Consider the following 144,179-nt stretch of genomic DNA (forward strand, 5'->3'; position numbering starts at 1 on the left):
TATGCAATAATTATAGAATGAGAGATAACATGTGTTCCCACTGGCAAACATTTTGTTAAAGTAGTGGGTGAAACAAAAAAATTTGATGCGGTGATGAGAATCGACGAGAGACACAAAGACAGTGCAGAAAAATCAAAGTAAAAATTTTAGCTACTTGAATTTTAAAACCAATTTTTCTTCAAAGAAATGATTTGCTTTTAAAAGCACCACACCATTCTCAAATAATTTTGTTTTGAAAATAAATACCAACAAAAGAAAATGAAAATATTTCATATTCGTATAAGCTTTGTAAAACATTATATTGCCGCTTGTAATTTTGTTTTAGACTGATTTTATAGTACGAGATACCAATTTCATAGAATAGGTTTAGAAAAACGGGTGTTTAGCAAGGAAGCTAAACTGCGCGAAGACCGGTCCCCTAGCAGTGACGTAGTAATTCAGCGCGCAGGCCTTATCTATCTCGATGGTGACGCTTCAGCATGGCAAATGACGTCATCACAGCAAGTATCAATACACACAAGGCCAACTAGATATCTGGTTGATTCACACCAGCATGCATAGTGAAGCTATGATATTAGAGACCAAGCAAGAAGTATTTTATACTCGTTTGTTACGATGATTAGTTTTGTTAAGACAATAATTTTAAAAGTGAAACCATAAAAAAGTGTTCCACGAAGCAGATTCTTCCCATGACACATTGACTGTTCATAATAATAACAACTGACTGTCAAATGATAATGACTAGGGAATTTCGGCTGGAAAATTAATTACGCTGCCTTATAGAGAAAATAATACTCGTGAAGAAGCAAACACATAAAGATTAAAGTTTCTATATGGGTGAATATGTGCAAGTTATGCAAATTATTGCATCTATCAAACAATCAGACGATTAACACGCAAGATATGAGCATCCAGCCAATAACTGAAGTCATCGGTCACTGGTGTAGCCCTGAAACAGTTCATCGAGGACTTTGTCCACTTCCTACAATGTTCCTGATCGATATGATGTCTACTTCGGAAACTCTATACAGTCAAAAGTCGTTAATCCGGACTCGTCGGGACTTCGGTGATTCCGGATTATCGATTTTTCCGGATTATAGATCATCAGTTTAAATCTGATAAGATGACATGCAGAAATTATAAAATTAAAAATATGAAACCGTAATTTATGAAATAAAGAACAATTATGATCTAAAGGGTATTAAAATTTACAAAAAAAAGCTTAATATTTATTTGTTTACTTTATTAAACATTTCTTTCAATGTAAGTTGTTTAAGTTGCTACGTTTTTTATGTGATAATACATTCTCTTTAATTCTATAAACAAACATAATTTCTTGTTTAGTTACAAAGTTCCGCTGTTTAAGTCCTATAATTGCTGTGTCGAGAATACCGACTAATTTGTCAATCGAAATTTTTTCGTTTTCAATAACCTCTGTCACTTTCTTCGCTATCGGATGCGAATTATAATGAAGAGGAATTTGATTTAAATCATATCAAAGACGGAGTACATTGAGATGAAATACTACATTTAGTAAGGAATTATAAGCCAAATAAAATTAAAATATCTGCCCTGAAGATAAGGATAGTGCTGACAGATCAACTTCCAATTCATTGCGCGCCGCAGCGTTAAAGATAAACAAACGTTAAAGTTTAGATAAACAAAGGATATGCCTTTATCCATTTTTTGCAGCAATTCCACTTTTTGTTTAATGTACTTCGAAACATACTTTCGCTTTGTAGATCCTTTACATATTAGTAAATATATATCACAAATTCTATTTGACATAATCGAAAGTTCAAGCTTACTTTTATAAAATTGCTCTAACATTCTGCAAAAAACAATAAGCCGAATCCAATTCGAAGATTAAGGAACAACGCAATCTGCAACATTAATTGAATTAGATAATTTTAGCTTAGCTTATACCGTCCGTTATACATTAAACGCGCATTCGTAAACGTATTTTGCGCACGAGGCACACGCATATTCGCAGCCGTAAAGATCTTACGCGCATGCGTCAACGCGAAGCATGCGCATAAAGTTTGTAGCTTTGAGGCCCGGATTATAGATCATTTCGGATTATGGGTGTCCGAATTAACGACTTTTGACTGTAATTGTTTAACCTAATGTTTTCCCTCTTCTATGATCCGGCACATTACAGATCGAAAATCGTCAACATGGTTAGCCCGGGATAGCGCTGCCGCGCGGGTGCCTGATGTTTGCGAACTGCGTTCGCCTGAGTCCACTGAAGTCATCGGTTTCGCTGCCATCAATGATTATAATATGCGAGTTTTCTCTGCTTCGGCATCTAGTAACCAAAACGGTAAGTTAATGCGTTTAAGATGTGTTGGATTTTTTTAAGATTGGCATATATATAACATTCTCAAAAGAATCATCCACTTCTAACAAAAATACATTATGGCAATATACAAAAAGAAAACTTTATTAAAGAAAATCAGACATAAGAAATGTTACCACATTCTACCAAAACATAATAATGAATCTCTCTTCCAGATACATTTTTAACTCATTCTTTTTACAATTTAATATCAATGTTGCCAAAATATTAAAACTTAAAATTATGCTTTATAAACAAATACTATCAATTCCCCCCTTATTTGTATTTAAAGATATAATTTTAATCAGTCAGTCATGTCCATACTTTAATAGTTCAGCTTTTAATTTCACCCTAGGTAGATACTTTGTTAAAATATCCGCTTCTTGATTTTGTGAACACACAAACTGAGGAATGATTTTATTCATTTCATATTCATCATTAACAAAGAAATATTTTCTATTAATGTGCCTTGAACTGCTACTTTGTTTTGGTTTTTTAATCCAATCTATTAATGCTTGACAGTCTGTTTTAATTCCTATTAGTTTGTCAATTAGATCATCTTGACCCAATTCTTCAAGTAAAAAGATGTACCATTTAACTTCACATGCACATTCGCAGAATGCTAAAAGTTCAGCTTCCATTGTAGATAGAGCAACTATTCTTTGTTTGTTGCACTTCCAATTTATGAAATTTTTGCCTAATTTAATGAAAAAACCTCCAAATGATTTTCCATCTTCAGTGGTACACCAACTTGCATCTGATGTAGCATTTAATTTCCCATTGTCTGAAGTATACACTAAACAAGTATTTTGTGTTCCTTTAATATATCTAAATATCCTCTTTACAGCTTTCCAGTGTTTCTCTCTGGGATCTTGATTATATCTTGACAAATTACTTACTGCAAAAGCTAAGACTGGCCTTGTGCCTGTTGCTAAGTACATCAATGAACCTAATGCTTCTTGATATTTTGTCTTCGACACAGGTGGTGAAGATGCTATGTCATCAAGATTTTCACCCAATATTCCTGGAGTCTTGATAAGTTTACATTCAGCCATTTCAAAGTTTTTTAAGATTTTAGTTATATAGTTTTCTTGGCTGAGTATAAGTTTTCCAGATTCTTGCCGGATGTCTATTCCTAAAAATTTTTGTGTTTGAGTGACTTCTCGTAATGTGAACGATTTAGATAGTTGAGAGATGATGTCATTTATTTCAGAATTTGAATTTCCAGTCACCATTAAGTCATCCACATATACTGCTATGATAAAATATTTGATCTTATCTTTATAAATATAAACACACGGATCTGACCTTAGTCTAGTTAAATTCTTTTCTTTAAGAACTTTACATAATTCATCATACCAGCATTTTCCTGATTGTGGTAATCCATATATACTTTTGTTTACAAGATATACTTTGTTTGGATCTGATATAAAGCCAGGTGGTTGTTCCATGTAAATTGGTTTATCCAAGTATCCATTTAAATATGCAGTTTTTACATCGAAAAATCTTATTTTGTAGTTTTTGTAAACTGCAATCGATAGTAATGTTCTCAAGGTTGCAAGTCTCATTACTGGGCTAAATCCATCTTCATAATCAATTCCTTTTCTTTGATTAAATCCGGTCGCTACTAGTCTTGCTTTGTAAATTGTTTCTAAATTACACTTTTCATCTCTTTTTGAGAATATCCAGCGGTTTTTAATAACTTTCTTATCGATGGGTCTTTCAACTAATTCCCAGACTTCATTAGCCTCCATTGAACTCAATTCTTCTGTCATTGCTTGTAGCCAGAATTCACTTTCAGAAGATTCTATAGCTTCATCATACGTCTTAGGTAATCCTTCATTTGTATTGTATACTACATAATCTTTTAATTTTTCTGGGGGCTTCGTAATTCGCACTGGTCTTTTCTGTACAGGATTTTCATGATTATCATTTCCAGGTTCTTCATTTATTTGCGGATACTCGGTTGGCTTTTCCAATGAATTGTTATCATCGTGTTCATCATCACTATTGGATGGCAAAATTTTCTCAGCTTCTTCATCTGTTGTATTACCTTTTCTATAGTATCTGTTAGTTAATTCTGAATTATTTACATTTCCATTAGTTTGTTCCTTATAAAAAATATTTGATTTTTATCGAAATTTAAATAATTTTCTTTTAGTAAAGGTGATCCAAGTTTCTGTTTATCAAATTTTACATCTCTCACTTCTTGAATTTTATTTAGTTCAGGGATATAAATTTTGTATGCTTTTCTCTTCATGCTATAGCCTATCATAATTCCTTTTTTAGCTTTTAGATCCATCGTTCTACGTTTTTCTCGTCTTATATGAACATATGCTTCACATCCAAATCTTTTAAGATAAGTAATGTTAGGCTTGCGTCCTTTATATAGTTCATATGGTGTAAACCTTTTATCATTTTTGTAACTCCTGTTATTCACATGTACAGCTACTTTAACGCTTTCAGACCAAAATTTTATCGGTAATTCTGCATCAATTAACATAGTTCTAGCAGATTCAATTATAGTGCGATTAAAACGTTCAGCTTTTCCATTACTTTCCGGAGTATAAGGGGTTGTAAGTTCATGTTTAATTCCCATTTTTTCAAAAAATTCTTTTATATTTTTAGCTAAAAACTCATTACCATTATCACTACGAATTCTTTTTAGTTTCTTTCCTGTTTGTCTTTCTTCTTGAATGATAAGTTTGATTAGAGCTTCTGAAGTTTCACTCTTCTTCTCAATTGTTATCACAAATATGAAATTACTGTAATCATCAGCCACTGTTAAAAAATAACAACTTCCATCTATTGATTTCTCAATTGGTCCAACTAAATCTATGAGCCATAATTCTAAGATATCTTCAGATTGCTTAAATTTCACACTTTTATAAGATGTTCGTGTTATTTTACCTAATGTACAAGGTTCACAATTGTTTTCAGAAATTTCTACATTTTCTAATCCAATGACCGATGAGTGTTTTTTCATGTCTATCAGCCTTTGATAATTTATATGACCTAGTCTCTGATGCCATAGTACATCATTAACATAACTAATTTTAGCTTCTTCAACAATATTTCCTTCAACTTCAAATTTATTTCCATTTCTGTTAGCTATATATAGAATGTTTCCCTGTTTATTGATCACTTCTGCTTTATTTTTGGTAAAAATTACTTTTAAATCATGATCTACAATTTTTGATACTGGCAGTAGATTTTCACTTAAATTCGGTACTTGCAGAACATTTTCTACTCTCAAGATGTTCTTATTTCTATCAGTTTGCATTTTAATGTTACCAATACCAACTAGAATTGATCATGGCCCCTTTTTCAGCCGTCATTATTTGTCGTTCTTCATCTTTAAAATTAGTAAATATTTCTTTATTAGTTGCCATGTGAGATGTGGCTCCTGAATCAATAATCCCTTTAATTTTTCTATTATCTTGTTTATTTATTTTATTCTTTTCATCATTTCTATCTTGATTAAAATATGAGCTTTCTATTTTCTTAGATACTTCAAATAAGCATGTAGCTGATTCATATTCTCTTTCCTTGCTTGACATTCTATAAGTTTTATTTGTTACATTTCTCTGCTGTCGGCGTTCTTGTTTAGTTTTCATTTTACATTCAGTTGATTTGTGGCCGTTTTTCACAGCAAAAGCACTTTATACTATTATTATTATTTCGACATTCTTTTATTAAATGTCCTAATTTTCCACAATTAAAGCATCTTCTTTCATATTTCGATTTTATCCAGTTTTCTTTTGCCTTAGAACTTACTTCTATTTCTTTTCCTCTTTGTTTATTTTTTCCTTCTGTTTCTTTTAAAGCTTGTCTAAGTGAAGCTAGATCTTTCTCTTTATTGCTTTTAATAATTTTAACATCAAATTCAAATTCCTTTCTAAGTCCTTCTAGTATGAAATAAATTAATTCTTTATCTCTTATTTCATCTCCAACTTGAATACTTTTACTTTTCAGAATAACAGCTCTATTCATATAATCATCTACTGATTCATTTTGACTCATTTTCAGTTGAGCTAGTTCTATTCTGCATTTGATTTGAATATCTTCTGTTCTTGCCGCCATTTCATTTTTGATTTTCTCCCATAACTTCCATTTGCGTTCTTTTCATTCGCATATTTTAACGCTTGTGGAGCTGTCATAGTTTGATTCATTATATTTCTTGCTATCGCGTTATTATCATCCCATATTTCCCAAGTTTTTTTTTCATTTTCGAAATTAACATCATCCTTTTTATATGGTTTTGGTGGTTCATCAGCTTCTATCACACTTCTCCATATCTTTAAACTTCTTAATTCACTTTCAACTCTGTTGGCCCAAATAAGATAATTATCGTCACTTAATTTTTCTATATGATTCAAATTTATCATATTATATGCCATATTTTCTAATTTATATTCACTAATTATAATACAAGTCTAATTTATCTCTTAGATAAATTGGCTATTTTGTTAAGCCTAAACAACATCAATGTTCTATCTGAAAGTTTATTAACAGAGGGGGGCAACCACGCTCTGCTACCAAATGTTGGATTTTTTTAAGATTGGCATATATATAACATTTTCAAAAGAATCATCCACTTCTAACAAAAATACATTATGGCAATATACAAAAAGAAAACTTTATTAAAGAAAATCAGACATAAGAAATCTTACCACATTCTACCAAAACATAATAATGAATCTCTCTTCCAGATACATTTTTAACTCGTTCTTTTTGCAATTTAATATTAATGTTGTCAAAATATTAAAACTTAAAATTATGCTTTATAAACAAATACTATCAAGATGTCAACGTTCTCAGTATGAACGTACTCAAATAGACGAGCTTCATGTAAGCAGCAAGCATTTTCATTTAAAGGTCACTGATGTTGAGCCTCCGTGGTTTTTATGTCGTGTTGCGGAGAAGCTGCAGGTTGATACCCGAGCTACAGGTGGGATAGGTACGACGGACCGAGCAAGAAATATGTAGTACCACACATCTTCGAAACAAGGACGCCAGAGCACATTAATGACCTCGTATGACGTTTAGCCGTACCCTGACCCACAACTGAAAAGATTTTCAAAACAGACAGGTATTTATATTAATTCATTATTGACATAGACAGTTTCCGATGATTAGCTGTTGCAGATTTATTGTCCAGCCGTTCTCTACGAAGATTTTTCATGAACCACGAGCTATCATCGTGTAATTTTGTAATGGTGTTGCAGAAGAGTTGCGTGGAGTGCTAAATGAGATAATCTAGTAGTCTAGTTTGGACATCTGTCGAGATCGATATCGGAAAACCAATCGGAATTCTCTTTCCACTCGACAACAAACGGGAGAGCGAGTCTGACCTCTTCAAATTCCGCAGTGGCTAATCGCACCATCGGTGCGAATAGCTGACAGGCTATTAACACCACTTACGTTCGCGCATGCGCACAATCAGCCCAGGTACCAGCATTTTACGCCGATTTCCCTAATGCAGGTGGTAGCGAGAGGGAAGGATGCTAACCCTAACTCAGCAATAGAAAGAGTTGTTGATAGTTCATCAGCAAGAGAATAATTTGCAAGTAATAATTATCAGTTACAAAGACGAGATCAATCTGTATACATGATAATGTTCAGGAAATGATTAAATAAAATAGGGATTTAATGATGGTTCTAATTGCAAGGGAGGACGTGTAATTAGTTAAAAAATCTTTAATGTATTGACAAAAAAGCTACAGAAATTACTTAAATACTTTTAATTAACAGAGGAATTTTTATGCCAACTAAGACCCTAGTCTCATAGCATAGGACTGTCAGAATTTATTATTTAATAAGAAAACTTACTGAAAATTATAATATTCCTATATATTCACCACTTTTACAGTATCCACACATGTTTATAGGTTCAAATGCCATATTTCAAAATCAAAGTTATTTATGAAATAAAACCTTATAAAATCATTTGTGTGTGCAAATTTTTAAATCTAAAGCTCTTGCATTAAATTATTTCTGTCTTTTAAATTACATCCCATTATTTATTTCAATTTAATGTACTCGTATTATAGTGCTTGTACTAATATTTCAAACTTCTTTGAAGTACCTTTTGCGTTCTGAAAATTCCAAGTATTTCCATAAAAGAAATAAACAGGCATACAGAATTGTTAATAACCAATATCATATGATTAATTCTTCATTTAATAGTTGATAACTTATTTCATGTCTAAATTTTCTATACAGAAATCCTCTGTCTAATTTTTATTATCTTTTCTCAGGCGAAATTTTTCAAAGAGGAATGAATTAAAGTCTTGATTGCGCAAAACGCATCTTTGAAGCTAAATGTATTCTGAGAAGTACAAAAAATGTAAACAAGGGTTTGTAACCCCCCCCCCCCAAATCAGTCATTTAAACAATTCCAACCGTTCAGGAAAACGATAAACATGGCGAACATAAAATTCTGCCCTTTTTACTTCCTTGTACGAAGTAAAAAGAAAGTATTGTAATCGCGAAAAGTTTCAGGCAGCATATTTCAACGAAAATATCCATTTTGACCGCTATCGAATGCAATTTAACGATGTTTTTGCGTGATATCTGTACGTAAGGACAGAATAAAAGACGCTTTTCCTCCAAAAAAAACTAAAAAACTGCTTTAAAATGAATTCTGAAGAGAGTTTTTCTTGGCGTCTGTACGAACGTATGTACGTACGTGCGTACGTACGTATCTCGCATAACTCAAAAACGAGTAGCCTCAGAACGTTTAAATTTTGTATATAGGACTGCTATAACATGTAGATGTGCACCTCGTATTTTGGTTGGAATCGGCCGCACCAAACGTATATAAATATATTTATATATATATCCACTCTGTTACCCGGCTCAGTGATCTCAGTTTCTTTACTCTTATATGTTTGTAAATTGTACATTTTTTGCTTTAAAAATGATTGTATTTTGTTGTTTTTATCTTCCGGTTAAGGTTTTTATGCCTTTAGTAAATCTGTATGCAATATTTTTAGAATTATCAACAATTTTAAAGTTGTCTAAGTGCCGCTAAGCCCTTTTTTTATGGCGGCCATTGATGTTTACATTTGAAACAGGAGACTAGTGGATTTGTTCCCAATCTAGAGAAACTTAGCTTCGCAACAACAAAGATAACGCATTCATTTATTATTGCCAATTAAATCATGCTTAATTGTTTCTGGAATTTTTTCGAGGAAATAAGAGTTTAAGGTTTACTTCGTAATTTTTAATATAGATATTTTGAGTTTTTGTGTATTTTTGCCTACTCGCGAAGTGAGAACTGAATTAATTAAATGAGAAATACTCAATCGTCTGTGAAAAACAGTTTCTTTTTTGTTTTGTTTGCTTAATTTCTTTTATACATCATTATAGCTTTATTATAGTATTTGACTAGAACATGTGGCAACGATTAGATAATTCTATTCTTTAAATGATATACATTTTGTGCATTATGAGTTATAATATGAAAAAATGCGTATAATTTAATATTCCGTATAAGGAAGTCACGTGGTGTACACATCAGATTTTTTATATATACTTTAATAAAAGGAAATGGGTTCCTTTTTGGAACCCATTTTCTTTTCTAAACTTTTGAAAGTCGCCAGCGCTTAAAAAATGATACATTCTGAGGTGGAACAGCATTCGAGACAGATGTAGCTCAGTGGTAAAGCTGACGTTAACAAGGTTTAACTTTTGGGGTTGTGAGTTCGAATCCCATACGCTTTGTTCAACCCTGTCGGCAACTTTCTTAGCTTTCTGTTCCAATTTGATCTATATTCGTGTTTTATAATTTATTTCTATTATTGTATGCATTAAATATAATGCTTTACTTATGCTCTTATTTATTTAAATTTTCTCCGGAAAAATTTTTGAAAATTATATAATACGAATTTAAAGCATACGCTTTACACATATATTTGAATTTAACAAACATTCTCTGTTCGTAAAGAGCAAATTTAAAGTTAATTAAATTTAAATGAAATTTAATGCAAACAAAGAAATTATTAACTATTGCTGCGAACTAATTTACAATATCATTTAAATTCTGACAGCATATGTAAATCAAGTGCAAGTATCAGAATCCATGAATAAATATATAATTACAAAAATTTATTAATCCTAAAAAATTTATAAAAATGTATAAGTGAATAATAGGATAAATGAATTTTTGGAATCATATATTTATTCATGGATTTATTAATCCTAAAAAATTTATAAAAATGCATAAGTGACTAAGAGGATAAATAAATTTTTGGAATTATATATTTATTCATGGATTTCGACACTTATACTTAATTTACATATGCTCTCAGAATTTAAATGATATTGTAGATTAGTTCGCAGCAATAATTAATAATTTATTTCTTTGAATTAAATTTCATTTAAATTTAATTAACTTTAAATTTGTTTATATATATATATATATATATATATATATATTCGTTTCATTTTTATGTGAATGTACATACATATGCTCAGACTTCAGGGATGTTTACGGCTGTAAACTTTCATTACCAGTTGACATGAGACAGTATTAATACCCTAAAAATTTTTTTAACAAAAAATTACTACGAGTATAATAATTGCTTTTAAATTCAGTCCTCTCCATCAGATGGGCAGAAATTAATTAAATATTTCCATTTTCTTTACCTAATGTGTGTATATATAAAAAGAAAAAGCTTATTTTTATAATTTCTTCTATAAAAAGATATATGAATTAAAAATGTTTAAATTTAAAATAATATTTTATGGATTATGCATAAAATTTAACTGCCCATAGTGAATTTTAAAACAAACGAAATTTCTAATAAATTATCCAGCTATTACCCTGAAGTCAGAGAGAGGTATACAAGCATAGCAAACTTTGTGTAAATATTGTGAACCTTTCTTTACAGTTACTTTGTATTTTTAAAGTACCAACTATTTTTTAATTCCTTTAACTTTTTTATTTTATTTATTTATTTGCTTATTTTTTCACTAACAGTACGTTTTAGTTTTAATAATATATATATTATTTCATTAATATTGAAGGCTTCTAGAAAGGCAAAAAATTTTTTAAAATTTTCTTCAGCTTCTATGGAATTAGTGATGTTTATAATATGCATTATAACCTTTCTTATCTAAAAATTGCTAGCGTACTTTCTTATCTAAAAATTGCTAGCGTATCTAAAAATTGCTAGCGGGGTATTTCTCCCGCCTTCCTAGCGTGCCTTCGTGATGTAACGGTAGCACGCTGGGCTGGTATTCCAGAGGTCCGTGGATCGATTCCCGGCGAAGGCGTTTGCTAATTTTTCATCTCGCCTACTTAAAAAAAATCCTAATGTCTCTACAACTTTACTTTCGCAGTTCATAAGCAGAAATAAAAATATAAAATAACATGGAATTTAGCAAACGAAACTTTTCTGCGTTTTACGTCAGGATCCATATCGAATCCAAAAAAACAATCCTCGCTTAAACGGGAAAAACTCAGATGTTCAGCGTCGTAACTCGCGAACTGCTTGCTTAGCGCCAAAGTATTACAGTGACACCTAAAAGCGGAAAATGAAAATAATCTACGGATACGCGGCAGTGGAAACGCTTGTACGGATGCCGTAGGCGTGTCTTCAGTTGATGCTAAAAGATACCATCACGCGCAGGCGGCGTGTCACCAGCCGCCTCGCTGCTGTAAGTGTACAGGCCCTCATGAAAGCCGGGATTGTCCGGAACCTAAAGATTCTGAGCCGAAATGTTGCGACTGTCTCGGGAAGTATACCAGCAACTTGAGGGATTGTGAGGCCTTCCCAAAGCAGAAACCCAATGATCCAAAGTTTGATGAAAGTATCATTGTCAATAAATCCTACGCCCAGGCTGTTCAGTCTGATATTTTCGCTTGGGAAATTCAGAAAGCTGTAGCGGACGCTCAGCAGGTCATGAAGAACCTCGCTGATCTTATAGCGCTTCTACACAATACAACTCCCATGGCTGAAAAGCAAAATAAAGTGAGGGCCGATACTGAGATAAATTATGGATCGTAGGTCCTTAGTAAAAATGACCCCAGTGACGATCATGACATGGAATGCGCAGAACATTACCACTAAAATTAGCCAACTGCAGGACTTTCTCACACACTACAACATTGCACTAATCACTGAGACACACGCTACGCCAGAGCACTCCCTGAGTATTGCTAACTATCGCAGTTATCGCTGCGATAGGATCAGACATAGAGGCGGAGGTGCCGTAATCTATGTTAAGCGGAGTTTGAATTCCTGCTTCTACGCGTCTGACAATTCTCACGGGTTTGAAGAAGTAAGGGTAGTTGTTCGGATCCCTAATTGGGGAAATATGCTTGTTCCAGATCTCAGGCTGCAAGATCAACACTTACAGAATTTGCTAAATAACCCCTTTCCCACCATAATCGGAGGTGATCTTAATGCTAAACATATTAGCTGGGGGTGCCGCAAAACAAATAAAAACGGTGATATTCTTCAAAACTAACTTCCTGTTCAATTACCCATACTACATTTACCCCCCCCAGAAGATTTTACTTTCCGGCCTACTCACTCAAGACAGTATCCAGACATACTAGATCTTTTCCTCACATCTGATATCTTACCGATCACTACGAAAGTAATCAATGACCTTTCTTCAGATTACGTGCCGTGCCAGTTCTGGCACACCTGGGTATTAGCAGGCCTGAAGCCAACACCATTTACAAAATTACTGATTGGGACAAATTCAAATCTGAAATTAACAATCATCTCCCCAAAAAAGAGCAACTTAAAAATACGCATGATATCGACCAGGCTATCACAAGCATCACCACCTGCATTGAGAAGGCATTGCAAAATTCTACTACAGAAATTATTAATAAAAAACATGACTTCAAACTTCCGCAAGGAATTAAATTAATTAGCCAAACACGAAATAGACTCCGCAAGATCTTCGCTCACTCAAGTGACCCGGCAATTAAATCGAAAATTAATAAACTTAATCGCAACATTAAAAGGTTAATTGACTCTCACCAAACTAAACTTTGGAATAACAAAATTGAAAAATTAAATGCGGAAGACGGAGAATTCTGGAGTCCCTCCGTTTAATGAAGTAACAAAAACAAGCAACAAATCTCTACAGCACGGCACTGGATTCAAATACAGCAACGAAGACAAAACAAAAGCCCTCGCCACCCACTTCGCTAAGCAGTTCACTCAAAATGAGATCCCTTCAGACCGAAATTTCATTAATCACATTAACATGTTTGTCGATAATTGGATTAACCAGCCCAGTGTCAAAATCTCCCTGTTTTTACCTCTCCCACAGATGTTACCTCTATTATAGCTAAACTTCATAACAGAAAAGCACCTGGGAAGAACAAAATCTCTAATTCAATGATTAAACATCTGCCTGGTAACTCCATTAACAAACTCTGTAGCATTTACAACGCCTGCCTGTACCTATGCTATTTCCCAGCTGAGTGGAAACAAGCTGTTGTCATCTTAATTCCCAAACCCGGAAAATATAATACAAGAGTGGATGGGTTTCGTCCAACCAGCTTGCTTCCTGCACTGGGAAAGATCCTAGAGAGGATTATTTGCAGAAGACTACAGCCAGCCTTAAACGCGCTTCCAAACCAGCAGTTTTGTTTCCGTAAAGGGTTGTCTACTACCATGCTGCTTGTCAGAATCGTTGAATTTTTAAGCGCAGCTATTCATAAGCAACAGACAACTGCCTTCCTTATGCTGGACGCCTTTGACCGCGTCTGGCATAACGGACTTATCTACAAGCTTGCTTTCCTCGATCTTCCCAGGGAAACGATTTTGATTCTTCACTCCTTTCTAAATGATCGATCCTTTCATGTCAGGCAGGGCGATGTTTATTCTGAAAACACAATAATTAAAGCCGGCGTCCCCCAGGGAAGCATCCTTGGGCCTATTCTCTATCTTATATATGTTAAGGACTTCCCTATGATTGAAAATACAAACTGCATCACCGCCTGCTACGCGGACGGCAACGCCATTCTTTCTAGTTCACTTAATCCACGACATGCCATGATCAGAATACAAAACCACACACACGAGATAGAGGAATGGTGTCGCAAATGGAGGACGTCCATTAATGCCACAAAATCTAAATTATTACTGATAGGACGGCACAGAAGAAAAAACATTGATGCAGATCTGACCCTCTTTAATGAAACAGTGCCCAAAGTCAGAGAGGCTACACACTTGGGAGTTCGTTTTAACGGCTCACTTACATGGGGTCTTCACATTTCCATGACCATCGGGAAAGCCATAGGAGTCTCTAGGAAGCTCCGAAACTTTCTTGACGCTTCCTCACCACTGGATCTTGCTCGCAAGAAGCACATTTACACATCAATATTAACCCACCGGGCGGCTCGCATTCAAATCTATTTACGTCTCGAAAACTGCAGTGAAAATTAACCATGTTTACATTTTTTTTTTCATTTAGTGTGAACCAAAATTGTCCTGAAAACGGCCTTTGTTAGACTTTCTTCCCCCCTTCTTGTAGGGCGATCAACAAGTCGTTTCACTTAAGTGATGGTTTCCTACTGTCCTTTGATTACCGCCTAGAGGCGAGTAAGCAGATGGGCTGCTTTTGCCTTTACGGAGAAAGGAACACGTTTTGTGTCCATGCTTTGGTTAGACGAAAAAAGATATTTTTTTCTGGAAATCCAAAACAGAAAAGGAAGTTTTGTATTGCCTTGTTACTAATTTTGTGCATATTTCTAATCTTAATTGCTTATCAGAGCCGTGCCAAGATAATTTTTCACCTGAGGCAGAAAGGTCAATGCGCGTCCATATAAATATAAAAATAGCTACACTTGTATTAAGCAAAAGTAATTGTATTAAATCAAAATGTCATAACTCTTATAGCATAATTATACCATAATTCTTAAAGTATTTTTTAATTGTAGTTTTATAAATTCAGAGAAATAATGTAGCCAATTATTTATAATTTTCAAATGAAAACGTTAAAAAATTCGTTTTTGATAAATAAGAAATAACACTGAAATGCATATTGCATTAATTTCCAGGTTTTCTTGCAGGTTTCTCCAGGTTTTATTGATTTAAGTTTGGCGAAGCCTATTTCCTCTAATAATTAAAGTAATTTTCGAATTCGTATAGCCAATTTGGCGCCTCTTCTAGTGATTCACATGAGCCCGGCTTTGTTGCTTTTTAAGTATAAATGTTATTAATATTTATTGCGTCTCGGTATTTTAATGTACGTTTGTAAAATGTTAATTTGTTTTTATATGCATATTTCAGTAATATAATCTTACGACTAGTGAGACAGTGTAGTTTAACTAATTTTCTGCTTTTGATTCATGTTATCGAGCTTTAACGCTAAGAAAAAATTTATAAGAGGCTTAAAATACCTAATTCCTATTGAAAGCTACATGTAATTGATAATTAAATTACTATTAAAATAACAAACACATGCTCAGTGTCAGTCATTTCGACATAATTCATTTTACCACAAATTTATTTCGTTTATCTTGTTTCATATTTATAAAATGGGAGTTTACCTTTATCGCATTTATTGGTTGATAGAAGTTATGAAATATTGAATATGTTGAAACAAATTTCAGTCATAATAACCTTATTAAAAATTTTCTACATATAGACAAGATGTCACAGATACCTCTCAGTTTCCGAACTAAATTACATGGTACTGAAATTCGGTGCATTTTCATATGATTATTTTTGACAGAAAGAGTTGCCTTACGTAAATCACAAAAGAACATTGTTTTAATTCTTAATTAAATATAGCACTTGTATTAAATTGCTAAAATTCATTGTTAGGAAAATCTCGCTCTAACAAATTAGACACTTTTACCTTTCAAAGTGGAATTTTTGTGGTTTTCTCTGTGCATAATGTGGGCGCGAGTAAGTTTTTCTTAGAATGTCCTCCACGGAGGCATTCCTCCCTTTAGGCAGATAGCTCTCGCGTGCTTTGAAGGAAAAATAAAGCAAACCAAAACAAAAGCTTCAAAATTGGTGTTTAACATTTTTTTGGGTTCAAATACGCAAATTACTTAGAGATCTCAATTCACATTATCAAATGTTATTATTTAAATAAATAAAAGCAAGCTGAGGATTTCCATTTAAATTGTTTGTTTTAAAATAAAAAATAAGAACAGTAAGTTTTGAATAAATCTTGTCAACATCAAGCAGGGACAGGAACATGCCAATGTAAAATTTAATATTAGGCCAAAAAGAAACGCTTTGACGTAGATTTTGTATAAAACTTAATCAAATTCGCAGGTAGTCAGAGACAGGCCTTTCTTCAGTAGAGAGAAAAAAATGTTTCTGAAGTATTTGTGTATTTATTACATAAATGTTTTAATGCTTCCATAGCACTGCTAATCGATAAAATTTATTTGATGAAAAGTAGGAAGTTTGCTTTTCAAATTCCGATTTTTCAACTTTTTCAGTGACATATGTGGCATCGAAAAACACGTCTGGCCAGGAGGCAGATTAATGGCTGAAAAATTCTTAGAATTTAAAGAGGCATCGAACAAGAAAATTTAGGGATGGCGAAATTCTAAGAATTTGGCACTTGACAACGGCAAAAATTTTAGAATGTAGAGAGCTACAGAATTTAGGCAGGGCAAAATATTTTAAATTTATAGAACATCGGTCAGTAGAATTAAGATCCCACAGCGATTGCACTGAGAAACAAATCGACCTGCTCCTCGATTATGCGGATGGACGCAGATTAACTTCTGAAAGCTCAGCGAAGCAAGAGCTATACATAATGCAGCTATTTACGATTTCTGCTATAATAAACTGAAATTTAATATAATAATTTAACACTATATATCAGTTTACGAAAACATGATGATACTTTTGAGAAATTTTCTTTAATTCCCCAGTACACTAAAAAAAAAAAAAAAAAAAAAAAAAAAAAAAGTACAATAGATTATATAATGGTATTACTAACAAAATGATGTCGATGACGCATTTAATTTTAATCTTTTTATTAATCTAAATAAATATGTCATTGAGTTTTCCATAACTTATAGTTTTGCAAATTAAAAACGTTCAATAATATAATATGTGATTATGGTATTATTGGTATGGTGCTATTCAAGGCAAAGCACACGAGGGTTATCTGCCTAAATGGAGAGATGCTTTCGTGGAGGACTTTCTAAGGGAAACTGGCTCGTATACACGTTACACATGGGGAAAACCACGAAAACGATCATGCAGCCAGCCCGTTCGCGGAATTCGAACCTCGGACCGAACTACCAGTGTTCAGCGTCTTTACCGCTCGGCCGCTGGTGGGTAATATATGATTATGAAAGCTGTGTAAAAGAAGAAAAATTCTTGCACATTCGTCAGGCAGCATACGATGGGCACCTGCTTGAGGAAAAGGATGCGTTTGTAGATGACTTTTTCAGGGAAACTGGTTTGATATATTCAACCTAAAATTCACCAAAATACCAAGCAACGAACGCATTCGCCGGAATTCAAACTTAGGCAAAACTACCAGTGTTCAGTTGCAAAAGAGAGTTAACAACATAAACAGGCAACATGTCTGAAATTAGTATTTATTGCATCCATCAGTGATATGATTTTCTGATATAATTTAATGGAATATCACTGTAAAAAATGGGAATCTTTTTTTTTTTTTTTTTTCCCTTTGTAAGGAGATTTTTTTCCGCTTTGTTTTCAACATTTGGTTGAAATGCAAATTTGATAAATATTTACAAATGCAGAATTTTGGATAGTTATTGATGATTTCGAGATTCAGTTTCTGAAATCCATTTCATGTGTCATTTCCTTAAAAAGGTGATACTGAAACCAACTTTCGAGGAGTAAAATGATTACTAGAAAAGAGTTTCCGATTTCTTTCATTCTTTTATTCCCATTATAAATTTGTCCCGTAGTTCTTAGAACATTCTTCTATCCGTAAGTGATGATTTGCTTTCCAAGAAAATTTTCTGAAAGGAATAAATTACTTAGTCTTCAAACCATGGGAAAATCTTGCCATCGCCGGTACTTAATTCCCTTCATTTACTGAGATAATCTGCTTTGTTATAAGTATGGTACTTGTTTTCTGATTTTTACTGAATTTGCATGCTCAAAGCTATCTAAATAAAGAAACGCTATTGTGAATATCAGGGTATGAGTACATATATGAAAGTGTTATATATTTTTCAGAATTCCCCTATGAGCTGTTTATTCTTAGGGCAGAAAGAGGAAAAAGCTTGCATACATCGCCATTCCCGGAAACTAGACAGTACCGAAAACATTACTAGACAGTCCGGTTTACCAGACAATAGAGTTTATCTGATTCCTAGTTGTAAAAGCTGACAGTTATAAATTGTTATGTTCATGGCGACCTTCAGAAGGCATGAAATTACTTCAAAAGTTCCGCTGCTATAAATTTTCAGATTGCAATTTTGTTCCTTTAAAGTTTCGAAAATACCTATTTTTTAAGTATTTTTCGGTACTTATATTAATATTGATACAAATAATATAGAAAGCACCAAACGTAGCTATGATGTATTTCAATTTGTCCTTAGTATTTTCTCACATATAGTATTAACACTTTGTCTACACATTTCTAATGTTTCACCATAGTAAGCCTTCTCTTTCCGAATGTATTCAGTTCCTTTTCGCTTTCGTTTTCTGCTTCTTCTTTTTTTTTAATTTTATTTATTTATTTATTTAATGTTACCATATCCTGAGTTTTACTCTAGCTATTAACTAGAGTAGCTACTAGGTAGCATTCATTATAGTACATTCATTATATTCATATAGCTACTAGCTAGCATTCATTATAGTACAAAAACTAATATAGCTTGTCAATATCAACACATTTTTATCTTCAATAAAATCCACTAATTCGATTGATGCTGTAAAAATTACAATTTAATACTTTAGCCAATTATTCTGATTATAGTGATTTAAATTCGATTTTAGTCAACATATGCATTCTTTCAGAAAACGCGATATATTGAGCACCGCCGTTACAAGTAAATGCTGTACATTCAACCGTTTCATAATATGTAAATGTAGCATAACTTCTTTTCGAGTGCTTGCACTGAGAGTCTCCTTCAAGTAAACTTTAATGGAACTTTATTTCATGAAAATTTAGAAGTATTATAAAAGCCTCAGAATTATTTCCATTGCAAACATTTATGAATTATGCAGAAAAATATATAAGAAAAACATCAATGAGAAACTATTATCGAATATACATTTCATGACAGTAGTAAAACATTTTTTCAGTACCGACGGTATTAAAAAGCTCAATATTGTGATAAGCTAAATAAAATAAAACGGCATTAAAAGTTTAATATTGTGATAAGTAAAAGTATACTAATCTATAACACTCATTTGATATTCTTGCCATTAGAACTATAATGTAATTCTAACCGTTAAAGTAACATTGTATTTGTATTAACTAAAATTATAATTGTAATTTCAATTAAATTTATCAGTACTTGTTGTTTCCTGCACCTTGAGGAGACGCATTATTATTATTTTCTTTCTATTATATAAAATACTGTCCTCAGAAAAAAATGTCTCTAGACATGATTCTGCTCCAAAATTAAAGGATGAGGTGAACAGAAATAATCTCGGAACAGCCTTTGGGCAAGTGCTGCGAGTATGCGAAATGTAAGACTGTAATTAAACTTCGACCATCCTGGAGACTATACTTTCTTAGAATATTGCCATTCGACAAATTATAAAACCTTCCATTTATCTTTAAAGTTTAAGCTATCTGTTATTGACTGAGAAAAGCTGGTAATTCATTGTAGTTAAAACTACAACTAATGCAGTTATAATTGTAATTGTGCCGCCCAGATGGTATAGTGGTTAGGGAAGCCTGACTGCGATACCGAAGGGCCTGGGTTCGAATCCCGGAGAAGGCATGGCTTTAACTGTTCGTCCTTTCATAGGAGGCGATGGTGGCCCACATATTAGATGCCTCCATAATAAAGTGACTGCAACTTCTGGCCTTGTATAGACTAATGGACTGTGTTGCACTGTAACTGTTCACAATCTGCCATTGGGGAAAATAATAATAATTGTAATACAATGATTGTTCGAATTACAATATAACTTCAAAAGCAATTAGATTTTTCGCTCAGCAGAGTAATAAGTCGTCTTTTGAATACTACTAGTTCAAATCGGATGCCCATTTTGGCAAACAATCTAAATGTTTAGATAGCTCCGTGGATTTCCTTATGTGTAACATGAATACAAATCATTTTATTTTAGAAAGTTCTCTATGAGTACATCATTCTTTTTAAACGTTTCGTTGCATTCAATTAAATAAAGATCTTTTTCTGCTTTTATTAACGGGTGATGTGAACATGAGCCAGTTTCCCTTAGAAAGTCCTCCACAGTAGCATCTTTGCAGTCTTTACCGTAATCCAAATAATATGACAATCACAGGTGCATAAGAAAATTGTACTTTTATTTGTTCTTACGTGAAACAATGATGGAAAATAGTTCATGCAAGTACTTTCACTTGTAACTGAATAATGCATTTTAACTATTTATGGAAAATGTGAGTTATGTTGAATAAAAGACCAATTCGTAATTTTTTTTTTTCCAATGGCAGGTAGTAGCCGTTTACAGACATTGATCACTACTAAGGCCGGTCATGTTATTAAGGAGGGAACTAATACGTGGACCACCGTTGCCACCTATGAAGAGGACGAAGAAATTACATTCATGCCCTATCCGGGATTCGAACCCAGGCTCTTCGGTACGGCAACCAGAGTCACGAACCGCTTTACTGTCTGGGCGGTAATTCATAATAAATGGATTTAGTAAAATTTCTAATACACACAGCAATTAAGCATACTGATTGCTGATCAGAATCCTTTTTTACCAGCTAAAGCAATAGTTTGGATAAAATTATGAGGCTTAGTTTAGTCCTTGATGATCTCCTTTCTGAAAAGAGGCCCACCAGCGGCCGAGCGGTAAAGTCGCTGAACACTGGTAGTTCGGTCCGAGGTTCGAATCTCGCGAACGGGCTGGCTGCATGGGTGTTTTCGTGGTTTTCCCCATGTGTAACGTGTATACGAGCCAGTTTCCCTTAGAAAGTCCTCCACGAAGGCATCCCTCCTCATAGGCAGATAGCCCTAGTGTGCTTTGCCATAATTAAATAAGCCAAACCAAACCTTTCTGAAAAGAAAAGGATAAATGTAATTTTTATGATTTATTTCTTGTGTAATGTAAACAAGACAAGCGTCCCGTAACAAATCCTTTGCGAAAACATCCCTTTGCACTGGCATAAACTCTTTGCTTGCTTTCCCTTAATCTTGTAATTTAAGTTCACATGTATATCGAAGATCATAAACATACATATTTGCTTACTAACGTTATGTGCATTTCGGTCTATATAAAATATTTCCTTTAAATGAACTCCTATTTATGCTGGTACCACAAACTACAATATATGTAAGATGATTCAGAAGACATGACAGAAAATATTAATATTTTTCTTATAGGTGATTATCCCGTTGTATTATTTAAAAACTCATTATCCAAAATGCAGAAACATTTCGAATATAATATTATTGACTGTAATTTTCAAAAATTATCACGATTTCCTTAGCCTATGTCACTGAAATTATAAGGGGCAGTTGTTTTTCTGATTAAATAGTTACAATCATCTGCTGCGCAATTTTAATTAAGAGGTCATTACAATTGCATTGTAATTTTTATTAGATTATATAATTACAGTTATACTGTTTATTCAATTAGATTTCACAATTAAAATGCAATTATAATTAAAATGCATATGAGTAAATTGTATATGTAACTAAAAATTGTTACATTGTAATTACAAGATAATTGCATAATATTATTCCAATTACGATGTGTTTTCAATTGCATTCTGCAATTACATTTGCAATTAAGATCATGATTTTTTGGGCTACGTAACTGCTTTTATCAGAAACAATTGCTATCCTAATTGCATTATTATAATTACTTACTGGAGTTACAATGACAGTCTAATTGTAATTAGATTATATGATTGCAGTTGCATTGTATATGAAATTGGATTTCACAAATATAGAGTAATTGTAATTTAAATGAAATTACGTAAATTGTAATTGTAATTAAAAAACAGCTACTTTTTAACTATAACTACTTAGTAATTGGATAATTTTATTACAATTGCATATTACACTTAGAATTACAATTATGATCATAATTTCACTATGTTAAGTAATTCTAATTATCAGAAACAATTACTTTCCTAATTACGTAGTTATAATTACCTACTGCAATTGCAGTTAAAATTACGATGTAATTAGCTAATATTACCGTAGTTGTGATTAGAGGCAATGAAATTTTTAATTGTAATTAGATTATATAATTATAATGTTTGTGATTATCATTGCATTGTAATTGTAAGACTTAAGAATTAAAATGCAATTACATACATTATTGTTGCATTTAAAAAGTACTTACTTTCTAATTGTAATTGCGAAGCTAATTACAATTGCAATATAATTGAAATCACATATTTCAAAATATTGTTGCAGTTTCTTGCAATTTTAATTTTAATTCCAATTACATTTTGCCAAACTGCATCTAAAATTTGGAGAATAATTAGGCTGGAAAATGAAAATTCTCTTTACATTTATATATAAACATTTAAGTTTACTATAGCTGGTATAAGCACAGAACAGCTGGAACAGCTGGAAGTTTTGAACGAGCTATTTATTTCGAACTGTTATTCAAAACCTAACGATAAAACCCATTTGCCCCTAGCGAATAGATAGTTTCCTCTCCTCAATTACCTCTCGCAGAGAAAAATTATTACCTGTCAGTTTACATTAAGAGCAGTGAGGGGAGGGCATTCTGAGACAAGCCGTATATATGCTGCTTTGCCGTTTCGTGCCAAAATTTAGGTTTACGTATATATGCTGCCTTGCCGCCATGAGGACCAAAATATTTGGACGCATATATGCTGCCTTGCCGCTATGAGAGCCATTATTTTCGAACGCATATATACGGCCTTGCCGCCTGGAGAGTTAAGACCCATCCTTACATATGCCTCCCCTGCATGGTGCTCTGTTCCCCCCTCCGTATTAAATAAATTGCAGTTTTACAAAGCAACTACTTACGAAAAATCACAGGTGCCCCCTGGTTCGTTCGCAATGAACACAGAGACCTTAAACTCCAAAATCTGGCGTTATTCATAAATAAATTAAATAATAATTTTTTCAAGAAAGCCATCACCAACGCGGAGGTAAATTATTCAGACAATTTTAAGTACGAGCTCCTAGAAATTGACATCAATTTAAGGCCCTATGCAACCCACATTTATCGGAATCCCCCATAAATAATCCTAACTTCTGCCACCCAATTTTTAAGTTTCAAAGTATGACTTTTTCATTTACACTGGCCTGAGCCACATCTACACAATCTTCCTGCAGTCCCTTATCAAAGTATTCCTGCGAAGCACTGTATGTTATGTCTTCCCTAACCGGGGTTATTTGAGGTGCCTGTAATAGCGGGATATAATTCCTGCTGAAACAGGCATATTAAAAGTATCAAAGTATCAATTGACGCAACGCGTACGCAGTAGTCGAAACGAGGGTTTATGATTGAGACGGTGACACCAGACTCGCTCTCTGTGGAGTAGATCGCAAAAAAAAAAAAAAAAAAAAAAAAAAAAAAAAAAAACCCGACCCGTTCTTCCATCTTGACGGTGTCCAAACTAGGGCCCCTAGTCTTCAGGGAAGAATTTCGCTTTTGGGCGATCGGCGATCGGCATCTGAGAGTGTCCAGATCACGTGCCTTTACCGTTTTCAAGAGACATATAGCCTGTCAACACGGAAAATTGTTTTGAGTATCACTAGTGCAACACATCACATGGAGTTTTTGAGCAAGTAACATTTCTGTTATTCTTTCTAGTTAGGAACACAAATTTTATGCATTAACCTTTGGCTTAGCATTTTGTTTTCCTAACATGTCCTTTTACAGAACTGTTACCGATAACGATCATTCAGATTTTTCTACGAGTTTTGAACCCATTAAGCAAGCTGATTTTACGCGTTCTCTAAACTCATTACGCAGTTTTTATAAACAATTCGACCAATTTCTAAAAAATGGTTGTGAGAAAAGACAAATTCCAAACGCAAGGAAAAAGAGAACATAATAATTGAGGAAGATAAATATCGAAATGTTTCTAACCAATGGAAAGAGATGATGTAGGACAGGGTTTCTTAAACTTTTTTCAGTCGCGACACCTTTCTATCACTGAGTTTCTTTCGCGACCCCTAGGACTCCATAATATTTACGAAAATTTTGTGGGACCCCATAAGTATGGCGCAAATCCGACACACGCGTGTGTGAAACTATCAATTTTTTCACTTGTACTGTAATATACTATTGCAATTTTAGATCATTAACTTAAATTTCTAATTTTAAGACATAGAACACTGTGAAAATTTTTAATAAGCAACAGATGAAATGACAGCGGCACTTGCAAAGCAAGTAAAATGAACGTTTCTATTATATAAAGAATGCGTCGAAATGTTTTCCTTTTTTATTTATCTGTATTGTCTTATCTTTATCTATTTTAAGATGCATTGTGTAAAAATATTTGGCAATTGTAAAATTATTACAATAAGTTAAAAAAATATCAAAACTTCTAAATTTTTTGCTACATGTACCCCTTGGGTTCGCGACCCACAGTTTAAGAAACGCTGATATAGGATATTATTATAAAGCACGGAATAAAAATTGTACTAGACTCACATTGAAACGAAATTCCTAATTTACAGAAACATATCAAATGGAAACCAACGTTACTGAAGATGAACTTCCTTCTATCGAAGGGAGAAATTGCGAATCGAAGATGATGAAAAAACAATGATGACCGCTAATGAGAACTCCCAAGGAAAACTGAAAAAAATGCAGGACCTGCTGAACCCACGGAATTTCCGAATAGTAATCGCTTCAGCGCTCTAGAAGAAACTTTGAATAAGGAAGAAAAAATGAATGAAGACACAGTGATTAAAAAATTCCCGCAAATTATACTCACGAATAAAGATACAGACTGGTCATGTATCTGCTCTGAAATACTGAATGCACGCAAGCATGAATTTGAAACACAAGTCAAGGATCGATTCTCACATACACAAAAAATGAGGAAGATTTTACCAATATTCAAGAGATACTAAAAATACGAAAGATTAAAAATTACGAAAGATGTTGTTTCCCACCTGTCTATCAGGTAGTGAAAAGATGTTTAAAGCTATTCTGAAGAGTATGCCAAAAGGAACAACTGAAGAAAAAATTACAGAAGATTTAGCGATAACAGATTTCCCTATCCTTAAGGTGAAACAGTTTACCCGCAAAACCGAAAAGAGGTAATTAAAATCTTAATATATTTTTTGGAAATGCAGCGAACAGAAGCAGGCAGTGCAATATTCCATGTGAACAATATTATGTGTATAACATGTATACACACTGAAGAATATAACCGAAGAAGCGAAGGCCAATACAATGGTTCAAATGCCAGAGATTTGGCCATATGCAACATTTGTGTTTTAATTACACACGTTGTGTCACCTGCAATAAAACCCATAGAAGCTCAGACTGCCATGCTTGCATTTTCTGTGCAGGTCCACATATTAGTAACTATTGTGGTTGTCCAGAATAGACTGAATACCAATAAGTATTTGGACACCTGTGATAGAAAAGAAGAACTAACTTTATTCAAAATCAATAGTTGGTAGAGCCTCCACGAGAGGTAATTACAGCGTGGACCCTCCGGGGTATACTTTCCACAAGTCTTTGTATGACAGCTAGTGGTATTTTCTTCCACTCGGCTTGGAGAAGACATAGAAGTTCCTTCACCGATTTTGCAAGGGTAATGCACCCCTGAATTCGGCTATGCAACTCGTCCCAGAGGTTCTCGATAGGGTTCAGATCTGGACTCTGGGCAGGCCAGTCCATTCGATGAACTCCATTGGCACCATACCAAGCCTTGGTTAACGTCGAAACATGACAATTGGCATTGTCGTCCTGAAAGTAACAGGGATCCAAACCGTAAAACTGCCACAACGTAGGAAGCACATTGTCATCCAAAATAGTGCAGTAGGCATCGGAGTTGAGCTTACCATGAATGGGGACCAAGGGTCCCAGCCCATACCAAGAGAAAAACCCCCAGACCATAATTCTACCTCCGCCGAACTTGTCTGTTGGCACAATGCATTCTGGCAGGAGACGTTCTCCAGGTAGACGTCAGACCCAGACCCTGCCATCCGAACGGTAAAGGGTGAACTTTGATTCGTCACTCCAAAGAACCCGTTTCCACTGATCTATGGTCCAATTTCAATGTGCTTTGCACCACATTAACCGAGCAGCGCGGTTGGACTTTGTGATCAAAGGCTTATGGGCAGCAGCACGACCATGAAAACCAAGCAGATGTGCTTCCTTACGGATGGTATTCATTGAATCAATACTCCCGGATGCCTATTGAAACTCCTCGCGGATGAGGGCCATCGGTTGGATGCGGTTCTTCCGAATTTCTCTGGACAGCACTCGTCGGTCTCTATCTCCCAGTTTCGTTCGTCTGTCGAGTCGGGGCACATTCCGACAATCACCGCTCACCTTCCACTTCTTAATCACATAGGCCACTGTCGATTTTGAGTACTTCAGATCGCTCAGTCCCTTAAGGATCGGCCACATTTGTGATACCCGATAATTATACCTTTCTCGAAATCAGAGAGCTCCGAACTGCGAGGCATCTTGCATGCGACTAAAGCCGATGCTGTTTCCTACACGATATATACCGGCGGAGTCCGTAACGTACCTTAGGACCGCAGATATCGTCATTTGCATAGGTGTCCAAATACTTATTGGTAGTCAGTGTATAAGAATAAAATTCCAAAGTTTTCTAGAAAAGTCATCAAATTTCTCCAAATTCTGTTTAAAAAAACGAGGAAAAATTTTACAAACTGATGAATACTCAGGACACTGCCGTGCTAATCGAAGAAAATATAGTGAAGTTGTTTGCAAAAATAAAACAAAAATTTAGAAAAAAGTCGAAATTTGCAATAACTGGAACTGGATTAGCATACGGGATTAGAAAACAAAAATCAAAAACTCCTGCAGAAATGTTGTCAACAATACTTAAAACAGCGGAATTGTTTTGCAAGCAAATCTCCCAGTCTTTTACCAGCTGAGCAGGAACGACGAAAATCTTTTTTCCATATCGAAAGCAATGAAGAACATTTGCCATTCGCCACATCGGCACGTAGCTAGTGCAGAGCGAAAATGAGCTTCACACCCCATCACTCGAGTAAAACCATATGATCTTTCACGACTAGTGATAACACCTCTTCGTCTCTAATGAGCATTAAGAGAAAGTCGCTATGTTGTTGGGAATGAGGAGCTGCAGCCTCAATTTCCTCTGCTTCTTTGGGTATGCCTCATACCATGTTTCAATATACATCCGTCCATACACTGCTCGGCTCGCCCTGAGTAACTAAAGATGTTCAAGCGCCTCCTCAGCCAGCTCGATCCCTTGCCGTTTGAGCATTTGTGGGACATGATTAAACGAAGATGAAATGCGAGATCCACCAGCAATGCGTTAGTGTTCAGTATTAGAGAACATGATTCGGCCAGTCATTGATTCGACGTGTTCCGAACGTGTTGCCTATAATCGGGGTCATAAAAATTTTATCAATGTCTTGTATATCAGTGTCTTATTGTTATACTTCTTTGTTACTCAGACGGTTAGTAACGCTGAGTGCCGTACCGAAGGGACCGTGTTCTAATCCCAGATAAGGCATGGGATGTTTCTAAGCATGTCGTGTATGTGCAAGAAGAGCGAACTCAAAATATACGGCGTTCAGAAATCATTTCGAGAGGCTGGTGGTCAGGGAAGAGGGATTGGAAACTCTCAGACCGCATCCCAGGGGTGTTCTCCCTCTGAATTCTATTCGCGGCGGTAGATTAGCAGTTAGCAAGGTCAAGTGGTACTTATTATGATATACTTATGTCTGGCTGAGATGCATACGTGTTAGCCTTGCTTCAATCTGTATCTGTTGTGCATTTTTTAAAGTTAAATAATTTGCTTTCATCTATGTACAAAGTTTGTTTTGTTTCATGCCATTGTATGTTATCTGTCAGGTGGTGCATTCAGTTATGTTAGCTTCAAGATTCAAATGTTCAACTTCCTCAAAACAAACACTTCAACTGAAATACAGTGAATTACTAATCAAGTTCTAATAGTGGTGAAAAAAGAGTACTCAGAAAAATCGCTGAAGCAGTTCACAATTTTAAATCATTTTGTTGGTAATGAGGAAATCCTACCAATAGTTTACATTCTTCAACCAGCTACTTGCGCAAATGAGCTTTTTCCACGCTAAAACGGGGGAGGGGTATAATTAACCGTTTGAGTCCGGCGAAGTGCTTTCGCACTTCGCTTGTCGTATGCGAAAAATACGGCGCAACGCGATAGCGCTGCTCTTGTTTTGTATCGAGAATGCAAAGACGCTGCTGTTGGTTAGTATACTTTACCCAATTATTATTATTTTTAGTTAATTAGCTTCTTTTTCTCTCTTCTTTCCTTTTGTGGTCTTGAGGGGGTCGACCCTTTATAATCATACGGTCCAGTAGCACTAGGAGGATTGGGTCTTTCCTGTATTATGACCCAATTATTGAGATCAGTTGTAGTGATATCAGTAGCAGTTGTTTTATAGGAATTGGAAATTGTTTTCATTTTTTTACCAAGTGTTATACTGATAATTACGAAATAACGCATGTCAAGTTCTGATTCATTTGAAAGTGACTATGTTATGAGAAGTGATAATGAAGAGTATAGTAATGACCTTGAAAGTGATAGTGAAAGTGACATCATCATTCGTTCTAAGAGATTACGAGTTATTAGTGATAGCAGTGATGATGATGAAGTAACTGCAAGTACCTCCGATGACGATATTATTGATGAGTTTTTACCCGTGGATACAATTTTTTCGAACGAATCGAATACTTTTTCTGAAGTACCTGGACCAAAGCATGCCCCTCCTCCTGATGAGAAACCAATTGAATATTTCAATAATTTTTTTTTTCAACAGTAGAAGCGCTATCGCGCTGCGCCGTATTTTTGGCATACGGACAGGTGAAGCGCTCGCCGGACTCAAACGGTTAAATAATAAACGGATATATGCTTGTTTTTTCAATTCTACTGTGAACGGTTGTTTTTCCTCAGTAACTGAAATCTCTGTAAACTTGTTTGTTTTTGGATATTTTTTTGGTTTTCCTTTTTCGGAATTAATACAGAGTAAAAATATTTTTATTATATTTACCAGCAATATTATATTCTTGGACATAATGACCACTGAGATATTTTTATTGATGAATTTAAAACTCTTTAAAAGGCATTTGGAATCAAATAACTCAGTCTTCAAATGAAACAGATTAATAAAATTTGGTTTGATTAAACCACAGCTGCATATATTGATAGAAAAGTAAGAAGGGAATGTTCATTGAAATCTTCAATTTTTCCTATGGGCTTAATATATTTAATCGCAAAACTTATTTAATACAACTTCTATCCAATTCAGTGCATTTTTAATCTTTTACTAACATTTTAATATAAAATCATACTTTTCTGTCAATAGATGCAGCTATGGTTTAATCAAACCAAATTTTATTAATCTGTTTCATTTGAATAATAGTTTTATTAATACTTACATTATGTTTTAGAATTCTTTGAAATACCACCAGTGAGAATTGAAATTTTAGGCAAGAATTTCAGATAAAATTTTTGAATATACATAATATGTTTACTTTTAAACTTTTACCCAGATATCGCATTTTATTATCATCAGTTTTCTTCTCATTTCTTTTACTTCAGTGATTTTTCATGTTATACAGTCGAGGTTCATTACAGCGACCACTTTTTTACAATGCATGGTCGAAGTACCCAACTGAAAAGCATATATTAAGACAGGGGTGTTTGTGGGACCCCAAAAAAATCCCCTGAAACTTTTACGGACTTACTACCGACATTTTGGAGTTTCGAGAAGGGGGGGGGGGGAGAAATGAAAAATTACAATTATAAAGTATTGACTGACCTAATTATAAAAGTTCAATGAATTACTTTTTTTGCAAAATTAATAACCATAAATTTCCAAACATATAAACTACTACATTTTATGTAAATATTTTAAATTACCTGAATTAATTCTTTAAAAAAAATTATCTAATTTCTGCTGCTTTTTTTATTTTCTGATGTTTGTGGGCTTGTCTTTCTTTTGTGGTGAACTTCATAATTGCAGGAAGGTTGACTTTTATTTTCCTCATGTACAGTTGAAGAAATTTCCTCGAGAACTGCACATGCAGAGGTAGAAGCAGTTTGCTTTTCTGCTAATGTAGAAGGTTTTTCAGAGACTTTTATAGGTGACTCATCTGAAATACATGTTTTTAAGTCCTCTTGATATGTTTTCCAACTTCTGTTCATATTCAGTAAGAGATCTTTGCGAATTGGATCAGTCATTGGATTTTTTTAGCCATATTTTTCACATGAGGTTTCTTTAGAAGCCATTAAATCATATTTAATAGTCTGCACTGCATCTAAGGAATCAATCTTAAGAGAGGTTCTATAGTCAGTGACAAGTGTATCCATTAAGTTGAATGCACTTTCCACTAATGGGCCATGGAAGCAGCTAAGGCAGGCTTTGACCAATTTAGCCAATGTAGGATACTTATAATCATTTGTGAAATCATCTTTTAAATTAAAAACTTTAGACCAATATTTATCAATTGTACACTTGACTTGATTTCCACTTTCATCAGATGTGTAGAGCATTTCTTTGGTGATATCAATATCACTCTGGTATAACCTTATTTCAGCTTCTACTTTTGACTTTTCATTATGACTAAAAATATGGGACATAAAAGATGATAATTTTTCAAAAGCTAATATTGTACTGGTTTTACCTCTTAGCTCTGGATCTAATGCTGTAAAACTAATTAGATATGAATTTTTAAGGGATAATTTCTGTTTCATATGCTGTGCTGTATTAGTCTCCTTTAAAGTTTTAATGATATTTTCCTTAATAGTTTTTGCGAGCCCATATTTCATCTTATAACATGCAGCAGTCCTGGACATTTCCAACAAGTTTAGTGCCGTCTGATCGCGGCTCAACTGTTTGCAGAGTTCAATTAAATTGGGAGCTACATTGAAAGAAAGAGAATTCTCGGCGATAAACGAAGTTATTAATACCTCTTGGCGTGCTTTTCTTGTCACTATATCCAATGGCCGAGCATCAGTCTCCAGTAAGTCATCAGTATTTTTGAATTAGCATAATTACTTAAAGTCATTGAATGTCTAATGCACTTTGAATATTTTATGTGCGTCACAGTTTTAGAATGATTTGCGAAAGCCTTGAATCCTTCCCACCATACTTCAGCAGTGAGTTACAAAAAACACAATATGCTTGTCCAGCAACATTTATTTTCTTGCACCATGTGCCGATGGTATCCCAATTACCATCTCTCCGTTCAATCCAATTCCACCTAAATGCATTCCGGACACCTTCTTCTAATTGTATAATATCACTATTTATATCGAGAAATTTCATAGTGAAATTCTCTTGCGTACATAAATAAAAAAATATTTCAATAAACGAAACGAAAAATTTACACGTGCATCAATAAATGAAACGAAAATTTTACACAGCGGAGAAAAAAAGTTGAGAAGCGATCAATGACAAATAGCTAATACGGCGAAAAATCCCCCTTCTCTGCTTATTGGCGCCACGCCAAGAGAGATAAGACCTTTGAACCCAGAGTCACGTGATAGCACATCTGGTCGAACGAAGTCTCTCCCTTTTTTTTCTGCCGCGCCTACTTGCCGAAAAGAATCCAGAAGAGAACGTCCGAGTTGCTAGTTAGAAAGTCAATGAAAATATCAAACAACATGCAAATAATAATTATAATCATAGTAGCAATAATGGTAAAAATAGTGAAACTAGCAATTCTTCTGACATTTCAGAATTATTTAAAATCATGAAGGAATTCCAAGACCTCTTTGGCTTCAGCCTGGGTCGTATAATAAGTATATATAAAAATAAGTTGCCAGAGCTAAGAAAATGCACCAACCTCTTAGATAAAATGCAAGTTTTACACCTGATCTTTGAGGAAATTCACGGCTTAACGAACTAAATAAATTATGGACTGTGGATTTCGTGTAATAACATGGAACGCAAATGGCTTAACCCACAAAATTGATGAATTACGTGTTTCTAAATGAGTATAGCCCTGATGTTTTACTCCTACAGGAACACAAGCTTGGTCCTGCAGTGTCATTTGAAATTGCTAATTACGTGCTCTATCGTCTTGATCGCAGGAGAATCAACCGTCACCCTGGAGGGGGTTAATTATCTTAATTAAGCGCTCCATCGCCCATTACCAAACAACACTGCCACAGCTTTTAGCCTTGGAGGCCCTAGCTATCACAGTCACACCACTCACCACACGACCAGTCACTTTTATTTCTGCCTATGTCCCATCTAACAGCAGATCACATGTAAACATTGTGCAAGATTTTGATGCACTTACTAAACTCAACAGCAAAGTCATTATAGGCGGAGATCTCAATGCAAAACCCCGCGCGTGGAACTGCACCCACAACACATTCCTTGGAAACGTGATACACCGTTTCGCCACTAAGGCCGGTATCACAATTGCAGCTCCACAAACCCCAACACGTTACGACGGAAGGTCTGCCTCAATCCTTGACTTTTTTTTGCTCAAGGGTTGTACATTTAAATCCACTGACAGTTTGAATGAACTGTCATCGGACCATAATCCAGTCCTGATGGATCTTGACCTCACCGTTTGTAATACACCACACAAAAAGGCCTTTATTACTAATTGGTCTGGATATACCAAAGCCTTAAACAACACCACAATACACATTCCAACAGCACACACAGATGATGAGTTAGATGCTATTGTCAATGACTTCACCCTGCAGCTTCAGAATGCTCTGAAAGCTAACAGCAAGCCTGCACGTGACTGCAGAAAAGACAAAACCAACAACGAAATCAAACAGCTCATTCAACGGAGAAATGCTGCAAGGAGAGAATGGCAGCGATCAAGATACCCTCCCGATAGAGCACTTCTCAACCAACTTAACCGCCAGATCAGGTGCCTTACACGTAAACAAACAGACCACGACAGGGCCGTTTACCTCTCATCACTCTCCTCTGATGAAGATACTATCTGGAAAGCTACAAACCAGCTTCTGAGATGCCACACAAACATTCCGCCCCTTACTGGCCCTCAAGGAATTGCCTACACCGATGCTGAGTCACTTGCTGATCACTATGTTACTCAGTTTTGCACTAACAACATATCCCACTCCCAAACAGAACATCTTGTTTCACAAACACTAACAAAGTTCCTCTCAAAACCACACATAACCAGCACTCCTCCTGTCAGGCCTTCAGAGGTCTTTGATTACATCACGAAACTCAAGACCAAGAAAAGCCCTGGACTCGACTCTGTCAGTAACAAAATGCTTAAAAATATGGGAACCCTCATGATCCTAAAACTTACAAAAATTATCAATGGTATGCTGCACCTGGGGTACTTTCCTTCGCCATGGAAGACTGCTGTAATCTCACCCATTCTCAAGCCTGGAAAACCTATCACAGACCCTGTTTCATACAGGCCGATCAGTCTACTATCTTGAACAAGCAAAGTGGCTGAATTCTTCATACAGCAACGTCTACTTCAATACCTGGATGACAACAGTCTGCTTATTAACGAGCAGCATGGCTTCAGAAAAATGCATTCCACGAATCATCAACTCTACAGAGTAACTGAACTGGTGTCCCAAGGTCTCCAGGACAAGTCCATCACAGGTGCAGTTTTTCTTGATGTTTCCAAGGCCTTTGACAGAGTCTGGCTGGAGGGCCTCATATACAAAATCATACACCTGGGCTTCCCAGAGTACATCACACACATCACACATTCTTACCTTATGGGTCGACACTTTGTCGTTCGTGTTAATAACACCATCTCTACCACCAGGCCCATCAGGGCTAGGGTCCCACAAGGGTCCGCTTTACTTCAATATTTACACGAACAATATCCCACACACAGAACACACCACCCTAGCAATGTATGCTGATGACACGGCAATTCTATCACAAAATGCATCTCACGGCTCAGTCATAGAACAACTACAAAACCACATCCACTCACTGGAGTCCTGGCTAACGGCATGGAAAATCAGCATTAATGTGGATAAATCGGATGCCATCCTTTTCACGAGGAAAAAAATATTGATTATGATATCCACATCAAAATGTATGACACGCCTATTCCCTGGACCAAGCAGGCCCAATACTTAGGTGTTACATTGGATCAAACTCTCACATGGACCCCACACATTACAAAGCTTATTGCAAAGTTCCGGGTTCGTAAAGCTACACTTGCCCGGAACAGCGTTCTTTCTACTGATAATAAATTACTCATTTATAAAGCCATGTTACGTTCCATCATCACCTATGCCTGCCCTGTCTGGGGGTATACTTTTGATACTCATGTTCAAAAACTGCAAGTCCTGAAGAATATAGTGCTAAGACAAGCGGCGGGTTGTCCGTGGTTCATAAGGAACTCGGCAATCCACCGTGAATTTAATATACCGTATCTGAAGGAATATATGGCCACTCTGGCCCTTAGATTCTACAAAAATATTCCCAAAGTCTCTAACCCAACCATTCCAGTACTAGATTACGATTACAACACCCAGGCCTTCAAAAAAAAAAAAAAAAAAAAAAAAAAAAAAAAGGCCTCGGGCTGTGCTCAGACATCTTAAATAACCTGTTGATATGTATTCTTTTGATTTGTATTTTTTCTGTCATGTAATTGTTTTATATGTAACCGCACCAATCATCTCTCATGTATAATATATTATATTAATTTTCATTTCTGCACTGACGTACTCAATTACCCATTATTGCTTTTATTTTTGTGTTGTAAACATATGTATATCAATATCTATATGTATCACACTGGACTTTTGGACTCTGTTGCGATTTGGCATTTCTTTTTTACTCTGCACTTACCCTCGCCCGATGGGGCGTGTTAGCTACTGCGATAGCTCAGTCTCTAAGGATCCCATGGATTATCACCACGAATATCTCAGCATCTTCCTGCATTTTTTCGACCCAGCACCAGCTTAGGAACTGTATGTGTTCGAAAATCGTTTACAATGATATTCTAGGGTAGCGCACCACGCGCGGGCACCTGATTGCTACGTACACACGTACAAATGCTTGATCCGAGAACCGGGAGAATGAATCATAACTCGCAATAAGGAAAGAACAAAAAAGAAGTTTTTTCCCCCTTTTCACGCATTATAACTGCCTTTGGAGAAAGAAAGGAAACGTTTTCACCACACACACTGACCTTGCGTTTTCTGCTTTCAAAGCAAACAAAATTACCCAGATCAAAATAAATAATTCATTATTATTCCTACTTCCTTTTGAACGACGATCCCCGGAATTTCCGGGTATCAAAGTTCAAAATCCCCGGAATTCCTGGGTTTTCCCGGAGCACAAACACCTCTGTTAAGAGCATTTTCATCATAGCAGTCTATCATTCATTACAATGCCCTTTTTCTGAAAGAGGAATATTTACAGATTACAATATTTTATTAAAAGTTCAGTTACTCATTATTTATTACTTTAAAAACTAAACTCAGTGGTACAACAGCCTTTAGTGAGCCATAGTCTGCAGTGCCCTGATATATATCAGGTGGCTTTCTTGACCATGGGTTCCAGGGTGCATGAGAGTATATCCTGGACAAGTGGTCAAGCGTTTTGCAGGATCCCTATGTTTAGTCTCCAAATGAACATGGTACTCATTTTATTGACCCACTCAAGGAATGAAAGGCTAAGCCAACCTTGCCCAACCTGGGGATCGAACTCTGGAGCTGTGGTGCTGTTATGTGGCACGTTAGCCACTGAATCTTTATTTATTGCTTTAGTTTTTATTAATTTATCTGTCTGTTTCTGTTCATCATTTTCAATCAACTTTCCATGGCTTATATACTACTTTCCATCTAATAAATCAAATATCATCTGGAGCTAAAGCAGAGCTTCTACACACTCTTAATGAGACATTAAGAAACAAAAACTCACATTTAATGAAATCAATACACAATTAAAAGTAATTTAATTAATACCACGTTCTGCTTTAAATATCCAGCTAATTTTAATAATTTAAAGCAACAGTTGTTTTAAAAACGAAAGAATTGTGTAATATTTTCAACAAATGCAGAAACTACATATTACCATGTGTCATGAATTTCTTTTGTATTCAATATGATTTGGGGAGGCTATTCTCAAATGACTAGAAAGAGTATTAAATCAGATACAAATATGAAAACTACTTATGATGACACTTCATTTTTTCCTCTTTCTAAATGTGATCTCAAACAACACTGAGTCCATCCATTTAATTAGTGCTCTCATACTTACAGTACAGAATTTTCCGATTCGGTACTTCAGCCAAACTCCACCTTATTCCTACCACAAAATGTTTACTTTGCAAAGGTCCTGCTCATATTTATTTATGAAAGCTTTATATGACATACACTTCTTTCCATAAAAAGAGAAGAATGTTAATACTAGAGCGGAAGCATTTTAACCTACCGAAGATATAAAGCACAATAGCACCTTGCTTTTTCAGCTGCATAATTCCTGAGAATTATTTTTAATACTGGAGTTACCAGTTTAAAAATACATGGCACTCAATTACCACTTTCTTTATGAAAACAGATACGTTATGAAATGTATTACTAGTTAGCCTTTCTATGGATTTCCCACTCTATTCTTAGGATAAAAGGTGCACTATAAAGCACAATGACTATGATGGTTCTCACTATTTTTTTGCTATACATCTGATGACACACATGTAAGCCAGCTGATCATGATTCATTGAACCAGCTTTCTTTTCATGTGATTACAGGCTTTTAAATGGTTTTGGAGATGCAATAAAATGCCTTATGTATCAATAAACTGTACCTTATTGAAAATCAGGTATGTTTCTGCATTGTTTTTTTCATTCCTGTCTTCCAGATAATAATAGAAATTTTAGTCTCTACCTATTTTAAAATCTGGGAAAGTCAGATCCAGCAATTCAAAACATAATACACACATTAATTTTTTGTAGCCAATCAGAATTTATCAAAAATTATATGCATCGCTGATTTTTAATTTATCTGTTAGTTTAATAGTTATATAATTATCTGAAATCCTTCTCATGTGATAGATGCTAGTAAATGTCTATTACACACTGATCATTTTACATAATGAAAACTGCTTTGAACCGGATCTTTATGAAGAAAGGAACACGATGACACCCTTCAATTACATGCAAAATTTAATATTATTATCAGTGATGCTCATGCCATTAAAGAAATATTTAAAGAAATTCAGAGCTTTGGTAAATATGACAAGAATTATTTGGAATTTGGATTATTTTGTGTGGCAATGAAAGCAAACCAAAACCTCAATATATTGTATGTTATTAAGTGCTTGCAAAGAAGTTTATGTAAACCTCAAAAGTGAAATGGCACTTACAGAAACAAAATACACAAATGTAAAAAGTAAACCTACATCGGATTTTTCTAACACTTTTTTTAAAAACTGAAGAAAGAATCCATGGAAAGTTTTTACATTCTATAATTAGTCCAAATGGGCTTTGTCCCTGAAGAGCTATTGTTTTCATTTTGCTATTTTGTATTGAAAACTTTAAAAGGATGTATCACTTTTCAAATCGTTGCCATCAAATACCATCGCATTCCTTACATTCTTCCTCTCTCTCTTATTTATAATCCTACTGAGAATACAGGCACCTGAAAGCCCAAATTTGAAATTTAGAATTAATTTTATTATCGATTTCATATTTTGTAAAACTTTAACAAATTTTTGATTAATAAACTCAACAATTTAAAAGTGAGCAATGACAACACTCTATGGGGGGGGAAACCTTTTTATTTCTGGCGTGTGGAATTGTGTATTAGAAATTCTAAAGAAATGCTTATTTTAAAATTATTTTGCAACATTGCTGTTGAACTGAATTTTATGGTTTAAGGGCAAAGGCAAAGAACATGATATTTAATAAATAAAGGTAACACACAAAATGTAAAAAAAAAAAAAAAAAAAAAAAAAAAAAAAAAAAAAAAGCCCCTTTGGATGTAATTTAAAATGTGAAAACTTTCAGATTCTTTTTTTTTTTTTTTTTTTACAGGAAGATCTATTATTTGTAAATGAAATTTAATGAAGAATTTATATTCACTTTGTCAATGATATACAGCAAAGTACACTGGCATAGCTTTCAGATGAATTATTCAAATTAAATGAACTACCGTATTTGACGGCATACAAGATGCACCCTTACTTAGGCGGCCACACACAAGAAAAAAAAAGTTTCAATAGCGTGGTTTTTTTTTAGTTCTCACGTTTTGTAAAAGCCAAAAAAACAATTATTGAATGCAATTACCTTCACGTATAAGACGCAGGTAACGTTTTTTAGACCAAATTTAGGAAAAAAAAGTGCGTCTTACATGCCGTCAAATACGGTAAATCTATGTTTAAAAGATTATTCTTTGACTGCTTACAATGCCCACGAGAAAATAAAGCAGGCTTGAAAAGAAACTTGATCAATTTTTCTATACTTCCAACCTTAGAATCATTTGGAAAAAAATGGTATCATTATTGGAAAAGAATTATGAAAAGACATATGTTTGAAACTCCTAGATTACAATTTGAAACTTATCTTTTAAGAGGTTAATATTACAAATTTTTATGAGTTTGTGATCAATATTGAAAATATCAAAATGACATTGAACAAAAGAGAACAGTTAATTGAATTCTTGAATGACATCAAACATAAGATGAGTTTCCAAGAAGAACGTGTACAGTTAATGTCTGGATATCATTACTAGTGAAAATGGAAAATAGAGATTTATAACAAGGGTGCTTTAAAAATTATAACTTCGTTTGCTTTAACATATATATATGAGAAAAGGTTTTAATCTCTCCGATTAAAGCTTACCAACACACATTCAAACATAGTACAGTTGTGTAAGAATCGACAGACTTATCCCTCTCCTTAATTTGAGTAACAAAATTTATTTAATTAACAAATATAATTATTCAAACTCTAATAACCTTGAATTATTAAAAACAAATGTACAATTATACGAAATTTTAATTAACTACATTTTTAAAATCTAAGTACAGTCAAATACCTAAAATCCGCCGACCTGAAATCCGCGTTGCCTCTCGAAATATAAACATTCAGTTTATAGGTTCCAGAAACCGCAACATTGAGTACGAAATATCGAAGAAAAAAATACTTACCGAATAATGACATCATAATTACTGAATAATAATTAGTCAAAATGGAAATATTAAATTATTGATATAAAAATGTTTAAAAAATAAGATAAGTTTTTTTCCCTCTAATCTGCATCGAGGCAAAACAGCACACGATTCAGTCAACTCTTTATTCAAGTTCACGATGTTGTATTTTCTGAGCTTTGTTATTTCATTTCACGAGATTGTTTAGTGCTGCATTTTTTTAATCTGGATATTTTGTGAATAAATTAAGAAAACTTTAATTTTAGCCCTTTTTAATACAATGACAGATAAGAAACGCACTCATGATTTTACTGCTTGCAACACTGAAAAACGTAAACACATTGCATTGACGGTAACACAAAAAGTGCAAATTCTGCAAAAGATGGAAGCAGGTGCTACTCCTCGATTTATAGCAGAATTGTATGGAATTGCAAAACGATTGTGTACAATATACAGAAAAATAAAGAAAAGCTGTTGAAATTTTACAGCAACAGTGATTCTAACACCGAAATCTTTGCATGAGGGAAAATCGGCAAACCTCGATGCTGTGTACATATAATACAATGAATAATATAACAAATTTATATATGTAATAATTATTTACTGCATATAATAAACTATTGCAATAATGTATAAAATAATTTAATTAAATGTATCTAATATGCCTTATTCATTTTGCAATTTTAGTTCGAATATTATGCTTTATTTTTTCTGTCCTGAAATCCGCACAACCTCTGGTCCCAAGCTTTGCGGATTTCTGGAATTCTACTGTATACTGATATTGACAAATGCTAAAAAGGACAAGAGTGAGGTTTTCTGCAGAACACTCTAATTAAAGTGGTTTTTAACTGGAAAAAAAGTCTGAGAAAAGCTGTTCTAAATAACAAAAAAAGTAAAAATTAATGTAATGACTGAATACAGACAAAAGTCGTTAATCCGGACTCGTCGGGACTTCGGCAATTCCGGATTATAGATCATCAGTTTAAATCTGGTAAGATGGCATGCAGAAATTATAAAATTAAAAATATGAAACCGTAATTTATGAAATAAAGAACAATTATGATCTAAAAGGTATCAAAATTTACAAAAAAAAAAAAAAAAAGCTTAATATTTATTTGTTTACTTTATTAAACATTTCTTTCAATGTAAGTTGTTTAAGTTGCTTCGTTTTATGTGATAATACTTTGTCTTTAATTCTATAAACAGACATAATTTCTTCTTCAGTTACAAAGTTCCGCTGTTAAAGTCCTATAATTGCTGTGTCGACAATACCAACTAATTTATCAATCGAAATTTTTTCATTTTCAATAACCTCTGTATCATTTTATCCTTTATCGGAAGCAAATTATAATAATGAGGAATTTGATTTAAATCATATCAAAGACAGAGTACATCGAGATGAAATACTACATTTAGTAAGGAATTATAAGCGAAATAAAATAATAACATCTGCCCTGAAGATAAGGATAGTGCTGACAGATTTAACTTCCAATTCATTGCGCGCCACATCGTCCCCCCCCCGGGCCGCAGAGCAGCGTGAAATTGATAAACAGATTTCGGAATGGTTCGAGAAACGAAGGATATGCCTTTATCCATTTTTTGCAGCAATTCCACTTTTTGTTTAATGGACTTCTAAACATACTCTCGCTTTGTAGATCTTTACATATTAGCAAATATATATTGGAAATTCTATTTGACATAATCAAAAGTTCAAGCTTACTTTTAAAAAATTGCTCTAACAGTCTGCGAAAGATGATAAGCCGGATCCATTTCGAAGATTCAGGAACAATGCAATCTGCAACATTAACTGAATTAGATAATTTTAGCTTAGCTTATACCGTCCGTTATACATTAAACGCACATGCGCACACGCATATTCGCAGCCATAAAAGTCTTACGCATCAATGAGACGCATGCGCAGAAAGTTTGTAGCTTTGAGGTCCGGATTATAGATCATTCCGGATTATGGGTGTCCGAATTAACGACTTTTGACTGTACTCAGTAATACCAAAATTGCAGTACCTGAATTAGAAAATGTATAACAAAATGCACTTATCAGTATTGTGAATTCGAATAATTAACAACAGCTCTAACTGATATGAACTTCATAAATATCTAGCCTTGAATTAATTTTTTAATAAGTCAAGGATTTTTTTAACAGAATTAAAAAAAAAAGTGTGGTGACATGATTGTTCATTTCTTTATTCAGTCAATAACCGTTGAATAGATATGATCTCCGCATACTGATAGTTACACCAGTATTGAAATCCTGGCGAATAGCGTTTGGTTTTCTTTAGAAAGTCCTATGCAAAGGGACCTCTTTGGCATACTGTTCTCATATGTTTTGCCTAAACAGTAGATCTTTTCATTTTATAGAACATTTTTTGGAATATTACATTATCATCACGGTTCCTTCAAATTAAAATTGACAGAGATTCTTCTTTGAAAAAAAGAAAGGGGAGGGACATTTTCATGAATTAATCTCATACATAACATGACTATAAATGATATGATATTCCAATTAAATGAAAAGAATTGCATTGGCATCATATCTCTGATAGCTCAATTGCAGCACAACGACTACGATAATCATCTTTTAAGGTTTTCCTCATATGTAAACATGTATACAAGGCATTTGCCTTAGAAAATCCTTCAAAAATGCACTACCCTTCTTAGTCAGATAACCTTCAAATGCTTTGCCATATCAAATAAACTAAACTAATCCAAGACAACTACTAGAGACTCTCATTTACTTTTTTTGCAAAGTCTCAAGAGATGTGCAGTAAAATTATTAATTTAAATCCACAATCCAAAATGCTTCAATTTTTCAATACAACTGCACAAATCATAAGAAATTAATTCAAAAAGTACTCACTTAATATGCAAATTTAATTGGTTTATAAGATATTAATTTACAATGGAAACAGTGAAATCTGAATACGCCAACACACTGGTGCATTTTTAAGATGGTTAACATTTTGAATCTATCCACCACCAAACAAAACAATAGATGACTTAGTATGAGAAGAGTAGTAGCATTTTAAAAAAACTAGATAACTAAGTCACAAGATCATTGGTGTTTAGATTCAAAATGTCATCATGAGTCACTTGTCTTAAGCTACTGAAGAATTCAAAGGGCATATAAACAATAAAATTTCACCAAGAATTTCAAAATAGTAGCAATTACATGAAAACTGAGCCAAGAAAATATAAAAAGCATACTATTCATAAAATGAAGGAAATGTTAAGATAGAAATCTTCAGCTCATAAACACAAACACAATTTAGGGATAAATAAATAGCTTTATTATAGCAACTATAAATTTTATTTATTGAATTAAATAACATTATAAACAATTTGATGTATTCCAAAAGCTACAATTTTTTTCTTTCTTCACATTCAATAAAATGCCAATTTTAACACACAGCTACGACAATGCACAATGCCACAATCTGCTTTACAAATTGAGATCTGGACTGAGCAGGTTTTCCAGGAGGGCAAGGATGAAAATCTTGCTAAATTACCACAGGCTTGATGGCATTAATCAAAATAATTAAGGTTTCACATACTGAAATAACACAAAAAATATAATTGCACTATTTTAATCACAAAATGCTTATTTGTTATTACAAGACAATTTTGTCAGTGATATAATACAGCACCATTTAAATTCAAATATAATGATATGATTTACAACTTCAAGATTGATTCCAAGAAAACAGAGTACCCATGGATTAGCCAGAAGCAAAAATGATTTCATGATGCTTAGGCACAAGGGATGTATAAACTATTATACATGATTTTACCATTGGTTCACGAATTAATGATTTAGTGAAAAGGGTCAAAGGGAGCATTCACATTGTGATTTTTATTACAGTTATCATAATCATAAAACATAAAATTCATTAGCTCATTCACATCTGTGGAATGGGATCTAACTCATAACCAGTCAAGGAAGGCACATTAGCATATGCCTGAATGTCTGAATGTGTAGGTGAAACAATGAAACTGTTAACAAGAAGTCTATTCATGTTCATTTTCACTTTGATTAGTCAATTCTTGTATCAGCCTGCCATTCAGCTGAAAAGTTAGACAAAACCCTTATATTGTTTCTGTGATTTCATGGTTTAGGCGCCTAGCAATAGAAGTTTGGTTTATATCATAAGTGATCTTTGTCTGAGCATTAATCAAGAATACACCTTTCAAAATAACATGTTTTATACTGTATCAAATTATAATATATTTAATTTACGAGTGCTGTAAGTATAGTTGTGGCAAAACAGGCAGTACAAACACTTTGTTTAAGTACAAAATTGTTACTACATTCTTTCAATAGCCAGTTTTGCCAAATGTATGAGGATTATCAAACTGCTTTGGAAAAGTGGTTTCTTTTAATAGACGGATGGAGTACCTTACAGCATTTAGAAATGATTAAATATTTTTGAGAAATTCTTTCAACAATGAAGCAAAGTAATAAAATCAACGGCACATGCCAGGAAAATATAGTGGATAGTCAAATTTCAATATAGCAAATAAAGTCTTTCTCAACTTGACACATGACAATAAGCATATACAAGCAAAATCAATGTGGATTTGTTCCTGAGGAAATACAAATGTTTGAGATATACAGTCAGAAGCAAGTGGTGCTCAAGCAAATACAGTGAAAATCGTTTAATATGAAACTGAAGGGACTGAAATATTTTTTCCGTGTTAAAAGATATTGCAATATATATATATATATATATTCAACAAAATTAAGTTTATTGGAATACATTTTATTTACATAGATATGTATATATGCATGTACTTAATAAAAATCAATGAAAGAAAAACATCCATAAAAAGTTAATTTAATACAAAATTTTCAAGCTTTTTGAAAAACAAAACATTTAGTGAGATTTTGGAAAATAATCTGATATTTTTATTTGCATTGCATTTTTTAACATCAAATTGTCAACAAATTGTTCGATGTCGTCCATTTTGTTATTAATTTCAACATTGAAATGTGCATCTAAGGTTAGGTTAGGTTATTTAATTATGGCTATCTGCCTAAGGGAAGGGATGCCTTCGTGGAGGACTTTCTAAGGGGAACTGGCTCGTATACACGTTACACACGGGGAAAACCACGAAAATACCCATGCAGCCAGCCCGTTCGCGGGATTCGAACCTCGGACCGAACTACCAGTGTTCAGTGACTTTACCGCTCGGCCGCTGGTGTGCCTGAAATGTGCGTCTAAATAACTGTGAATACTTTTCAGATGACGTGGGAACAGGAGCTACATTATTCACTTCATTTTTGTAGTCGGAATCTGCCTCAATGATATTTTCTAAGCTTTGAAAATACTGTAAGTTGTCTTTTTCTGCCATATAATTGGGGCTGTATAACACATTATCATCATCTACTGAAAAGAATTCTTCGGATGATACAGTAGGACAGTCCAATAATACAGAAACTTTCTGAAACATTTCATCAAGTGTCGGTTTAATTTCAATATCCTCCTCCTCCATTTCTTTTGGCGTGAATCAAAGGAGAGGAAAACTTTGGATGGGAGAACAATAGCGATTTCCATTCCGGTATTTTCTTTTATTTCTATTTTTTAGAAATAAAAAACATTAAAGCTAGTTTAAAGTTCGTTTTTGTAACCAGTAAGAAGTAAATTTCCTTGCAGAAGTAAGTAATGTTAAACTTCCTTTTTTTCCTATTAAGGTGTTTTCCTTTTTTATTGTCTATACTTGTCTTTGATGAATATTAAAATTAGCTTCTATTTTAAAATATAATTATTAAATAATAAATTTTAAATTTTCTATAATGAAATATATCATTGCATTTCCATCTCACTAACATAAAAACTTAAAAATAATTTACTTATATTTGAATGGGATATCATTTGTATTTTGCAATAATAAGATTAATATGTTATTTCTTAACAAATTTATTATCAATATCCACTCATTTCTGTCGTTTTTCATGCACAAAATGGTAAAATAATGGACGTCATAAAAAATAAGACGTGCACGTGTTCATGTAAAATTGCTAAGCGTGTGTGCTGGAAGGTTAAGCAGTACAAGGAAGAATTAATAACAATCTGTTGCATAACTTATGTACTGTTCCTAAATACTTCTTTTTTACAGATTTAAAAAAAAAAAAAAAAATTATGGTGACTGAAAAACTCAAAATATTTATTGAAAGTGCCATGAATTTTTGTATTATGCTAGTAATTGATAATAAATTATGATCAGGGAATAGCACATTTGTTAAAGAATGAAACTAAAAAGAAATTGACCCCAATTTAACAATAATGTATACATTCTTGGTACACCTTCTTACACTGTTAGTTGTATTTTAAATTCTAAATAACTGAATAATCAGATGCAAGAAACTGCCTTTTAGAAGATTACCAATTTTATGATTTATTAGAGAGCCTGCCTCCAGCTTGCTAATATTCCTCAATCTGAAGAAACATACATTATGTATTCCTGGCATGGAAGAGAAGGAACAGAAGGAGTTGCCTTGGTTGGTTCCACCCATTCAACTGGTTTAAAGCAGTGCTCTCCTTTGCTTATCAAAACATTTGGTGGTTCATTCATTAGGACGAATGGTCATTTTAACACATTCATGATAAACAATCTACAATCACATCATAAATATAAGTATAAATCTACACATTTTCTTTTCTATAATATTTCAGAATCTTAACTATTTGAAAGATTACTTTTTTTAGCAATACTTCATTATAAGCAGAATTAAATGCTGTGTATGTATGAAATTACTTTTGCTGTGCTCAGAACAGGTTTTTGTTAATTAACTAATAAAGACATTTTTCTTTGGTTAACAGTTACAAAAATTTATTGTATTATTAATATTACAATTGTGCATCATTTCTGTTCTATACATTAATGCTCTCTTCAGATTAAAACACCTTTAACAGTTTTTCTGATTTCCATGTAGTTTATTTTCTATAAGAGTTAAGGGAGAGACAGTGGGGGAGAAATTAATATTCTTTAACACTGGCAAATTAATTATTATAAAATATAAGAAAATAATTATTTTAATACTTTTGAAAAATTTGTCCTTGTATTCAACAACACACATTATAAAAATTTGACTTTACAACTGTCATAACTAAGTGCAGCATTTCCATATTCTGTGCTTTCCACAACCTTTTAACAGACTGTTTCCCAGTACCAATGATGAAACAGTAACAGCTTATAAATACACTGGTCATCAAAATTAAAAGATAATGAGAAAAAAATATGCTCACTAAGTTAATGCTGTAATCAATGTCCGATGCTGCAACTATTTATGCTAATTAAATACAACTGAACACAAAACTGAAATTTCCAGTGCAAACATTAGCACTGGAAATATGCAAATTTGGTGACTGATAATGTGGTGTGCTATGGACGCATGTCAGAATTCCAGTCTGTAGTGTTGTTTAAAGTGAACACGGATTTTTGAGAGTGATCAGCGTTCAGCACAGAGTGACAAAATAATTGGTACTATCGAGGAAAGTCAAACACAAATGGAGGTCGCCCGAGATTTGAATATACTTCAAAGTGTCATATCAAGACTTTGGAGCCACTTTTTAAGCACTGCATCAGTTGCTAGACAGCCTGGTCAAGGGTGACCATGAGCAATGACTGCATCAGACCATTTTCTGATTGAAGAAACCATGAAGCAACTACAAAAGATTTTGTTTTAGACTTTCAGGCTGCCACAGGAATTCAAATTAGCCGTCCTAGTGCTGCAAGAAGCTTAATGAGGGTGGACTGTATGCAAGAAAAATAATTGTTTGTGTCCCACTCACTTCAGCTTCCAGAGGGGCCTGTTTAACCCTCTGAGCAGTCCAGGTTTTTGGATCTGTCATGAAGACCTGTATTTAAAGAGCCTTTATTAGCTAAATATGTATATTTACCTATTTTAGTCTCTATTTTCATAAACTTACATTCATCAAGATGGCATTTATATTATTAATGAAAGTAGGAAAGCAAAATATCTTAAATTATAAGCTAATATATAACCAGTGAAAAAAAGACCACATAAAGCCGGCCATGGCACTCAGAGAGTTAAATGGCTGTTGCCATCATGTTCAATGGAGCCAAGATGACTGGGCCCGAGTATAGTTTACAGGCAAGTCCAGATATAGTCCTAACAGTGATTTGGAGAGAAGAAGGAACATGCAACTTGCCTTCCCTTGTTTGTAAAATATCTCATTTCTGCAGTTAGGAGAAATCATGACAAACAGCTACTTGAGCTGCATATCTTTCTAGAAGGTTCTGTAACCCCAAGTCAGACTGTTAAAGGGTGCTGTTGGCTCAGAGTTTTTGCAAATGGATTACAATGCTCGGCCTAATCGAGCATATGTGGTGTCAGAATACTTGCAAATAGAAGATTTTACTTGAATGGATTAGCCACCTTACTCACCCGACTTCAATCCGTTTTAGCACGTGTGGGATGCCTTAAGGAGCTAAATTCCTTCCCGGATGCTCTAGAAGCTGAAAAATTCACTTTTAGAAGAGTGGCATGCAATTTCAAAGGAATTAATCAACACTTTGGTGGAGTCTGGAAAATCAAGGTGTGAGGTATGCAAATGTGTTTGAAGCAACCATATACCAAATTTAAGAAAACATTTCCCCATAAGAAGTGATCATTTTCCAAAAACTTGGTTTTAATTTTAATATTTTGCGAATAATCAACCATCAAACATAATTTATGTTAATTAATGCTTTTGTAAAAACTTCTGTTAATAATCTTTCCTTAAGTATCAGTTATGTTTTAAATAAATCACTCATTTTCAGATATATTTCTAAATAAATTATTAATAATTACATAGCTAAGTAGAGAAAATATGGTTTCTTAAAAATATATGCATAAAAATACTGATATGTATTTAAAATTTTTCCTTTTCTACATCACGCATATTTTCTTTACTTTTAGTGCATTCAATGTATTTTTTTAGCAAGGTAATTAATTGGCAATCATTTAGCACACACCAGAATTTTCATAAAAATATGTGTAAATTGAATAAAAATTACTTGCATTAATATACTGCAATATTAATTTTTTAATTCATAGTTCTTAAATTTTCTTGACTTCAATCTCACCAACCTCACATACTTTATACCGCTTCATATTATTTTAATAAATTTGTTCTGAAATACATGAAAATATATTAATGCTATGAATCAAGTTGCATCTTAATAGCTATTTTCATTACATGAGTTATGTTTCAAGAACAAAGTTTTTAAAATTACCTGAATGCATTTAACATATTTTTTTTAAAAATTATTCTCTATGAAAACTACTTAAATTTGGTAAACGATTCATGTAAGTCAGTTGGAACTAGCAATATAATTTTTTGTTTTGTTACGTTTCATTTGTATTTATTTTTTGCTGTTTTCTTCCAGTTTGATCCTACATTTTTCAGTTAAAAGTTAGCAGACATATAAAATAATTATTCATTTATTTCACACATAGGTATGAAGGTTTTTATATCCATAAATTGCTTGATTTTCAGGATCGAAATAAGCTGTCAATGTAACAGGTACTGGTAGAAAACAAAAGTGTGATATCCCTTAGAAGAACTAACAAAAACTCAAAAGACTAACAGAAACTGGACTATCACAGAAAAACACTGCAAACCATTGCATAATGAAATTTGCACGATTTAGAAAACAAAATTATTTCTAAAATATTATAGAATTAAAAATTCACATTACTAAGCAATCACACACAAATTGATGTTTCATAACCTGTGGTGAACTGTTATTTTTTAAAAATTCACCATATTAAGTAAACATTATGCTATTCAGAAAAGGCTTTTTGCATATATGTAAGGGCGATAGAAATTATTCATTCTGCTTCTTTCTCAAAGACCATAAACAAACTATTAAAACTTCAAAAAGACAAGACTGCTTAGTTCTCAAATCTTTAATAGCAAATTTTTGCGATAAACAAAACGGACATGTATAGCTCTGAGCTGAAAGATTAGGCTCTCAAAAGGTACTTTTAAAACTGTCATATAAAAGCGATTTTACAAAAGCAAACGTGTTGCAACCTATAAATGTTCTCATACACACAAAATATTAATTTTTCGTTCAAACAGAAGTGAAATCAAGTTCTAATTTTCAGAAAAAGAGGAATTAAAAAAAGTAAATTAAATTTGTCATTCTACTGTTCATTAGCAAAAAAATTTGTTTAATATCACATGAATTCAGGACTGCTTCTCTTTCATAGACTGTTAATAAGACTAAATTTTTCATTATAAATAGAAATATAAAGGAAAACCTAATCACAAAGAAATAATCAACGGACAGCATAATTTCAGTGACAATAAAATGCTTACTAAAAATACAGTCATAAATGATACAGAATAGTGCTTTTAAATCGTGCAACTGATAAAAAACTAGCAAAAATATAGTTAATATGGTTATGCTGGCTTACATTCTTTTAATTTTGCATTTAAAAAAAAAAAAAGGATTAATGCACAATTGCATTTTCATTAAAAAAGTGCATACTTTTGAACAGCAAATTATTTTTGTGAAGAAAAGAAGCATCTGATTTCTTTAAAACCTGCTAAGAATATTCCAAAAAAGTCCTATTAAAGATAACATCCAATACATTTTCAAGATTTATGCTAATATTTTTACTTTTCAATAACATCTGATTTCTATTCAAGGTTAAATAAGTTGACTGAATATAAAAAATACCTGCAGAATGGTTGAACCCATTTGTGCGGGTGATCTTGTTACAACTACGCCAGCAGATGTCAATGCTTCTATTTTCTCCTGAGCACCACCTTTACCTCCAGATATAATAGCACCAGCATGGCCCATTCTCCTTCCAGGAGGAGCAGTCAAACCAGCGATGAAAGAAACCACCGGTTTTGCACTAGAACCCTAAAAATATAAAATTCAATTCAAATAGCTGGCAATAAAAAAAGTGTTGATTTATTTACCTATCACATTACTAATTTCGTATCACTTTTTCTACTACTGTATTTCTTAGCTGTGTCAATAAAAATAAATGTTTATAATCAAGATTACTTTTTCTGAAATGAAAAATTCAATACTTGACGAAAACAAAAAAAGGCCTATGAAGATACAATTATAACACTATACAAATAGTAATGCATGTTTTGGAGTGCATTACATATTATGAAGCTCTGAATAGCTCTCGTAGCAAAACAGCAAGATGAAAAATGAGCATCAGACTTTCAAGCTAACTTTCTGACTTTAAAATGGTTAAACAAATTAGCTTCTCTCCCCAGCAAAATGCAGAGGTCTAAATACCTGTAGATGAGAATCTTTAAATCAAACTGATGCACTTAGCACAGATTTCACTATAAGGTAGAACACATTAGTCTCTATGGTATACTTGGCCAAATTTTGACTTATGAGCTGTAGCAGCCTCTTCTGTCTGTTAAACGCAGCTTTATGTTATCCAACACTTTTACGTTTGAATTATAATTACAGTTTGAAAAGGAAATCTTGTTTACAACATGCTTTTATAAAAATTAATACCTTAACTTTTAAAATTATACGTATGTATAATAATTTATAACAGTTTCAATCAGTGTAATGCCAGCTAATCGCTAAAATAATGAAAAAAATCTGATGTGTACACCACGACTTTCTTGTACGGAATATCAAACTATACGCATTTTTTTCTTGCATTTCATTTAAATTTATTGGATTGAATTAAATCTACATCGCCGACAGTGCATAAACCACAATAGAATAAATGCGTTCTTTAAAATTCACTCTAGTATTTGTTTACCATAGCGACACTCTGGTTCTAGATTCACTTAACAGTATTATATTTTGTTCATATTATAACTCATAATGCACAAAATTTATATCATTTAAAGAACAGAATTATCTAATCGTTGCCACATGTTCTATTCAAATACTATAATAAAGCTAGAATGATGTATAAAAGAAATTAAGCAAATAAAACAAAAAAGAAACAGTTTTTTCACAGACGATTGAGTATTTCCCATTCAATTAATTCAGTTCTCACTTCGCAAGAAGGCAAAAGTACATAAAAACTCAAAATATCTGTATTAAAAATTACGGAGCAAATCTTAAACATTTATTTCCTTGAAAAAATTTCAGAAAGGATTAAGCATGATTTAATTCGCAATAAAAAATGAAGGCATTATCTTTGTTGTTGCGAAGCTAAGTTTCTCTAGATTGGCAACAAATCCACTAGTCTGCTGTTTCGAATGTAAACAATCAATGGCCACCATAAAAAAAAAAGCTTAGCGGCACTTAAACAACTTTAAAATTGTTGACAATTCTAAAAATATTGCATACAGATTTACTAAAGGCATAAAAACCTTAACCGAAAGATAAAAACAACATAATTCAATCATTTTTAAAGCAAAAAATGTACAATTTACAAAGATATAAGAGTAAAGAAACTGAGATCACTGAGGCGGGTAACAGAGTGGATACATATATAAATATATTTATATACTTAAGACACAATAACACGCCGAATAAATACTAATTCAGAAGTCAAACAACAAAAATCAGCGTTATACCTACAAAATTTTCACAGGACTAGTTTCGATGGTTTTACCGAACCATCATCTTCAGCTGCAAAACCGCAAATGAACAAGGTAGGAAATAATGATTAGATAAGATAAGAAAGCCTGAACAAGAATAAGCAAGTGGCGCCATCTGTTGGCGAAACCAGAACTAAAACATAATTTCTCTAAAAGCCGAAGGCAAATTTGGATTGGAATTAGGATCGTTAACTAGAACAGAAAGATTTTTATGAATGTGAAATGCCTCTAGAAAATCCAGTTCTCCAATGGAAGATGTTTTTTGAATAATTTTGGCAGCAGAAAAATTGAAAGTGTGATTTTCGGACCAGCAATGTTGAGCAACAGAAGACTTCTGTGTTTCCTTTTTTCTAACATATGCCTCATGTTCTTTGACGCGAAATTTTAAGGCTCTCTTAGTTTGGCCAATGTAAATTAAAGCACACTGGCAAGGAATCCTATAAATACCCCAGGAATTCATATCCGGAATGGGGTCCTTGAGTATAGAAGTTGGAATTTTATTGATGGGAGAATAAACAACCCGAAAGTTAAATTTCTGCAAAATATGTGCAACTTTATAGCTAATTGATGGAAAGAAGGGAATGACAACAGAATTTTTATAATCTCCTAAAATAAGAGTGTGGCTTTTAGTGTGTTCAGATGAGAATTTTTTAACTGCTTGATTAATAATGTTGGGTGAAAAGCCCCTGTCAATAGCTATTGCTTTTAAATAATTTAGTTCTTCATCAAGGGCTAGTTTGGAGGAGCAAACTTGAAGCGCACGGAAAACATAGGAATAAAATGAAGCTAACTTTTGTTTAGTCGGATGACATGATTTAAAGTGTGGTGGAAGGCAAACCGATGAAGGTTTACGGTAAACTGTAGTACTGAAGTTGGATGTGTTACGTGTGACCAGAATGTCGAGAAACGGAAGAGAATTGCAAGTCTCAAGTTCAAAAGTGAACTGAATAGCAGGATCAATAGAATTCATTGTTGAAAGAACTTTATTTAAATCATCTTTATTACCTTCAAACAGGGTAAAAGTATCGTCTACGTAGCGGAACCATGCCGGGAAGTTTAAAGTTTCAAACAATTTTGATTCATAATAATGCATGTAGATATCAGCCAGGATGGGACTGAGGGGGCTTCCCATGGCTAATCCCTCAGTTTGCTTGTAATATTTATTTTGGAAAACAAAATGTGTTTGTTTCAAACAGAGTTGAGTGAGAGAAATTAGCTCCTCAATTTCGATGCAAGAGAAATGAAATTCGCGAAGTCTGGTTTCTAGACATCTTAATGCACCCTCCACTGGGACATTGGTGAGTAATGATTTTACATCAAAAGAAACCATGAGTAAATTACTAGGAGAAATGTTTTTAACCTTTTTTACAAACTCTATTGAATTTTTTATGGTGTAAATGTTATTGTCTAATAGAGTGGAAAATCTAGAAACTAAATATTTAGCTAAAGGATACGAGGCAGTACCTAAATTTGATACAATAGGGCGGAAAGGAATACCACTTTTATGAATTTTGGGAAGAGCATATAATCTGGCACAATTCGCAACAGATGGGATAAGCGAATGTTTTAAGTTGCTTGAAATGATTTGCGAAGATTTGATCGCAGTTTTTATTTTGGATAAGTCCGAAGGTGAAGGATCTTTAGGGATCGGATTATATGGTCCTTCGTTTAAGAGTTTAGTGACACCATCGATGTAAGTGTTCTTATCCATGACGACTATCTGGCCACCTTTGTCGGCCTTTGAAATGATAATATCCGGGTTAGAATGAATTTCGCGCATTGTAGTTCTTTCTCTCGCAGTTAGATTTGGTTTCAAAGGTTTATTATTGAATTTCACATTATGAGCGATAAGATGCCTAATCATTTCTTTCTGTGAATCTGAAACTTTACTGAACTTGAAAGCTTTTTCGATAGGAGCCAAAATCTTTGGAATCGAGGGTTTACAGGTTTGTGAGAAGTTAAAATTATATTTTAGAATTCTCTCTTGTTCTTCTGAAAGACTAACATTAGAAATATTAACTATTGGCTTGGTGTTTACAATGGGAAGATTTTTTGAACTACTTGAACTGGAAGACTGTAAAAGAAGTTTTTCGAATTTAACTGCAAGGGTGTTTTTATGACGGTTAACTGCATTCTCCGTTCTAGACCAAGACTTTTGTTCAAGGGCAGTGAATTTTGGATATGATTTAGCGAGTTCCAGATGAAGCTTATAGAGTTCATGTTCAATTTTGGATAATTGTTGACGTGTATCCCTTATCACGGACCGAAGTAAGGCAAGCTTGCAATTTAACAGAATTCTTGAAACGTGACTCGAAGGTTTTTGATTAGATTTGATTTGAATAAAATTGGGGATCAATTTTTTACATTTACATTTAAGTAAAAAGTCAAGATGATTCAGGAATTTTTGCCGTTTCAGGCGTAATTTAGTGAAACGATTAACGGATGAAGGCATGATAATGTAATAAATGTAAATGTAAAATTAATATTAGTTAATATTTCTAATGTTAGTCTTTCAGAAGAACAAGAGAGAATTCTAAAATATAATTTTAACTTCTCACAAACCTGTAAACCCTCGATTCCAAAGATTTTGGCTCCTATCGAAAAAGCTTTCAAGTTCAGTAAAGTTTCAGATTCACAGAAAGAAATGATTAGGCATCTTATCGCTCATAATGTGAAATTCAATAATAAACCTTTGAAACCAAATCTAACTGCGAGAGAAAGAACTACAATGCGCGAAATTCATTCTAACCCGGATATTATCATTTCAAAGGCCGACAAAGGTGGCCAGATAGTCGTCATGGATAAGAACACTTACATCGATGGTGTCACTAAACTCTTAAACGAAGGACCATATAATCCGATCCCTAAAGATCCTTCACCTTCGGACTTATCCAAAATAAAAACTGCGATCAAATCTTCGCAAATCATTTCAAGCAACTTAAAACATTCGCTTATCCCATCTGTTGCGAATTGTGCCAGATTATATGCTCTTCCCAAAATTTATAAAAGTGGTATTCCTTTCCGCCCTATTGTATCAAATTTAGGTACTGCCTCGTATCCTTTAGCTAAATATTTAGTTTCTAGATTTTCCACTCTATTAGACAATAACATTTACACCATAAAAAATTCAATAGAGTTTGTAAAAAAGGTTAAAAACATTTCTCCTAGTAATTTACTCATGGTTTCTTTTGATGTAAAATCATTATTCACCAATGTCCCAGTGGAGGGTGCATTAAGATGTCTAGAAACCAGACTTCGCGAATTTCATTTCTCTTGCATCGAAATTGAGGAGCTAATTTCTCTCACTCAACTCTGTTTGAAACAAACACATTTTGTTTTCCAAAATAAATATTACAAGCAAACTGAGGGATTAGCCATGGGAAGCCCCCTCAGTCCCATCCTGGCTGATATCTACATGCATTATTATGAATCAAAATTGTTTGAAACTTTAAACTTCCCGGCATGGTTCCGCTACGTAGACGATACTTTTACCCTGTTTGAAGGTAATAAAGATGATTTAAATAAAGTTCTTTCAACAATGAATTCTATTGATCCTGCTATTCAGTTCACTTTTGAACTTGAGACTTGCAATTCTCTTCCGTTTCTCGACATTCTGGTCACACGTAACACATCCAACTTCAGTACTACAGTTTACCGTAAACCTTCATCGGTTTGCCTTCCACCACACTTTAAATCATGTCATCCGACTAAACAAAAGTTAGCTTCATTTTATTCCTATGTTTTCCGTGCGCTTCAAGTTTGCTCCTCCAAACTAGCCCTTGATGAAGAACTAAATTATTTAAAAGCAATAGCTATTGACAGGGGCTTTTCACCCAACATTATTAATCAAGCAGTTAAAAAATTCTCATCTGAACACACTAAAAGCCACACTCTTATTTTAGGAGATTATAAAAATTCTGTTGTCATTCCCTTCTTTCCATCAATTAGCTATAAAGTTGCACATATTTTGCAGAAATTTAACTTTCGGGTTGTTTATTCTCCCATCAATAAAATTCCAACTTCTATACTCAAGGACCCCATTCCGGATATGAATTCCTGGGGTATTTATAGGATTCCTTGCCAGTGTGCTTTAATTTACATTGGCCAAACTAAGAGAGCCTTAAAATTTCGCGTCAAAGAACATGAGGCATATATTAGAAAAAAGGAAACACAGAAGTCTTCTGTTGCTCAACATTGCTGGTCCGAAAATCACACTTTCAATTTTTCTGCTGCCAAAATTATTCAAAAAACATCTTCCATTGGAGAACTGGATTTTCTAGAGGCATTTCACATTCATAAAAATCTTTCTGTTCTAGTTAACGATCCTAATTCCAATCCAAATTTGCCTTCGGCTTTTAGAGAAATTATGTTTTAGTTCTGGTTTCGCCAACAGATGGCGCCACTTGCTTATTCTTGTTCAGGCTTTCTTATCTTATCTAATCATTATTTCCTACCTTGTTCATTTGCAGTTTTGCAGCTGAAGATGATGGTTCGGTAAAACCATCGAAACTAGTCCTGTGAAAATTTTGTAGGTATAACGCTGATTTTTGTTGTTTGACTTCTGAATTAATATTTATATACGTTTGGCGCGGCCGATTGCAGCCAAAATATGAGGTGGACATCTACATGTTATGGTTGTCCTATGTACAAAATGTCAACATTCTGAGGCTACTCGGTTTTGAGTTATGGGAGATACGTACGTACATATGTTCGTACAGACGCCACGAAAACTTCTCTTCAGAATTACTTTTAAAGCAATTTAATAATTTTTTTTTAAGGAAACGAGTCTTTTATTCTGTCCTTACGTACAGATATAACGCAAAAAACTCATTAAATTGCATTCGATAGCGGTCAAAATGGATATTTTCGTTGAAATATGCTGCCTGAAACTTTTCGCGATTACAATACTTTTTTTTTACTTCGTACAAGGAAGTAAAAAGAGTAAATAATTTTGTTTCTGAGACTTACTATCTGAGAAATGATAATTTTAGAATAGTTAGTACCTATTCAGATATATGTTAAATATAACAGCTATACGCAGATGTACCGCAAATTTCGCTAAACACAGTTATAACATTTGGTTATAACTTCCTGCTATAAAGAAACATAATGGAAGCAGCTATCAAATCAGGTATGAGTGACCAAGTAATATTACAAGTTTATTACAAAATACAATTCAATAAACAAGGAAATGACAAAAACTAAATTATTTATATTACTTATTATTCAGCAAATAAAAAAGGAACTTATAATAATATATTATTCATAATAAATATTATTTCTTTGGAGTTCCAAATAAAATATGGTGCTTAGAACTAAACTAAATTAAGGAAACATAATTAATTAACATAGTTATTTGTTGTAACATACAACTCCACAGCATTATGTCTTCTAAATTACATTATTTAATTTTGAAGGGTAAATATACTTCTAAAGAGAAAGGTAACAGTGCAGCTATATTTCTACAGAGAAGATTGAAGAACAGCTAACTAACAAGTAGAGAAGAGATTACGAGTTGATAAAATAATATCAAATGTATAAGGTAAGTGAAACGCTTTCTCCACTGAAGCAAAGATTACATTTCTTATTCATTTTATTTTCTCCCCACCATTTTTTTAAGAGACAGTCTTATGTATGTATTACATTAAACATTAACTTTTTATTATTGGAGATGATTGCAGTCTTTTCAATTTTTCTGACCTTAGGAACCCACATACCACTTCAGCAGACGGTTCCCATTAACAGAATGCTTCTGAATAACTGAACCCTTGAAGTAAGATACCAATACATTCTCATTTTAGGAAAATTATCTGAAAATGGACAAAAATCCTAGTCTTATAACTGTCCACTAAAGGGAAGTCTGACTGAATTGTTCATAATATTAATACAAAATATGAAACATCTTTGCCTCCACATAAATAAAAATTTATAGGACACGTTTGTTTCTCTCTTTCTGTATATAAGTTTTCCTTATTTTAGTCATGATATTATAAATCATATGTTTGCATTTTTAGATAACTGACACCTTAATCATGAAACAGTTACTTGGTATAACATAGTGCATTAGAAAATGCACAAATGACAACAAGCAAATAAAAGGTTTTAGTATTTTCTCATTATCTGCACCACCTACCCAAAACGTCACAAAAAGTATTCACGAGGCAAAACAATATGTCATCAAAATAGCTACGTGGTAACCCACGATATCAAAAAAAGTTGGCACAGTAGAACTATTCATAATGACTAATAGAATAAACACAATTATCTACAGTTCAAAAGATGTTTAGCTTACATCGGCTTTAGGTAGAAAAATTACAGCATACCATAAAGGAGTTGAGTCTGAATGAAAATGGATTCTCAAAAAATGGGTTTCATTAATGATGTTTCCTGATTTTCAATTCTTTTGATTGACTGTTTTTGTATGGGATTTTTAGTCTGCTGTCATTTTGAGAATTGCTGTTACCTTTCACGCATAAGCTTGGTGAAAACTTGGTCATCAATAAGTGCGTGAATGCTCACCAAAGTTGGCAGTGAACTCACAACTTTTCAGTGGACATGCAGACAACCAGAAAATAACAGTTTTTCTTTACAAAAGCTTAAATGTACAGTAAAAGTGGACATTTTATAATTTACATAATGTACTTAATTAGAATGCAAAATATGGGCAAAACTTAATGTACTAGCATTTAATACAGCCAGATATATAAAATACAGATAAAAGAAATAAAAGTACTAACAGTATTATTTTTTCGCAAATAATCAGCAGCTTTTTCTTCTTCTACACCACCAATTTCTCCTATTAAAATTATACCTAAAAATGTAACAAAAACACATTTAAAATAAAATTATACGAACACAAATGAAACAAAGCTAAAAATCAATAAAAGAAAATACAGAAATAAAACTCAGCTTACAACACTGTAAGCAAGAAAGCAATCTAAACTAAAGCACTAAAGCAGTTTCAAGTCAAAGGGTGTATTTTACAGAAATTAAAATTATTGAAGCAATAAAAGTGCTACTTTTTAAGGTTAAGCAGGCAGATGTAGAAAGCTCAGAGTTTTCACATATAACTTTTCTAAAGTTTAATTCTTATGATTATAATACCAGTACATATAAAATATTAGGATAAAATAAACTTATTTTTTTTATAAAACTAATTAAGTTGATAAGAACCTTATATCTAGAATGTCAGAAACTTCTTATTGATGTATCTAGATACTTTACATACATATAAAAACATTTTTTCATACCATATTAAATTTATACATAACTTATGTGCTACTATATGTATTTTTTAATGATGAAATGCTAATTCTGATAATCTGAACCTTAAATATTACAAACAATGCACATATAGAACTCAGTTAAAACATAGACATTTTGAAAAGTCAAAAACAATTCAGAAAGAGTAAAAAAAAAAAAAAACTATGTGTATGCATGCTCAGTGATATAATTTCTGAGCATGCATATACATAGCGTATGCTCATATAATCTTTTGGGGGTAAAATGTGGAGCGGATAATAATTTTTCCTACAACACATCTTCCCAATTCAAATACTTCAAAAAACTAGTAGCATTATTAGTGAAAATCCTGTTTTAATCAAACACGGAAGAATCTGAATCAGGGTGTGCAGATTAGCAGTCTAGATGCATATATTACTCTCTCAGGGACCATATTTTGGTATGTTTTATACAAGAAACTGCTGGATAAAGCCATTGAGATACATGGTTCATACGTAAAATTTTTTAGAAAGCACATTAATGTGTACACAACTTTTCAAATATTTATTACTAAATCCTCTTTAACAGATAGCTCTAGCTAGTCTTGCATATTTAGAACTGACTTATAAAGCCTCTAATTACAATAAATTCTATTTTTAGAAGTCAGACAATTAAATTAGTACGTTACATCCATTAAAAGCAATGCATTTTAAAAATTATTTTATTTTTAAGTGAATGTCAAACTTTTCATTTGACATCAGGAGGTACATCACAGCTTTACCCAGTTGACTTCTAAAATTTCATTCCTATAACTACTTTTACAATTAGTTTCTATTTTCATTTAAACTTTTTATCCATCAGTATATAACACATACTTTTCTTTTAATCAGAATTCAGATGAGACTAGACAGTGAATATTAAAATGTAATCATGATATGAAACCAGAGCGAGAGATATGGTGTTAAGGAAGGTGATTAATTGCGATTGTAAAATCAAAGATACTAAAGTGAATTTTCCCCCTCCAAACTCAGTTACCTTCATAAAGTTTGAAAAGTACTATATTATTCCTATTCCTGTTTGAAAGTACTATATTGGCTTGAATTAAAAAGTTTCTACAGTTAAATCTCACAGTTCAGCTCGTCATATGTTATGCATCTAGTTCTTGGTGACTTTACGACGTAGAATATACAGCTCTTAAGGAGGGCAAAATTTTACATATGTAGATGCATATTTGTTTTGATAGTATGCAAGTGGAGTATCATGATTCAGCATAAAAAATTTTACACATAACATTTTCCCTCTTTTAAGTGTTTATTTAAGACCATTTTACAATTTTTCTAAGGGCCTGGCGAATATCTAACATAAGATATCTGCAGTTTACTAGATTCACCTGCATCCCCATTAGTTTATAAAAGGAAAGGCTGAAACAGTTGATATGCATTTTATTAGTGAGCTAGTGAATAATTTTTATAATTTTACTTTATAGAGCTTCTAAAGAATTATTTTCAATGACAGTTATGCTAACTATTTTTGTTTTTCTTTTCCAAACCACAATTATTATTTGTCCAATCCCAATGAATGTAGGTACACAAAGGATAAAATACCCAACCTGAGTGTACTATTTTGGAAAAAATACTGAAGGATTTGTTTCTGGTTTTGGAAGTTGTTTTTCAGAAATATTTGCTGTGCTACTGAAAATGTTTGCTATTTGTTCACATTATGCTCAGGATACTGTTTTCTAGCAATGAAATTATCAACGTCAGAAACCAGTTTTGAAGTCTGAGAATGCAATAAGATATAACAAAGATAATTACTAGCATTACACATATATATATATATACTTCTCACACATGAATAGAATTTTAACTGTCATTTACCACTGTTTTTGACAGTTATACTGGCAATTTACATACACTAATATTTATTTATTTATTTATTTAAACTTCAGTGGTTGTAAGTGTTCAGTGTTTTCTAACTAAGCAATTCTTTCTTCTCAAATACATGCAATATCTGTCAGTCGTAAATTCAGAATGCAAACTGGTTCATTTGCACCCACTACAGCGCGTAACTGGAAGGTGCATTGATTTTGTTGATAATCTAAGGGTAAAAAATTTTGGTTTTTATGAACTGAATTAAAAGGTGCTGGTATTTAGAAAGATATAAAGGCAGAATTCCTAATAAAAATACATTGAATCAACTAGAAAATTCTACTATGTTTTGACAGTAAATTAAAAAATATATATAGGGTGCATAGGAAAGTCCCTTTAACCTGAAAATTCTTGCGTACGGAGAGAGCTTCAGCTTTGCAAGTGAGTATAGTAAAGTGAATACACCTGACCTAATGCAAATGATAGCAGTGCTCCTAGTGGCGAAATTTGGAAGAAAAGAAAATGAAAAGAGAGAGAAGCAAAATTTCCAATTAGAAAGTTTTAGAGCATCAATTAATTAATACAAAACAACATTTGGTTCACATGGATAAGATAAATTGTCGCCTGTATACCCAAAGATGTTCGCAACTGATGGGCGACGATTTTTTCTGCATATTCACATTTCGGAAACATAGAAGAGCACAATTGCAGATTATGGCACTGTACCATACTGTAAAACTTTAATTTCCAATGCATTTAAAATTTTAGTTTAAAAGGTGCTGGCTCTCTCTTCATACAAAGAGCATAATCTCAAAACTCATTATAATCTCGATGGCAGACCATAACATTACCTTGCTCTCACTGTGTGACAGTTTGCTTTCCAGTTTTTTTTTTTTTTTTTTTTATGTGTGCGAGATGATATCAAACTGTATTGATGTAAGTATGTTATTTTTTATAATAAAAAGGTGTATATTTCTTAATATCTATGGCTATTTGTTTCAAATGTTTAGACAAAATGAAGTGCATTGATTGTGGACATCTTTGAGCAACAGTTTATCTTATCCGTGTGAACCGAATATCGTTTCGCACTAATTAATTGATGCTTTAAAACTTTCTAATTGAAAATTTTGTTTTACTTCTTTACATTTTCCTTTTGCAATGCATATCTTTCAAATTTTGCCACTAAGGGTGGTGCTGTTGTTTGCATTAGGTCGAGCACAGTCGCTTAACTATACCATTACCTCATTTGCATAGCCGTAGCTCTCTCTGCTGGCAAGAATTTTCAGGTTAAAGAGACTTTCCTAATGTACCCTGTATATATACAGAAACACTAGAAATTTTTTCTGCAACATTAAGGAACATTTTACTAGATTACTTTTCCCTATCACTCTGGCAACATAAACGAGTCTTGATATTTGCTTGCTATATTATTCCTATTATTTACTATGGTAAAGAAGTTATCAAAATGTTGTTTGACAGTCTCCACATAAATCAACCTCAAGCCATTCAGAGAATTTTGAAGTGACCTGAACAGATAAAAATCCGATGGGACCAGGTCATGTGACTATCAGGAGAGAAGAACTAAAACATAACAAACTTAGACTTCCTGCTTCTAAAACTAGGATATGTGATAGTTTTTTTCTGAATTGATGACTTGAGTAGGTGATAACAATTCAGAACAAATTATTTCCTTATAATATTATCACACATAAAATATTACTTTTTGGATACAGCCCATCTCTAGATTTCACTTAATGTTATTCCTCATTTCTTTCCAATAAGATTATCATATATTTCTCACTTCCAGTTTCAAAGAAACTTCATGTCACTTGATATGAGAATTGCATGCTGAAATTCAAGTAAGCACAATCGGTTCTGTCAGAAGTATAGGTATCTATATACTGTAGCATTTTACGTATCAAATTTCCTCAATCATACACTGCACATTTCAGCATAATTAATCTGCTAATTTCTGATCTAACAGGATTTTTTTTTTGCAATTTGCTTTTTGAAAGGTCCTCATTTACAGATGAAGGATGTCTACAGTATGCATCATGAAGCTGAATGTTTGAACTTCTCAAAATATCTTCGAACCATATAATAAAAAACAGCATTTTGTCCATACACTGAACCAATTTTACGAATTATCTTATAAGATATTTTTCCTTTCCTTTGAATATGCCTCAATGGTGTAACTGGAAGCATATTCGACGGCGTATTCAAAAGGTCCAGGGTTTGAGTCCGGGTGATGGCACTGTGTATTTTCCACATCTCTTGCATCCAAAAACCCTAATGACTTTATAGTAGCACCTGAACTAAAAAGCTGCGGACCCTAATTCATCACCATCAAGATTTGTTGATTGAGTTCCCTAGTCCCCCAGTCACTCTTTAAAAAGGGGGAGTACGTAAGGCATTTATTTCCTTCCTCTTTCAGCATACCTTCATGGTGTAACTGAAAGTTTACTTGATGCATAGTTAAGAGATCCAGGGTTCAAGTTTTGAGGGATGTACTGTCCATTTTTTACGTCTCCATAAAAAAAAAAAAAAAAAAAAACAATGACTCTACAGTCCAGCATTAGTTGTAAATGTATGTGGTTTGAAATGAAAACAAAGTTTCATTTCGTGCAAACATGAATAACACTGTGAAATATATATTTTGCAATAATATGATTTAACTATCGGTACTTTTCCGCTTTGCCATCGCAAACGGAAATAATGGTACAACTGATGCCAAACAGAATATCTTCGCTGGTAACCTTTTACGCTTCATTTTCAAAACAAGTCACAGCCATTTCTTATCAGATTGATTGTTTCTTACAATACTGGCATACAATTACATAGAATTTTTACAAGGTAATTAAATTTTATGCCCTAAGACCATTCGCAGTAATTAAATCAATTAGGATGCAATCACACCGCTCACCAGAAGGCGAAAATATAAAAAAGGCAAAAATCAAGGGTTAAATTCATCAATTCTAATAAGAATGCACTAACGAAGTAAAGCACTGTGGTTTTACATAATTTCTGAGTAAGCTATTCGTACGAATTGAAATAATTCTCGCATTTAAACTAGTATTTGAAATTAAGATTTAACTTGAAATTAATGTAGATAATTACCGAGATAATCAGATTTTTTTAGCGTAGTTTACTTGGGGTCACGTGATAAGAAACTGCGAATCAGAATGTTGTACCATAAAAGCATAGTAAATTCTTAAATTAATGTCTTTTTACAAATTTATGGTCTTTATTTATTTGCTTTTTACAAAATTTTAAACCATATTTAAATGTTTATGCCTTCAAAATAAAAAAAAATTCTCAGAACTAACATTTTTTAGTCTACAGAATACAGTATACACATACTGTATGCTGTCGCCAACAAAGTCTGCTTGGCGAGATTTGCGCCAGCGAAATGGAAAAGTACCTAAATATCTTATAATAAATTCATTTAATATATATATTTGTGATATAGTTTCATAAAGAATAATGCATATTTTTACTTATTTTGACTCAATTTTAAATGCCACATGCCAGCAGGTAATGCAGCATCGCAGAAATAATTTTATCTCTAGTACCGATCATTCGCTGGCTGTACTCATAAAATTCTATACTTTAGCAAGCAATGTAGTACACATAAGAATCTTTTATTAAGTCATATTTCTTATAATAAGTAAGTCGGCATAATAGGTACAATCTATTTTTATGACACATTAACTATCAACACAACCTCGCATGACGAGCAGCGAAAGTGTTAAAAACTGTAAATCTCTTTGGATGACCCAATGCACTACATAGCATTTCTAGTTTTCAAAAAAATGCTAGCTGTTTGATTGGACAGATATTAGTTAATTGATTAATGACTGCTTCAAGTAACCTTTTACTGAAATTTATATAACTTACATTAATTTATTGATTCTTCGGTGAAACCAGAAGTTCCTTTCCCATGTCAAGTTTCATGACTATTCAACTACTTTGTATTTCTGCTTAAAAATTGGTTAAGTTGGAGTGATCTTCAGCACTCACAAATGTTTCAAATGTTCTCCAACAACTAAATAATACCTGTAAAGTATCTGATAATAATACTTGTAATCTATCACAAGCACAATCTATCACCTCACATAATACCTTTCTTTTAAATCAAAGAGTTTAACATCTGCTGATCAGAATACTCAACTAGAGCTGCTCTAACTGTCAAATACAAATACATGCCTTAAGTTAAATGTATTCTGCAAAGAGATACACCTCACTGATTATCACAGATATTAATATCCCAAGTAACTTATATATGCAAGTTTCTTTATCAAAATATTATTATCACAGGAACTGGAATACATAGAAACATGCTATAAGTAACATGATCTTAAGCAATGAATTTCTCGGTTTTATATTTAAGTCATTTTATAAAATTAAGTATCTCTAGAATTAAATACTCAGTGGCACTAATTACCTTCAGTTTCAGGATCATTTAAAAATATATCCAAACAATCAATGAAATTTGTCCCATTAAAAGGATCTCCTCCAATTCCAACACATAAGGATTGCCCAAGCCCGGTGATCGTTGTTTGGTGCACAGCCTCGTATGTCAGAGTACCAGACCTCGACACGATACCTATTTTCCCGATCTGATGAATATGGCCTGGCATAATACCAATCTTGCAGGCTCCTGGCTAAAGCGGGAGTATGTAGATAAAAATTACATTTATAGAATTAATAAAGAAATATATGAATACATGTTTTAACTTGGAAACCTCACATTAAGTTGCAAACACAGACAAAATATTGATATGATTTTCAAACAGAACAAGGTATTCTTAGCATCATTTGAATATGAGGTATGATCAAAAAGCATCTAAAATTTCAGTACTGGACTGGAGCAAGCAATACTAAGAAAAGGATGACGTCAGAGTCCAAACTCATGTATTAAGAATCACACACCTACCTAATTTGTTCAAAGAGCTATTTCCTTCTTAAGCATGTAAAACTCATTACTTCTGTCACATCATGATACAGATAATCTATAAAAATAACTCTACCTAAATTAATGAGTCTTATAAATACTTTAATATAAGTCTTGGTGACTTTTGGTCACCCCTTAATTTGATATCGTAACTTGAGAGGTGACTCTTGATCATCACTCTGTTTTGACGTGCTAATTTAAGCAGTAATGATGCTTATTTAAGCTTCGTTTGGGCAATATCATTTCACGAGTGTATTCAACAATGCATGCATATAAAACAACTGTCAATCTTTAATCTTTAATATGTTCTTTAGATTTATTGTTATATATGTGTCTTCTATATTACTTCGAACTCAACAGGAATATAATTTTCAAAGTTATAGAACCCTAAAAACATGGAATACAATGAAGGAATCAGTTCAATTGAAGATGAGTTCAAATTTTCATTGATGAGGAATGAAATTATGTCTATGTATAAACTACTGGAAGATAGAGAGAAGGAAAGCAGCAAGTAAAATGGCAACGAATTAAGAAGTGTAAAAGAAGGTGAAAAATCAGGGTAGTAGAAAGTGAATGTGTCGAGTCCACAGAAGAGACAAAAAATTCAGAGTGGATAACATGCGCAAGATCTGAAGAAATAATGCAAAAGTTACCGTTTGTAGCCAGCGAAAGAGCCGCAGGACCACATATACCTTCAGACATAAAAGAACCATTAAACCGCTGTGAAATCATTTTAAGTTAGCTGTAAGAAAATCATAATTGCAGGTTTGCCTGAGCAAAAAAGGCTTAGAGTGTAAAGGGTTAGAAACACACACATCATATAATGAATCATGGTTTTGATTCCAAAGTAAAAGCATTCCAGAAGCATCACAAGCTAAAGACTATGCAAGGTTTCAAAATACAACTACTAATAAAAGAAAAACAAGAGTTAAAGAAAAAGAAGAGGGAAAAAAAAAAAAAAAAAAGAGCAGCAGAAATATTAAGTTGATAAAATAATAATAATAAAAAAAAAATCATATGATACTTTAAGAGGATTCATCACCTTCAATAGGACAGAATACTCAAAACAAGGAATATTAAGTTTTGCTATCAGTGAAAGATGAATTCCATCATCAAAATGATCACACTATATAAAAAGGGTGAAAGATAAGCTCAGTATGACAATGTCATTAAATATGCATAATATGACTGTGCAGGAATTTCTCATAAAGCACTAGGCTAAAAGTCTTAATTTACCAGATTTTGCTGCCTATGGCTTTCTTTATCTTTTCAGAAAATCAAATATCACTTGAGAGGAAAATGATTTCAACATGTTGAAGAAATACAGCAGAATAAGATGAAACAGCTTTTGAATAAAAGAAATGCACTGCTTTCTGGTGGGGCAAGAGCTCAAGCATGATAAATTTTTAGCTGTAACTACTGCATTTTCTATTAAATTTATTATATTTAAAAGTCTAACTTCTGTATTTTTATTAAAAGAGATATCTAATTCAGATACTTTTTGATCACACCCCATATACTATTTTTTCAAAAACATGAAAAGGTATAACACAGATAGATGGATTTGTTTTAAAAATAAACATATCAAAGTTTCAAGAATTTCTATCCCCCCTCCCCACAAAATATAGGTTTCACGTTGTAATTAATAGGTTGGTTAGCATTCTGCTTCAGATTTGGTATCTCCCCCTCAGAACAATAAATCATATTTAAAATATCAAGAAAAGCCATTTCTTCATGTCTAAAATTCAGAATAATAAGATAAAGCAATGTTTCAGAAGCATATATAATTAGCATCCATTTTTCAATTATGATACAATGAAACACATGCACGTTATACATCAATATATGCAATAAAAGTATACACACTTAAGCTTTAAAATCAAGCACAATTCAATCTCTGATTGATTTCAAATAAATATTCTAATAATTTCAAAAGATATCATAAATGAACATGGTTGTCTTTTCTACTGGTAGCAAATACTTCCTGCAAGCATTTCAATAACATCTCCTTAGGAAAAATGGCCATAACTTCAAAAATTTGAAGGAAAAGGGAACAAGAAATGCATCATTTTAGATGATGATATCAAAGTTCTTTTCCCAAGTGTGTTTATACATAACATATCTTAAAATTTTTTTTTGTTATACTTTTCCATTAATTCTGTTCAGTAAGTGATGTTACATGCCTATCAGCAAGTAAAATCTACAAGTGAAGACCTAGTATAAAATAACTGCTTATGAAGAACAGATCCTGTTCTGAATTAATTTTATGTAGAAAAATAAATACCAATCTGACCCTTTAAAATAGAATTTCATTTAATTTTAAAGACACGCAATATACAATGAATACGATGAAATGGAAATATGAAACTAACAACTGGTAACAAACACACAGATACATCTGGGGAGGGGAAGATAACAAGAAGAGGACATTCAGATACAACTGGAAAAAGAATGGCTTAAAGATGGAAATAATACAGATATCATGATGGGGAACAGAATTTAACACGGTTTAATAACACTGATGATTAAAACCTGGTGCCCTCCTCTAAGAATTAATTTATATACAATTACGTCTTTGAAGTCCTACATTAATAGGATACTGCATTCAAAATGCCACCAATTTTTTAATCTCAAACAAATAACTTTGCTTTAAAGATAAACAAATAACCCTGCCTTCAGATAATATTATTGCAAAATGCCCAGCTGCCATAAGACAGTTTTCCCACAAAGCAGGTTTAGGGTTGCCAGAAAGTGGCATGGAAAGGCAGGTTTGCCAGATTTGGCAACATACCATAGATGGAGAGAGAACATTCTAGAACAAATACCGGTTTCAAATGTTCTCAAAGGCAGGTCAAAAGCTACATATACCCTGCCTGTATGTGGAGTAGAAGTATATAGTGAGGAGTATCTTGAGTTCAGACATTAGCTTGAAAGCGATCGATCAAGTCGGGAGCTGTACTTTAGTGCTTTGCTATGAAGTCGTCTTCACCGTTATAGCCTGAAGACTGTATTGCTGATTGCTTCAATGACTGTAACGTGTCTTTGGAACTATCTTGTGTAATACAGAAGAAAAATTGTGTTTTGTAATATAAATAGTGTTTTGATTCTTCATTAAGTGTTGTCATCAATCACTCCAAATACATGAACTTGTAGAATGCAAAAATATAATTATCAGAATAATAATTCAAATAATATAATTATTTGTTCTTATGTAATATAATTGTCTGATGAAAAAAATCAATTTTCTCACATACAGGTTAAGGGAGTTTTTTATTGAATGAAATACAGTAAATGTCACAAGTATGAATACAAATGCAGGATGTGCTTAATCAACTGCTGTGTAATAACTATAGTAAGCACAGAAAGGGAGTAAACATCATTATATTTACCAAAAAATTCTTGGTTTTTAAGCAGCAATTTAGAAGAAAACACATAGGCCAAAAATAAGCGCAAATGCTTATCAAAATTAGGGGACTGTTGCGCTTTAGATTACATTTTCAGTCAGATTTTATTTAAATAGCTAAAATGTTATAAATCTAGAAAATTGGTATTTAACTATAATTTACATTTATTTATTGCAATGATTAATTTTTTATTCTCTTTATGATTGCAACTACCTTATTAATAAATAAATTTTAAATATAAAAAATGTTACAAGGTACATAACCACCTTTTACCTTAGAGCTGATCTTCTTGTACCTTAAATCAGTCCAGAGACTAAACTAAACTTCCATTATAACCCAAAAGTTTTTCATTAAGGATAATGTACATTGCTAAAAAAAGGGGGGGAACAGTTCTATACCTCCCATTCTACTAGACCGATTCATGAAATTCACATTGTGTTCTTCATATCTCGAAAGCGTGACTTAGGATATATATTAAATTTATATATAACATTATTCCAACATAGGTATTTTGACACAAAATCGGACTTTTTCTGAAATAACAAACCATTTTTTTTTTTACATATTTCGATTCTACGACTGAAATTATGCCTAGATACTAAATTTTGTAAAATTTGGTGCGAAATTTACGGAGAAATTCAAGTTTATGTTTGCACTTTTTTTCATTTGCGCCAGGAATAGATCACTTGGCGAACTTCTTAATATATGACAATCTATTTTCCTTTCCCTGTGCGTGGTGGTGGTGGGGGAAGTCACGATCGTTCCTTTTTTCAGATACAGTCAAAAGTCGTTAATTCGAACACCCATAATCCGGACCTCAAAGCTAAAATCTTTCCGCGCATGCGCCACGTTGACGCATGCGCATAGGCGTTTACGCGTGTGCGCACGACCTTTACGGCTGCGCATATGCGTCTGCACAAGCGCAGAGTACGTTTTCGCGTGCGCGTTTAATGTATAAAGAACGGTATAAGCTAAAATTATCTAATTATTTAATTCAGTTAATGTTGATGATTACGTTGTTCCTTAATCTTCAAAATGGATCCGGCTTATTATTTTTTGAAGACTGTAAGAGCAATTTTATAAAAGTAAGCTTGAACTTTCGATTATGTCAAATAGAATTTCTGATGCTGGAGCTCCCAAAGGATCTTACAAAACGAAAGTATCTTTTGATGTCCATCAAACAAAAAGTGGAATTGCTACAAAAAATGGATAAAGGCATATCCTTTGTTTAGCTAACCGTTCCGAAATCTGTTTATCAATTTCACGGTGCTCTTTCACGGGGGGGGGGGGGGGGGGGGGGTCGCGGAGCGAAATGAACTGAAGTTGATCTGTCAGCACTATCGTTATCTTCAGGGCAGATGTTTTTATTTTATTCGGCTTATAATTCCTTACTAAATGTAGTAGTATTTAATCTCGATGTACTCTGTCTTTGATATGATTTAAATCAAATTCCTCGTCATTATAAATATCACGAATACAAATCAAATAGTTTTCTGGTTGCAATTTTCTAATTTAGGCTATGCGTAATGTATGCTTTACGCATGCGCGTGTTGAAAGAAATGTTTAATAAAGTAAACAAATAAATATTAAGCTTCTTTTTTTGTAAATTTTGATACCCTTTAGACCATAATTGCTCATTATTTTATAAATTACGGTTTCATATTTTTAATTTTATAATTTCTGCATGCCATCTTACCAGATTTAAACTGATTATCTATAATCCGGAATCGACGAAGTCCCGACGAGTTTAGATTAAAGACTTTTGACTGTAATGGTCTTTACATTATATTTTTAATTATAATTGTTATTATTTTAAGTATTTTTTTTTTCGAATTTCATTTTAATTGTTTAAGTTGCATGCTTTCTTTCGAATAACTGTTTTAAAAATTTCTATTTACTCATTCGAACTGCAGGGTTTAAATAAAGGTGCATCCTTTATTTATTTTCTTTTTCAAATAGTTTTCTTTATACTACACTTTTTAGTTATTATTTTAGGTAATTTTTAGACTATTATTTTAATTGTGTGTGCTGCATTGTCTCTTCAGATAATTGTTTTAAAATTTTCTATTTATTCATTCAAACTGAGCCTTTTAAATATATTTAATTAAAATAAATCTTCCAGAATTTGATTTTATTATTTATTTGAATTGCGTTTCTTTCGAAAGAATACTTTTTGACCCCAGAGTACGATGCACATGAAAATTGCATATATTAAAAGAGAAAATACAGTAAAGCACAGTTAAATACGCCTTTCAATGTTTCGTTCAGAAAGATATATAAATAAGAGAGATGTATAACCGACATTTTAACTTAGGATGACTTGCATACATTGCTTTAAACAGTTTTATCATTGTGCCCATAGCTTCACACAATATTATCATCCTACATTTAGTTTCTTAAAATGTTATTCATATTTTAGTCAAATATTTTATTTTTGAAATCGCAAGAATCAAATATCATAAGATTAAAAAAGTTTAAATTTCATAAAGGCCCACAAACGGCCGTGCGGTAAAGTTGCTGAATACTGGTAGTTCACTCCGGGATTCGAATCCCAGTAAACGGGCCGGTTGCATAAGCGTTTTCGTGGGTTTTCTCATGTGTAACGTGTATGCCAGCTGGTTTCCCTTAGAAAGTTCTTCTCAAAGGCATCTTTCCTTTTAGGCAGATAGCCCTGCTTTGCTGTAACTTAATAATCCAATTCAATCCATTTCATCAGTATTTAAGTCAGAGCCTTTATCAATCTTTAGAGGAAAGAATTTTGAAGGTATGAGATGAAAGGAAAGGCTGGTTTCATCAAGAGGTTTGGGTTTATTTAATTATGGCAAAGCACAATAGGGCTATCTGCCTAAGGGAAGGGATGCCTTCGTGGAGGACTTTCTAAGGAAAACTTGTTCGTATACACGTTACACATAGGGAAAATCACCAAAACGCCCATGCAGCCAGTTCATTCGCGGGATTCAAACCTCAGACTGAACTAGCAGTCTAAAACTGAACCGTACAATCTAAAACCAGTCGCTCTTCACTTTAATCTGTAATGATATCGTTTTTGTCTTTTCTGTTAACCACAAGCTGAATTGATGGTATTTGCTGGTGAACACCTAAATTCTTTAAAGTATCCTGAAAGTATATTCAAAAGTGTCAGACTTTTTGAAATATCTTTATATGTCTGACAGCCAAATTTCCCTTCAAATTTTTGCTTACTTTTGTCCCTAATTTTCTTCTTTCCTTCTACAGCTATTTGCATTGCTCACACAAGAAAATTAAGATTTTTTTGACTGCTAGACTTCCATAAATTTTGCATTCTTGTCAATTTTTTTAAAATATCAATTGCATTAACTGCGTTTCACTTGAAGACAGCTTTTCATTTTCTACACATTTTAACTATAAACAAAGTATAGAGCAAAGTCCAAAGGATAAATATTTTAATTAAAAGATTTTTCTGCTAAATGAAAAAGAAATAAAATAGTCCAGCAGTGTTTATTCTGTACCACCGAGTGACCCGATTCTTATGTCAGCTGAAACAATCTAAATCATATTAAAGATCATGTTTTTTTTTATACAATCTATAATGCGAGAGAAAAATTAGCTTCTTAAAACATTCTTTCTAAGAGAATTAATATAAAAATATATATATATGTTTTTAAAGCTGGGACTTGAACCAAACTGTCAAACTGTTTGACTATTATTAACTAAATGAAACTATGAAATATAATAGATATAACTAAATAAACTATGAAATTAAACTAAAGTTTAATTTACATGGTGGTTATAATTAAAGTTCCACTTTGAAATGGTCATAAAAAGAAAACTACCAGACATATGTGTTTAATTGTTTCCGAAACATGTTACAAAGCATGTTCCATGTAGCGTCCAGCATTTTCGGAAAGCAAGTTAAATTCTGTTACTGCATTCTCAACAGCAACTCTTAGCATATCAGGAGGAATGTTATGGTCATGTCAGTGTATCACATTTTTCATTTCTGCCAAACTGTTTAGATTATCACCATAAACAGTGCTTTTGAGATAACTCCATAGCCAAAAGTCACAGAGGTTGAGGTCTGGTGGGAAGTGGGAAAGTGTCGGTCTATAAGACGTTCATTTGTGAAATGTTGCTTAAGTAACTGTGCAACACATGTGAGGTGGGGCCCAGCCCTGCATAAGAATCCTAGTATCTAAAATGCCGCGTTACTGCAGTTCATGTATCACGAAACATTTTAAAATTGACTCTAAGCGAGCTGCAATCACAGTGGCCCAGCTATCGACTGCTCTTCAGAGAAAAATGGTTCAGTTATGAAACTAGCTGTCATTCCACTCCAAACGGTGAGGAATGACTGCTATGCAATGGAATGCAGTAGGAGAATGTGATGGAACTAGGTAGATAACATGAGGGATTTCTTTGGCCCAAATTGATTAAAAGCGTTTTTAATCAGTATCTTCATGTTTTAGGGCTGAATTCAAGCTTCAAAAATTACAAATTCGTGATCTGTAAAAAAATTATTTCCAGATTGTAGGCACTTGTGCGAGTGATTGGCGATCTCACATTTTCTAATCGCTAATTCGTGGTTTTCACGGACGAATTTCTCTCTTACATGGATGGCATACTCGACTTTAACGCCTTTAAATGATAATTTGCTTACTTCAAAGTTTCTTTAGGGTATACAACATATTAAACCCATGTAACAAAAGGTTAAGTTAGGATTCCGACCCATATTTCGTTTAACAATATTGCATACAGCGCCATTTCCGCCCAGGAGGTGAGGTAGCGAACTTTCTTTTTTGCGCGGAAAATAAATTCCCATAATCTCCTTTACACGGTTACCAAGTTTGATAACATTTGATCCAGTATTTCTTTTAGGACCATTTAAAAATTGGAACTTTAATTATAACCACCCTGTATATTATTAAATTTTAATTTGAAGCTATGCATATACCATGCGTAAGATTTTCGCTTTTATGAAAAAAATAAAGAATCTAAGCAAATAATACTTAGGATAATGGACCAAAACTGAAAAAAATTTCCCCTCCCTCCGAAAATAAAATATTGAAAATTTAACCTTGAATTTATTGGATTATCGAAGTATTCAATTTGACTTATCTTCTAAGTCCTAGTTCCGATAGCAATTCTGTCAAAAATTACTGAAGCTGAAGTAAAAGGTTTAGTATAATATATTCACTGTATGTTAATAAAGTAATCAGAGTGTAATAAAAATAGATTATAGAATTTACGGTGATGCAACTTTTTGTCTGAATGCACAACATGTAATGGAAGAGAGGGCTTGTAGAGATCTGTTTTTGACATGCCTCTAAAAGTAGATGTCATATTAATTTTGTCTCTTCAATGTAAAAAAAATTTCCTTTGAGAGGCACCTTTAGTTTTTGCGAAATAAAAAAAAAAAATCGCAAGAATTTGAAGAACATGCAGGACGATTGAGTATACATACTTATTTTCGGAACAAAAGCGGTTCTCCAATTGGTTATTGAATAATGAAAAGACGCATTGTCATGCAAAACAAAACATTTGGAATATGTTTTCTGACTGAATAACGTAAGATTAAAAGTCATCCGCTTAATTCACAGCCATTTACAAGTCAACTACTCGGGAAATTGCAGAATCGTTTTAATACCTGAGCTTGTAAGACAAACCTAATATCACTGGATTTAAACACTTCTTTAATCTTCCGAGAACATTCCTTCTTTAGCTCATATTCCAAGAATATTAAGTGAATACATTGGGACCCCGGGCCCAGCAGGTGTGTCTAAGTCATCTTTGTGTGACTGTTTCTGGTATTTGATAACAGAGCCTGAATGTGATTTAGTTCACGGGCGGCAGTATAAATTACAGTTACAGTTCTTGGTTTGGGAAGAAACACACCTCGTAACGTTCTCTACACCTTAGGAACACATATCCTAAAACCAAGCTGGATTAGAATATGTCCACGAGAATGTGGCCAAAAATGTCCCAGCCTTTCTGAAGCAGAATTGGGTAAATGCCTTCATTCCCTGGAGATTTAAAGGGAAGAAATACATTTAGGGCCGCTTTAGCCTTTTCAAAGTTCACTATTGTTTTAGCAAAATCCAAATTTAATGGACTATGAACGAGTTCCAATAGATTTTCCTGGGGGTCAGAGGTGACACTTGTGTCCCCCAGATGAAAATTCAACATGGTCGAAAGTGTATCCAAAGGGTTTATAGTATAACTGCCATCTGGTTGCATAACCGATGAGAGTTGAGACTTCTGAGACCTCTTAAGAATCTTATGTACTCTGGCAGTCTCATGGTAGGACAGAATATCTGTGCAGAAGGATCTCCATGAGTTGTATTTAGTTTTCCTGATCTCACTTTTAAATTTCCTTTGTAGAATTTTAAAGTTATACCAGTTAACTTCCGATTTATTTCTGACTGCTTTCCTGTGAGCTCTTTGAAACTCTAGGTGGAGGCTTTCAAGCTCATTGGTGCACCAGACTCTCTTGCTAGAAGAGTACTTCCTTCGTTTGAGAGGGCATGATGCGTGATAAGATTCAATAATGATATTTGTCAGGTTGTTTGCTTGAGTATCAAGCTCCTTGACTGAACAATTATTGTCTAAAACCTGAAGGTTAATGACATTAGAAACCAGGGAGTTTTTATAAAGGTCCCAATTTGTGTTTTTAATGTTTCTGAAAAATTCAGCTGGAATTTCATCTCTAATACAAAATTGTATAAGGCGATGGTCTGAAAGTGAGGGACTGTCACTTACATGCCAATTCTCAATAAGGTTATAAATATCAGAAGTTAGTGTGAGGTGAATGACCTCTTCTCTTTTTCTGTTGACAAAGGTGGGGCAATTTCCCCTGTTTACCCAAGTGTGTATATGTGTATTTACATATTCAATTATTTCCAAGTAGAAAACTTAAGAATTTAAATATCACTGCACATCATGCACTACTGGCATACTTACATAAAAAAAAAATTAAGCTAATTGTGCTCTAAGTAATAATTTGCCCTTTACTTCCATAAAATAAATTAGTAAATAATACTTGACCCAATAAAGTTTATACTCAAGACAATCCATTTAATTAGTTTTATGGCATTCTAACATTGTTCATCCACATTGAACATTTCAAATTAAATGCTTCTTCTCAACATATCAAATATGATATTGCACGCCATCAGTGATCTGCCCTATCACATTTGACTCGATGGCTCCAAGGAGGAAAACTGGAGTGTATGATATGGTAGAAGCGAAGAATTTAATACATATGTACGTACCAACTTGCAAGTCAAAAATTAAAAGTTTTTTTTTAAAGAAAGCAGGCAATTTTTTTCATTGCCAATAAATAAATAAGCAGCTACAATATACAAAAAGGAGATGGATTTTTTAAAATCCACCATTAAAAAATAAATCATAACTAATTATTATCTTAAACTGCAATCTATAAGTTTTAAATGAAATTAGGATAAAAATATTCATATGTTAAAAAATACTTTTAAGTTTGTGGATAGTAATGGACACACAGGACTATTTTTGATAATAAAAAATCAACACACATTTGGATCTAAATTTAGTTCTTATTTAAGTAATAATTCTGAAAATTTTTTAGCACTCAACACTACTACAAGCAATAGTCAAAATGGACAACAATATTTTAGATAGACCAGTATTTTTCCTTTTTCTGATTAGACTACATTAAATATCAATTCTTGTTGATTCTATAATTTTATCCATGCTTTGTAACAGAAAAATTATGATTGCAATTTATCAGTTGACATATCAATATCTTTATCTACGAAAATTAAGCGAATTAAAATTGAAAATCTATTTGAAAAATATCTTACATCAGAAAAAGATGCAATTGTCAGAACAGAAACATTTGTAACTTCAGCATGAAAAATTACTTCATTGTTAATTGGAAATTTACAAGCTTATGTAATCACACACAAGATAGAAGTAATTTGAACCATACTTTTTTTTTATCTCTATTAAAGCTCTTCCACTACTATGTTAACTGCAGTTTCCGTTAACAAATTCTCATAAAATTTTAATATTCCACTTTACTATAATTCATATGTTATACAGAAGAAGAAGGCAAAATGAAGGTTGGTTTTACAAAGTCTGATAAGTGTCTTTAAACTGCCCGAGCACTGCAGGTTTGGCTCTGAAATTTCAAAGCTCCCAAAACGTTATGAATAAGTGCTATCTTTTTTATTAAAATTCCACAATGACCCTTTGTACACAGACTCTTTATTCCAATATATATGCAACCTGAAGTTGGATTGACTGAATCTGACAGAAATTTTCATGTGTAACAAAATGAGAAAAACCATCCTTCGATACAGAATTTTACGTCCATAACCCTCAAAGGGTCAAACAAATCATTATGTGCAAAATATGAATTAACGAAACTCTTTGCTGAAGAACTGTGGTAAGAACACGGAATGATGGCAAGTGCATAAATAAGCAAAAAACTTGCATATGATCCAAAGACTAAAGCATAAGTAATCATTCTTCATAGTATAAACTTCCAGTAACTAGCAAATATTTCCCTTCCAAGCAATTTTTTTATTTTGAGAGACCTCTGTATCAAGTTTATATTTAATTTTTTAACTATATTCTTTTGCAAATAGCTAATTAAATTGCTTGCTGTTGGATAATTTATTTTCACTCTTTTTTCCTTTATTTCTTATAAAAAAAAAATATTTAGAGGAACTCCTGATTTCCTTCAATCTTTGCAAATAATTTAGCATCCGTATTATTGCTTCTATCCACAGAAAGACATAAAGGAGCTGTTTTATTGCAGTCAATAACTGAAGATTTGTCACACTCATTTCTTAAACATCTGCAATGACTTTTATTGCTGCACATGATTATTTCTTAGCAACATTTTTATTAATAAAACCATGGTGTGATAGTAACACTGTGACAGTAAACCATGGTGTGAGTAAAAGGATATGTTGCACATTCTTGAAATAACTTTTGGGTCCCATATTTCCACAGAAATAAACCAAGAATTTTCAATGATGAACAGTACACAATGTAAATGTATTATATTTTGTGGATGATATATATAATTATAATTTAAAAAAAATTCTGCATACATTTTATCCAAAGTGTATGCCTTTTTTTTTTTTTTTTTTTTTTTTTTAACACCTAACTGAGACAGAGGATCACAGGTCTTTAAACATCTTTAACGAGCATGCAAAGATCACACCATTTCACATTTCCAGAAATGCAGAGGAGTGTTTTGAGCTTGCTTTATGCTCATTAGCTGATGTGCACTAGATGACTCACAACTATGATAGCCACTGGAGAACTGTTTGATAGCCACTGGAGAACTGATTCGCAAAAATTTTTAGACACATGCATTGCTGCATGAATACCAGCATTTCATGAACTTTTTTTAAAAAGTATTTTTCAAATGTTTAATCAATGGGAAAAACGACTGATTTCAAATGCTGAAAATCATATTTTTGTGTGAAAATAGTGGAACATTAAGGTGAATTAATAAACAAACAAACAAAAAAAAAAAAAAAAAAAATTAGGAACAGAAAGTTTACAGAAATTTTATTATTGTAAATTAGGTTGGTAGGAGTGCAGTTAAAAAATGAGAATTTCTTGTCTAAATCAGGAAAGCTGCCAAATCTGTTTAATTAAACAATTTCTTGATTTCTAATGATGTTTACTCTTTCATTATTTTAAATGCATTTTTATTTTGAATTCCAATTAATTTATGTAATTAAATGGCCTTATTCTACAGATTAAACTGTTTGAAAATACTTGTGTGTGTGTATGTATATATAAGAATATGTAAAAAGATTAAATTAGCAGCAAAAATTAATTCCCTTCCGTATTCTAAAAATAGTAACTCATACCTGCCAACCTCTAAAGATAAAAATTCAGAAGATTTCTCCAAAATTCAGAAGAACACGAAGAATTAATAACATGCTTTGATATTAAAAAAATAACAATTTGTACAAATAGAAAAAAGAAAATTGTACTTACATTAGTAAATCTCAATTAAGTAGTAACTAAAAAATTTATTAGGAAACATAAAACAAGAACTTAATGTTACACAAAAAAAATTATTGCAATGAATTTAGAGTGCATTTTTTGGCTTTAGCCAAAAATTCTTTAGAAAATTTCCTGTCATAACAATTAGTTTCCTGATAACATTTAGCAATTAAAATGTTTTCTAGAGTTTTTGGTGAAATTGAAGAACGAAACATAAGTTTTGTTTTTCTTCACAACACTGAAGACTCTCTCGCACTCAGCATTACTGTGTGGAATTACAAGAATAGCACATAAAACTCTTGCTAGTCTATCATATTTTGGTGTTCCATCAGCTCTTTTTATTTTTTTAAGCTTTTAATTTTTTATTTTTTTAAGCTTTTTTTTTTTTAAGCCAACGAGGACATCAAGTCTATCTTCTCCAAAACTGGAAAAGTCTTCAAACTGTGCAGCAGAAAACTGGTTCTGTAGTTCATCTAAAGCATCATTATGGCATTCATTTTCTTTAATTGTTAACAAAAATGGAAATTTATCAATAAAAAAACGAATCTTTTCAAAAGATTAATTTTCAATTTGTTTCAAATTTGCCACTTCAGCATTTAAAAGAACTTCATTTTGCAAAGGAAACTTCCTTACAATGTAATCACAGGCTGAGAAAAAGTACTTTCTAACACATTGAAAAAAATTATTTTTTCTCATGATCTTTCAAAGAATTTACAAGTTCCCTGGTTTGATTTTCAATTATAAGATCATTGTCATCCTTTTGATTTGCCAAACTATTATAGGCAACACGAATCAACACACTGTTTTTCACAATGGACGGTTTTACAAACTTAGTATAAAGTTCTTTCAAAAGATCATTAAGAATTTGGATAAGCAGGGGAGATTTTGGCGAAGCTGATTGTAGAAGGGTATTTACACTTTCAAAAATCTTAATGGTACTTAACACAAAACTGCAATATGCTTTGTTCAAGACTGTTTCTTCTTCCCTTCAACTTCTTTAACAAAGTTGACCTTTGAGGAGTCTTCTAAGCATTTTCTTTTTAAAGGGTTTGATTCTGTGTGTTGGCTTTTCCCTTTTAAAGCATTTTGATTAGAAGCAAAGTTGGTTTTTGGAATCTTATATGCCGACAAATTTGAAGGGATCCGTGGTTTCATTTTGGTCTCTTTGTGGAAATATTTTAGCAATGCATCCCACTGTTCAATAAACCTTCCTAGCGCTCTGCCTAAGGATAACCATCTCGTACATATATGTCTCAGAATTTTTCTCGTTTCACCAGAGCACAGTTCTTGGAAATTCTTTAGGTTTTCTTTCCTTTTTACACTTTTTTCCAGATAGAAAAACACATCAATCAGAAGCTGGTCAATATTTAATGGTAAAGCAGGCATTTAATGGTAATGGCAGCTGTTTCTGCTGCCAAATTAATTAAGCGGCATGGGCATCCAATAACAATTAATTCATTTTGTTCTTTTTTGAGGAAAGAGGCTATAACCTTTTTGTCACCCACCATGACATGAGCATTATCTGCACCAAATGAAATGCAGTTTGATATTGGGATGTTAAGTTGTTTAAACTCATAAATTACCACGGAGGCAATATTTTCCCCCGTAGCGTCTCCATTTAACAATGGAAGACGCAAAAGATGAGTTCATTAGAAACATCACAGAAATATGTGACAACGATGGGGTAAAGCTTCCAATTGCTGTCGTTGCTGCCATCGATTGACACCGAAAATGCTGAATTCTGGAGTGCAGCTATCGTTTTACTTTGTGCATCGCAAGCAATTTCGTTCACAATAGAAGATGTTTTCGTGCTCGCACAAGCATATTTCTGAGCAATCTTGGAGCCGGGAAACATCCGTTTGAAAAGTTGACTGGTGTGATCGGCAGCGCTTAGCGGCACGTTGTGTTCGATGAGGAATGCAGTAAACAAACACTCTGCCAAAATGACATTGGCATCTGAATTCGTAGCCGAATTTGAAAAAAAAAATCCACTTTTTTTGACGTTGTCGAAGCCGAAGCATTAACTTCATGCTTTTTTAGACTTAACATGCTTCACAATGTCGCTTCTTCCACCGTGACTTTTTATGAAGTCACACACGCACAGGTTGCAAAATGCATAGTTATTTCCTTAAAGGATTCTTTAATTGTTGGAAATTCGGCTTTGTAGGCAGGCTGAAAATATTGAGAATACATTTTTTTTAACTCATTTGAAATGAGTGACATTTCGTAACAACGACATATTAAGAAAATTCGTAGCACGTGAAAAAAAAAAAAAAAAAAAAAAAAAAGAAGAAGAAGAAGAAGAAGGGGGAAAAAAAAAAACACAGAATGCGACAATCCACGCTCGCTGAGTAATTCCCTTGCTGCTGAAGTGAATGCGAAAAAAATAATCTGGCGCCCACAAAGAAAAGAATGGGAGAAACAAGTTCAGCACATTGGATTGGCTGGTTAAGCGGCGAGTTGGGAGAAACCGCAGGTTACTGGATTCGAAGTAATCGGTAGTTGGCGGTAAAACACAATGCGATTGGCGAAAAATTCTAAAATTTCGACAAAAATCACTAAAAACACTTGAAAAAGGAAAAAAATCGTAAAAAATGGATTACGATCGTAAAATCGTAAAGCCAAACGCATTTTTGTAAAAATTACGAAAAATTTGTAAAAGTTGGCAGGTATGGTAACCTCTATTTTCACTGCGTCATTTCGAGAAAAATCTATGTCATATGACTTGATAATTCTGAATGTAAATGAAACTAAAACTCAAACAGCCAAAAGTAATTTTACAGCAATATTAACCATCCAATAAAAATGCAGTGAGAACCAAAACTAACTCAGTCTGAATTAAGATTTCACTCTGAACATAACACTTGCTTTCACCACTTTGGCTTAGCTGGACTGCTGTCTGTCTGCTTTCTTGCTACGAAGTTACCAAAAATGTAAACTTTTCCAAAATAGGCACAATTAATGTGCCAAATTGATTGTGGCCACAACATGTTTACTGAAATAAAACTTAAATATACCTTGACTGCCAAATTTCTTATTCCTTGTGGATCGGCTTTTCAGCATTCTACGGCATCAAAATTCTAGCTGTTCATTGTGGATACAACCACCAGCTTTCTACCACAGAATCCATTACAGCAAAGTCGACATGGATTGGATCTGTGCCGTGCCCATCACTTTTTTATGCATACCTAATGAAATGAATTCTGATACATGATTGTGCCATGCCTATTCTTAATAGGCTCGACAGGAGTATATTTCAGTCAACTACAAAATGATTAAATACTCCAGTCATCAGTCTGTGTTTATGAAAAGTGTTTTGAAGTGCCATATGCAAGTTATTTACATTCTGCATCAAACATTTACAGAGGTCATCAAGTGTCATGTACTTCGTGGGTGTTAAACTGAGGGAAATCGTTTTAATCCATTTCTGATTCCTAAATGGCCTTATGTTTATGCATATAATTTTCTTTCGGTCAATGTGTATTTGAATTACCGTTATTTCAGATAAACAAACCTAATGCTGGTTCAGTGATTTAAAATTTTGTGTGAAAAGTTTTAGTTAAAATTCCTGAAATTTAAGAAATTTAATTTTATTGTTTTAAGATAAAAACATAGTATAGTTTTCAAAGAATAAAAACACAAGTATACTGAAATTTTCATTTAATGGTTTAGTATTTATTAATTTTGTTGGCGTATTTTATTTGATATTTTCTGTGGCTTCAGTATGTTTAAATTTTTCGTTTCTGTGAAATAATTAAATAGATTAATTTAAAATGTTATTTTAAAAATGATGTATTCTAAACTATTACTATGAAGTAAGCAATTTTTAATTAAGTGCTTTGAAATTCAGGTATCTAATGTTGTTCATATTAGATTTTAAAATTTTAGTACCTTTTTATTGATTCAAGTTTTATGATACTAAAAATTTAGTTTTCTTAATTGTTTTACATAATCAAATAATGAATTTAAAGTTTTATAATTATTTTATTTAGGGAAGGTTATTAAAATTATTGTAGTAATAATTAGAAATGACATTAATAATTATTTAATTATAATAATTTATTTATTAATTATTTTATAAAATTTCAGGATTTGTATTTTTTCAAATTATCTCTCTTCATGTGCTAATGCTTTTTTTCCACCCTGCTATTCCAATCTTTCTTTTGAAGACGGGGGATACGTAAGAACATGTGAAGAATATGTAAAAAGATTAAATTCCCTCAGAGAAAAGTAATTCCCTTCTGTAGTCTAAAAATAGTAACTTCTATTTGGACTGCAACATTTCGAGAAAAATCTATGTCATATGACTCTTAAATAAATCTGATGATGTAAATGAAACTAAAACTCAAACAGCCAATAGTAATTAAGACACAATAACACGCCGAATAAATACTAATTCAGAAGTCAAACAACAAAAATCAGCGTTAATTTACAAAATTTTCACAGGACTAGTTTCGATGGTTTTACCGAACCATCATCTTCAGCTGCAAAACCGCAAATGAACAAGATAGGAAATAATGTTTAGATAAGATAAGAAAGCCTGGACAAGAATAAGCAAGTGGCACCATCTGTTGGCGAAACCAGAACTAAAACATAATTTCTCTAAAAGCCGAAGGCAAATTTGGATTGGAATTAGGATCGTTAACTAGAACAGAAAGATTTTTATGAATGTGAAATGCCTCTAGAAAATCCAGTTCTCCAATGGAAGATGTTTTTTGAATAATTTTGGCAGCAGAAAAATTGAAAGTGTGATTTTCGGACCAACAATGTTGAGCAACAGAAGACTTCTGTGTTTCCTTTTTTCTAACATATGCCTCATGTTCTTTGACGCGAAATTTTAAGGCTCTCTTAGTTTGGCCAATGTAAATTAAACCGCACTGGCAAGGAATCTTATAAATACCCCAGGAATTCATATCCGGAATGGGGTCCTTGAGTATAGAAGTTGGAATTTTATTGATGGGAGAGTAAACAACCCGAAAGTTAAATTTCTGCAAAATATGTGCAACTTTATACCTAATTGATGGAAAGAAGGGAATGACAACAGAATTTTTATAATCTCCTAAAATAAGAGTGTGGCTTTTAGTGTGTTCCTCTCCCATCAATAAAATTCCAACTTCTATACTCAAGGACCCCATTCCGGATATGAATTCCTGGGGTATTTATAGGATTCCTTGCCAGTGCGGTTTAATTTACATTGGCCAAACTAAGAGAGCCTTAAAATTTCGCGTCAAAGAACATGAGGCATATGTTAGAAAAAAGGAAACACAGAAGTCTTCTGTTGCTCAACATTGTTGGTCCGAAAATCACACTTTCAATTTTTCTGCTGCCAAAATTATTCAAAAAACATCTTCCATTGGAGAACTGGATTTTCTAGAGGCATTTCACATTCATAAAAATCTTTCTGTTCTAGTTAACGATCCTAATTCCAATCCAAATTTGCCTTCGGCTTTTAGAGAAATTATGTTTTAGTTCTGGTTCCGCCAACAGATGGCGCCACTTGCTTATTCTTGTCCAGGCTTTCTTATCTTATCTAAACATTATTTCCTATCTTGTTCATTTGCGGTTTTGCAGCTGAAGATGATGGTTCGGTAAAACCATCGAAACTAGTCCTGTGAAAATTTTGTAAATTAACGCTGATTTTTGTTGTTTGACTTCTGAATTAGCCAATAGTAATTTTTAGCAATATTAACCATCCAATCAAAATGCAGTCAGAACCCAAACTAACTCAGTCTGAATTAAGATTTCACTCTGAACACAACACTTGCTTTCACTGCTTTGGCTTAGCTGGACTGCTCTCTGTCTGCTGCTCCTTTCTTGCTACAAAGTTATCAAAAATGTAAACTTTTTCCAAATGAGATTAAAGACTATTATTTTTGTTACATTTTAATTTTTAAATTTCTGGTTGATTCTGAAAAATCTTATTGCAATCATAATAATGTACTTCATCTCTCTACTTCTAATATTTACTACTTAACAGCTGATTAAGTGTAACATTTTGCAAGCGTACAAATACTTACAGCATTTATCGTATGTTTATATAGGGAAAAGGAATTTTAATGTTTCAAACCATACAACCAGAAGACGTGAATGATGTGGAATAAAATGGAAAGTTGTTTCTTCTTTAATTTTTCAGTTCAGTCACAGAGTATCATATTTTATGCAAGCTTGTAAAACAAAAAATATTTTTTTATACCTATGACCATTATAATACTAACAAAAATACAACCATACAACCAGAAGACGTGAATGATGTGGAATAAAATGGAAAGTTGTTTCTTCTTTAATTTTTCAGTTCAGTCACAGAGTATCATATTTTATGCAAGCTTGTAAAACAAAAAATATTTTTTTATACCTATGACCATTATAATACTAACAAAAATACATCGGCCTAACAGTTTCTTTTAAAAAAACAGCTATATTACCATCCCATAAGAGATTCAATAAATCTGCTTATTTGAATATTTTTTTTTAAAGTTAATTCTTTAGACTTTGTGAAAAAATTCTGCACCATTCTATAAACATAACGTAACGAAAATACTGATATAATTCATGAATCTTTTTAACTCCTAACTAATTTATGAATTAAGAAATACATAATAAACAATCTATTTCTTAATAAAATATGGCTCTACTTATAATGTGTCTTAATAATGCTTCCCCATTTAATAGTAAGTTTTTAAAAAGATGCATGAACGAAGAAATTTATGCAAAACTTTTTAAGAATGAACCACACTATTAAGTTAAAAATGGAATAACTCTACATCGAGACATCAGAGTGATGCTTCAAATAACAGAATAAGGGTTTATTCTTACATACACGCCCTAAGATCACCAAATGTGGCGATATGTGTTCTGTGTTGGTTTTTTGTGAAATGCTGTTTGTATGGCAACCTTTTTTGATGTTGAAACTTAACTCTTTTGCTGAAGTAGTTTAATTGCTCGTTGGTTCGTGTCGTGCGTGTTTTGAAATAGCCTATGTTACAATGAGAGACGTGGTGGCAAGATTTCAGTAGCGTATTTTAGATTGTGTGCAAAGTAAGAAGGTTTTGAACATTTATTTGTGAACCATAATATCAATTTTGTGGATAGCGAATCTGGCTGTCATATAAATATCGTAGAGAGCACGTGGCAACATGCTAAAGCTACGATCTGCAGTCTGAAGAAGCATCCATTATGGTATGTGCATTTTATTTTATTGTTTTTATTTTGTAGCATGGCCATTGTTTTTTTACTACGAATTTCTGTTGTTATTGATGTTTTTCAATTGTTTATAATTTATTTTAGTTATTTTAGTTTATTTTGTTAATTTGTAAATACAATAAATAAAAACAGGTGGACAAATGTACCAAATCCAGAGGATGAAGTCATATAAAAACAAGGTAAAAAAACACATTAAAATCCAAGACACAATCTTCAAAACAAATTACATTAGGTAATAAAAGCCAGTCTCTTTTAAAAAAATAAAACAAATTACAATTGGCCTCTCTTCCGATTAAACAGTTGAGAGATAAGTCACAGCTATTAAAATATTTCTGACAAAGACTATTAAAATATGGACACTCAATTAAAATATGACAGACAGTTAAACAGACATTACAATTTTTACAAACAGGTTCATTCTCAGCTTTCAAAAGGTAGTTATGTGTCACTCTAGTGTGACCAATTCTGAGGCGAGTCAAAAGAACTTCCTCCTTACGATTTCCAGCAAAATCCCAATGCTCGATTCAAGGCTTTACATTTCTCAACTTGTTGTGAAGCTGAACGTCCCAAATTTGCTGCCATTTGTTTTTTGGATCTTTCCCTTGATGACACAGCAGATGTCTCTAAAAGGGATAAGGGGACTGGACAGTTCAACAGCAGATTATGCTGCGATATCTGCAAGCTCGTTTCCTTTTATTCCTGCATGCCCGGGAACTCAGCAGTACAGGATTTCATATCCTCGAATCGTAAAGTTTATATGAATCTTAAGAACATCCCCTACCACAGGATTCTGAGTGTTGGGAAAAGCTTCCAATGATTTAAGAGCACTATACGAGTCTGTAAAAACTATGAACATTTTGTCACAGAGCTTTGAGATGTACAAAAGACCATAATATATTGCAGTTAGTTCAGATGTTAGGACTGAGGAAGCATGGTGCAAGCATCTGCCCTCTATGTGATCTTCAATTACAAATACCATCCCAACATGAACATTTGACTTGGATCTATCTGTATACGCTGGAAGATAACTGCTATATTTATGCCTGTGCTCAGCAAAGAGTTGTCTGTAAACGATGTCGTGGATTTCAAATTTCTGCACTGCTTGGGGGTGCATATCAGAGAGGGAAAGTTCTTCAATGACAGGGCAAACTCTAAAAGGAAAGGCAGGCACACAGGATGGACGTGTTTCAAATAAAGTGTTACACACATTATCAAGTATTATTAAAGCAAGGTGTGCGTAGTTCGTAGATTCCTTCACTGCCTAGATTGTGAAATTCGTAGATTTTTTTTTAAAGTTAAAACATATCACTGTGTACATAAATTATTGTCAAATACGGTTAGTTAGAAACTTTACGTTTTTGCTATCTAAATTTTTTGTTTCGGATTTTTAGCTTAAATTGCATGTTAAAAATGTGGTTTTTCGCATTTGCAAAAACCGCATTTTTGGAGACATTTTAGGCTTAAAGTTCGAAATGTAGACAGCAAAATTAAGATAGTAATATGGTACCATGGAGTTTCTCGCCAAAAACATTTGGCGAGAAATTTGTCGCCAAGCGAGGGCGTTTACAAGAGTAGTTCCGAGAATAAAATTTAAATTACTAGAGCTCTTGCAGACGACCTGTCAGTTTTATTAGCTAGATCTTGAATGCATGATTTCAGCACATTCATTGTTCAGCCATTCAAGATCCAACTGACGAAGCAGATGGGTCGTCTACAGGAACTCTAATAATTGAAATTATAACCTATTTGTTTAAACATGGCTTTCGTTCAGTTGCTCTTTGGCAGCTGAGGTTGATGGTTCGGTAAAACCATTGAAACTAGTCCTGTGAAAAATTGCAAATATAACACTGATTTTTGTAGTTTAACTTCTAAATTAATATAGTTTTTATCTCATCTTTAACTTAGTTTAATTGCACGTGTCATTTGATTTCTAAACCCCAAGATTATTTTGGTTGTAAAACCAATGCTGATATAGTGATATAACCCTGCACATTTTTGCACTTCATCATTGATGCTAATATGTTTAGTGCACTGCATTTTAATTATCCCTGAGATATTTTAAATTCACTAGTGATACTCATGCTCTTGTTAACAGCAGAACTGGGACAACTACATTTTAATGAAACAAATCACGATCATCTTCCTATTTTCACAGAGAGAAACTCAGTCACTTTCCTGGACTGTCTGAAAGCTATATTTCAAAAATTTCATTAAGATTAAAATAAAAGAAACCAAACCTGGTAGGAAATAATATGGCAATGGGAAAAACTTCAGCATTACTCATAAATATAAGTACAAGAAATACAAAAAAGGAAAACTTTTTTTTTTTTTTTTTACTACACTTAACTGTAAATACTGCAATGCATTTGAACTTTCATAAACCTATTTAGCTTTGCATATAATATGTAAGGATTAAAATAATAATAAAAAAATCTCTATTAGAGGAGAGACGTAAGCTATCTACTAATTTAAATTTCCTCTACATGCAGTGGAGAACAAAAATAAACAAAAAACACAGCAAACTATATATGAATACCTTAATGATTCCAGGACAGTTAGGTCCTACAAGACGTGTCTTGCTCTGCTGCGTAAGTTTATGCCTCACCCGTACCATATCTTGTTGAGGAATACCTTCAGTTATACAAACTACAAGAGGAATTTCAGCATCAATAGCTTCAGAAATGGCTGCAGCAGCTCCTGATGCAGGAACATAAATTACAGTAGCAGTAGCTCCTGTCTTTTCAACTGCCTATAGCAATGAAATTTTAGTCATCAATAATCAACATACGATTGCAATTAAAAAAGCAGTAAAGTATTTATGAGGAAATATTTCTGACTGATTAAAACTGAATGCAAGTTTTGTAAGCAAAACTTAATTAGCAGAAAGAGTTTTTTCTGCAAACATTAGAAAATAATTAAAAACTGTAATAAGAAGAAACTGCAAAAGATTCTGCTAATAGCACTCAGATCATTTACAAAATCTGGCCTATATCACTGATAACCAGGCTAAAAATCTCAAGAACTACTTTCAGATTTTAAGCTATTTGGTGAACTATTTAGCTTTTAAAGCATTTTTATGATTTCACACATTACATATTCATTAAGATTACAAATGTAAAAATGTATAATGCATAAATATGAAAAAAATTAGAAGATTAGATTTTCAATAAAACAAAGTATGAGCTTAAATATCTTAGCAGTCTAAACATACAATAGAAAATAATTGGAAAATGTAAAAATGTCACTGTCAGTTAGAGTAATAATAATTTTTCTTCAATGTATTTTCTGTATGTAATGAATAAATTTTTAACTAGTTTTAAATACAGTTATCAAATCTTCCAGGTAGCATGGCAACCCTGATTTATGCATCTTATTGACCTTCTGAAGTGACAAATTTAAAACAGATGAGAAAATGCAGTGACAAAAGGTTTGGGCCACAGCAAAGAGGGTTTTCTTTTTTTCAGGAGGCTGTGTTATATAATCATGTTTCTGTCAAGTCAATGAAAATTTTACAAAAACGAATGAAAAGTTAAAAAATAAAAACAAAACAAGATATTTGAGGAAAAGATATTTACAAAAAAATTATCTAAAAATTGATTTACAAGTTTATCAAAATATTTTACTAAGAAAAGCAGAACAACAACATACTGTTCTGAAGTAACCTGTACTGATGCCATCAACTAATATGGATAAGATTAATGACCACATAAACACAAACAATTTTAAATAAAATGCAAATGCCCAAATATTAAAATTTAAATTTTGGTATTTGGAGTTTTCGTTAAGAGTTTTAAGTATTTCAATACAGACAGAAAAATACACAGAAGAAAAGTGTTAAACGTAGTTCTTACATACATCATGCATCATAACTTATTATTTCATGCTGGAAACTCAATTATTCTCAATTTATGCCTCAATTATTCATGCAAATTGTAATAAGAATTTTATTTCCTTAAAATTAAATTGATGACTCCAGTTTTTACCCTCAGTTAATTTTTCTCAATATAAGGTCAGCAGTAAAGTTTTTCTATTATATATGATTGTTCACATTAAGGATAATATGACTACTAAAAATACACTTACGTATTAATGCAACTGTCTTGGCACATTTAATGACTTTTTACACAATGAGTAATTTATAATTGCAAATTTTTTTATAATATATGACTATATATTTTACATTTTAATTAGATATTTATGCCGAAAATCAATTAATAAAACAACTTACAAGGAGGTTTTTGTTCTGATGGAAATTTTGTGATGATGCCTTAAGAACAGATTGAAAATAATTGTTATCTTTAGCAATTTTGCAGCAAAATATGTGCAGATATTTTAAATAGCAAAATATGTGCAAATAAAAAACTGCAGAAATTTTACAGCAGTTTCATAACGTTGCGAGCAAATACCATAAGCATATATTTTAAAATCAAATTTAAAGTAAAAAGTATAACTGACTGTCAATAAAAACAATTGAAACATGAATGCAATGAAAATGAAAGCATATGAAAATGACAGCATTTCCTTTTAAGACCAAATAATTTTTATGCGAATGATTGTCAGGGTTTCACATATTCTAAAGATTTGGTGACTTCTACTAAAGTGATTGCGCTAATATGCAACTGCTGAAAAATGTACTAATATTTAAATACTGAATTATTTTAAAGGAAAACTGTAATAAATGTAAAGAAAAAAAAAAAAAAAAAATATTGTATTGCAAAGTAATGCTTCTATATAATATTTGATTTTTTTTTAGCAAAAGCAAGTAATAAATACATTTAATATCATTGGTAGAATGATAGAATTCAAATTTTCATTTATTTATGCCAGCAGTTTCCAAGACGTCAAAGCAGTAAAATTGTTGTGCTATTCTGACTACAATGACTAAGGAGTAAATCTGCATCTAATTTCATTACCCACACATTTAATATTTTAAGAATAACAACAATATTATAAACTGTTTATTATAGCTTTAAGATATTATAGATTTTTTACTTTAAATTTATTAAATTAAAAGTTAGTTAAAAATTCATTGATAGCTATATGAAATTATAAAAGTAGGTTTAATTTTTGCTGCAGCATCTTAACTTCCATTCTCTCACTTTCCATCCAATCTATGCATCTTGATCATATTCTACAAGTATTAATAATGCCATAATTATGAATTTTCATTTAAAAGAATATTAAACTCACTCACATTTTATAACAAACCTATGAATATATAACAGGATATTTTTTAAAGATAAATTTACAAACATACTGCATTTTTCATTTTAACTTACATATATTAATAGGAACATAATCATTCACATAAAATTAATATATACAAATACCTCCTTGACTGATTTGAAAACAGGTAATCCCAAGTGAGTTGTACCTGCTTTATTAGGAGAAACTCCACCAACTAAATTAGTTCCATATTCAATAGCTTGTTGGCTATGAAATGTACCCTGCAAAAAGTCAAAGTTAATACAAATGAATTATTAAAACAATCACCGATAGGAAATATCTACAATTCAAAAAGTATTTAGCTCACATAAACTTTTATCTACCATAATTACAGTGGATCCTAAGAGTCTGAATGAAAGTTTATAATTAATTTCTGATCTTTTTGGGGGGACTTTCTGAATATCCACACCTTTACCGAAAAGTCACGAAAATGTATTCATGAAATAAAGCATTGCATTGCCAAAAGTATTTAGCTGGCAACTCAGATATGCATGTCTGTTATGCCAAGATTGAGCAAATTTCTGGTGTTTTTCCAAGCAAAAACAGATGTTGTGCACATGGGGAGAACAATACACAGAATTTCACAAAATAGGTAATGCTAAATTACTGATATTTCTTGCTTTTTGTTATTTTATTGATTGATTACTTTTGTATGTATTTCTTATCATGTGACCATTTTGAAAATAGCTGCTGCCTTTTGCATATTAGCCTGGGAAAAAATTAACAAGCAAAAATCATTGAGTTCCTGAATGCTGTCCAAAATTGGCAGGAAGTTGGTCACTTTTCTGTAAGAAAGCAATAATTAGAAAATAACCTTTTTGCTCATTTCTAACAACCTTAAAACATGAAAAAAAAAAAAATAAAAAATAAAAAATAAAAAAAATAAAAATAAAAATAAATAAATAAATAAATAAAAAAGTAAAACTATTTAAATTAGCCAAATATTTAAAATATATATATATATATATATATTACATACCCGTTTCTCAGTATGTTTAGTTACCTTTTTAGTGATGAATGAAGTGGGATGTTATGACACAATTCTTTTCTTTTTTCAAGACAACCAAGCTTGTTTTCAATTTTTTATTACACATTTTATATTTATTTATAAATTCAACTGGATATTTATCAATAAACATTAATTTTAAAAAATTAACAGAAACATTATTATTATTAATAAAATTGGCTTAAAGATAAAAATAAAAATACTGTATTACTTTTTAGATGACAGACAATTGATACATTATACATTAACTATTTTTCATCAGACTATATCAGAAGCATATTTTTATTGCAAATCATAAAATGTTTAGAACCAGAACTGGATTTAGATTTGACGAGATCCTAAGCTATTTGAGATATGGAGCCCTTTTGAGGGATATAAGTCAATTTTTTTTATATGGGATATGGTACAACTTTTGGGGGTGGTCATAAGAAAATGGGGGGGCCTAGGTTATAGCTTGTACAACCTATATTTAAATCTGGCACTGTTCAGAACTTAGTGTTTTCCTATTAATATAAAGTATTTAACATAAAAACTGAGTAGCATGTGATAAGCTCAGACATTAAGAATGAATCAATAAATAAAACTTAAGTCTCAGCCATAGTTAATGATGGGATACATATGTTACACCTGTAGCGACTGACTTATAAGCGCATCTATTATTCTGGAAAACTTTATTATATGAAATAAATTTTCCATGGTACAGGGTAAAGCATTCTTTAAATAACCTAAGATTACACTCTGGGCACTCGTATTTGTTCTTTTCTCTATGTTCATCTGTGTATACTGAGCACAGCGGCATCTTGATTTTCCAATTATTGGAAGATGATTCCCAACATTCAGGAGATTCTAAGTACCTTTTAACCCAGTAGTAATTTTTAAACTTTTAGCGAGTCATATGTGTCCCGTTAGTAGTCAAAGAGTTAAATGTCTGAAATAGCATTATAGAATCACAAAATTGGGTATACACTTTATAAACATTTCAATTCCCCCACCGTTTTCTTTAAATGAACCAGTATAATAGATCTGATGCTGCAATGTACCATTATATGATATCCATGGGAAATAAGTCTTCCCCCCCCAAAAAAAAATTCTCAAAATGAGATCTAGAGCAGAAGCAAGTGCTGATATTTGGAAACTTGCAATTCAATGCCTGATCAAAACAAATCTCTACGTGAAATTACAAAGAATGTTTGAAGTAATCACGGATGCACATTAAAAATCATCCAAAAGTTATCAAAAGTCTAGACTAGTAAAGAAATAAACCTGGTAGTGAGAGAGAAACAATTTTTCAATTTGATAACTAAGAGAAACATTATTACACAATGAGAAAACATCCTAAAAAGGAGTATTGCAGGAACTGCTACATCAATGCTTACAGCAGAAACAATCAGGAGGATGCTCAGAAAAGCTAATTATACTGATTAGGGTAACCAGGGAAAGGGCAGAAAAATTAATTTCTAAAGTGAATAGAAAAAACTACTTTTGCTATAAAGCATATATCAGAGCCTGAAGATTTTTGGAATAATGTCACATTCAGTAACTAAAGTAAATTTAATGTTTTCATATGTGATGGCCGAAGCTATACATAGTGGAAGCCTAATTCTGAATGACTTTCCCGAAACATAATTCCCACAATCAGGCATAGGGAAGGCTCTGTCTTTGCATGGGGTTGTATGTCAGCAGAAGGAGTGGATAATTTAGTTTTTATACATGGCATAATGAATGATACGGAATATTTCGTAAACAAATTTCACAGAAATTGAGTTTTACAAACTGAGTTTTTTACGGTCAAATTCTGCATTTCATTAAGACAACAAATGACCCCAAAGATACAAGCAAAACTGTGAAATTATGGTTATTAAACAATTGTAAAACGCATTGCATAACTCCACTTTTGTCTCCAGACCTCATTGTAATTGAAAATTTGTGGTTTTAATTGAAAAATATATTGAGAAACACAACATTAGGAATAAAGAACACTTAAAAATTGTGCTATGAGAAGAATAGGCAGCCCTCAGATAACAGAAAGCTCTCTCTAATCACACATCATGCTGTTTAGAAAAGGATATGCAACAAAATATTAATTCATTTTACCTTTTTCTAATGAGCTGGACTAACTGTATACTCAATTTTGTGACTATGCAATTTGTAACTTTGACTAGAAGTTCATGTTAATAAAATATCATCAATTTCTTATTCTTGTTTATAACTTTTATTTGTTTTTCAATGTATCTTATTATTCCTTCAGGTGTTTAGCTTGAACATGATTTAATATGACATTTTATACCTTTAATGAAGAGAGAGAAGGATTTATAAAAAATTTTCAAAATGATTGTATGTAACAGGCATCAACAAACTGCAGCTTGCAAGATGCATGTTGCTCTTTGACACCTTAACTATGGCTTGTGAGCTACTTGTGGCTCTTTGAAATGTGACTTGCGTTTAATAAACAGTAGTTTAACTTTTTGAATATATATGGAATTTGAATCATGCAATGACACGTTTCTTTATTAATTGTTAATTTAATTTCTTATGTATGTATGTAATAATTTAATCGATTTCAAATTGTTCACCACTGGCCTGCACAAGATATACATATACGAAATTAATCTAAAAAGTAATGCTCTGTAACATTTATTTTTCCCTTACACTAATTTTATTTAATGCAGTTTCTATTGATATACCTTCTGTAAGATACTATTTCCAACAGTCGTGATCTACTTGGAAGATGAGGTACTCTAGTATGGTACTACTTTTATTCACTTCTAAAATGGCGTAAGTAACTGCTGAATAATTCACTTTCACCCTGCAATCCATGCACCGCTTTTTCAATTCATGGAAGAATTTTAAATCTAAAGACTTAATTTTTGGTGGAGAGAACTTTCCCACTCGCACTTGGTTAGGAGAACTATCTCAGGTTTCTTTCAAAATTCCTCTTCGTTATGCAATTTTAGCATTTTTATGTAATTCCTTCACAGTTTTTGCAACCGCTTTGAGTAATATGCTATGCTGCAATGAACACTATTTCCATGTGAAACTTTTGTAATTATTTGGCAGAGATCTTAATTTATTTCACAAATGGTTGTGTTTGCTGAAATATTTGGGATCGCCGAAAGAATCACTGGATTGAAAACAATTTCAATTTTAGTCGAAATTTTTAATTCACATTTTATCAGTTGTTATTTGAAATCACCTTCATCATTAAACCATAACAAAAAATGAATATCAATCTATTTATTACAAAAGCAAAAGATACATAATTATACGCGATTGGTACAATTCTAAATCTAATTAGGCATAGATAAATAATAAATTTTAGTATAATCATTTATGACAAATATTAATGTGAAATCTAAGATTTTTGGAACATATACGTTGAATTCAGGTTTTAATTTTTATATACAAACACGGATTTTATTTGCCACAGAAAGGTGATTTTTATCCTTACTCTTAATACTTGTTAAACAAGGAAAAGTTTGTTCACACATGAACAATACTGAAAACTGCAGCGATATATTAATTGTCCAAAACTATGTCATTAAATCTCATTTTCAATGAATCATCCAATTCATGAAGTCACAAAGTTCTTCCTTCAAAGTTGGGTTCTGAGGATGAAAAGAAGTGCGAGAGACACACAGAAATAATAGGTAAAAGAATATTTCCGGGTATCCCTTGGCGAAAATTGGGACAGGGATGGAAAATAATCATAAATTTCTTCAAGAGCTCTTCGAGATGGGATACTATAAAACACCAAATTTGTTGGTATCCATCTTCACTTTTAGTGCCGCAAATAACTGAAACGTATCATAATTCCCTTACAACATGGTCTTTTCACAGCTTAATTTCCTTTTAAATCCCAGTATTTTGTCAATTGAAGCTAGCACATTTGCTCCGCTACTTTGCAGTAACTTGTTGATTCAACTGAATGAAAAATATCTGCTAAATAAGGTAGCATCTGCACCCATATTTGACCCTCAAAGCATTTAGTGAAATCTTGTTTGTTGTTTTGTTGAAATCGTATATGCACTTCTTCTTTTAACTCAATAACCCTATCAAAAACTCTGCGCCTAATTAACCACTGGAGTTTAGTACAGTCAAAAGTCGTTAATCCGGACCCATCGGGACTTCGGCGATTCCGGATTATCGATTTTTCTGGATTATAGATTATCAGTTTAAATTTGGTAAGATGGCATGCAGAAATTATAAAATTAAAAATATGAAACCGTAATTTATGAAATAAAGAACAATTATGATCTAAAGGGTATCAAAATTTACAAAAAAAAGCTTAATATTTATTTGTTTACTTTATTAAACATTTCTTTCAATGTAAGTTGTTTAAGTTGCTACGTTTTTTATGTGATAATACATTCTCTTTAATTCTATAAACAGACATAATTTCTTGTTCAGTTACAAAGTTCCGCTGTTCAAGTCCTATAATTGCTGTGTCGAGAATACCGACTAATTTGTCAATCGACATTCTTTCGTTTTCAATAACCTCTGCGTCACTTTCTTCACTATCGGACGCGAATTATAATGACGAGGAACTTGATTTAAATCATATCAAAGACGGAGTACATCGAGATGAAATACTACATTTAGTAAGGAATTATAAGCCAAATAAAATAAAAACATCTGCCCTGAAGATAAGGATAGTGCTGAAAGATCAACTTCCAATTCATTGCACGCCGTGTTGTTTCCCTCCCCCTGCAGAGCAGCGTGAAATTGATAAACATATTTCGGAATGATTAGATAATCACAGGATATGCCTTTATCCACTTTCTGTTTAATGGACTTCGAAACATACTTTTGCTTTGTAGATCCTTTACATATTAGTAAATATATATCGGAAATTCTATTTCACATAATCGGAAGTTCAAGCTTACTTTTATAAAATTGCTGTAACAGTCTGCAAAAAAATAATAAGCCAGATCCAATTCGAAGATTAAGGAACAATGCAATCTGCAACATTAACTGAATTAGATAATTTTAGCTTAGCTTATAATATCCGTTATACATTAAACGCGCATGCGTAAACGTATTATGCGTATGTGCACATGCGTATTCGCAGCCGTAAAAGTTTGTAGCTTTGAGTTCCGGATTATGGGTGTCCGAATTAACGACTTTTGACTGTATATAAGAACAGATTTGTGCACACTTAAGCCATGTTTTTACAAACCTTTTTAAAAATTCCGAAGTAGCTTTCATTTAATGAAATTTACCATTTTTATAACATCATTTCTCTATGAATAAAGCAGTGTGTTGAAACAACATTGGCAGTTTTTCTTTTACATGAGAAATAAAGTCTTAGGGACCAACCACAGTAGCAGCACCCTACTACAGTACAAAGGCCGTAATCCTGACTCATCGGGACTTCCGCGATTCCGGATTAGGGGTTTTTCCAGATTATAGATCATCAATTTAAATTTTGTAAGATGGCATGCAGAAATTATACAATTAAAAATATGAAACCGTAATTTATAAAGACATAAAGGGTATCAAAATTTACAAAAAAAAAAAAAAAAAAACTTAATATTTATTTTTTTACTTTATTAAACATTTCTTTCAATGTAAGTTGTTTAAGTTGCTTCGTTTTTCGTGCTAATACTTTTTCTTTGATTCTATAAATAGACATAATTTCTTGTTTAGTTACAAAGTTCCACCTATAGGAAGCGTTTTTTTTTTTTTTTCTGGATCCCTTTACCATACTACAGATTTTGCTGTCCGCTAATTGATTGATGATTCTTGCATTGTCATTGCAATGAAAAACTTCTGTTATATCATCTTCATTTAATACAGCTTCTCCACATTTCTTTACAAAATCCAATAACTGGAAAATTTCACCTTTAGTTTGCGATGTTTGAAAACCTTCAAATTCACAGCTATCATCTTATCGTCCTCACAATAAAATATGGCAGCTGGCCATAAATTATGCCAAGCATTTTTTAACGTATCTGGAGACACATCCACCCAACGCGCATGCGTAAAAGCATACAAAAAAAAGTTTGTGGCTTTGAGGTCAAGATTATAGATCATTCCAGATAATGGATGCCTTGATTACAGACTTTGTACTGTATCACAAATTTACTTGATTTGACAAATGAATCTAATCTGCACCTAAAGTGAAGAAACCATTAAAATTGAGTAAAAAATACAGCACTACAGAACTGCTAGCCCTATTGCTACGTTTTCCTCTTTAAACTGCATTTAGAAAGACAGAAAATACCCTAAAAATATAAAATTAAATGTTATGCAAATTAACATAAAAATTTTAGCTGCAAAATAGTACCATAAAATTACAACAATACCTGTTTTCCTGTGAAACCTTGACAAATAACTTTGGTATCTTTGCCTATCTTCAAATTTGAACGTGTATTAGCATAACAATTACGGACACTAAGCTGTCTCAAGACTGAAAATAAAAGGACACATGAGAATGCTGTAACATTTTAATAACCTTAAAACATTTTTGATAAGCTTTCTTTTCTATTAGAAAGTATCTTTCTTTCCTAAAACGTTTTTACCAATTCCAAAGTGACTTAGATCATGGTTTCAAACTGCAGGTGAGCTGAATGCACAATTTAAAAGCTGCTGAGAGGCCAGAATTTTTTTAACAAAATAAAATTTTTTAACTAAATTTAAAATCTTATTTACTAAATGTTTACCTAAACTTACATAAAAAGTAGTAAGAAAAGATTCAAATCTACACTTATTTTTCACTTGAAAGCTATAAGAAATTTCTGTTAGCTACACTTTGTAATTCAAACATATTTGATGGATAAATAAGGAATTTTCTTAGTATCATTTATTTTAAATATTTTTAATACTTACTAAAATTTATTATTTTAAAAGACTTATTAAATGATAAAAATATAGTTTTTAATAATGAATTAACTTTAAATAGTAACTAATTCTTAAATGCTAGTAACATAAAAATACCTTACACATAAGAAACATTTTTATTACTTGCATCGTTTAAGAAAAAAAAAAAAAAAAAAAAGACACTTTAATCAGTTTTCGTACAAATGTTATAAACAGTGGCAGATTTTGCTTTCTTTAAGAAAGAAACTTCATAATTTTGTTCATAGCAATTGCCATGTAGGCCCGCTTTCGCTAATAAAAGTTTTTCTAATGTGTCATCGCTAATATTAGATCTAAATTTAGTCCTCGTTTTTGCAACAACACTGAGAATCCTCTCACACTCGCATTACTATGGGGAACTGTCACGATGGCCAACACAATTCTAGACAGTTCACTATATTTTAAAATTCCAACAGCACCTTTCAGTTTTCCAATTAAACTCCACTGGGTGTCAAGCCTAGCTGATTTTATAACTTCATCCAAGTTTTCTAATTGTAAACTGCTATTATGCAGCTGTTGGAATGGTTTCAATTTTCCCTTCCTTTTAGAACTACTTTCAAGATAATAATAAATATCAACAATGTGTTCATCCACATTTATTGGTAAAGAAGCTGCCCCTTTTTCAGCTGCTAAATCTAAGAGGTGACAAGTGTGCCTCATAATTTGCAAATCTGAATATTCCTTTCTTAAGATGCCTGCAACACCATTCTTCAAGCCTACCAATACTGGTGCATTATCGGCACTAAGTGCTAAGCAATTATCCAGAGGGACTGCATTTTCTTTTAAAGTTTTAATAATTGCAAGTGCTATATGAAAGCCTCTCAAATGTCCTTCTAAAGTGAGGACAGAAAATAAATTGCACTCCATTTCTGAAGACTCCGGATTAAAAAAAAGAAACAACAATTGGATACAGTTTTGAATTGGTATTACTGCTTCCATTCGTAGAGAGGCAGAACGGAGCTGTTTTAATGTAATCAATAACTGAAGATTTATTTTTCAAACCCATTTCTTTAACAATTACACCTGTTTTGGTTCTTCCACTTGGGTATTTCTTAGCGATTTCACTATCGGGAAACATTTTTCTAAATAAAGCTGCAGCATGATCCGATGCATTTAGTGGCAGGTTGTGCTCCAATAAAAAGGCAGAGAACAGACATTCTGCATTAATAACTTTTTGGTCCTTTGTTTCTGAAGAAAAATTGGTACTTTTCCGTTTCGCCGGCGCAAATCTCGCCAAGCAGACTTTATTGGCGACAACATACAGTATACACATAAAAAATATTTAAAAAAATGTTAGTTTTAAGAATTCTTTTTTTAAAGGCATAAACATTTTAATATCGCTTAAAATTTTATAAAAAACTGATAAATAAAGACAATAAATTTGTAAAAAGACATTCATTTAAGAATTTACTACGCTTTCATGGTTCAGCATCCTGATTCGCCGGTTCATATCATGTGACCCCAAGCGATCTCATCTCACGTAAACTACTCTCTACAAAAATCTAATGCTCTCAGTAATTATCTACATTAATTTCAAGTTAAATCTTAATTTGGAACACAAGTTCAAATGCAAGAAATATTTCAATTCGTACGAATAGCTAACTCAGAAATTATGTAAAACTGCAGTACTTTACTTCGCTAATGCATTCTATGGCCTTGGACATAAAACTGAACTATCTGATAAAAATTCTATGTAATTATATGTCAGTATTGAAAGAAACAATCAATCTGATAAGAAAAAGCTGCAACTTGTTTTGAAAATGAGGCGTAAAAGGTTACCAGCGAGAATATTCCGTTTGGCATCGGTTGCACCATTATTAGCGACTTTATCGCTTGCGCCGGTAAAACGGAAAAGTACCGAAAAATTTAATTTTCCATTTTTTTCAAAACAACTCATACTGTCCTTGTGTATGCACTTGTTTGAGAACATCTGCCGTACACATCGCAAATTTATTAAATTTCCTTGAGGAAATAATGGAAGTCAACTGTGTACGATTTTTGAAACTTACACGAGTATTTCACCTTTCTTGTAGACATAACAAAAGATGATAATTTCTAAAACTATTTTCCGAAGGCATGTATACTCACACAACTCAGGACAAAATTAACGAAATAAGTAAAGAACATTCAAATAACAGCTTGCTTTGTCCTCATTGGCTAATATATGCCAGATGACATGCAGTAGAGCTCGATACCCATTGGAGAACTGGAGAACGATGTTTCTGGATATGTATATGCTATCACTCACAAAGCAGAAGTTATTTGATTCACAAGGTTTTGTTTTAGATATAATCTAGAGAAAATTCAATTGCTTTCAGACGTCCAAAATCTTTTTTTTTTTTTTTTTTTTCTGTTCATATAACAATGTATTAAGAGAAGTTCCATAAAAATCGTGAGAAATTTTAAGAATAAAAAGTCGGGAGAAATATATTGTAAATCGGAATGGTGGGAGAGCGGTCAAAAATCGGGAGTCTCCCGCCTAAATCGGGAGAGTTGGCAACTCTGCTACAGCATGAAATTTGATAGTGTTTCAATTCTGATTAATTTGTAGCCTTGGAGAAAAATGACTAGAAATTATCTTTATTGTGGATTATAAATGCTCATCAGTCAATTGTTTTTAGGCCTATTAGTTTTCAGTCAGGAGAAATTATTCATATATAAACATACCTTCAAAGTTATTATTCATATTTTAAAAATTTACAACCAAGGGTATTTATCTTTTAAAAATTACAAATAATAATTAATCAAAACTGTCTTTAAATCTTTTAATAAGATTTATATCATAGTGTAAATTATTAGCTCCATTTGTAGCTTTTTTAAAGTGTTATTCATATTTGTTTTTAGTAATGAAAATAATGGGTACTTTTCTATTTTCTTGGTGCCCATCATAATGTTCATGTGAAATGAAGTAAAATGCCTCTTTCCTGGAAGAATGATATGGCATCTTCCTCAGTCACAAGTGAAACAAAAATTATAAATATTTGTTTAAAGAATGTGAATACATTTAATTGTGGTCTACTCAAAGCTCTTATCTTCCTCAGTCATAGGTTTTCTAAAGTTTGAGCTGTTACTCACACCACTTTATTGACATCAACTTCTCTGCCCAACAATTAATAAATGCACTTTTGCAAATGATTTTCTAAAGCCAATAAAACAGTCTTTAGCTTTTAAACTTTCCTTTTGCTTGCAACTTTTAATACTGCACCTCCAAATGCTTTCATCTATATAGTTTTTATTTCATGGTCAATTTTGCATATTCTAACAGTAGTAAGATGTCTCTTACTTTGAAGAATATCTATCTATATTTTTGAACTTCCTCATTCATTGAAGAACACTGCAGGGAAGTAGAAGAATGATGATGCTTTTCTGTTATTGGAACCGGATTAGGAAATGTATGTATGTGTATACACACACATATATGTAAGATACAACAAAATACAATGGCTGCTTTAAGAAATAATTGGTGACTTCAACATTAATGATTCTAAATTTTATGTTCTTGCGCTTAAATTCATCTGTTCTCCCAAATTCGAGATCTTTCCATGTTACATAACGCTGCATGTAAAGGTAACTAAAACCAAAATTAACCAATCACAGTTTCAGGTACCTTTTGCATCTACTAGGTATAAATATCATTCACAAGTAATTACATCATTCCTTTCCTAGCTTCTACCACTGCCGAAAATCTCCCCGTTGCTTGATGTCGCCGCCTTTTACCTGTGTATATGGGAAATTATTCTATTTGTATATGATAAAAAAGTATATATTTTTTTATGTGATGACAAGTATATTGTTTACGAAGAATGATTCTAATGTGCTAGAAATAAAGATGGTAATTGGCCGAACTTGGTTTGTGTCAACATCTTCCTGTTATTAATCCATTATTTTTAGAGATATTTATTTTTTTAAAGTTTCGAATGCTTTACTATGCGCAAAATACGTAAAAACAGCATTTTTCAAGATGGCTGATGATTGTAAAAATTGCGCTAAAGTAAATCACCAAAAATCCGTGCAACCGTCTACCAAAATAGCACCAAAAAGTGAAATATAAATAACGATAAATTATTAAATTTGGTACTTCAGTGGTTACATAAAATCTTCACATATGATTCTTTCAAATTAATTTTAAATATTGCCAAAGTGCTTGCAGTGGCTGTTTTAACAAGGAAGTACAAATCGTTATTCATACTCTTAAAACTGCAAAGATGAATCACAATGTGCTATTTATATGCATCAAAATTTATACACAGGCAATTAAATTAATCATCATCGATACAATAATGATGCATTTATCAATGAATGTTATATATAATCCATTTAAATAAGGCAGAAAATTATAATATATCAATGTTAGAAATGAAAAAGGTACTTATGTGAAATAATCTTTAAATGAGAGAAGGTGTGTATTTCTATGCACTAGCAATAGAAAATAAAAGAATTCTAGAAGCATTGTTGTAGGTGTTCAAATAGATGACATCTAGAGGAGAACAAGTGCAAAAATCTACAAGGATGTATACTTATCCAGGCACCATAAATTTTATCAGCACCCAATGATTAAGATAAGCTGGTTGATCACCCAATCAGAATTACAAAATCAGAACTCCTAAAACAAATATTCATATGCAAGCCAGTAAGCACTCAAAAAAGAAGCAGACTGAAATTCAAACGGCTAGACTGTCTAGAAAGAGAGACTAGTCTAACTTAAAGGCAAAGATTGGTTTAATTTAAATTAAATTTAATTGAAAAACTAAGGCCAAAAGTAGAAAAGCTTGGAATCAAATTCTCAAGAAGACTAAGACTTACCATAGACTGTTGAGCCACCAGAGAAATTGAAGAAGCAACACAAAATGCAAAACAGATTCACTATTACAACAAGTGTAAAAAAAAATAGGTTGATCTTTGGAATATGGTAACAGGTAGTTCGGCGACGATAAAGATTACTACCTAGGACTTTGGGAATAATGTGAGAAGTACTCATTTCCGATTATGCATTATTTTGTGTGAGGGAAATGAGAGATCATGAGATATGTCATGTGACATTAATGGATGAATCACTGTTCTTTAATCGGAAAAGGGGGTAAATTTGTTAAAATATCTGCTGTACAGCATTAGTTTCATTCTATGTTCTGTGAAACAGTGTTGTTTAATATTTGGATCCCATGGCCGTATATAAAGTAAATCCGAAATTTTTATTGCGTTTATGTGTAATTGAAAAGAATTGCTTAATTGTGGATAAGTATGAATGTCGAACACGTGGGTATGAAATGAGATTGTGTGAACGGAAGGACAGATAAGTTTGAATGGCAGTGCAAGAAATCTGGTGAAAATGGACATTTTGTGATCCACCATGCACTCAAGATTCTGTAGAAGATTAGGTAAGTTAGTATTTTTAATTATTTGAGGATAATATTTTTATGCATTGTTCTAAATGTAAGGAGTAAATAAATTAATATGGTATTATTGGAAAATTGTTATTAGCAATGATTTAGTTTAAAGTAATTAGGATTGTAAGCTAATTTTTATTAATTTAATGCATGTGCTTATTTACATTTTAAGTAGTGGGTTGATCTTTACATTATGGTAACTTGGCGATTTTTTGGCGAAAATTTGGCAACCAACTCTCCTACAGCAACCCTCTATTTTTTTTCCCCGCCGCCATTTTGTCTTCACGAAGTAAAGACATGTTTCTTTTCTTTTTATCTACTGAACACTTCTTCCAACAATCTACTAGCCGAATTACACTTATGCTAGAAATTTTATCAAACAAAACTGCTTAATCATGACAAATATTCACTGCAAAATTGGGAAAAAGTGCACAATACCATACTCCTTACGCGTTTTTCAAAATAACACATACACATAAACCATGTACACGCCGACTTATTTTTACTTAAGAAACATCCCAGAATTGCACAAAAATGGCATTGCGCACACTCTTCACTATATCCATGTACACTGCTTTTTCTCATAAATTAGAAAAATTTCACGAAAATACATGACAATTTTCTCAATCTTTAAACCCGGTAAAAAGAACATATATGAAATTACCTGATTGCGAAAAAGTATTCACCCTTTACAAATATGAACATTTCCACATATAAAATAAATAAAATATCCAAAAACTTTTACCTCTAAATCATCTATTACATTATACACGTCACCAACGAATTCATACCGCAAGCATTACAAATACTTAGTATCAAATATTTAAATTATTTCCATGCACGTTTATTTCAATTTAAACGTATACCAAATTCCTACAAACATAAAATTCACAAAATAACTATCATTTAATTAAAATATCACTAAACCATGTACACGTCGACTTATTTTTACTTAAAATAACATCCCAGAATTGCACAAAAATGGCATTGCATCTTTAAACCCGGTAAAAAGAACATATATGAAATTACCTGATCGCGAAAAAGTATTTACCCTTTCCAATTATGAACATTTCCACATATAAAATAAATAAAATATCCAAAAACTTTTACCTCTAAATCATCTATTACATTATACACGTCACCAACGAATTCATACCGCAAGCATTACAAATACTTAGTATAAAATATTTAAATTATTTCCATGCACGTTTACTTCAACTTAAACGTATACCAAATTCCTACAAACATAAAATTCACAAAATAACTATCATTTAATTAAAATATCACTAAACCATGTACACGTCGACTTATTTTTACTTAAAAAAAATCCCAGAATTGCACAAAAATGGCATTGCGCACACTCTTCACTACATCCATGTACACTGCTTTTTTCTCATAAATTAGAAAAATTTCACGAAAATACATGACAATTTTCTCAATCTTTAAACCCGCTAAAAAGAACATATATGAAATTACCTGATAACGTATACTAAATTCCTACAAACATAAAATTCACAAAATAACTATCATTTAATTAAAATATAATTAAATTCAAAAACACTACTTGAAATATAAATGAGCACATACATTAAATTAATAAAAATTACCTTACAATCCTAATTACTTTAAACTAAATCATTGCTAATAACAATTTTCCCAATAATACCAAATTCCTTTACTTCCACCTTACATTTAGAACAATGCATAAAAATAATATCCTCAAATAATTAAAAATACTAACTTACCTAATCTTCTTCAGAATCTTGATTACGTGTCCGATAAACTTTTCTTTAGTTACGGCCATGGGATCCAAAAATTCACGAACACTGTTTCACACAACACAGAATAAACCAAATACAAAATTTCCAGATTTTTTCCCGATTTCCCCCCTTTTCCGATTCAAGAACCGTAATTCGTCCATTAATATCACATGACATATCCCATTATCTCTCATTTCCCTCACACAAAATAATGCGTAATCGGAACTGAGTACTGCTCACATTATTTCCAAAGTCCCAGGTAGTAACCTTTATCGCCTCCAAAATGTCGCCAAACTACCAGTTACCATATTGTAAAGATCAACCAAGTAGTGTTTTTTAATTTAATTATATTTTAATTTAATGATTGTGATTTTGAGAGTTATATGTTTATAGTATTTTGGAAAACGTTTGAGTAGAAGTAAATGTGCATGGAAAGTATTTAAGTATTTGACACTAAGTATTTGGAACCATTTTTAATGTTTGCGTTAGAAATTGGCAGGTGAGGTTTATAACAGATAATTTAGAGAGAAAAGTTTTTGGATATTTTATTTATTTTATACGTGCAAATGTTCATCCTTGGAAAGGGTATATACTTTTTCGCGATCAGGTAATTTCCTTTTTACCGAATTTAAAGATTCACAAAATTTTCATGCATTTTCGTGAAATTTTTCTAATTTATGAGAAAAAAGCAGTGTACATGGATATAGTGAAGAGTGTGCGCAATGCCATTTTTGTGCAATTCTGGGATGTGTTTTTAAGTAAAAATAAGTCAACGTGTACATGGTTTAATTATATTTTAATTAAATGATAGGGAAGCACTTCCGCAGAGAAACCGGTAAATGTAAACATTGCCAACTTTGGCGATAATAGTTCAAACCTGGTAACCTATCAGATTCATCCTATTCGCTTGTTAGAAGGTTGCAACCATACCTCTTGAGTTCATTTTGTTGAATTATCACTGTCATTGTTCGCATTTGGAGATTTATAGTCTTCTTCTCTTATTTATTATTATTTTTTTATGATTTTCCACGTTTATTTTTCTAAATTTTTTAACAACGAATAGATAGAATTATTTTCGTATAATTAAAGAAGTTTTCGTCGATAGATGCCGGCTCTCGGCTCCAATTTTTATGGCATAAAATTTTAACAAGATACTATATTGTTAATGCTTTTCTAACAATAACCTTTCTGAGGATGGCAGGTGTGACATAAATAACTGATTAAATTAAAATAAAAAATATTATTGATTATCTAAGACGACAGAGTAGTTTGATGCATCCCCATGGTCATCGAAATTAGAAAACCACTGCTGGTGTAAGGAATACAGTTCAAATAACTCTTGAAAAATAATAAAATGTATAAAGATCTAGTTTTATTAACAATGCTACTAAAGAAAATTTGATTACTGTTAAAGGTTATTTGTATTGTGAAATACATTATAAAACAAGACAGGTTTATTTCACGTTTAACTGGTTAGTTTTACATCTGCATGCTTATTATCTGTGAATTTTTACTACCATATGCGTAATATATTGTTTTGTCTGCTAACTTGAATTTACATGCACTAAAAATCATGTTTACGGCTCCGCTCATCCCTTGGCGAGTAAAAATTGCATTGGCGCCAACGGGTTCTCTGCGGATGAAAACCCAATGATAGTTATTTTGTGAATTATATGTTTGTAGCAATTTGGTATACGTTTCAGTGGAAGTAAACGTGCATGGAAATAATTTAAATATTTGAGACTAAGTATTTGTAACCATTTTTAATGTTTTGTTATAGATTCGTTGGTGACGTTTATAATAGATAATTTAGATGTAAAAATTTTTGGATATTTTATTTATTTTATACGTGCAAATGTTCATCTTTGGAAACGGTACACACTTTTTCGCGATCAGGTAATTTCATATATGTCTTTTTTACCGACTTTAAAAATTCACAAAATTTTCATGCATTTTCGTGCAAATTTTTGTAATTTATGAGAAAATAGCAGTTTAGATGGATAAAGTCAAGAGTGTGCACAATGCCATTTTTGTGCAATTCTGAGATTTTTTTTAAGTAAAAATAAGTCGACGTGTATATGGTTACTGTGTATGTGCGATTTTGAAAAACGAGGCAAGGAGTTTGCGATTCTGCACTTTTTCCCAATTTTGCAGTTAATATTTGTCATGATTAATCAGTTTTGTTCCATAAAATTTCTAGCATAAGTGTAATTCGGCTAGTAGATTGTTGGAAAAAGTGTTGAGTAAATAAAAAGAAGAGAAAAATGTCTTTACTTCGTGAAGACAAAATGGCGGCGGGAAAAAAAAAATAGAGATTTGCTGTAGCAGAGTTGGTCGCCAAAAAATCATCAAGTTACCATAATCCAAAGATCAACCAAAAAATACAGAGATGATACACAAATAAAGATTACTAAATATGGATATTAGTTACATTTATAAACACTGGTAAACTATTATTAATGGGAAAATTTAAGAGCTAATTTTGGTTTCGAAGGAGTTCTACTTCAAAAACATCTGTTTTCATGTTGAATCTGAAGAGATATAACAAAAAAAAAAAAAAAAAAAAAAAAAGAAGTCCTATACAAAAATTCAATAAAATTCATCAGACATAGCAACAGAAATAAATAGTTAATTTTTAACCCACTGAAAACAAAATTTTAAGGAAAAAAAAACTACATGAGGAAATGAGGGCATTTTTGTACATTAAGACCTTACAAAAAAATGGGTCTTTAATTTACAAACAATATATGAAATATTTGTTTATATTTTAAAAGAGGAAAATATTTTTAAATTGAAGATCCAAGTTTTAATTGCTACGAGATATTGATGTATTTATAGTTCTATGTTAAAAAATAAGAGAAAAAAAAACCACGTAAATTTGAGAGTTTTGAAGGAAAAATGCAATTAAAAGAACATAAAATCTCTTATCTATTATAGATTACCACGCTCAAAGAACGAACAATTTTTCAAATCTTAAGACGTTTTAGCTATTTGTTATAATTTTAAGGTAAGCTGTAGGATATGATAATATAGAAACAATATGAAAATACATCCATATCACAACTCCTAAGAAATTACAAGTAATTTTTACCAGGCACTTTAAACAATATTCTTGACACGCAGGCAGCCATTTTTAAGCACGTGATATTAAGAGTTTTTCAGCCACTTCTTCTTCTCAATTCCTCAAAATAGTAAACACTTGCAATGTCACCTTCCGAAGAAGAAATAAACAAATACAAAGCATTTAAAAGTGATACTAAACACCTTATTTCGTAAAAATAGTAGGCCCACCAGCGGCCGAGCGGTAAAGTGCTGAACACTGGTAGTTCGGTCCGAGGTTCGAATCCCGCGAACGGGCTGGCTGCATGGGTGTTTTCGTGGTTTTCCCCATGTGAAACGTGTATACGAGCCAGTTTCCCTTAGAAAGTCCTCCACGAAAGGCAACCCTCCTCTTAGGCAGATAGCCCTTGTGTGCTCTGCCATAATTAAATACACCAACACCATTCCGTAAAAATAGTAACAAAAATTAATAAAGAAAGTTTTCTCTTTATGCATACTTTCTTAGCTCTCTCTTTGTACTAAATATATTTGAAAAAAATTAGATATTAAATTAAAAAATAAGGATGAAATTTAAAAAAAAGTTACCACAAAATTAATCGGGCATTTTCATAATTTCTAATTAAAATCTGCAATAAATAGAAAAAGAAATTTTATGGAATTAGTTTGGGTAAAGAAGCTAGGTCAAAATCTAAAAATCGGTTGCGTTTATAATTCCAATTTCCTTTTCAGAAAATATTCGTTATTTTAATGTTTTCTTGCAATGGCTCGGTCACGAAAGGAAACGTCGTTAAAAACACTTCAGATTAGTCATTAATTTGCATCAAAAGAAAGGAAAAATCTCTCAGAGAAATTGCCTGTATAGTCTTTGATATTATAAAGCGTTATAAGAAACAAAATTGTATTCAACCCCTCTGCCCCACACTTTCACGTTCACTCGTTTCGAGACTAACGAGGAAATTTTCGTCGCAAGACCCACAATGGGATTACTTTAGGTTACTGAGAAGCACTGTCTAGAGCAGTAGAAACCGAGTATAATCACCTGTATATCAAGGTATCATCAGCACGAAAACTTTAATATACAAAATAGTTTTATTTACTCTATTTTATAAGTGTCCAGAGGAAATTAAGGCAACACTCCAATCGCCAGATCTTAATTCTATTGAACATATATGGCAGGAGCTAGAATCCCAAATTCACACACAGATCGTATTTTATTCTCGAGTGTCAAGATGTAGAAACATCTTTTTACTCGACTTCTGATAAAGATCGGGAGGGGGAAATCTAAGTATATCTTCTCGGCAGTTCGAGAGAAGTGGCACAAAATAATTGCAAAAATAAAATAAAAAAATAAAAAAAAAATAATAATAATAATAAAAAAAAACTTGCCAATGCCCAAAAGATTAAATGAAGTGATTCAGTGTAAAGGTAATACCATAAGATATTCGGAAGCTGTTCTCCGAACCTTATCCAGATATTAAAATGAAAAAACAATGTAAGATTTTTGTCATTTTTGGCTGTTACTAAAAGTGTCCGATTAATATTGTGAGAACATTGATATTGATTTTTGAATTTAATTTTCATCTTTTCGAAAATGTATTTACTATGAAAAAAATGTTATATTTATATATAATCAAATAAAAGACTTTCTTTTTGTTTTAATTTATTTTAGTTTTTATGTTTTTTAGATAATCCAAAATTCAAAGTATCCGATCATTTTTGTGAGCCACTATATTTTAAAATATTCACCTAAGCAATTCTCTACCCAGGAGATAATAAATCTAGTTTGCCCTTTCGATGATTCAACTCAGCGAACAAAACCTCTGGCTCTGACAAAGCATTTTTTAATGTTATCCAGTTTGTGGCATTAAGTTTCGAAAGAAATTGATGAAGTCTAACGTTAGGAATGGAGACAAATAAATAAGCAGAGATTCCTCTAAATTAACATATATTGAAACACAAAATGGCGCAAGTACAGTAAATTCTACATGGTAAAGTAAAACAGTGACAACAACTAAAAAAAAAACGTTGCCAAGAGAAAAATTTAAAAAGCGTGTTGCCACACATGTTGTAAAATACAAATTGGAAATATAATCACAAATAAAAGTTATTTGCAACACTCCCCCTTGATTAAATTTCCCTCAGTCCTACACAGAACCTTTGATTGAACAAGGCTTTCTTTTGCACACTCTTTGTGAACATGTCTGCTGCATTTGAACTGGGAGGCACATACGTAAAGTTTAACAACTTCTTTTCAACCTTTTCTCTCAAGAAAAAATGCCTGAGTTCAATATGTTTGTTGCGCTCTGAAGTGACATGGCTTTTGGCTAAAGAAATGGCACCCTGATTATCAACAAATATGCTTTGTGGAAAGTTTAAAAAATGTTCTCCCACAATTTCTTGAAAAAAATTTTGGAACCAGAGTACTTCCTTGGCTGCGTGGCACATTGAGAGGTATTCAGCTTCAACTGTTGACAATGCAGTCGTCTGTTGTTTCTTACTGCTCCATGAGTCAGCTACACCTGCTAGTAGTACCACACAGCCACTAAATGATCATCTGTCAATCTTATCACCAGCCCAATCAGAATCACAAAACACTTCCAAATTCTTTCCTGTCTTTTGGAAAATCAGCTTTAATTCCTTGGTCTGTTTTAGGTAACGAAGGATATGTTGTACACCAGCCCAATGTTCCTTGCTTGGGCAATTATTGAATTGGCTCATGTAAGTAGTAGCAAAAGCTAAATCTGGCCTTGTTCCTCCTGCTAGGTACAAGTCCTCCAAAAGCCTGCCTATATTATTAATGCTCATTCAGCATTCAATATGTTATCCTTAGTGGCTGTTGTATATTTCATACCTGGATCTAATGGTGTTGATGCTCCTTTAGCATCTTGCATATTGGTTGTTTCCAAGAGTTCACTAGCATAGACACTTTGGTCAAGAGTCACACAGCTATCTTCCCTTCTGCTTATCCTAATTGAAAGAAGGTGATGTATTTCTCCCAAGTCCTTGATTTTAAATGTAGTTGCAATATTATCCTTAAATTCATGAATGATGAATTCTTTGCTGGACATTACAAGAAGATCATCCACATACACACCTACAATTAACTCCTTTTCTTTATTGAAGTAAACACAAGGATCTGCTCTGAATCTTGTTAGGCTCATTGATTTCAGAAATTTATCGAGGCACATATTCCATTCTCTCCCAGACTGATGAAGTCCATAAAGGCTTCTCTTTAAGCAAACTTCTCTGTGTGTTTTCTCATGCAGACTCACGGGTGGCTGTTCCATGAAAATTGTCTCACTCAGTCTTCCATTTAAATAGGCTGCAGTAATATCAAGTTGATGAACCTGCCAGTCTTGCTCAACTGAGAATGCTAATAAAGTTCTAATTAATTTTGTTTTTATTACAGGAGAAAACGTCTCTTTGTAGTCAATTCCTTCGACTTGGGTGTAGCCACGAGCAACTAAACGAGCTTTATGTCTTTCCACTTGTCCATCTTTGTTAAGTTTTCTCTTGAAGACCCACTAACATTTCACAACTTTCCTTCCCTCTGGCCTAGGCACTATGTCCCAAGTTTCATTTCGTTTTAAATTTTCCAACTCTTCTTCCATGGCTAACTTCCATTTTTCTGCATCTGGACTAATTAATGCCTCTTCTAAAGTTTCAGGATCATTCTGGAAAGCTTTCTTGGGTGTTGAGCCTTCATATTTCTGTTTCTCGGATTGTCAGCTGCACTGCATTCCACTTGTAATTCCATTTATTTCTGGAGGATTTTCTTCATAAATCTCTGAATTTTCCATGATATAATCCTTTGTCCATTTAGGCGCTGAAATTTGTCTTCTGGGTCGAGTCTCCTTTTCTGGTATATCCTCCACCTCCTTCTTTTACTGTTGAGGACCTTCGTCTATTACTTTATTTTCAACTTCAGCATCTTGAGATGAATTTCTTCCAGAAACTTGTTGTGGGTGCAATGTTATAATGTTTCCAGTCATGGAAGGTTTCTCTTCAAATATGACATCTCGGCAACAGATTACTGTACTGGTTTCTTTGATATAAATGCGGTACCTTTCATCTCCATCATACCAAGGCCAACTAGATATCTACAGGCCTGCTCCACCGATTTGTGACGCCACAATCGAAGGCGATCGTTCCCACGGTAGACGCAGCCGACTGTTTCATTTATGTAGTGCGCAGCGTTTTATTTCCAACACAAAAGTCAAGTCAAATTAATTTTTACAACTAATATTTCGAATTTTAGGAATAATAACGTACTATGTTATATCCTAATGATATTTAAATACTAAATACCGATTTATTAAACAGAAAATAAAAATAAGATTTGAGTGATATTGTAAATTTAGCAGAGCTGATTTAAATTAAACTGAAACATATCTGAACTTTTATACGGAAATAAAATGAGCACAAAAATTATTTATAAAAATTATACGGCATGATAATAGCAATGAAAATATAACATATGTAATGAACTAAACATGAGATGTTTTCGTTTTGTAATAAAAAAAAATATGTTAAAGCTCTCAGATGATTTTATATTGCTTAAATTATGAAGACTGATTTATACTGCTTGAATACTAAATAAACACATATAGTATTTCATAATAAAATTAATATCAATTCATTAATTCTAATATAATATTGCTTTATAATTGTTTTTGGTGCAATGATATTGAAGCAAAATGAACTCTTTCTTTTCTTTATTCCCATAAAGATTTTTCAAGATTCAATCAGAGATCCTAAGATGCTTTTTAATAATAAATACACATGTGGACATTAAGTGAAATACATAAATCTTATTAATACATTAATATATTAAAAGTATATCTGAAGTTTAGTCTACATATTGAAAAAAGATTCATTCTAAAGATGTTTTATAATAAAAACATTACACAGAATATTCAAAAATATATTTCAAGTTCTCTTAAAAAAAGCAAGATCATAACTATGTAATCAATCCCAATGAGCATCATATCATGCTCCAAAAAATTCTTATGAAAGAAAATCTTATTAAAAATACACTCTTAATACATCTCATTAAAAATACACAATATTAAGCACTGAAAAATCCTGTGAGTCATTACGATAGTATAAGATACTCATTAGCCAGTTGAAATTATCATTTCACGTCTGCAATAAGTTGTCATTTGAATTTTTTAAATATTAATAATGGAACATTATTATTGCAGACTCTGATGCAAGGTCCACAAAAATAAACTTCATAAACTTGAATAAGTTTCTATGACTCACTGATATTACAATATATCATCTATATCATTCTATATACCAAAATGGATATAGTTTACAGATGCTTAGTATTCAATTAATTTAGACATTCTTTTTTTTTTCTTTTAAAAATATTTAAACTCTTTATACACCACATACTACTACATTAATTTGTATTGCTTAAATTAATTAGATTGATTTATACCGCTTAAATATTAAAAAGATATGTGATATTTCATAACAAAATTCATAAACATATTAATTTAAATAAAATTTTGATTTACATTTATGATTTTACATGCAATTCTATTGAAGCAAAAGCCATTTTTTTTTCTTTCTCATAAAAACATTTCAACATTTAATCCAATATCTTAAGGTACTTTTTAATTATAAACATACAAGTGAACATTTTGGGAAATATATGACAAAAAAAGTTTTATTTTAAAGATGTTTTAAAGCATGAACATTATACGAGAAATCTTGTAGCATATCCAAAAATATATTATAAAATTCCCTGAAAACAAAGTGAGATCATAACTATGCAATCTACCCCAATGAGCACCATATCATGCTATAAAAAATTCTTATGAAAGAACATCTGATTAAATATACACTGTAAATTTATTTAATAATAGACAAATAGTAAAAGATGCATGCAGTATTAAGCAATGAAAAATCCAGCATATCATTACAATGTTATAAGATATTAATTATTAAGTTAAACATCATTAATTCACATCAACAAAAAGTTTGCCATTCAAATAATTCACATCAACAAAAAGTTTGCCATTCAAATTTTTGAAATATGAATGCCAAAACAGGCTTATCATTGTAGCCCCTGATTTGAGGTCTACAAAAATAAACATGATTTGGCTTACGGCAAAAGATTTCGATTATTGTGCCTTGAACTACTACTTTTTTTTTTTTTATCCAATCTATTAATGCTTGACAGTCTGAATCTGATTTAAATCCAGGTGGTTGTTCCATATAAATTGGTTTATTCAAGTATCCATTTAAATATGCAGTTTTTACATCAAAAATCTTATTTTGTAGTTTTCGTAAACATCGTAATTTTCTTATTGATAGATCTTTCAACTAATTTCCAGACTTCATGAGCCTCCATGGAACTTAGTTCTTCTATCATTTTATACATCATACTACATAATCTTTTTTTATTGTTCTCGCTCGTCTTTTCTTCCGCTTTAGTTTTGGTAAAAATTGCTTTTAAATCATGATCTACAATTTGTTTATCTTAAAGCTTGTATAATTGAAGCTATATCTTTCTCTTTATTACTTTTGATAATTTTAACAACAATTAACTTTAACGTCCTTCTAGTATGAGGTAAATTAATTTTTTATCTCTTATTTCATCCCAACTTGAATGCTTTTACTTTTCAGAATTACAGCTGTATTCATGTAAGCATCTACAGATTCGTTTTGACTCATTTTCAGTTGAGCTAATTCTTTCTACATTTGATATGAATATCTTCTGTTCTTGCTGCTATTTCATTTTTTATTTTCTCCCATCATTTCTTTGTATTCTGTTTATTCACATATTTTAACGCTTATGGAGCTGTCACAGTCTAATTCATTAGATTTCTTGCTATCGCATTATCATCCCATATTTCCCAAGTTTTTATTTCACTTTTAAAATTAACATCTTCCTTTTTGTTGGTTCATCAGCTTCTATCACACTTGTCAATATTTTCAAACTTAATTAACTTTTGATTCTATTTGATCATATAAGGTAATTATCAATTCTATTTGCCCGTACAAGGTAATTATCAGCCAGCCCGTTCGCCGAGATTGGAACTCCAGACCAAACTATCAGTTTTCAGCTATTTTACCACTCAGCCACTAGTAGGCAGCAGCAAGTTTCTATGGCTCAGTTATGCACAGTTTGCAAATACTAATTATTTAACTTTAAAATTACATAAAAAATTCACCTAAATTCCAGAATTATTTAATTTACCCATTTTTCTTTTTTGGTCATTGGTTTCCTTTAAATTGTTATTTTTAACCTTACAGTAAATATTCTGCAATATATTAGAAATGCATGTGACACAACTTTTCAACAAATCATGCAATGATTTGCCACATTCACAAATACTATCATTCCAAATAATCCTGTTTTCAGCTTTCTCTGTGATTAGACTTATTAATATAGAATGTTGATTTTTTGATGAAATATATAATTTCTCATACATTTCAGATATTAGGATTGAAAATATTTTAAATGCAGAGGTATTAATGAAAAGCACGAATTCTGTTGGCCAAAATAAACCACCTCGATCAATAGCAGCTAAGTACGCAAAATCTTCCCAATATTCAACTATCATTTCTTTGTCAAGAATTAATTTTTTCCTGGAGAGATTACAATTTATATGCTTCAATACAGATCTACAAACATATCCAGAAATGTAAATTAGACACATTGTATCTTTTTCTGTAACATTAACATCGTTGGATTGATGCAAAACATCACCAAATTCCTTATCAATAAGTTGATCATCATTAAAATCTTCAATATCATTACAAGAAAAATGTTGTAAAATAAATGAACCTTTCTCAGAAATTGCATTTTAAGCAAACTAATTAATTTTAGTTTTCTTTCCGACTCTATAATCTGCTGTAAGGATACATTATAATTACAGCCACTCATTTGTTGAAATTGACCAAAACGTCCCTCAAGGTTATCTGTCTGAAATTTTCCTGAAGGAATAAAAGGTAATTTAAATTCTTTTAACAAATACTTTGAAAGTTCATTCAATGTTGCTGTTGTATGGAGAAGAGCAACTTGGGCTTCTTTTGACAGTTTCCCCAATTTGTGACTTCTCGAACGACGGATATATATCACATCTAATAATAAACTGACAATTTTTTCAGAATCATTTAAAATTTCACATTTTTTTTCAAATACATCCACTGACTTGTTTGTAATCCAGAATCTGCTCGGCCAATTTTCAGAGATAACTTCCTTAAGTATGACGGATGAGGCAATATAAAATACTTACTGTTATGTATAATATTGTAGCTGTTTGGGTTACAATAAAATATATAACAAAACCAGGCAAAGAATTCTGCACTATACGAATGCTGTTTCATTTGCATTAATTGAATCTGTTCATACAAAAACTTAAATTTCTCAGAATGTGGATTATTTTCTGTTTCTGCACATTTCAACAGTAGTTCCGATATTTTATCTAAATTTAAATTGCATTCATCATGAATATCAGAAGCAGAAAAACCATCCAAATGGCTAATAACTGTCTCAAGTTTAAACCATTTATCACATAGTTTTTCTTCTCCAAATATCCATTTGAACTTTTCAATGGGAATTTCATTTTCATTGAAAAAAACTCTTACATTTAAATCGTCCAATATTTTTAAAGATACAAGCACTTTTGAACAGTTTAAAAATTCTAATTTCGATAGCCAAAAGATCTTACCTTTGGTTATGAATATCCATGAAGAGGGAAGATCTATTTTTCTTGCAAAACCATTACTAATGCCGTTCCATCATCACGAACAGCTTTATCTTCTCGAACGACAAATTTTTTCTTCGAAATGCTTAATGCATACACTACTGTGTTTGCCAGCTACAAAATCTTTGCGATTAATATTTTTTATCCATTTCTGAGAGAGTACAGGATACGAAGGAAATTCGAAAGTCGACACATGTTCATTACTGCTATCGTAATTTGATCGGAATTTAGGTACACTACACTTTCTTGGCATTCTAAAACACACTTTTTCTTATAAATTCGAATTCACAATATAATATTTTACTTTCTGGTAAAATACAAAATTTTTCAGAAGAAAAAACACATGTAAAGAATTATCTCACTAGCACTAGTCCTACGGCGAAGCAATGTCAACTTACAAAATTGAAGGACTAAGATTATGACGTCAGATCATGTGATCATCAGATTGGAGCAGGCCTGTAGATATCTAGTTGGCCTTGATCATACCCAAGGAGATAGCCTTTAGTTGCCCTTTTGTCCATCTTCCTCTTCTGAACTGGGATATGAGTATAGCAAGTCGATCCAATGATGCGCATGTGTTTTATTCTGGGTTTCTTTCCCATCCATAATTCATAAGGGCTTGAATTAGGAACTGAAGACTTGCCTGTCCTATTCAATATAAAAATTGAAGTACTGACGAACTCTGCCCATAGGAAAGCTAGAAAGTCCACTTCCTCATTCGAGTATTTGAGAGTTCTGGCCATTTCTAGGACTGTTCTGTTCTCTCCTTCAGCACTGCCATTTTGTTCTGGTGTATATGGAGCTGTGAGCCTCTGGGAGATTCCATGCTTGTTCAAGATCTTGCGAACGGCTTTGTTGTCAAATTCTCCACCATTGTCACTGAGCATTTCTTTAACCGTATGCCCTAAGTTCTTAGCGTGAGCTATGAAATTTTCAAGCACATCTTTTACTTTGTTTTTAACAACTAACTATCATCTTTTACTTTGTTTTGTTTGTTTTGATTTGTGCTTTAAGAAAAAACATTATCGAAATTTGGTGTAGGCATCTTTGAAGATTGCAAAGTAACGGTATTTCCTAAATTACTGATCAAATGGCCCACAAATATCTGTCGAGAACAATTCTCCAGCTTTTGTAACCGCTTTCCTGGTTCCAAACTTTAAACGGTGGGATTTTCCGTACACACAAGCTTCACATAATTTCATATCAGACTTAATCTTAATATTCAACTCTTTCTCTACAATGGCCTTTACATGCTTTTTATCTTGGTGACCCCATCGTTCATGATAAAGTTGGAGAGTTGATTCATTATCCTCAGTCATGTTGATGTCAATGTGAGTTTCAGGAACTAAGGTTTTCATCACGGCTTTGAAGAGACCCCCACCAGCATTTCTTGTTCCATGCAGAACTATTTCACCATCTATTTTTAAATAGCAGTCCTTAAATGTTGATTCAAACACACTGTTTTGATTTCTATCTTGAGATGCTAACACAGAAAATAGATTTTTACTTATTTCTGGAACATACCAGACATTTTCAAGATTTTTGATTTGATTCATCCCATTTACAATGGTCATTATCTTGATGGTGCCGTTTCCAATTACTGGTAATGACTTTCCATTTGCCACAGTGATGCTATGAGGAAGCTTAAATCTTTTGAAGTCTATAAAGTAGTGTCTGTTATTTACGACATGCTTCGAGGCCCCATTATCAATAAACCAATCATCAGAATTCGTTTCTGCAGAAAATATTGTATCATCTACAGCTAGAAGTGTCATATTTGCAGCAACACTGTTTTTACTTCCCTTGTTTGGCCCTATATGTGGACTGGGTTTCGGCGGTTTTCCATCAGCTATCCATTTCTTGCATGTTCTGACCCAATGTCCTCTCTGGTGGCAATAATTACACTTGCCATTGTTTTTCTTGTTAATAGATGATTTCCGCTTAAATTCCGGATTTGCTATCAATGCTTCCTGATCTAAAGTTTCTAAAAAATTTGGATCTTTCCTTATTTCTCTTTCATGGGTGCACAATTGTGTGGTTAATTCATCTAAAGTTCTCTTTTCATCACTAAGAAGTAACCAACTCGGTTTGAAAGTACGATAACTGGGAGAAAGAGTATCCAATATTTTACAAATCAACAGCATTTCTGGCAGTCTGTTTTCTTCCTTATTTTCAAGCCCACTGTTCAGTTCATTCCATAGATTTTTCAATTTCGACAAATGAGCTGCCATATCATCATTTGACCAAATGAATTTGAAGAACTGTAAACGTATGTTATAAAGTTGGTTATCGGACGAATCTTCGAATACTTTGTGAAGTTCCAGCCAAATGTCTTTTGCGCTGTCAAATCTCATTACCTTTTGTAAAGTGTCTTCAGTCATGGAGTTCGTAAGAACCATCATAGCGTAATTATTTGCTTTATTAAAAACCTTCATATCATCTCTAAATCTCTTTCAAATCTCTTCGGCGGCCGCATGATCAGGCTCTTCTGGCTTCTTCAGTTTTCCTTCCACGACTTCTAAAGCGTTTTTGTGATAATTTAATACGAACTTAATTCTATATTTCCAAATAGGCCAATCACTTTTTCCGCATAACGGCTGGACCAATATCTTTGCAGCTTCCATTTTTACGAACTAATTTGCCGACTCACGTAAGGCTTAAGAACTGCCGGTAATGTTTATCTCCACTTCGCTCATAAATTTCCCCGCACAGTTATATCATGCTGGTACCCATAACCTGATGAAGTCTAACGTTAGGAATGGAGACAAGTAAATAAGCAGAGATTCATCTAAATTAACATATATTGAAACACAAAATGGCGCAAGTACAGTAAATTCTACATGGTAAAGTAAAACAGTGACAACAACTAAAAAAACAGTTGCCAAGAGAAAAATATAAAAACCGTGTTGCCACACATGTTGTAAAATACAAAAGGGAAATATAATCACAAATAAAAGTTATTTGCAACAGAAATTTCCAATAGGAAAAAGTATTTGAAGAAAATCAAAACTTAAAACGGTTCACTTAGTGATTTACCATGAAGATGTGCTCAAAGTAGGAATTTAAATGAGATTTTTCACTTGATACAAGCATTCCCTCTGTGGTTAAAAATTTTATTTTGATATTAAATGTTATAAATATCTAAAACGTTTTCTGTTTCTTAATCTTAAACTTTTGAGTGCATTCTTTTCACACTTATTCAAGAAGCGTATCATGTAGAACTTTATTTTAAAAACAAAATGAAACACTAAAACTGTCAAATATAGAGACCGTTCGCACATATTTTATACCATTTTGCTTTGCTATGAAAAAGTAGTCTGCTTGGAAATTTTTTTAATTGGTCTTAATTTTCATGCAGAATGGTGCTTTTAAAGAAGCAATAAGTCGAAGACTACATTTGCTATCTGTCCGAAGAAAATGATTTGTGTCTAGTTATTAAAAAATGCTGTGAAAGGCCATGTGTTTTCAGTAGCTAAAGCTACGGTAGGTAATATAGTCAGCAAGTGAGGGGGGGAATATCAAAGTTTGGCTTCAAGTGGAAAAATTGTTCCAAATACATATCCAAGGAAGAAACAAAATGTTTCGAATTTTGCAATGGTAAGGTCTTTAAAGTCCACAACGTTAAAGGACAGTTGCAAAATCATAAAATGCTCAGTGTCAACTGTAAACAAAGTGATTAATGCTAATTTGAATCTTTAAAAGGCGCAAACATATAATGTGCATCGCCTTTCAAAGAGGAGGGAAAAAACGTGAACATGGTTTGAAACATAGTTTAAAGAATCTAAACAAAATTTGTTAAAGAGATTTATGATTGTTGCTGATTTTTTATACAAAGGCAAATTAAAAATAAAGAGTGTGGAGAAAAGTGTTGAGATCAAATTCATATATTAAAAGGAACATATTTTATATCCAATTTTCAGAAATGAAATATCTTCTCTTTACCCAAAGTGCCATCAATCACAGAACTGCATCAAGGTAAAGCAAGCAACCACATGTCAAAATCCACTGTTAATTTCCTGGCAAAAAGCAACGGTTATCAAGGCCATAGCATTCACTCATATCCTTACTAAATCTCCTGATGTATCACCCATGGAGTTTTATGCTCTTGAACACAAAGATTTTCGGCATAATGTTTCTGTAATTACAAGAAAAATCGTCTAAATTGTGCGAACGACCTCGGTATAAATGAATAAATTTTGGTTCGATACTCATCCTCGCTTAAGCTGCATCTTGATCACTAAACTCTATTTGAAAAACTTTGCTTAAATTCTGATTTCGTAGAAACTTATTATAGAAAATTGTACTTTTAGCAATATTTCTCTTATTTAGTATTAATGGTATATCAGGCAATAAATAATCTAAACCCTGTTTCTTAAACTGAGGGTCAGGACCACAAATAGGGTCAAATTGCATTTTTACTTCCTTGTGCGAAGCAAAGAAACTACTGCAATCGCGAAAAATTTCGAGTATCATATTTTAAAGAAAATATAAGCTTTGCCAGCTCTCGAAGCCATTTGAACGATGTTTTTGCGTCACATCTATGCGTATACACAGAACAAAGGGCACTTTTTTCCAAAATGGTTTGTAAAATGGATTTAAAATGGATTTCAAAGAGATTTTTCTCGTAACGTCTGTATGTACGAATAGACTCCGAACGTTGACATTTTGTATACGAGACTACTATAACATGCAGCTGTGCACCATCCTTTTTGGCAGCAATCGGCTGCACTAGACTATACACACACACACAACACACACACACAGACACACACCATCATGTATATATATATATAAGATAAAAAATATGTGAATCAAAATTATAATTTAACCTAACTGGTAAACTCTTTAATTCTTCCTCTCTGTTCTAAAAGTGGTAATAATTTCTCTCAATTGCGTCATTTCTATAGTATTCCATTTTGCATGGTTTGTGCATCGCTGATGAGGTAATAATTGGAAACTGAAACCTTTTAACTCAAACCGCAACCTTTCTCTTTGTGTGCTTCCACTTTTGTGTGCTCTCTATTCTGCTTGGACGTAATTTCGCTATGCTGCTTCCTATTGCAATAATATCAAAAATGTAAATTATCTTGGATAGGCACGGCTAGAGTGCCAAGCGAACTGTGGCCACAAATGTCAGTTAGAAATAAAAATGGAATTAAAACCACAACGACTGCCAAGTTTTTTAGATATTACCAAGTCAACATATTAGCATACTACGCAATCAGAATTCTTCTTCTTCAATATGGATCTACGTACGCATCAACGTTGCTCCGTCGTTTCTTTGCTTTTATTATGCCATATATATATGTAATGATTTTGAATGCGCAGTCGAATGCCAGAACTCTCAACAGCTTTCGATGACCGTCATGGCTGATGGTTAAGACATACCGATAAAGAAAATAAAAACTGATTTCTATAAATCGCCAAGCTTTATTTTCGCACATAATCAAATAATTTCTTAGTAGATAGGATATTTCTATTATTTTTCTATATTACAATATTTTTTATATGCATATTATATCATCTTAGAATAAAAACAAAGGAGGGCATAGCAAAATAGAGATGTTTGAAAGTGGAACCTAGGAAAGGAATGCAGCAGAATAAATGACTTAATTATTGTGCCAAGAGTATTTATACTAAGTTTGATGTAATTTTAGAGGCAAGCTGTGATTGGTTAATATTAGTTTTAGCTGCCCTTTTCCAGTAGCCTTACATAACATAGCAAGATCTCGAATTTTTTAGAACAGAGGAATTTAGGGGGAGAGCACCAAATCTAATTTTGAGGTTGCTGTATATAAAGCAGCTATCGTATTTTGTTATATCTTCCATATATATATATATAGATAGATATAAAGATTGAATTAATGTAAATATATTAATAAATCGTAATAAATTGCCTAATACTTGCGCAAAAGCTGCAAAGTAATAAAATAATAATTTATTTACTAATGTGGTTATTGAGTATACTATCTTCTGTGAGAAAGTTAATAGAATTTTAGTCGAATAAAATAATTTATAAGCATTTAAAAATGAATTGACATATTTTAAAAAAAGAAACATCAAATATGAATCATGAAAAAATTGAAAATGGAAACATTTAAAAATGAAAAGTAATCAATAAACCAAGTAATTATCATCACTGATCGGAAACTGGTTACTTTTTAAGGGGAATAAGGTAGTTACGGGTAATTTGAAAAAGCCCAACAAATACTTGCATTAAAGCTGCTAAGTAATAAATTAAGCATTTATTTTATTTATTTATGGGAAAGTTTTCTTTATAATCTCTAGGAAAATGAAATAAAAGCAGTTTAGTATTCTATTGCAGTAAAAAAAAATGTCTAGCAGTTTAATGATAAGCTAAAACAATATTTCTTTAATCAGGAAATAGACAAAATAGTAAAGCAGAAAAAGAAGTAAGTATTGTTATTGATGGGGGACTAACTGACTTTTCAAGTGGAACAAACCAATCTTCGATCAATTAACAAAGCAAGAATGTTTCCTTTTTTACCATGGAAGAATCAAATTTCAGTTATGAACTAATTACAAAAGTAAAGAAAATGAACATATAATTAATTATTCTGCTTGATTTAAAGTACAAGCCACGAACAAAACTGAATTTATGATAAAGTAAAAAAAAAAAAAAATATAGAAATTGAACATGCATGTAATCATTGTAGAATTATCAACAAATTAAATGTTATTTAAGTGGTAATAAGCTAACAGGGCAACCGTGCGTTTGTATTTTAAACTCTTAGTAGAATAGTGAATTAAGTTCGCTTGTACACCAAATTCAGTGTCTAATGAAATTCAAAGAAAATAAGTTTAAACAAAATGCAGCAAAAATGTGTATAATTTGATAGGCCGTACAAGGAGGTCATGTGGTATTCACATTAGATGTTTGACACAGCAATCTTGATAACTTTCCGAAAAATCTTGGTGCTGTCAGTGGTGAGCTGGGTGTACGATTCCAATTAAGATTTGAAGATCATGGCGGTAGATGGGATGTACATATGATGGTGGCTGACTATTGTTGGAGCATCAAGCGAGAGTGTCCACAGATTAAACGCTCCAGAAAAAAAAAAAAAAAAAAAAAAAAAAAAAAACATAAGTGAAAATGTTTACCTTAATATGTATGTTTAACATTCGGGGAAAAAACTTTACTATTTGTAAGAACAAAAGTTAATTTGCAGTAACTATACATAAACTTTGTATGAAAAAAAAAAAAAAAAAAAAAAAAAAAAAAAAAAACCTATTCTTTGAGGTAAAGAGTATATTTGGTTAGTTTTCACTTTATTCTCTTTTATATACAATTTTGCATGACTTTTTAGACAAAGAGAGGGTATCCTGTAACTTAAAAAGTTGGCAGTGATAGACAAAAACCAAAGTTATTTTTGGATTCAAAGGCCAAAACTTAGTCAAAAACAAGTGACAGATCTAAAACAACGAAACTGCTGTTCCGCGGTGCTGCTGTAAATAAATTTATAAATGTATATATTTATACGAGTATATTAATTCAATAGTTTGAGCAATTGTAAATATTTCAATATGTTTAATATAAAACTTGACACTGAATTTCAATTATTTTAAAGTAGATAAAATGTTTTTAAGCATATTTTATTATATTTGGAAAGAAAAAATTATATATCCAAATTATGAAATTATGATTATCCTAAAACAATATTTTTTTTATTTCAGTGATGATCTACAATACGAATCAAAATCATCTTTATCACTAATAAATGCTTTCATAAGCATATAAGTCGCAGACCTGGAGCAGATGTGTGTCAGATTATACAGAAGCGTACAATTACATGTTTAAAAGTGGTATAAAACATTTCTTCAACCAGCCAACTTTCACAGTTTTCGATACACTAATTTCATCCTATGCAAAATAAGTAAAAAATCACACATTCAAAGAGTAAACGAGACTATTGTAACTCCTTTTAGTGTGGGGGATATCTTTCGCTGTCGAAAGGGATCGTTCCTTTTTTACTTCCTTGTACGAAGTAAAAAGGAAGTATTGTAATCGCGAAAAGCTTCAGGCACCATATTTCAACGAAAATATCCGCTTTGACCGCTATCGAATGCAATTTAACGATGTTTTTGCGTGATATCTGTACGTAAGAACAGAACAAAAGACTCGTTTCCTCCAAAAAAATTATAAAACTTCTTTAAAATTAATTCTGAAGTAAATTTTTCGTGGTGTCTGTACGAACGTATGTACGTACGTATCTCGCATAACTCAAAAACTAGTAGCCTCAGAACGTTGAAATTTTGTATATAGGACTGCTATAACATGTACATGTGCACCTCGTATTTTGGTTGCAATCGGCGGCACCAAACGTATATAAATATATTTATATATATATCCACTCTGTTACCCGGCTCAGTGATCTCAGTTTCTTTACTCTTATATGTTTGTAAATTGTACATTTTTTGCTTTATAAATGATTGAATTATGTTGTTTTTATCTTCCGGTTAAGAATTTTATTCTTTTAGTAAATCTGTGTGCAATATTTTTAGAATTATCAACAATTTTAAAGTTATCTAAGTGCCGCTAAGCCTTTATTTTCATGGCGGCCATTGATTGTTTACATTTGAAACAGCAAACTAGTGGATTTGTTGCCAATCTAGAGAAACTTAGCTTTGCAACAACAAAGATAACGCCTTCATTTATTATTGCAATTTAAATCATGCTTAATCCTTTCTGGAATTTTTTCGAGGAAATAAGTGTTTAAGATTTACATCGTAATTTTTATTAATATAGATATTTTGAGTTTTTATGTATTTTTGCCTTCCCGCGAAGTGAGAACTGAACTAATTGAATGAGAAATGCTCAATCGTCTGTGAAAAAACTGCTTCTTTTTTGTTTTGTTTGCTTAATTTCTTTTATACATCATTCTAGCTTTATTATAGTATTTGAATAGAACATGTGGCAACGATTAGATAATTCTATTCTTTAAATGATATAAATTTTGTGCATTATGAGTTATAATATGAACGAAATATAATACTCTTAAGTGAATCTAGCGCCAGAGTGTCGCTATGGTAAACACATACTAAAGTGAATTTTAAAGAATGCATTTATTCAATTGTAGTTTATGCGCTGTCCTTCGAAGTAGATTTAATTCAATCCAATAAGTTTCAATGAAATGCAAGAAAAAATGCGTATAATTTAATATTCCGTACAAGGAAGTCATGTGGTGTACACATCAGATTTTTTGGATGAGAAAAGACAACCGTTCACTAGCGTGAAAAGTCGCTCCTTCGTGGCTGGTGCCATTTTGCCACTAGTGAGAAATTAAACGTCACTCCTTAGAAGTCAAATACGGCTCGTTCGAATTTAGACAAACAATAGTTGGTTCTAATGAAGAAACTATAAGTTGTTAATTAAATTTATGTGTGAAAAATCCACGAAAATCACTTCAACAGTAAATGATAATAGGAATAATAATAATTAAAACTAAATTTAAACTAATTTAAATTTAAATTTTAACAAACACGTATAAAAGTAAAAAAGCAAAGTTAAAGCTAAAAAAAAAAAAAAAAAAAAAAAAAAAGGCCAAAATAATATTTTAAAAAATTTTTAAAAAATGTGCAAACATATAAAAGATTTAATTCTCGAACTAATCTACAATATCATTTAAATTCAGAAGCATAAGCAAATCAAGTGCAAAACCAATCCATGAAAATAAATTCACTAATTTAGCAAATTAAAATTAAAATTAAACTAAACAATTTTTTTTAAAAATGCATAAGTGAATGACTGTTGAGTAGGCAGGAGACAGACTTATCAAGGAGAAGTTGCCTCCAAACTTAACTCTTCCCTCATTCAATTCGTGTTTCGTCATTCATGCAGGCAAGGGTAAAAGTCAAAACCAAAAGTAAAAAGAAATACCAATAAAGTGGTACCCTAGAATTAACATTTAAGAATTTAATTTAAGAAAAAAGTTCTAAAAGGAAAATACTAATGAAGTCTTTTGAGAAACAAGCAAGTAAAGTCAAGTATTAAATTAAACTTTTTTTAAAAAAAATTAAATTTTTAAAAAAATTAATTTTTTATAAAAAATAATCTAGAAACCAATGTATTTTAGAAATCCTTGTCTACAGAACCTCCCCGACACGAATATGCATATCAATAAAAAGAAACTAAAAAAGAACTAGACATAATCCATATAAACCAATAAGAAACAAAAAGAACTAATTCACAATTTTTAAAAAACAAATATATATTTAAAAATATAATTTCAATTTAGAAAATACTTAAATACTACATTAAAAAATTTTTAAAAAATACTTAAAGCAAGTAAATAGTAAGTTTTAATTCTAACTTACTATATGAGTGTTGGGACAAGAAAATTACAAAACAGAAAATTACAAAAACAAGAAAATAAAGGACAAGAAAAATTAGCGAAGTTAAACTATTATTTTTACATTATTTAAACATTTTATTTGAAGTTCAGATTTTGAGCGTGAAGGTGCATTTGCCCCTCGCTCCCTAGTTTAACTTCGCTAATTTTTCTTGACCTTTATGCTTGATCAGATAGCCTGGCTCAGTAAAACTAGGCGGCCCGCGCAACTCTGATTAAAAATCCAGTTATAACCACGTGCAGTGCTGATAAGGACCACGTGTTTCTGAGACTCCTTCTCCTTTAGTTTCTTCTTTCTAGGTATTTCTTTCTCCTGATGAGGAGGGACCTTTAGCTGCCCTCGAAATCGATTGAGTGTTTCGTTATACCTACGCTAAATACAAGGTTGTTTTTACGATTTTGATTGCCACATTAGTGTGTTTCTCTTCTTGTCTAATTCTTAGATCTTTCAAACATATAAGCTAAACTGTACGTTAAAAATGCATGCGAAGAAAAGATATCATTCTTTTAAATATTGAACGCTAAGGGAGAATTTCATTCTGAAAATACATTGTAGAATTCTGGAATATAGGAAAAAAGTTGTGGTAGGAGAACTAATAAATTAAGAATATTAATTCTTTAAAGGAAGGAAAATAAATATAGTGAAGAGCAACGCTCTTGATGAAGCAAAGAGAATAAATCGGATATTAATAAAAGGGTAAAATTACAAATAAAAAATAATCAATTATTCATATAATATTCCCCCCCAAAAAATGGTAGAAATTTGAAAATATGAAGAAACAGGAGGAAAATCAAGGGAAATTCTGAATTTAAAGCATAAGTCATTTTAACATTCACCCTAAACATATTAATCGACTTTTATGAAGCTTTAATTTATTTTTTCCTGATGAGTTCTGAATTAGGGTTTCAGAAAAAAAAAAGATTAATTTTTATATTTTATTATTATTATTATTTTTTAATTTTCTCATTTTTATTTTTCGGGTTTATTCTACTAATGAATTCTTATTTTAATTTTGATTTCTTTTGATACAGTGTTAAACCTCTTATCCACGATTGCAATCATTAATATCTTATTCACTGTAGCAATTATTAATATTGTTGGGGAACTGCTTTATTTTGATTCCAATTTAATTTTAACTTTAGATGCTTTCAGTTTATATATATATAAGGACATAAAGTGAAATTTAAAGAAAAAGGAATATAATAGAAAATGAATTCAATTAACTTCAGTGCCACTTCGTCAGGAGGAGGAACACTGAAATCAATTAAAATCTCTCTTTTACAAAAATCCTTGCTTTTCTGTATCCAGAATTAACCGATGAACCATTTCAATGTTATTTAATTATAATAGTTGACCCGAAAATTCTGGCCCCCTGCCCAAAGCAAGAAAAAAAAAAAGTAAATTATAATTAGAATTTGTACCTTAAATAAAGAGAATTCTATTTAAAGAATTGAAATTATAAAATACTTCAGCGAAAACTTCAAATCAAAATTTTACCCTAACCAGTTTGGCTTGATCTAAAGAAACTAAAATAACTTGTCGGAAAAGTAATCGCTCAAAAGGCTACAAATTGTAACAAAAGATGGAATTTTGAAACCAATTTACTACAACTATTTAAAAGAAAAATTTTTAAATAGTTCTAGGAAAATATTAATTTTGACAAAGAAAAGGATTACTTTACTAATTAAAATGATTTTAAGTAAATCCTGACTTTTTAAAAACAAAAATGGGAATAAAGAATATCATTTAGTATAAAATTTTATTTTAGAAACACTTATTCTTTACAAATAGTAGAGTCATAAAGATGCCCAAAGAGTGGTCAAAAAGTTTTTTATAATTGTTTTGTAGATATGAGTACAAAAATCCATAAATTTTAGACTTTTTAATTTTGTTTTTTAAAATTATAAGAAAAGATTGAAAAAAGAATTAAAGGAATTCTTGTTAGAAAAGTAAAAAGTCTTCACGTCATGGCACTCACTTTTAAAAGTCATGAGCTTATCATGACGACTTTGAATGTAAAATCTGATGTGTACACCACATGACTTCCTTGTACGGAATATTAAATTATACGCATTTTTTCTCCCATTTTATTTAAACTTATTGGATTGAATTAAACCTACTTCGCCGACAGCGCATAAACCACAATAGAATAAATGCATTCTTTAAAATTCACTTTGTTTACCATAGCGAAACTCTGGCGCTAGGTTTACTTAACAGTATTATATTTCATTCATATTATAACTCAGAATGCACAAAATTTATATCATTTAAACAATTATCTAATCGTTACCACATGGTCTATTCAAATACTATAATAAAGCTAGAACTATGTATAAAAGAAATTAAGCAAACAAAACAAAAAGGAAACAGTTTTTCACAGACGATTGAGTATTTCTCATTCAATTAATTCAGTTTTCACTTCACGACAAGGCAAAAATACATAAAAACTCAAAATATCTGTATTAAAAATTACGAAGTAAATTTTAAACACTTATTTCCTCGAAAAAAATCAAGAAAGGATTAAGCATGATTTAATTGGCAATAATAAATGAAGGCGTTATCTTTGTTGTTGCGAAGCTAAATTTCTCTAGATTGGCAACAAATCCACTAGTTTGCTGCTTCAAATATAAACAATCAATGGCCGCAATGAAAATAAAGGCTTAGCGGCACTTAGACAACTTTAAAATTGTTGATAATTCTAAAAATATTGCATACAGATTTACTAAAGGCATAAAAAACCGGAAGATAAAAACAACATAATTCAATCATTTTTAAAGCAAAAAATGTATAATTTACAAACATATAAGAGTAAAGAAACTGAGATCACTGAGCCGCGTAACAGAGTGGATATATTTATAAATATATTTATATACGTTTTGCGCGGCCGATTTAAAACCAAAATACGAGGTACGCATCTACATGTTATAGTAGTCTTATATACAAAATTTAAACGTTCTGAGGCTACTCGTTTTTGAGTTATGCGAGATACGTACGTTCGTACAGACGCCACGAAAAACTCTCTTCAGAATTCCTTTTAAAGCAGTTTTTTAGTTTTTTTGGAGGAAAAGTGTCTTTTATTCTGTCCTTACGTACAGATATCACGCAAAAACATCGTTAAATTGCATTCGATAGCGGTCAAAGCGGATATTTTCGTTGAAATATGGTGCCTGAAGCTTTTCGCGATTACAATACTTCCTTTTTACTTCGTACAAGGAAGTAATAAGGCCCTTGTTTAAGAACAGAATAGTAATTAAGAGAAAATATAAAAAATAAAAATAAAAAAACTCATAAACATTTTAAAACATCCTTCTTTATGGATCCTCTTGTGGAACTTTCAGATAAAAAATTTATACTTTTAAAAAGTATTATAGGTTGTAGACTACTGCAGATTTCTTTAAAAGACTGTTAGTGAATTTTAAATGAATTTCAGTTTATTTGAATATTTTGGTGAGAATCAGAATTTTTTCTTTTTGTGTTTATATTTCAGTGGAAACTTTTTAAATTCTGCTAATTTTGTTAATAATAGTATTTGCAATAACTTTCTTAGGTATGTTGGAGTTCCAATTTATAAACTTTTTAGTAGAAAAATTAAAATCTTTTCTTCTATCAGAAAGTTTAATTTCTTTTTGATTATGAATATTTAGATCAAGATAAACTATTGCTGTTTGCTTTTTATTGGTCTTATTAAGTTTTCGACAGTTTGGTTAGATTTTGCTGCTTTCGATGAGATTAACTATCTTAATCCGGTCCTAGGATATTCGCAAATATGCGCACAGGCATACTAGCCGCCCGCGCGGGTCTTTGCATAAACATACTTATGTGAGAAAACTTTTTTGTTAATAAAATATCCGAAAAATAAATATTGATAAAAAATTATTAATGAAAATTTACATTCCGGTTTAGGTATTGTTACGACTGGTTTGGAACTTCGTTTGGATGAAATAAACGCAAGCAAACATTTCAGATTTCGCATCTCACATTAAGTATATGTTTATTAATACTGTTCTGCAACACAGTGTTTGTAACAAGCTACAAATAAAAAATTTTGCTTAAACAACATGCCTTTCTTTTGCTTCATAGTTTTTGAAATTAGTTGAAATATATGTACATTCCTAGAAAGTGATTGAAATATTTGTACACTTTATATTTCATTGTTTGACCTACATGCAAGGGCATCGCGACCCCTTCTTGACTGTCCGAGGGTTATTTTAAGTAAAAAACATGAAATTACATGGACAACATATCATTTTAAATTAAACACACACACATATATAATATATATATATATTCACGGGAACTACAGTATCACATTTGCTTTAAAGCAATAGCATGAAGAATTTTCTTTTTTACCATGTTTTCTAATTTTGCAGTCCAATGCGCAAAACTCTTGACCACGCAGGTCTTTTTTAGTTTGTTATCCTTTCTTAAATTATATATATAAATTTCTACAGAAGAGGAGCGTGCCCTCTTCCCACAAATTACTATAGGGAAAGAGAGTCCTGAAAAGCAATAGAGGTACCGCAAAAGATTACCACAAGAGCACCACCGCATATTGCAACGGATATACGCGCATTATTGCAGTAAAGAGACCTTTTTGGCCCGTGGTTAAAAGTATTTGCCTACTCCTGTTTCACGCCATCTCTGTGGATTATTTCTTAACTTTTGTGGGTGTAATTTTCATTGGAAAATTTCCCGCTGCTTTGCTCGCTAATGATACTCTGTGTTGTTAGCAAAGACCCTTCTACAGTTTTGATAGTCAGGAATATATGCAATTCGCCAAATTTGTTCTGCCACATCTAACCGAAATTTTATAATCGAGGATTTTTTGCTTTTTGCTATACTTATTTTCTTACAAAATAAGAAAATTTATTATAATGTTCAATATCCGCTAAATATTTTTTTTAAAAAAAATTTACGTTTTCTTATCAGTGAAAAAGAAGATAAGTAATTATCTTGTATATCTACTTCACCTACGCATTGCTACATTACAAAACGATATTCGGTTTAACAAGTCGATGGAGACTTCGGGGGAAAAAAAAAAAAAGAAGTATCTTGAAATGCAAACAAATTAATTATCCTTTTAACGTTAAATAAAGAAAAGTCTGAATCCAATTTGGAAAAATTCGTTTTGAAATGTACAAGAACCACGTTTGGAACAATAATGTATACGGAATTTCGGAAGTCTGGCCTCTTCCGTCTCGCTAACTTTCTGCCTGCGACACATTACAGTAACTTTCTGTTTATAATCTACAGGTTTGTGTCAATGTAATCTTATAGCTTAATTTACTGCATTCTTATATAGTTCAACATATTGTATACTATTCGTAACATATTCCTATGATAAGATTCGAATTAAGATTTAATTGTAATTACATTTTGATAGTCTTTCATTATTTTCAGGAGAGAACTTTAAATAGAACATCAGTGATCTATATATAGCAAATGATGACCAATTGAGTGCTTTTCACATAAAAAAAATATTCAAACTTATTTCCATCAAATGTTTCACGTGAGTATTTTGTATCTAGCAGCATATAACTTGCTTTTTGACCCATCCGTGGCAGCGATCGTGGATTATATCAAAGGGTTTGAACATTATCACTCCAAATATTTCCCCAGTCTTTCATTTTTCAGAGATTTCATTAGAAGGCTTTGTGTCGCTTGGATAACAGATAGGAGTTATCAGTCCCTTCAAAGATATATGATGCTTCTTCTTGTCGTACAGAGACTTTGCTCTCTTCTGATAGCTTTGCTTCATTTTAGCTATAATTTGATGGCCCCGGTTGTAATCTGACGTATGGAGCAATTATCATCATGTTTCCTAGCTATCGTGTTTAATAAATATCTCGAATAAATATAGACCTTAGCTATTGGAGGTATAACATGCTTGAGAAGGATGCTTTTGTTTTCCATTCCGTACTCATCGCTAAGATAAAATTTCCCTCATCTATGATAATGTACTATATTTCATAAGGCAACTGAAAGGATATTGTATCAGTTACAGCAAATATTATAATACAGTTTGAAATATCTCTGTGTAACAGATACATATAAATATATGTTTGAAGTTTTTTTTTACAGATGAGCTACAGAAATATTCAGGTTTTGAACACACTGTAGCAATAATCTAGAGTGAAGGACGTGTTGTTACATGGAGAAGGCCTAGAATTAAAACTAATTTCTCAACTCATTTCTAACTCAAGGTTTCTAAATTCAAAATTTACACATTTGACTATTAAAAAGTTTGATATCGTATTCTATCATGCGTCAAATTAAAATTCAGTAAATTAACAATTTTGAAGTTTTAATGTATTCAAAATTTACACAACAGTATACATGAAGACTGGTTGGTATCCGAAAGAACGTTTTAACTGGGTATAAGAATTCGATTATTTTGTTGCGAAGTGTAAAAATGTTTGTATTAAAGCATAGTTGAGTATTTATTATTATACACGTTCATTATACTGAAAAAATAACCATTAATCAAAATAAAATACGATAACTCACATTTGTTTTCGGACACTTTTGAAATTTATTTTTGTAGATCTATTAAATGTCGAGACAAAAAATTCAAAGATTTTTCCAATAAATTTTTTTCTCTCATTTCAAGCGTTTCCTGTTGGAAAATGAATATCATCAAAATATATCTTGGAATAAAATAATTTATTCAAAATTCTTAATCAGTAACTCTATAAGGTATTTCTCCCACTTCCCTAGCGTCCTTCGTGATGTAGTGGTTCTGCACGCTGGGCCGGTATTCCAGAGGTCCGTGGTTCCAATTAACCTAATGACTCTACAAGTGGCGCCCGAACTATAATAATTAATATAATAATTACAATATAATATCGCTATAATAATTATTGTTGTGGATGATGATTCTCCGCACCCAGGATTTGGCGACTAGGTCCCCTAAAAAACCCTAGTCGCCCTTTAAAAAGGGGAGTATATAAGGTATTTCTCCCACTTCCCTAGCGTCCTTCGTGATGTAGTGGTTCTGCACGCTGGGCCGGTATTCCAGAGGTCCGTGGTTCGATTCCCGGCGAAGGCGGTTGATAATTTTTCAATCTATCTTGCTTCTCAAAAAATCCTAATGACTCTACAACTCCCTTAATAATTCATATTAAATCCTTCTCAAGCATTTTGTTGAGATGCTTTGATAAACAATGTTTCTTGTTACAGGTTTCGTTCTGAATGAAAATGTATCCTAAAAATTATTGTTTGCATTTAGAAATTATTACTTGTTTATCGTAATAAATTAACAGTTCTACATCTGAAGTGCACATGGCGAAATATTACAAACTAACGGCACGTTCTGTTAGAAATTGAATAATTCATTTTTTGAAGACGATAAAAGTGTTCAAAATTCCCCAAAAAATTCTTAATTTAAAGATTTTAACTATCTTTGATGTTATGAAGCAATGGAAATTGCGTGGAACTGCTGAAAATGCACATAAGTCTGGACCACATTTAAAGGAATCGCGGATTGATTTTACGAAAAATCAGTACTGTAAAATGTTCAGCAGTTTTAGAACAGTTTTCAATAAAAATGAACCCTGAGGCTTTTAGAAGCATCATTGAGGGTGTATGGATACAGTGGGAGAGCAGCAAGAAGGAAATTCTTCGTGAAGAAGAAATCGAGGAATATGCTCCTGGCGTTCACAGAATCTGTAGTAAGCAAAGTTTTAATATATTGGAACTATGTTACGTGTGCAGAAAAGTCAAAATTTACTATATTTGGGTCCAATAAATGATTTAATATGTGGCAAAAGACGAATTAAAAATTGAATTATGAAATAGCTACTACGGAATAGGATAGAATGGTTTGGGATGTATCGCTGCCTTTGAAATGAGAAATTTAGATTTTATTGAAAATAATACGGATTAGAATAAATACATAAACATTCTTAATAAAAATCTGAAATGATCTGCAAGCAAACTAGGAATGTAAAGTGAATTCAAGTTCTATCAGACTATAGATCATGCAATCGGCATACGATCCCAAATGCTCGCTTGTCGTTATTATTGTAGCTATCGAAACTTCTCCATATTCTCTGAGCTTAAATCCTGTATGGAGTGAGTAAATACGTACGGGGGAGTTGGAGAAAAGCATTGTAAGGTATTTCTCCCGTCTTCTAAGCGTGCCTTCGTGATTTAGTGGCCTGCACGCTGGGCGCATATTGCAGAGGTCCGTGGTTCGATTCCCGGCGAAGGCGTTGTTCATTTTTATCTTGCTCTGTTCCCCCCCAAAAAAAATCCTAATGACCCTACAGTGGCGCCCGAACTAAAAGGGTGGTGGAGGGTGATTCTCCACACCCTAGGATTTGGCGATTGAGTTCCCTAAAACCACAGTCGCCCTTTAAAAGGGGGAATATATAAGGTATTTCCCCGCCTTCTTAGCGTGCCTTCGTGGTGTAGTGGCCTGCACGCTGGGCACGTATTCCAGTGGCCCGTGGTTCGATTTCAGGCGAACGCGTTGTTCATTTTTCATATCTCCTGCTTAAAAAAAATCCTAATGACTCTACAGAAGAAAAAAAAAAAAAAAAAAAAAAAAAAAAAAAAAACATGACATTTCTTCGAAAACACTACTAAAAGCTATTCACGCGTACAAATGGAACAAATGGAATATTCTTATGCATACAAAAATTAGTTCTATGCGAAAGTAGTTCCATTGAAACCATGCCAAGAGCGAATGAAAAGTGTTATTTTAGATAAAGGATGTCCAACGAAGTATGTCCCGCTGTTTTTTAAGTTTCTCTTAAATATAAATTATTTTTTCAAAGCGTCCAAATACTTAAGTGAGTTCATTTTCAGAACGTTTTGAAAAAATAGTATTTTCTATCAAAAATGTCTTGAATAACTATTTTTAAAACAAGAAGATTTTGCAGTTGTTGATCAGTAATATATTTGAAAACAAAATAAAGTTATTTCACTAATATTCAGCAACTGATATTTGCAAATAAAATTGAAAAAACAAGCAAATTCCCTAAATTTGTTGAGAAGAATTTTTTGAAACATATAAAGCTTTTATTTGACTAAGTTTCACGTTTCAGTTTAATTTTATTGTTCCTTAACATTATTTTATTTATTTCTTTGCATCTACAATTAGTGTACAATTGATGATAGACAACCACTTTGTTTCCCATTTGTAGTATCTGAACGGGAATCAGATAAATTTCAGAAAATGTCAGCAACTATGTGATGCAATTAAAATGAATAACTGACAGTAAAAATGTCGTATGTTACCCTGTATCGTGAATTTGTAGTATCCTCTTTTGCCATACATTTATTTTTTTAGATTTTTGAAACATTAGTTTTCAGAATGTAGTATCTTTTCAACTACGAAATTGTACTTAATAGCTAATTTTATTTCAACTGAATTAAATTAATTTTATTAACTGAAACAATAAATTTAATTAATAATATTAGCTGAAATAATAAATTTAATTTGTTGTAAATAAAACTTACAAACTGAGTTAGTTTTTTTGTATATTTTATTTACATAAAAAATATTACGAGTCTGAAATTATACATAAAAAAATAAATATGTTTTCTATGAGTCTTGCATCAAATTCCTCTTGGTATCCTTTCTATTTAATCTGCAAAGAAAAATAAAAAGAATTATTACAAGAAATATTACTGTTGCTTTTAAATAAACTGTTTCAAAGACGTACAGTTTTACACACAATGTTTTAAACGCAAGTACATGGCAAGCATAAATTACGGTTACGATTCCATTGTATGTGCACTTTTATAAAACGCATTCACATAAAGATTTTTATCAAGCCACTTCTTCTGTAAATATCTTCAATTATTATTATTATACTAATTACTATGAAATTAATTGATTGAGAATTTGAAAATTTTATAATTTTGAAGGCGGACAAGTAGTTTAATTGTCGAGTAAATAGCTAGGAAAATATACCTACTGAAATTTATTTAAACAAAATTACACATTACAGACATTTTAATTAAAATTTTATTTATATGAACTTCTGCATTATATTTGCTACACTTACTTTTTATTTTTAATGGTATGAGGTAATAAGCTAATATTAAATGCTCTCGTACTTAATGCAATGACTTACCCAAGAATTACTTATTACTGCGTTTGAAAAGCAGCTGATTTGAAGAATAAACTACTAAGTATTCGGGAAAAGTTTAATAGCCTTACGAAGAAGCGGGAGGGAGACCTTGCTTCATAGCAAGAAAAATAGTTCGAAATCATATTAATTACTCTTTATTTTTATTTGTATTATATTTTAATGATACCGTACAAGCAAAGTTTTGATAAGGAAGTTCTTTTTCCCTTCAATCAGTAATTAATTTATACCCCCTTTTTATCTTTAGTATTAAATTTCGCAAAATATTACTAGATTTTTCATAATAATTCATATGATATGCGTTTGCTGGTCTTAGCCACTAGGTTTTTAGAAGATGGAATCATGCGAATCTGAAACTACTATCAAATTTAAAGAATCTTCAGATTTTTCATTATCTCAAAAATTACTCATTACTGCATTTTGCTCCAAGAATGTAAGGGAAAATCGTCCTTTTTACTGTATTTCTAATGAAAATAAAATGTTCAGATATTGGAATATAATTTTGCATTTATGTTATCAGGTTCAATGTTCCGTCTTACTTTCTTTGGGAACATGCAAGGACCTGACTCGGAACAGGGAGCTTACTAAAGCTATGTTCAATAACTGTGGGAAGTAGACAGGATACACAAGAAGGGTATACAAAACCCTTTATTTTTTCTCTCTTTACAATAATTTCCGTACTTCGGAATACAAAGACCCACTACTTGTGGTCTAAACGTAAGAATATAAAAATATAACTAAACTCTAACTTTGAAATAATAAACGTGGAGTATTGGCCTTATATTAACAGGAAGCCGTATATATTACAGAGAACTGTTAACACTACAATACGTTTAAAATTACCAAGAGGATTAAACCTCTGGCCTGGAAGGCAACCAGCAACTGAGTAAAACTTCTAAGGTAGGCGGCCTGCTTCGACTAACTGCTTCCCCTCCTCCGCTTGGCAAAAAGCCACAACTTAAGTACTTGGCGTTCGCCAGACAAATTTTGCATAAATAAGTTAACGCTTAAAATTCTGGCCGGAAGTAGAAAATAAGAAGTGATAGTAAAGATTTAAAATAAAATAAACGTTAGTAAAACTTAAGATCCTTACAATGTGTTCTGACTGACAGCAAAAAGATTATGTATTCTGTTATAAGTACAGTTACGGATTCTGTGTTTAATAAAGATTTATTCAAAAAATCCCATTTTTCTTAAAAAACAGAAACTTTTCAATTTTTCCTATTCAAAGCTCAAAGTGTTCAAAACGTGTTATTGAAATTGATGTTTACCATGTAGAAATTCTACTATATATATATAATTAACATAAAACTTTAAAAAAACTTACCTGAGTTATGAAGACGTTTGTTCAATGAAGAGCTAAATGTCCAAGACCATGGCCCACAGCTCCGTGAGCCAAAAGATCATGTCCTCCGTGAGCGAAAAGACCATGTCCTCCGTGAGCCAAAAGACCATGTACTCCGTGAGCCAAAAGACCATGTCCTCCGTTAGTCAAAAGACCATGTCCTTCGTGAGCCAAAAGACCGTGTCCTCCGTGAGCCAAAAGACCATGGTTAGCCAATCCAGGTGCAATTAATGCATGAGCTAAAGGAGCAGCTCCAACTAGACCATGAGACAAAGGAGCTGCTACAGCAGCATGACTAACAACAGCAGCGGCAGGGGCTACATGACTGACGACTGGGGCAATGGGTCCAGCGTGTGGGCTGGCAATGACAGCGGCTGCTGGGGCGCTGGCCGCTGTTCCTGGTTCATTGGTCTTAACCGCAGCACGAAATCCGAGACCATCAGCTACGTAATCAACGCGTCTGGCTCTGCCATCAATATCATGAATGGTGTAAGATCCTTTTTTGTTGCCATGAGCGTCACCAATTTCGGATCTGGAGTTGGAGGCACCATGTCCATCAACGATGTCGTAACCGAAAGCGTAGTTTCCGATAGCCTGCAAATATGAACAATGAATAAAAGGGCAAAACATGTAATCTGAGTTAGAAAGAAATTTATAAATAAAAATTTTGTTTATTTACTAAATTTTAAGGTAAGGAACAATGCAATAATATATTAATGAAATTCTTAAATCCAGCATCTAACTTTTGAGTTTCAAGGCAGCGATGTTTGCACATACTAATAAATAATGTAATATTTCGTGATCACATTTCAAGTTAATGCAATTTTGTAATCTGAATTTTACAATTTATGCGGCATTTCGTATTTATTTTTGATATTTCAATATCATATAACAAAAAATTTTCCCCTTTTTTGAAAGATTAAAGCATAGCATTCATGGGTATGTTTCCATTAGAACACCAACAACATGATAAAGAGAAGAACTGTGGAAAAATTTATATCTGTATATAAAACTAGCGAGTTGCCTTCAACTTAACTGCAACATTTTCTGGTGTTACAGGCCACTGTAGATTTACATAGCCTTCCCTCATTATTGATTTGAAACTTCGCGTAAAATTAAAATCGAGATCTTATTAATAAAACAGAAGTCTCATTGAAGTATTAAAAAAGCGCTGGCATTTCATACTTTGGAATTCGAGATAATAAATCTAAATCAAATTAATTTTAGAAAATACTCTTCGAAAAGTAGATTTTATTAACAATATTTTTAAAAATAAGATTTTTGTTTTGGTTTATGATAATATAGATATTTTATAAGAATACATAACAACTTTTATTTAAAAAATATAGGCAATTACGAATCAAAGGAAACGATAAATTAAATCATACTATTACTAAAATTTAAGGTTACAAACACAGATGAAAATACAAATTGCGCAAGTAGCTTTCCCTAGGTACTTTAAAATGCTTTATTTCTGGACTCTTTAACCGGGCAGAACGGTAGCGTAATTTATTACGCGCCTCGACAACTGAATGTCATTACGCAGACTGGATCCCAACTGAAATACCCCGGTACTAGGCACGGAGTGGCAATTCAGCCAAAAGCCATCTTGCAGATGATCGAGCTAACTCCTACCGAAGACCCGGAACCCACATCCCCGACCAAGGATCAAGGCGTTTGGATTACGGAGTACCTTTGCAATTAATTGCAATTACCTCCACATCATCGTTCATAAAATTGAAATAAATAAGAGAGAAGCAGTCGCTAATGTGAAAGGAAAGAGCAGTTATGCTAAAGTCAAAAGTCGCTACCATCCCCGAGTACAACAGCATTAAAATTAATCTCCAAATCCACCGCTGAATTGGTCAACTTGAGCCACTGTCCCATAAAACAGACGACGGCGGGGTGGGCTGAATGCCTGGAGCTTTGATTGGCCGTTAATGTGCTACCTACCAGTACTACGCGGGCAGCCCCTCCCCACAGGCTTTACACAGAATACGGAGGACAGCGTGGACTGGACACTCAATGGCCCAGGCGCTATTCGTCTACTGATATCCTAGTTAGCTGGGACTTCCGCCATCAGACTCGTGAAAAGTTGGGATGAACCCTTCCCCACAGATCATCGGGAACTTACAGGCTCACTATTATTATACCCTTATGGCCGAGACTGCCCAGGTACAAATCCTAGCCAGTAGCTTCACAGAATACTCTGCATCGAACCCCGGGGGAATTAACCGAGGATAAAAGTAACAAGGGCCATTTCAGAATGGCCTCTGCCCTGGGTCCTTTGCTTTTGCCCCTTTGTTGCTTTATGTCTCTGCACTAGTAAAGTAATTATAGTACTGGAAAATGTATAGTAATTATGCTGTTAACAACATAAGATATGCGAAATTTAAACATTATCTCGTTTAAAATTTAAGATGAATATTTTGGAAGTACTTACATCTTGAGATCTAGAACTGACACTTGAACCGGTACTGATCAGAGCTTTGTGCCCGAGGAGAAGTCCAGTGGCATTTACGGCTACAAGAGCAGCGCAGAGAACGACGACCTGCAAAAACGTAAAATAACTAAAGATCAATCAAGTATATTCATTATACTAATATAAAATAGAGGCATAAATACTAAAAAAAATGTTTTTAAGATTTTAGTTAAATTGTTAATATTTCATTTACTAAGAATCTAGAAATTTACTCCATAAATGGTTTAGTAGTTAAGACACGTACTGTTTTATTAAGTGTTGAAACACAGTTCCAAATACTAAGCAGTTATTTAATTTAACTTCCAGTTATTTCTCATAGCAGATCTAACGAAGTTTGTATTTCAATGTTGAAAATTGGGAAACTCTGTAGTTTCAAATGCTTTACAATGTGTTGAAAGTCATTTCAAAGAAATCGCGTACTTCTTTTACTCAGAATTCAAAATTTGCTAACAGCATAAATCTTCGTATTTTTTTAAATACGGTATCATACATAAAATATAAATATTAATTTAGTCTTTTAAGAATTGGATGATATAAATTTAAATTCGATTGCTAGGGAAGAATTCTCATAAATCAAATAAGGAAAGAACATAATATTAAACTCCTTCATTGATAATTTTAATTTCGAAAACATTTCTTTCTAACGAAAAAGGGAATTAAATTTAAAGCATCTTTGTGCCTTTAATTAGAACAGCACTATTAATTAGGAGAAGTCGGAGAAGTATTTTGTCGGATCAATTGTAATTCGGTAAATTTAGTATAAAAATTAAACCGTTTTTATATATAATTTTTATATTCCTATTAGAAAACTCATATTATTTTTCTCCCTGTAGATTTGAAGAAATTTTCTCCTCAAAGTGAATTTTATTTTTCAGGATAAAAAGTGAAATGCTTATTGAGAAGTCCTGGTAACGAAGTAAAATG

The 144,179-nt window shown here is 32.3% G+C and overlaps 2 protein-coding genes across 2 annotated transcripts in view; both read right to left on the reverse strand.

The window, feature by feature from the left end:
- Positions 1-43,013: 43,013 nt before the first annotated feature.
- Scsalpha1 (Succinyl-coenzyme A synthetase alpha subunit 1) lies at positions 43,014-110,398 on the reverse strand. Its single transcript, XM_085806898.1, has 8 exons — positions 110,263-110,398; positions 99,475-99,578; positions 92,268-92,384; positions 89,474-89,686; positions 65,837-66,056; positions 59,041-59,114; positions 50,442-50,630; positions 43,014-43,299 (listed from the first exon to the last, which is right to left on the reverse strand). The coding sequence occupies exons 1-8, from the start codon at positions 110,300-110,302 to the stop codon at positions 43,285-43,287; spliced, it is 972 nt and encodes a 323-aa protein (XP_085663024.1). The 5' UTR covers positions 110,303-110,398; the 3' UTR covers positions 43,014-43,284.
- Positions 110,399-138,801: 28,403 nt separating this feature from the next.
- Positions 138,802-144,179, reverse strand: part of LOC118194121 (uncharacterized) — a 6,163-nt gene continuing 785 nt past the window's right edge. The window contains exons 2-4 of the mRNA XM_035365307.2: positions 143,217-143,324; positions 140,756-141,367; positions 138,802-138,924 (exon numbers count right to left, since the gene is read on the reverse strand). Coding sequence (XP_035221198.1) covers positions 140,777-141,367; positions 143,217-143,324 — 699 coding nt within the window. The 3' untranslated portion in view covers positions 138,802-138,924; positions 140,756-140,776. The remainder of the gene's footprint in view (positions 138,925-140,755; positions 141,368-143,216; positions 143,325-144,179) is intronic.

This window comes from Stegodyphus dumicola, chromosome 12 (assembly GCF_044657685.1).
Source record: "Stegodyphus dumicola isolate Sdum_Otavi_A_Nest chromosome 12, ASM4465768v1".
Lineage (NCBI taxonomy): Eukaryota > Metazoa > Arthropoda > Arachnida > Araneae > Eresidae > Stegodyphus > Stegodyphus dumicola.

Coding starts and splice junctions, on each gene's coding strand:
- Scsalpha1 (XM_085806898.1), bottom strand. CDS start 110,302: ATGGCTGCCTGCGTGTCAAGAATATTGTTTAAAGTGCCTG. Junction 66,057..89,473: donor ACTGTCCTGGAATCATTAAG/GTATTCATATAT, acceptor CTCCCGCTTTAG/CCAGGAGCCTGCAAGATTGG. Junction 50,631..59,040: donor ATTTGCGAAAAAATAATACT/GTTAGTACTTTT, acceptor TTATATTTTTAG/GGTTCTAGTGCAAAACCGGT.